The 144,179-nt window shown below is 38.4% G+C and overlaps 15 protein-coding genes across 17 annotated transcripts; 8 read left to right on the top strand and 7 right to left on the bottom strand.

The window, feature by feature from the left end:
- The first annotated feature begins 1,646 nt into the window (after positions 1–1,646).
- On the top strand, positions 1,647–6,570 carry LOC134756250 (larval cuticle protein A2B-like). Its single transcript, XM_063693081.1, has 2 exons — positions 1,647–1,724; positions 6,052–6,570. The coding sequence occupies exons 1-2, from the start codon at positions 1,713–1,715 to the stop codon at positions 6,475–6,477; spliced, it is 438 nt and encodes a 145-aa protein (XP_063549151.1). The 5' UTR covers positions 1,647–1,712; the 3' UTR covers positions 6,478–6,570.
- Positions 6,571–12,248: 5,678 nt separating this feature from the next.
- LOC134756223 (larval cuticle protein A2B-like) lies at positions 12,249–13,147 on the top strand. The gene is made up of 2 exons (XM_063693053.1): positions 12,249–12,260; positions 12,466–13,147. Exons 1-2 carry the CDS (start codon positions 12,249–12,251, stop codon positions 13,063–13,065), a joined length of 612 nt encoding a protein of 203 aa, XP_063549123.1. The 3' UTR covers positions 13,066–13,147.
- A 2,237-nt stretch (positions 13,148–15,384) lies between these two features.
- LOC134756202 (outer dynein arm-docking complex subunit 4) lies at positions 15,385–17,275 on the bottom strand. Its single transcript, XM_063693032.1, has one exon. It carries the CDS (start codon positions 17,170–17,172, stop codon positions 15,385–15,387), a length of 1,788 nt encoding a protein of 595 aa, XP_063549102.1. The 5' UTR covers positions 17,173–17,275.
- Positions 17,276–18,045: 770 nt separating this feature from the next.
- On the bottom strand, positions 18,046–20,336 carry LOC134756218 (larval cuticle protein A2B-like). The gene is made up of 2 exons (XM_063693047.1): positions 20,264–20,336; positions 18,046–18,715 (listed from the first exon to the last, which is right to left on the bottom strand). The coding sequence occupies exons 1-2, from the start codon at positions 20,273–20,275 to the stop codon at positions 18,110–18,112; spliced, it is 618 nt and encodes a 205-aa protein (XP_063549117.1). The 5' UTR covers positions 20,276–20,336; the 3' UTR covers positions 18,046–18,109.
- Positions 20,337–26,907: 6,571 nt separating this feature from the next.
- On the bottom strand, positions 26,908–44,236 carry LOC134748302 (uncharacterized). The gene is made up of 6 exons (XM_063683056.1): positions 44,152–44,236; positions 43,460–43,736; positions 43,055–43,247; positions 36,801–37,349; positions 33,499–33,661; positions 26,908–27,559 (listed from the first exon to the last, which is right to left on the bottom strand). Exons 1-6 carry the CDS (start codon positions 44,155–44,157, stop codon positions 26,981–26,983), a joined length of 1,767 nt encoding a protein of 588 aa, XP_063539126.1. The 5' UTR covers positions 44,158–44,236; the 3' UTR covers positions 26,908–26,980.
- Positions 32,519–33,673, top strand: LOC134756261 (cytochrome c oxidase subunit 5B, mitochondrial-like). The gene is made up of 2 exons (XM_063693090.1): positions 32,519–32,682; positions 33,473–33,673. Exons 1-2 carry the CDS (start codon positions 32,520–32,522, stop codon positions 33,652–33,654), a joined length of 345 nt encoding a protein of 114 aa, XP_063549160.1. The 5' UTR covers position 32,519; the 3' UTR covers positions 33,655–33,673.
- LOC134756242 (cuticle protein 7-like) lies at positions 36,730–37,915 on the bottom strand. The gene is made up of 2 exons (XM_063693072.1): positions 37,649–37,915; positions 36,730–37,312 (listed from the first exon to the last, which is right to left on the bottom strand). The coding sequence occupies exons 1-2, from the start codon at positions 37,661–37,663 to the stop codon at positions 36,761–36,763; spliced, it is 567 nt and encodes a 188-aa protein (XP_063549142.1). The 5' UTR covers positions 37,664–37,915; the 3' UTR covers positions 36,730–36,760.
- A 14,659-nt stretch (positions 44,237–58,895) lies between the features above and the next one.
- Positions 58,896–62,565, top strand: LOC134740567 (uncharacterized). The gene is made up of 2 exons (XM_063673091.1): positions 58,896–59,540; positions 60,073–62,565. Exon 2 carries the CDS (start codon positions 60,467–60,469, stop codon positions 62,411–62,413), a length of 1,947 nt encoding a protein of 648 aa, XP_063529161.1. The 5' UTR covers positions 58,896–59,540; positions 60,073–60,466; the 3' UTR covers positions 62,414–62,565.
- LOC134740747 (cysteine-rich hydrophobic domain-containing protein 2) lies at positions 62,558–70,657 on the top strand. The gene is made up of 3 exons (XM_063673348.1): positions 62,558–62,787; positions 63,682–63,892; positions 68,200–70,657. Exons 1-3 carry the CDS (start codon positions 62,669–62,671, stop codon positions 68,365–68,367), a joined length of 498 nt encoding a protein of 165 aa, XP_063529418.1. The 5' UTR covers positions 62,558–62,668; the 3' UTR covers positions 68,368–70,657.
- Positions 70,658–72,880: 2,223 nt separating this feature from the next.
- LOC134756189 (SH3 domain-containing protein 19) lies at positions 72,881–85,458 on the bottom strand. Of its 2 annotated transcripts, none has more exons than XM_063693017.1 (4): positions 85,276–85,458; positions 83,743–84,647; positions 81,035–81,268; positions 72,881–74,094 (listed from the first exon to the last, which is right to left on the bottom strand). In XM_063693017.1, exons 1-4 carry the CDS (start codon positions 85,292–85,294, stop codon positions 73,777–73,779), a joined length of 1,476 nt encoding a protein of 491 aa, XP_063549087.1. In that variant the 5' UTR covers positions 85,295–85,458; the 3' UTR covers positions 72,881–73,776. The 2 variants fall into 2 exon arrangements, with proteins under 2 accessions (XP_063549087.1, XP_063549095.1); XM_063693025.1 differs by lacking the exon at positions 85,276–85,458 and adding an exon at positions 84,757–84,905.
- A 2,482-nt stretch (positions 85,459–87,940) lies between these two features.
- Positions 87,941–91,730, top strand: LOC134756183 (uncharacterized). The gene is made up of 8 exons (XM_063693010.1): positions 87,941–88,265; positions 88,476–88,545; positions 88,640–88,872; positions 88,946–89,184; positions 89,269–89,398; positions 89,545–89,686; positions 89,849–89,986; positions 91,506–91,730. The coding sequence occupies exons 1-8, from the start codon at positions 88,081–88,083 to the stop codon at positions 91,668–91,670; spliced, it is 1,302 nt and encodes a 433-aa protein (XP_063549080.1). The 5' UTR covers positions 87,941–88,080; the 3' UTR covers positions 91,671–91,730.
- A 3,982-nt stretch (positions 91,731–95,712) lies between these two features.
- On the top strand, positions 95,713–97,081 carry LOC134740714 (uncharacterized). Its single transcript, XM_063673300.1, has 4 exons — positions 95,713–96,101; positions 96,259–96,407; positions 96,489–96,600; positions 96,934–97,081. The coding sequence occupies exons 1-4, from the start codon at positions 95,830–95,832 to the stop codon at positions 97,064–97,066; spliced, it is 666 nt and encodes a 221-aa protein (XP_063529370.1). The 5' UTR covers positions 95,713–95,829; the 3' UTR covers positions 97,067–97,081.
- Positions 96,638–121,441, bottom strand: LOC134740511 (E3 ubiquitin-protein ligase Arkadia-like). Of its 2 annotated transcripts, none has more exons than XM_063673028.1 (12): positions 121,090–121,441; positions 119,401–121,004; positions 119,162–119,281; positions 108,275–108,408; positions 107,467–107,585; positions 106,873–106,943; positions 105,348–105,431; positions 103,842–103,915; positions 102,257–102,338; positions 98,573–98,757; positions 97,733–97,861; positions 96,638–97,055 (listed from the first exon to the last, which is right to left on the bottom strand). In XM_063673028.1, the coding sequence occupies exons 1-11, from the start codon at positions 121,214–121,216 to the stop codon at positions 97,738–97,740; spliced, it is 2,724 nt and encodes a 907-aa protein (XP_063529098.1). In that variant the 5' UTR covers positions 121,217–121,441; the 3' UTR covers positions 96,638–97,055; positions 97,733–97,737. The 2 variants fall into 2 exon arrangements, with proteins under 2 accessions (XP_063529098.1, XP_063529091.1); XM_063673021.1 differs by having other exon boundaries at positions 96,638–97,021.
- A 591-nt stretch (positions 121,442–122,032) lies between these two features.
- Positions 122,033–135,537, top strand: LOC134756172 (putative riboflavin kinase). The gene is made up of 3 exons (XM_063693002.1): positions 122,033–122,357; positions 126,135–126,286; positions 131,123–135,537. Exons 1-3 carry the CDS (start codon positions 122,219–122,221, stop codon positions 131,333–131,335), a joined length of 504 nt encoding a protein of 167 aa, XP_063549072.1. The 5' UTR covers positions 122,033–122,218; the 3' UTR covers positions 131,336–135,537.
- Positions 135,538–136,725: 1,188 nt separating this feature from the next.
- LOC134756162 (small ribosomal subunit protein eS27) lies at positions 136,726–142,199 on the bottom strand. The gene is made up of 3 exons (XM_063692995.1): positions 142,074–142,199; positions 141,507–141,726; positions 136,726–136,882 (listed from the first exon to the last, which is right to left on the bottom strand). The coding sequence occupies exons 1-3, from the start codon at positions 142,077–142,079 to the stop codon at positions 136,854–136,856; spliced, it is 255 nt and encodes an 84-aa protein (XP_063549065.1). The 5' UTR covers positions 142,080–142,199; the 3' UTR covers positions 136,726–136,853.
- Positions 142,200–144,179: the final 1,980 nt, after the last annotated feature.

Here is a 144,179-nt window from a genome sequence, read left to right as displayed (position 1 = left end):
CTGGTGTTCCAACAGATCAGGTCCTACTCCCCGGAGTTCTAACCTTTTTTTTTTTTTTTTACATGGGGAATGCTTTTACGCATACCGCCGGGCCCGGACGGTTATGTGGGACTCACGGCTGTATAGAGGCCCCACTACCCACTAAACCCCATGGTGTCCTCTCGCCGCTGTGGTTGCGGGGTTACGGGGAAGCTCACGCTATGCGTCCGCGACCCCGCAGCGGCTATCCTGCCTAGGATCCATACTCTTTTTTATTCCCCTGACCTACCCAGTGGAAGCGCTTCCAGGACACTAGGTCGCGCTTACCATCTCGGGAGCCAGCGTCATGGGCGGGGACGCCCCCGTGTCCACCGCCCGCTGGCTCTCATTAGGGCGGCAGGTTCCGGTCATGAGCGGCACGTCTGCGGCCTATGCGGCGGCGGCGCATTGGGTCAGCCTCGGCCTGGACTTCCCGTTCGCGCTCGGCCGCCTCCTTATCTCTCATGACGTGCTCGCAGAACGTGAGCACAGTCTCCCACGCACTTTCGCTGCCTAGCATGGCCTGAACTACGGCTGGCAGCGAAAGGTCTAGCCCTACTTGGGCGACCAACTCCTCCCGTTCCTCGCCAAAAACTGGGCACTCAGCCAATGTGTGTTGGGCCGTCTACGCCGGCTCCGCATTGGTGACACTCCGGTGTCGGTTCCCGCTGGGCAACCTTGTACAGGTATCTGCCGAAACAGCCATGCCCCGACAGTACCTGCGTTAGTCTGAAGGTAAGGACACCGGAGCGTCTTTCAACCCAGTCACCCGGAGTTCTAACCTAACCTAACCCACTTTTCTAGTAGCAGTTTGTTTCTGTGAATGTCGCAGTTCTAACCTAACCTAACCCACTTTTCTAGTAGCAGTTGTTTTCTGTGAAGGTCGCAGTTCTAACCTAACCTAACCCACTTTTCTAATAACATCTTCCATTTTACACCTATAATACTCTCAAAGTACCAAAACGGATAAATATCACCAACAAATACGTTAGAACACCGCAATGTGACTGCTAATAATCATCGAATAAAAGCTTGCACGCGCACGATACCGCTCCGCCTGCAACCCTGCCGATTAGTAAAACCAATTTACACGTAGAGCCCGAAGCCGCGAACGCGAAACGCGAGTGTGGAGTCGATTTCGCTGATTAGCGAACTAGACTCCACACTCGCGTTCGCGGCTTTATGATTGTAGAACATATTCAGGAAGCGGAGCCGGGGGTCCGCTTATCAAGTAATCACTAGCTTTTACGAAGGCAATTGCCATCGCCATCAGACCTCCCAACCTCTGTGCTAGGCCGTGGATGGACAGACGGACTGACAGGCCGATGGATATTATGAAACTCGGCCCGATTCGAACAATGTTTATAAGAAGTCACAGAAGTACGATACCGATCTCTCAGTGACATTTCTTCAACCAAAAAACGTCGCTGTGACTTCTACGAAACCCAAAAATTAAGTATAAGTATTACGTACTTATTTACATTCCTAAATTTCGCCGCGATGAGTGAAGAAAGCATTTCGGAAGCGGAGCATGTAGCGAGTATCGCAAGAGTATCGTAACACGGGAGTCCACAATGAGCCCTATCGTATGGAGATCACGTCCCGAGTTACGTTGTGTCCGATATATAACGCGGCGGGGCCCGGGGGCTGGCACAGTTCGTTTGGAACCTGCACATCTACCCACGCCAACAAACATGGACGCCAAGGTGAGTCGACATTTGTTTGTAGGGATTTTTCGGGATAACCTTCATTGCAGCATTTTATCCAGGAAACAATATAAACCTAAGCCAGTTTTTGTAATTGTTGATTTTTGTCAGACTTTAATTGTCTTTCACAAACTTCTTTCTTTAATGGCTTACTTTAGGATGAAAGAAGGATGAAAGTTAGTAAAGCCCGACCAGAAATATATGATCATTGTCAAGAGGGCGCTGTTATTCTCATGTATGTGGTGACAGTTCAATTTAGTATGAAAAATTTAGTTCCAATGAAATTCCGCAACATGGCGCGTGATCATGTATTCCTGGTCAGGCTTTACTTAAAGCTACTTTACGTTAGTAAATACTTTTTACAGTACATATGGTGCTACTTTACCACACTAGTGCGATAATTAGCACATTACGTAACTATGTCGAAAATTCAAAGTGCCATATGATATGTACTGTAAAACGTTGTACTATGGCTACGGGTTTTTTAAAGAAATTTCATTCACGTTTCCATTAAAAATAGTTATTTGTGCAACAAGAGAGGAAAGTTGGTTTTTCTTGCGAGTGTTTATTTGGAGTCCCGAGAAAGCGAAAGATTCTAAGTCAGAATCTTGAGCGTAGCGAGGGACCCAAAAACACGAGATGTAAAATAACTTTTTCTCGTGTTGCACATATAATTTTTCACCTCAGTAGTGAGAACATATTAATAATAATATGTAAAAAAAACGAATTTGTAATAGAAGTATAAAGTGGCAGTTCACGGCCTTCACTAAATTAAAAAGCTACTTTCTTTAACTCCCAGGAGTGAGGAAAGTTGCACTTTCGTCACTCCAGGTAGTGACGTAAGTAGGCTTGTTCGAGCTGCTGAGGTGAAAAATTAATTGTTAAAAATTGTGTAATACACGGAACCCTTGGAACGCGAGTCCGAATCGCACTTGACCGGTTTTTAATAAAATGTAGGTTTAACATACATTTAGCGATTAGTTATTTAACTTTAATCATCTGCAGTTTAAATAATCAAGCTGTCAAGATTGATTCTGTGCAATCGCAGCTTTTGTGTACCGGTTGTCGCGACGCAACTGATGGATCCTTCAATTGCACGCACGACGCCTGTCCATGCTTCTTGACGTTGACCAACCGATTTGTATCTGGATTGTGACATCTGATACTATAGCTCTTTTCTCTTTTCAATCTATCAACGTTTTCGGATACGTTGATCTAAAGGGGCCCACTGATTATCAGTCCGCCGGACGATATCAGCCTGTCAGTTAAAACAAACATTTTACAGTTCCGAACAACTGCAGGCCAATATCGTCCGGCAGACTGGTAATCAGTGGGCTCCTTAAGAGTAAACTACATTTATAATTAATATCCTTTTCTCTTACACAAATTTACCTAAAAACCTGTTTTACTCGTTTCATTCTCTATAAAACTTCGGTGCTCTCTTAGTGTGCATCTGGATCTAGTATGTCTTAATTATTTTAATTTCATTAAGATATCAGGAATCTAAAATAATTTTGCAATCGGTCGTGGCCGCAATCGATCATTATATGCATATCGTATGGTAATGACGTGCCCACAAGCGTTGCAGTGGTGAGCATAACATAGAACTGTTAGTGCAATAATAATTTTTCAACGTTAAAGGACTTAGGAGACGAACTTATAACTAATTTACATCTGATGAAATTTGGACGAAATTACATACGACTTATGCCCATAAATTTATCAAATTACCAACTCTATGTAGTTCATGGGCATAAGTCGTATGTAATTGTAAACAATAGTAGATTGTTAACCAAGGGTTGAAAGGCACCCATTTCCGTCGAGGTAGTTTGGTGCACCATATGTAGTGTAAAATTAGAACAATTACCAATTTTTCCAGGCGGGGAAATAAAGACACCATTTTTCAATTTTGTTTCCACCTAGTTGCTCATGGGACGGGGAGTACGGGGACGCAGAGGAGTACACCACTTTTCTGCACTAGAGCAGAAACGTATCACTTTCTGCGCGCACTTTTTAGAACCACAACGACCCACTTTCAGAGCAAATTTAATTTGCACGTGAAATAAGTTATTTCAAATAACGGAGTTTTCTAGGGATTCACAGGAACGGCATACCTATTTATATTTAATTAAAATTCCACAATTTCTCACTTATTTAACTAATCGGGATTATTCCATTAAATTTCTGTCTCTTTGTATCTCGAATTTTAAAATATTGCGCTTTAATAGCTTATCAGTAAATTTGGCAGACATTATACTTAAGTATTATAAACAAACTTTCCATAACAGCATATTTGATATTCAATGGACGAACTAACATCATTAGGGGTGAACAGGAGCACATAGTTGTCGCAACGAGTGGATGTTAGAAGCGTTACGCATATTACGCATACCGCATACCGATGTTCATTAAAATGGATACAAACCTATATTCGCATAAGGGAGGTTTCGCAACGTGGTCGATATGCAATTGATTGAATATTATAATGAAAAGGGAAGTTCTATTTGACATTTACATTTATGTTATGTGTACTGTAAGTATATAATATTTGCCAGTTTGGTACAAAAATTTAAGCCGAAATTATAGGTCTATGTATACCTACACTACCGCTCAAAAGTATTTAGGCACCCGCAATTTTCACCATACAATTGTATACAAAAATTATTTTCCCCTCACTAGCTCGTATAGTTGTCTTTTATCCTTTAAAACAAGCGGGGAAAAACGCATTTTATCCACTAGTGGGGAAAGTAATTTGACCTTGGATGGAGCGTGTTTAAGTAACTTGACAGATAACAAAACGTAAAACGCTCATAAGAAAGGTTCGTTCGATATTAATTATCATTAAACAAATGGTTTGAGAATCTAACAAAAAACACCAAAAGCTTTATTTAATGATTTTATGTCATAAACCTTAAAGTTCCATAAGAAACATTTGTTTTTTATTTAATAATGACGTTAAATATAATTCTGAACGCACAAGTTGAGTCGATGCAATTTCAAAACGCATCATTGACATTTCATACGTCAGAAATGTCAACATTGTCAACAATTTTTTTACTTAAAACTTCTCACGTAAAAATACAGAATTTTATTATAATATCGTAAAAAAAATGAGTGATTCCAGTGATGAAGATGATTTAACGCGTGTGGATGTTGCACTTTCCTCGCTATAGTGAGGTGAAAAGTTTTGTGTTACACACGGGTGCAAATGTATTTTACTTATCGTGTGTTGAAACAAAGGTAGTGAAACAAAGTAGGTTTTTTATTTAGTGAAGGCCATGAACTGCCACTTCATACTTCTATTACAAATTGGTGTTTTTTTTTTTTGTATTATTCTGTGTAATTCGAAATACATTTTAACCTTTAATATATTATGTTCTCACTACTGAGGTGAAAAATTATATGTGCAACACGAGAGCAAAGTTATTTTACATCTCGTGTTTTTGAGTCCCTCGCTATGCTCAATAAACATTCGCAAGAAAAACAAACTTTCCTCTCTTGTTGCACAAATAACTATTGTTGTCAGTTTACCGATCACCAAAGTTTGATAATATCCATTACATTACTCATCATGAAAGTAGATATATGATCGTGAACCAGCCGCAATGCGCGAAGCTATTGTACACCGCTTGGTATATCAATTGGTGTTTGGAAACACAATAGATAGCCGTCTACATGTTGTGACACATTGATAAATCACACGACACTTTTGTGTACAATATCAATTAGTTTCAAATGGTTTTCTACGGGACACAAAATTACCGGTTTTATTACCGGAAGAAAACAAAGTAGGTATACAATAATTATGATTAAAACTGGATTTTGAAGTTTTATTGCTCCAGTTTTATTTTTGATTCCTTAGCGTCCGGTTGTCCGGTTGCCTGTTCGTTTAAGTCGGTCAAGGCAATCTATTTTAGTTTATATTAGATATGGTTCGGTATAAATTTACTTTATGCAATTCTTCAAAAGAGAAGTGTGGGAGGTCGTGCAGCTGTTTTATGCGATAAACGCAGCGTTGAACGCATGCTATCAACGGAATGTATTGTAGGAAAAATGACATTTTACATTAGCTAATCTAATGACACTATAGTATTGTTTTACGGGCATTTTTATTTTTCATACATTCCGTTAACAAATACGTTCAACGCTGCGTCTATCGCATAAAACAACCGCGCACTTTAATCACGTTCACATTAGGCTTCTAAACCATCTGGCCACCTAAAATTTGTCTGTATTTTAAAAGAGCTGGAAGACTGAAGTAAATCGTGATAAACGATCTGACCTAGATATTGGATAACAAATATTAATACGCCTAATTTATTTACAGATTGTAGTATTGATCTGCGTGCTGGGTGCCGCGGCTGCGAGCGTGGTAGTACCAGCACCGCTAGCCCCAATAGCCCGGTTCGACCCTCTGCCACAGTACTCGTACGGCTACGACGTTCAGGACGCGCTCACCGGCGACTACAAAGGCCACCAGGAGCAAAGGAACGGGGATCTCGTGACTGGATCATATACTGTAGTCGACCCCGACGGCACAAGGAGGATAGTCGACTACACCGCGGACCCTCTGAACGGCTTCAACGCGGTGGTGCGCCGTGAGCCGCTAGTGGCGCCCGCTCGGGTGGTAGCCCCGGCCCCCGTGTTTGCCCCCGCGCCCGCACCGTACCTAGCACGAGCGCCGGTGTTCGCGCCCGCACCTGCGTCTGCGCCGCTGTTCGCCCCCAGACTACCCAGCCCGTACTTCTTGTAGATAAAATATTACGATCTTGTTGTTTTTGTACTGAATAGTTAAGTATTTTTGTAATTGTTATTTATGTTATTAAATTAATTATAACTGACTGAATTGTGAAATTTAGAAGTGTTTGCTATTTGTATGAAACACTCACCTTTTTAGGATTCCGTATAGTAGTTGACTATCACAAGCCACAATTTAAAAGCGTCAACACCCCGTCAAATCGAGTGCGAATCAGTACCTATGTAACCAGTATTGTAACTATTTGGCTTGGCACCGACTTCAAATGTATCAGTTGCTAGCGCATATAAAACGGGATTATATATTATTTAATCCTTTTTGAAGTCGCTTCTACTTTTTTTTAAAGGTTAATTTTATTTTTCCATTTTTAGGGTTCCGTAGCCAAATGGCAAAAACGGAACCCTTATGGATTCGTCATGTTTGTCTGTCTGTCTGTCTGTCCGTCCGTATGTCACAGCCACTTTTTTTCGAAACTATACTGTTGAAACTTGGTAAGTAGATTGTACCTATTCTGTGAACCGCATTAGGATTTTCACACAAAAATAGAAAAAAAAAACAATAAATTTTGGGGGTTCCCCATACTTGAAACTGAAACTCAAAAATCTTTTTTTCATCAAACCCACACGTGTGGGATATCTATGGATAGGTCTTCAAAAATTATATTAAAGTTTCTAATATCATTTTTTAGGGTTCCGTACCTCAAAAGCAAAATACGGATTCTGAGTATAATATGTTTTGAAAAGATGTGTCCCGCCGAGTTTGTTGCCGGTCCCATATTGGGATACCCTCCTACAATTTAGGAGGGAATTAAATCTTCTCGGGTCCGAGGTGTAGGGTTGGAGCCGGCGTAGTTTTTATCGCGTATATCTTATCTTTACTTGAAAATAATTGTAGTGTATAACTAGCCTTATGAACCTATTTTGCATGTACAACCAGCCTTAAAGTTTATAGTCTATGATGGTTCATTATTTTTAGTATGTGGGTATTTTTGCACTTTGTAGTTTTTCCTCAGTCACCCGTTGACCACGAACGCTGTAAAGGGTTCGAAACGTCGGGATGTAGTAGTAGTAGTAGTAGTAGTAATCACTTTATTGTACACAACACAGGTTTACAAAAATAATGATGTATTATAATGATATGAGTAACTATCGCGGTAACCGAAGACAATATACATATAACAAATAATTGATGAAGGACAAATAATTTAAAACTATAACAGGTAAATTATTTAATAAATGGGTAGCATGCGGGTACAATTTCAAAATAAAAGCATGCTTCCCTATTGTAAATAAATACATTATTATGCCTCCAACATACGCATTTACGATTATCTGGGAACCTAATAAGAACTTCATCTTATAAAAAAATAGGTAAGTTTTCACATCAACACAGTTGAAAAACGAGAAACGTGGAATCAACGTAAGAAATACTTGGAATATAGCACACAAACCTTACTATTAATCCTTTACTAAGATTCAAAGATTCAAAGATTTATTTGTTCAACATAGGTAAGTTACAAGATGTTAAATACATTCAGTATCACTATATCGTGCCTATTGGCATACAAATTCAATAAAAATACACGCTAATCATAATATCACAGAAAAACAATAATAGTCAAAACAGGGTTATGTCATGCAGTAAATCTTAATTAGGTAATTCAGTCAAAAATTCTATAATAGAGTAATATGCTTTCTCGGTAAGAAAAGCTTTTAGGTTTTTTTTTAAAACATTATCCTTGTCTTTACATGCAATTATATTCGCCGGTAACTTGTTATATATTTTGTGAGCCATTCCAAGTATGCTTTTTTGTAAAAGTGCCGTTTTATTTGGTACTTTTTGCAGACTTTAGTTTGTTTTGAAGGCGAACGCTTTTAAACTTACTAAATAGGCTGTGGTTTGTATTTACAAAATTGGGCGTTTCGTATATATACAAACATGGCAATGTAAGAATTTTGAGACTCTTGAAAAATGGTTTACATGGCTCACTTTCTTGGACACCGCAAATTGTTCGTATGCATTTCTTCTGAGCCTTAAATACAAATTCTTTATTGGTGGAGTTTCCCCAAAAAAGGATACCATATCTTAAATTAGATGTGACATAAGCATGATAGGCGGTTAAAAGTGTCGATTCGTTTGCGATTTTTTTCAAATTGTACAACGCGTATGAATATTTACTTAATTTATTACATATATTGTCAGTTTGTGTTTTCCATGTCAACTTATTATCTATACTTAATCCTAGAAATTTCGTTATGTCCGTTTCATTCACTTTATGTCCCTTATAAACTATGTTTAAACTAGTAGATTTGGTTCTTTGCTTAAATGTCATAATATTTGTTTTGTCCAGGTTTATTCTAAGATTATTGTTATCAAGCCATTCTATAATAGTTTCTAAGGTATTATTTATGTCAGTTTCATATGATTCTATATTTTGTCCAGAAAAAATAATGGTGCTATCATCTGCAAAGAGAACCATCGGGTGTACCGTAGCTTTAGGCATATCGTTAATGTAAATTAAAAACAATAGTGGGCCCAACACACTTCCCTGGGGTACCCCATAACAAATACTCCTAAAGTTAGATGAGTAGGTTTCCTCTTTTTTCGTACTGGGAGATATTCTTTTGATTTGTGTAATTTGTTTCCTATCTCTCAGGTAAGAACGGATTAGACTGAAAACATTACCGCGAATTCCATAAGCATGTAGTTTGTCTAAGAGAATATTATGGTCAACAAAGTAAAACGCTTTTGACATGTCCATATATAAAGCGCATGTAGGGATGTTTTTGTCCATGTTATTAATAACTTTTTGTACTAAATCGAAAATTGCTAAATTTATTGATTTTTCCTTTCGAAACCCTTTTTGTTCGTTTGCAAATAAGTTTTTTTGTTTTCAAAGTAATTGTAAAGACTGTTGTATATAACTTTCTCTATGATTTTGGCAAAGACAGAGATTAACGCAATAGGCCTGTAGTTCTTCATGCTATCTTTATCCTCCTTTTTATAAAGAGGTCTCACAATGGATACCTTTAGTTTGCTAGGACCCCTTTAGTTTACTGCATGTGATAAAATAGTTATTTGTTATACAAGGGTGCAAAGTTGTATTTTGCCCGCGAGTGTTTCAACACACGAGAAGTAAAATACATTTGCACCCTTGTGTAACACAAAACTTTTCCCCTCACTATTGCGAGGAAAGTGCAACATCCACAGGCGTTAGATCATCTTCATCACTGGAATCACTCATTTTTTTACGATAATGTAACAGAAAACTCTGAAAATTGTGTATTTTCACGTGTCGGGGTTGGTGAGAAATTTTTTGTTGACTATGTTGATATTTCTGACGATGCGTTTTGAAATTGCATCGACTCAACTTGTGCGTTCCGAATTACATTCAATCCTCCTTTTTATAAAGAGGTCTCACAATGGATACCTTTAGTTTGCTAGGACCCCTTTAGTTTACTGCATGTGATAAAATAGTTATTTGTTATACAAGGGTGCAAAGTTGTATTTTGCCCGCGAGTGTTTCAACACACGAGAAGTAAAATACATTTGCACCCTTGTGTAACACAAAACTTTTCCCCTCACTATTGCGAGGAAAGTGCAACATCCACAGGCGTTAGATCATCTTCATCACTGGAATCACTCATTTTTTTACGATAATGTAACAGAAAACTCTGAAAATTGTGTATTTTCACGTGTCGGGGTTGGTGAGAAATTTTTTGTTGACTATGTTGATATTTCTGACGATGCGTTTTGAAATTGCATCGACTCAACTTGTGCGTTCCGAATTACATTCAACATCATTTAAAAAAAACAAATGGAATTTAAGGTTTATGACTTATAATCATTAAATAAAGCTAAATTTGGTATTTTTTATTAAATTCTCAAACCATTTATTTAATGATAATTAATATCGAACGAACCATTATTATAAGCGTTTTACGTTTTGTTATCTGTCAAAAGCTACTTAAACACGCTCCATCCAAGGTCAAATTACTTTCCGCACTAGTGGATAAAATGCGTTTTAAAGGATAAAAGACGGCTTTCCGAGCTAGTGAGGGGAAACAGTTATTTGTTATACAAGGGTGCAAAGTTGTATTTTACCCGCGAGTGTAGAATTGAAACACGAGTTACACGAGCAAGCGAAAGGATTCTATAGTTGAACCACGAGCAAAGCGAGTGGTTCTAAAATAAAATCCTGAGCGTAGCGAGTGTTTCATCACACGAGAAGTAAAATACATTTGCACCCGTGTGTAACACAAAACTTTTGACCTCACTATAGCGAGGAAAGTGCAACATCCACAGGCGTTAGATCATCTTCATCACTGGAATCACTAATTTTTTTACGATATTATAACAGAAAACTCTGAAGTTGTGTATTTTTACGCGAGTCGGTGAGAAAAGTTTTTAAGTAAAAAAATTGTTGACAATGTTGACATTTCTGACGTATGAAATGTCAACGATGCGTTTTAAAATTGCATCGACTCAACTTGTGCGTTCAGAATTATATTTAACATCATTATAAAAAAACACGTTTCTTATGGAATTTTAAGGTGTATGACTTAAAATCATTAAATAAAGCTAAATTTGGTATTTTTTATTAGATTCTCAAACCATTTATTTAATGATAATTAATATCGAACGAACCATTATCATGAGCGTTTTACGTTTTGTTATCTGTCAAGCTACTTAAACACGCTCCATCCAAGGTCAAATTACTTTCCCCACTAGTGGATAAAACGCGTTTTTCCCCGCTTGTTTTGAAGGATAAAAAACAACTTTCCGAGCTAGTGAGGGGAAAAAATATTTTCCCCCTCACTATAGCGAGGAAAGTGCAATATCCACAGGCGTTAGATCATCTTCATCACTGGCATCACTAATTTTTTTACGATTATACGATATTATAACAGAAAACTGGAAGTTGTGCATTTTTACGTGTTGGAGCCGATAAGAAAATTTTTGTTGACAATGTTGACATTTCTGACGATGCGTTTTGAAATTGCATCGACTCAACTTGTGCGTTCAGAATTACATTCAATATCATTTAAAAAAACAAATGTTTCTTATGGAATTTAAGGTTTATGACTTAAAATCATTAAATAAAGCCAAATTTGGTATTTTTTATTAAATTCTGAAACCATTTATTTAATGATAATTAATATCGAACGAACCATTAATATGAGCGTTTTACGTTTTGTTATCTGTCAAAAGCTATTTAAACACGCTCCATCCAAGGTCAAATTACTTTCCCCACTAGTGGATAAAATGCGTTTTCCCCCGCTTGTTTTAAAGGATAAAAGACGGCTTTCCGAGCTAGTGAGGGGAAAAAATATTTGTTTGAATTGAATTTTAATTCTAATAGCTACGAATAGAGTTGAATTTTATCACTGCCTGCCAAATATGGTTTCATATGAGCTAAAGTATAAAAGTCCAAAAGCATGATTATGTCCGGATGAATTGCACGTAATCATCTAGTTGTCTAAAACTGCAAGCCGTAAAACACTGTCCGAAACGATTAAGTTCCAAACGCATGTGTAGGACTGAGTGGGAGCGCCAAAGCCCCGGGCATTATCGGATGCCTGCGACCGCGACCTTGCATCTCGTCAATTAAAAGCGAAAGTTCCATAAGGCTTTTCGTAGGTGCGGGTTGATTACCGGGGCAGCCATGACGTCATAGATCCACACGCGGCCGGTATAAAACGAGAGCACTGCTTCAATTCGGCAGTTCAATCGTAACTCCGTAAGTCCGTACATTAACACTACTCAAGATGGCATTCAGGGTAGGTTGTTTGATTGATACGAAACCCATTTAAATCTATGTATTACAACATTTTGTTATAAAATTGTAACATCGGTGAACGATGACTGATTAATGAAAAAATTAGCATTTTTTTTGGAAATTAGTATTAGATAGGTTTTCAAAAATAATTATAGGTAATTAATCACGAGTATACATAAACTAAATTGGTTGCTTTGTTTCAACAGTTTGTTGTGTTCACCTGCTTGGTCGCGGCCGCCACTGCTGGCGTAGTTCCCACCGCTCCTGTGGCGTACGCTGCCGCCCCGGCCTATCACGCCGCCCCCGTGGCCTACGCCGCAGCGCCGGTCGCGCACGCCGCTCCAGTAACCTACCACGCCGCCCCCGTCGCCTACGCCGCCCCCATCGCCAAGGTTGTGGAGGACTACAACGCGCACCCGCAGTACAGCTTCGCGTACGACGTACAGGACGGACTCACTGGTGATTCCAAGACTCAGCACGAGTCTCGCGATGGCGACGTCGTCCACGGATCTTACTCCGTTGTGGACCCCGATGGCACCAAGCGCACCGTCGAATACACCGCTGACGACCACAACGGTTTCAACGCGGTTGTGCACAGAGAACCCCTGGCCGTCAAGGTTGCTGCTCCTGTAGTCGCCAAGGTCGCCGCTCCTGTCGCTTACCACGCTGCCCCTGTTGTGCATGCCGCCCCGGCGGCCTACCACGCCGCCCCGGTCGCGTACCACTCCGCCCCGGTCGCGTACCACTCCGCCCCAGTCGTGCACGCTGCCCCCGCCGCCTACTCTGCTCCCATCTACCATCACTAATTGTATAACTATATTTACCTCGTTAGTTAGGTAAGGTTACACTCACGAATGCCATGTAAATAAAGTATTTATTTTATTCTAAGGGATATTTTCATTAATCGATCGATAGTCGGCACGTTATATACTCTTTGGTCGGCACATAATACTAACAACATGACATGATGATTTAATTGTTGTATTAATCAGAAACGTATGCAAACGATACCACAAAGCTCAGAAATAAATGAAAGGTAGAAACATTTTAAGTGGAATAAAGCGAAAGTGGAATGGTGGAATTTTCTCGGTAGCTCAGTTGGCAGAGCGATGGGCTTAGTGATCCAGAGTTCGCCCGAGACAGTGAATTTTTCCACTTTTCATTTATTTCTAAGCTTTAACAGATGATTTCTAACCCTAAAGGGACAAGGCTAGCTATAAGTATCAATATTATAGGTATCAGTCCGTGTCTGCGTTCGGCTCCGGATCTAAGGGCCTACCGCGAGCACCGAAGTTCGCAAATTGCGGGCATCTTTCTCTCTGTCAATCTAATTACGCCTATTAGGATCTGGACTATCCGGAGCAGCCTCGGTCCTCGGCTCCGTTCGGGTATGAATACACAACGCCAGCGGACCGACCCACCCGGGCCGGTATGAATTTAAACAAATAAGTAGGTAAGTAAGTAGTTATTGAATGATAAACTAATGTTATATTCCGTACGGTACGAACAGGGTTTATTTGTATTTGAATCAATTGGAGTCCCCAAAACAAAGTCCCCTGACACGTGTTTGTTGTCTGTATGTTCGCGATAAACTCAAAAACAATTGATGGGATTTTCACGAGGTTTTCATCTATCAGTAGAGTGATTCTTGAGGAAGGTTTAGGTTTACCTAGGTGTAATTTTTTTTAAGGTTTTGTGTCCTTAAATCCGTGCGAGGTCGGTCCGGGGTAGCTAGTTAAATATAAGATAAGATAGGACAGAAGGACAGGACAGGACACGACAGGACATGGTGAGGATGGGTATGGGGATAGGGATGAGAATGAGGATGTGAAATACGCATGAAAATCCGTTCAGTAGTTTTGGAGTTTATCGCGAACATACAGACAGACGCGACGGGGGACTTTGTTTTATAAATAAAATATATACTTAAGAATGGCGCACGGAAACCGGAGGATTTCAGAGGAGTTTTCCCGCGAACTCTCTGGTAGAGTATTATGACTCATTATAACAATAAACATACGATTCCAAGTATTTTTGACCACTTTTCCTCTAGTTATTAATTTTGAACATGACACACAATATATATATATATATATATATATATATACAATGTGGAAAGATAAGTCGGGCTCTGGAAAGGAGACATTTTTTTTTAAAAGAAACAAAACTGCATTTAAAGACTTTCTAAAACTCGCTTGCCTCGCCCGGGACTCAAACCAACTAAAATTCAAAAAACAAACACTCCCTATTTTATTATACTAATCGATAGTATAGAAATTTTGTCCTGAATAATAAAATAATAATAATAATTTAATAATAATAATGGGGAGTGACGACCCCACGGACCCGAGTGCTCCAGAGAGTCGGTCAGGGTCTCCGTCTCCGGCGAGTCTTCGTCGGTCGGAGTGGACCCCAAGGGGACCCGCAGGACTCTCAGCTCTGGCTTGCCTTCATTGGCCGTCCAGAGGGGAGTCGTAAGAGCTATATGCTCCAGGGGTGGAAGTGAAAGATGCATAAGACACGAGTTGGCACAGTGGCTGGTAACAGCCACTGGGTAGAAAGCGGCGCACACCTCTCGACACCCCTGAGCCGCTCACACCGGTGTTGCTCCTGGTCGTCTTTACGACGGCAGTTTCAGGGGCCCATCTAGTCAGCGGCGAGTCACCGCCTGCCTCGATAACGTGTACAGACATTGTTATGGCAGGTGTCCGGACCTCTCAGCAATAGCCCAATCTTTTGACCAGCCAAACTTCAATCCATAAACCGGTATACTGTTCACTTTTTCTACAATAGTCCCAATGCCTGCTGCGACCAGTTCATGGGTGTCTATTGTTGCACCTGTGAACGGGTTCCAGCAGGCATTCTACATGACATTAAAGCTCTCCAAGGGGCTCTACGTGTTGGATCTATATCCCCACGCAAGCCTATCAAAATACCGGGATTTATAGGCCCGTGAAATCCAGAAGGAGATACAAATAATAATAATAATAATTTTCCATGTGGTAAAGGTGGTAAGTTTTTAGAAAAGCACATACACATCCGATTTCAGAACAAGAAGGAGGATATTTAATATTGATACAAATTAAACAAAAATTTGCCGTAAGTATACAAAAAAATACACGATACTAAATGTCGAATCGTTGCAAACCAGGGACTACTGTTCTGGGTGGTTTTGGCAATGCTTTTTCGGGACCTGAAACGACGGTAAGGCCGCGCTGTTTGCGGAGACGTCGCTCCGACTCGTTCTTGACGCGCTCCTGCTTGCACGGCAATACCGAGAACCGTCGCCCTGTCGGCACCGTTGACATGCGCTTGAACAGTACCTCCGTTTCCACTCGAGTCTCGGCGTCGTCGAGGTTGCGCACGATCTGCCGCTCGCGCTGCACGATCGCCTTGCGCTCGTCCGCTGTCACGGTTTCCGACACCATCTGAAGGCACTTGGCCAGGAACGCTTGGACTTGTTCTGAATCTTGTAATTTCTTTGTCCATTCATGTGCTTCTTCAATTTCAATTCTAACATCGTTTGAGTTGCCCTGTTGCATATCACCACTCATTAGTACGAAGCATCCGTTAAGCCACCAAACGGGGCTCGCAATTTCTTGGGCATTTTTTTGGCATCGTTTAGCATAATATTTAGCCAATGTATAATTCTTTTGTGTACTAAGTAAACGAGCTAATTCATACTGCAGCCAACATTTCTGAGTAGCATTTTCGCACATGTCTAATGTTGCCATAACTTTGGCTGTTGCTTGTTCAATATCGATGAATTTGTACGGATAATTTGCCATCACAGAATCGAAAGAAGTGGGTCGACCGGTCGGAAGGCCCATGAGGAAAGCGATACGGCGGCGATTACCGCGCTCACTCAGAGTGTACGATAGGCGATGCTGAGAAAGGTATCCTTCCCCAACCACTCTATATAAGCGATCAATGTACAGATCCTTGTCCGGCAATGTCCGTGATGTATTATTGTCAAGGAAACGCTGCATTTTCTCCGCTTGCGAGATCAAGTCCATGATTCGTTTGTCGCGCATGCTCTTTTCTAGTTGTTTCAAAAGGCGCTCAGCAGTTCTTGCTCCAATTTCTCGACGTTTTATTAACACTTCCTCCTTGTACTTGTTCTGGTACTTCGATTCGGCTCTTTCCGCTAATTTGATGGTATAATAAGGTCTCTGCGAACGCATCATATCTTGTCGCTGGGTTAAAGACCGGAGAGCTTCGTGGATAATTCCTTTAAGTTCACGACTACCTGCGGCATTTGCGGATTGAACACGAGGGTCCTCAGTAAGCTCTTGTAAAAAGAACTTATCGTACGCCATAGGACCTAAATATTTCATTGCAAGTACACGAGCTAATGTTAAGTGTTTTCTTGCTTGCATTTGTGTTAGTTTCTTTTTCTTTATGGGTCGGGGTATACGGCACTTATGCAGCGATTTTGGCTTTGCGGCGTCTTCGTCTACTTTCTTTGCTTCGTTTTGTTTGATTAAAGGCAAAAAATCTAACATAACATTACCGGCATTTCGTCCAACACAATCCTCTATTGTTTCTGTTCCTTGATTAATGCCTTCTAAAAAATACGGAGGTTGTCGCCGTTGCCTGTATCCCCGATAGTTCATGACGAGCGAGCGTTCGAAGTCGGACATGGTGTAGAGCGCCCGCGCCTGCATGTTTCGCGCGAGTATGAAGTGGGGCGCCAGCTTGAGCGCCAGCTCGGCGTCCGAGTACGCCTGTACAGGCTGCACGGCATCCGCGCAGGCTTTGCTGCGCCCCGTCAGGGTGCGCACATCTTCGGGCGTACTTTTAAAAGCCTCATCAAACGCAGCTTTAGATTTCTCAAACTGCTCAAGTCGATTTAGATAATATCCGCGTTCACGATACACCGTCAAGGCGCCGAAAAGTTGTTTCTCCTCCATTTGCGTTTGAATGAAGAATATAGTATTTTCTAAAAGTAATGTAAAGTACTACAATAAGTATGATAAGTAATAACTATACGAGGACTTCTAATATTATCGAGCAAAAAAGACGTTTATAACCTTAAATGACAATCAATGACGTCTACAATGCGTCTACATAGGTATTATGTAATGTAGAGGTAATAGGTATTCATTCATAGAATAGATATTCTTCTTACTACCTGGACTGACCTGTACACTACATACCTACTATAAACTAATTAATCGCTGCTTATCTCCAGGTTTAACCAGAGTTACCATGGTTACCAGTACAATTTGACATTGGGTTAACGGTTTGCCCGCTTAACCCCGGGTTAGTGGGATGGTGCAAGTGGGCCTTACAGGCATAGCTCACGCCGTCTCGCCTGAAACACAGGGAATCCAAGTTCAGGCACATGTAAACCATCACAATTTTTTAAGTTTTTGATTTTTTTGCATTACGTGTTTTTAAATAAATTGTTTATGTTTATATGGTTATAGATATACCTAATGTCATTGTATGTGCATAGTTTCATTACAATCCAACACGTAGTTTTAAAATGAGAACGAAACTCCGTTTTCCCATACAAACGTGAAAAAGGTGAAAATATTCGGCTCAAAAGCTGTGTAAAAAATACTAAGTATGAAAGCATTTTCAGCACCTTGAATTTCATAAAACCGTTTCACAACGCACCTCTACACGCTTTGAAGAATACCTATATGTTTCAAGTTTGAACTTCTACCTTCAATGGTTTAGGTTGTGCTTTGTCTGCCTAATTGCTTATACCCAAGTAGGAACTGTTTTGCATACATTCAGTTTATTTTATGCATATTAATAAATAAGTATAAAATGAATTGATCGTATAAAAATCTTTAATAGGCCATAGTTGTAAAATAAGTTGTCGATGAGAGCAGATTATTATATGGCTACGACCGGTGCTGGGGCGGCGTATCTGTACGCGAGCGGTGCAGAATATGCGGCCAACCTGGCGACCGGAGCTGTGTAAGCGGCAGCTACCGGCGCGGTGTAAACGGCAGGCCCAGGAGCGGTGTAAGCAGCTACTCTCGCGACGGGAGCAGTGTAAGCGGCAGAGGCGACAGCGTAGCGGGCGTAGGCAGGTTGGGCTACCACTGGAGCAGCGGCGATGCGCGCGGGCACGACGGCGGGTTCCGCGACAACAGCGGGCGCAGCGGCTACGAGCGGTTCCTTGCGCACGACAGCGTTGAACCCGTTTACTGGGTCGGCCGAGTAATCCACTATGCGACGCGTGCCATCCGAGTCGACCAGCGAGTACTGGCCCTGCACCAGGTCGCCGTCGCGCTGCTCCGTCTGGCTCTTGTAATCGCCGGTAAGTGAGTCTGCCACATCGTATCCGAAGCGGTACTGCGGCAGCGGGTCGAACTCCTCGAGTCGCGCCGCCACCGGGGCCGCCGCGACCACGGGCGCCGCTGCGAGAGGAGCAGCTACTGCTACTGGGGCAACACTAGCCTTAGCGAAGGCCACAAGGCAGGAGAAGACGACGAACTGTAATTCAAATTTAGTTTTAAATATATGCTTTGCCAGACATTAATTGTTTACTAACGTAGATGAGGTAGATACCTACGTGATAAAATGTAGGTATGCAAATCAAAATGCTTTAATTACAATACAATGGGTAAACTAGAATTCAATAATGTTGATTTCCCGAATACATATATATATGTATATATATATATATATATATATATATATATATATATATGTGAGATAGGTAAAGCCTGACCAGGAATATGTGATCACGCGCCATGTTGCGGAATTTCAATGGAACTATTTTTTTCATACTATACTGAACTGTCTTCCCTATACGAGAGAATGAACAGCGCCCTCTTGACAATGATCATATATTACTGGTCAGGCTTTAGGTACCTCCAAGGTTAAGGAAGGACCTAAGTGATAGGTAATTTACAAGGGCCTGACACTCTTTGATAGAGAAAGATAGTCTTATTGCGATTCCTATAAGAGGAAAGAGAAAATAGTGCCATGCTTTGTCCTTATCACCGACCGGGTGGCATCATAAGTTGGATGCGATGGCGAAATACCGAAATTAATAAGAGTGAAAGAGAAAAAATCCTATGCTGCCCAAATTTTATACGAATATTCTTTCTCTTACCCCCGGTCGCTCGGTGGCGCGTCTATAACTACTTGTATATACTATGTCTATGGTAATTTACGATATCATGACAGGAATGGCTCTTTCGGAATATTTATGTAAAAATCCTCCGCATGCCCTGACACCTGAGTTAATTTGAGTCATAATAGTTGTACTTGAAACTGTGACACGGTTTTTAGCGAGGGCGAGACTAGAGCGCTTGCGCAAGGCGGCGCGGAGAAATTACTAACAAGCCGAGGATACCGTACCGGCCGTCAAGGACGCTGGACGCTGCCAGCTGCATCACAATGAGATTAATGCCATAAGTAATATTTAACAGGATACGTCGTTGTTGATTTAAGATTTCATATTTTACTTTATCTCGTCGTTTCGTACTTAATTGTAAGTTTTGATTTTATAAAATCAGTTGTAATAGAGAAAACGACACGTTACATTATGTATGTCAATAAATAATTTCTTCCTTTCATCGTAAAGAACAAATATAATCTAAATTAAAAATACATTTTAATTATTAGCCATCTGAAGTTCTAATTCGCCAACGCCTTTCAATCTGTGTATATCGCGAACCCCATGGGGATTGCATAGCTCCTAGCTGTACGAAGGAATTCGGGACTTAATAGACAAGGTACAATACAAACAGCTGATAGCAAGTGTCGCCAAAAAATATTCTCATTACAGAAAAATCAATTAATTCCTCCATCTCCATGTCGAAATAAATTTATTGCCACATAAAAAAAAACACTATCACTTTTAGCTAAGTGTTTTTTGGTGGTTTTTGTAATAGGTGCTATGATGTTGTAGGTTAATGTTTTAAATTGTTTAAGTATTTGAACTTAACAAAAATGAAGATGAATAATAATAATTGAGATTAAGTTTAGATAATAGATGGGTTGGAAGAAGAGGCTGTAGAAGTTAAAAGTTACCTTAAAGGCCATTGTTGTTGAGGAGTGCAGTCAAGTGCGACTATGATCCCCAGGACTACAGCACGGTATATATAGTGGCCACGGGTTGTGACACAGCTCAAGTTCGTACTTAGTATTATGTGTGCGCATCACTATGGATGTGCACGCAATTGGAAATGAGCTGCAATTTGTCAATGGCGGAAAATTCGGCCGTTTACTTGAGCACGAGGCACGGACCAACACCGTTATGTTCACACACTGAGAGATAATTATTTAACGGCCTTCAAAAAAACGGAGGTTCTCAGGTTAACCCGTATGTATGTATGTTTGTCCGCGATTATCTCGCGTTTGGCCGAACCGATTTTGATGCGGTTTTCATAATAGCAGGGGAGGTGACGCGACACACGCGGTCGCTCGGTTTCATGCATGTTTCATGTCTATAACTACTATACTATGTCTATGGCAAAAACAGATTTTAGGCATGGAGACTGTATAAAGGAGCCAAATCTATGCATGAAAAGTGTCCATCAAAAAACAGTAATTAGGCGGCGCCACCATACACCGAAATACTACCAAAAACACCCTACGTAATTTGGTCGGGTTATTTGTTGCCTTATATGGTTCATGTTATACTCATGTCCCAGAGCCTAACTAGCGCCACCGGAGAGATTAGGAACTATTATTTAAAGCTTAACGCGGTCACTTTTACAACAATTCTGCCATAAGAGATTGCGATCCTTTCTATACCATCCATAATTTTAGGTCTAAAATGAGGTTTGACGATAGTGACAGCAAAGATAGATATAACTCCGTAATAGATGTATACAGTCTAAGGAAAAAACGTGCCTCGAAAATCAAGAAAATTTGATTCTCGTTCAGAGGGCGCTACTAGCTTTGGCTTACTGTCGTATAGATGGCGTTGACGGTTTCGTTTGTTATTTAACAATTTTAACGCATATCAGTGAAAGAACGTCAAAATCATAAAAATAATTAATGCAAATAAAAAAAAACATTTATCCATATTTAAATACATTTTATAGTATTTTTATAAATATTTATTTTTAGTTTTAAAGTGTGTCGACAGATGGCAGTGAATTTACTGGGGTTACAAAATTTACTATGACAGTACCGCTCTAGTATAAGTTACTCTATGGTGACAGTAATCAAATTTGACACCTACAATTTCTGGGATCCAAGTTGGATCCAAAACAAGGGCCTGACACTCTTTGATAGAGAAAGATAGTCGTATTGCGATTCCTATAAGAGGAAAGAGAAAATAGTGCTATGCTTTGTCCTTATCACCGACCGGGTGGCATCATAGGTAGGAGGCGATGGCGAAATACCGAAATTTATAAGAGTGAAAGGGAAACAATCCTATATATAAAATTTGGGCAAAATTTTATATGACTATTCTTTCTCTAATTTACCCCCGGTGGCCCGGTGGCGCGTCTATAACTACTTGTATATACTATCATACTATGTCTATGCTGGGATCCCTGTTTGCGTGTCTTAAAATTTGAGCTTCGGGGACCACGGGGATCAGACGGAATATGAAAAAATATACGTCTTCTTTGTTTTTTCTCTGTAGCCATCTGTAGCTATGGATTTTATATGATTATTGTGTATAGCAAAATGAAAGCTTATTAAATTCCACACAAAAAAGGTCTACAACACTCACTATAATATGATAATAGGTATGTCCCTAAAACAAAAGAGGATATATAGTATAGAGGAGTACTGTCATAGTAAATTTTGTCACTTGCTCAGAATAATGACTAAAGCATAGAAGTCGGGCAAAAATGCTTCGCAAATATGTATACCCGTACTTTACTTCCTTACGAATTAGATAATGTGCCGAAAAGAGATGCATATATGCTTGTTATTTCTCATTTACGTACGGTGTCATAAGTTTGATAATTTGCTAGGGATGTAACTGTGTCGACTTTTTATATCGATAAATTATGCATAAGTTTATGTGCCGTGTAAAAGAATAATCACGAAATTGGCAAATTGATAATAGTCTGGCTAATGAAAGTTGAACCTAAAAAACGCGGCAATTTCAAGAAATCTGTAGCAGGCGGCTCGTTGAAATGAAATGGAATACAAGGATTGCATAACTTTTACACTTTTTGTAATTTTCATATTCTAAAAATCATTAAAAAGTATAAAAATTATGCAATCCTTGGAATCAAAGAGCCGCCTGATATAAGGATTAATGCATGTACCTAATATAGCTTTTATCTCATTTGACCACCACTCAGAACCGTCTAACTATACCTCTCGTTTTTTTATCATTAGAAAGAAGGCGAGCGATCTCAACGTGTCGTTTTATCGAAGAACACTTTGAAAATAAGTCACAACAAATATAATATACGATCATTTACATACTTTTGCTTTCATAAGTAATATATTGTTATATTTAAAAAAAAACTTGTCAATAAAAAGACACGTGGAAATGGTTTACCGTTTTTTCTAATGCTAAAAGACTAACTATACTTATAGTTTCTAGTCATGTACAGTCAGCTGCAGAGAAAAGGCATAGAAAAGACATACAAAGTTCTGTAAATTAGTATGGACGTGGGGTACCTTTTCTCTGCAGCTGACTGTACCAAATAGGAAATAATAAAAAAAAACGTTCGTGTAATATTTTTTTTTATTTAATAATAGGGAATATTACGCGAAACTCGGCGTAGGTGGCGCCACTATCACAATCTGAGGGTCTATCGCGAAACAAGAAAATCGAACTTTCGTTATCTAACATCTCTGTCACTCTTGCGTATTCGAGCGATAAAGAGGCAGCTAGATAACGAAATTTCGGATTCGAGTTTTCCGGTAGGTCCCCTGAAAACTTGTCAAAAACCTGTTAAAGGTACAGTATGAATAAGTTACTCTACGGTGCACTAAAAAAGCTAGTGCTGCACTCTGGTGGCAGAACATTGCAGTAATATCCCCTATTCCTCGTCCTTTGGAAATCTGAAATAAAAAGTTGAGTTTTGTGACCAACAATATTAATAAAAGGAACATTCATCAATGATCATTAATGTCTTTTTTATTAGGGTTCCGTACCCAAAGGGTAAAAACGGGACCCTATTACTAATACTTCGCTGTCCGTCTGTCTGTCACCAGGCTGTATCTCATGAACAGACAGCTGAAATTTTCACAGATGATGTATTTCTGTTGCCGCTATAACAACAAATACTAAAAAGTACGGTCCCCTTGGTGCGCGCGTCTGACCCGCACTTGACCGGTTTTTAGTATTAAACTATAGTCTGGCAAACACAATCTGTCAGTAAGTAAGAACAAAGAAAACTATAGGTACAGTCGAAGGCAAAAATATCGATCCAGACAAATGGCTTAAAAATATGTGAACATGATTTTATTGTCTGAGCGTACACATATTTTTGAGACTTTGGAAATGTATATATATGTATGCCCTTGACTGTACTCATCAATTAAAATGAGACAGTCCTGGGCCAAACTATAAGAAAGCTGTAAATGTCGATAGGTTATTGATCTGAGGTCGATACATCACTATGCCAAAAATATAACCTTTCATACTTAGCAGAAAAGTTCAAAAATATATGCAAAAATCTATATAGACTTGAATGCAAGTAATAATTACATAAACAACATATCGATTTCTATGTTTAGGGTCAGGTCCTATAAATAAATTTCTTCAAAATTGAACAAAACTCACCGATAAAAGGTTATCGGTTCGTGCGTATTTTCTTTTCTTCCTGTATGCGATTTACAGCCCTCGATCACACAAGACATTATCACAAAGGGAACTTCAAACCGTTACAAATAAAAACTCAGCACGTTTTCCAACAATCTTTCAGAAATAGCAAAAATATAATTAAAATAAACCAAGATGACCGCTGAAACATCCCGAAATATTTCAACTAAAATAATACGACTATGTCAAGTTGTTACAGTTGACACCTACCTGTGAAATAACGAACATATGAATTATATTATAGAACCACATAGGACCATTTGACATTTCCCTCAGTTTATCTTATGACAATACTGAAAAAAACGAAAGAACTTGCGGATTGTTGTCTCACTCACTCATAGACAAAAAATAATAACGTGTTGTGAATACGATATCTTTTACCAAGCTTTTATTTTTGCCCGGCTTCTTTGCTTTAGTCATTATTCTGAGGTCACTTGTAGCCACAGGAAGTTCACTGCCATCTACCGACACATGATTAAAAGTTTTAATTTAAAACTAAAAATGAAGATAGTTAAAAATACCGTAAAATGTATTTAAACAAACTAAAATGTTAAAATGTTTGCTGCAACTGCATCACTCCGCAGACTCCGTAATTTCTTGCCTTACGCCACTAAGATTGCGCTAGCTCAATCCCTCTTATTGCCCATATTAGATTATGCCGACATTTGCTATCTGGACCTTACGGAGGACCAGCTGAATAAGCTCGAGCGCCTCCAGAATCTCGGTATAAGGTTTATATTTGGTCTGCGCAAATTTGACTATGTGTCACAGTTCCGTTCTCAGCTCAAGTGGCTTCCTATTCGTCTTCGCCGTGACTCTCATGTTCTCGCCCTTCTCTATGGCATTCTCTTTAACCCCGCTACACCACCTTATCTCAAAGAGCGTTTCAAGTATCTCTCTTCTATCAGATGTTCTCAGACTCATATTCTTGCTTCTCCCTCATCTACTTCTAAATTTTATAATAGCTCTTTTACCTTCCGGGCTGTTCGGCTGTGGAATGCTTTACCAGTAGAATTAAGATTAGCTAAATCTCTCCCCATATTCAAAAATCAGCTAAAACTATACTTTCTATCTCTGCCTTAAGTTGCCATTTTATATATTGTATATATGCTTGTATAAATATATATTATATATATATATATTGTATTGTATATTTATTTGTGTGTTAGGTTTCGTTTTAATACTTATATGTATAAGTAGTAATTGTAGTATGTGTGTTTGTGTTTAATAGTCTCCATATTTAGCTCTTTGCACTACCTGTTGACTTTTGTATGAGTTCTACATTTCCTGCTACCCAAAGGTTGTCTGGAAGAGATCGCTTTTTAGCGATAAGACCGCCTGTTGTTACCTGGTTCTATTTTTTCTTTAAATATTTCTTTGTAGTTTTACATGTATGTAAAATGTATAATTTTGGTGCAATAAAGAATATTTACTTAATTACTTACTTACTTACTTAGTTACAATAGTACGATATGACGAAACATAATACCTATAGGTATACCTAACTACATTTGCAAATCGTTTAGCACCGAAACGTCAGTTTCGTCGCGAATATCATAGAGATTGGCCATCGCCAACACTAGTAGATAGATACCTACTAGCCCAAAACTAAATGGAGAGCCTAACTATAAACAAAGTAATATTTTAGCCCAAAATGTAAAATTATATGAAGTAGCTATCACTAAAAAGTAAAAAAAAATGAAAAAATCAACTATCACTAAAAAGTAGAAAATTCAATAAATAAAATTAATATAAATTTTTTTAATAAAAAACAACAATCACTAAAAAGTAAAAAATAAAATTATATAATTAAAAATTTTTTTTGGTTTGGTATGGTATGGTATGGTTTGGTATGGTATGGTTTGGTATGGTATGGTATGGTATGGTATGGTTTGGTATGGTATGGTATGGCTTGGTATGGTATGGTTTGGGATGGTTTGGTATGGTATGGTATGTATGGTATGGTTTGGTATGGTATGGTATGGTATGGTATGGTATGGTATGGTATGGTATGGTATGGTTTGGTATGGTATGGTTTGGTATGGTATGGTATGGTATGGTTTGGTATGGTGTGGTATGGTTTGGTATGGTATGGTATGGTTTGGTATGGTATGGCAAAGTTATTTTACATCTCGTGTTTTTGAGTCCCTCGCTACGCTTAAGATTCTACCTTAGAATCTTTCGCTTTCTCGGGACTCAAAATAAACACTCGCAAGAAAAACCAACTTTCCTCTCTTGTTGCACAAATAACTATTTTATGTACCCCACCCCTATCCTTGTCCATTTCCCTATCCCATCGTAAAGCAAATTTCTCCCAAAAAGTAATTAATACCTAATAATAAGCAGATTAATAACCATCGGGGTAATTACTTAGTTTTTGAAGGCGGTGCCAAACCAAAATGTTAGGGACCAAAATTTTAGACAACGAAGAACGCTGCAAATTTTTTATGCAAGTAAAGCCTGACCAGGAATATATGATCACGCACCATGTTGCGGAATTTCACTGAAACTAATTTTTTCATACTATACTGAACTGTCACCCTATACATTGAGAATAACAGCGCCCTCTTGACAATGATCATATATTTCTGGTCAGGCTTTAAGTGTATAGGTACTTGCATAAAAAATACATATTTTACTCAATTTAGTTCATGCACTACTAGAATTTTTTAATCTATTTGGCAGCAAAAAATGTTTTTGTTGGTTTGGCACGTACCGCCTTCAAAAACTAAGTGTAACATCATGACTTCATGACCGATGGTATGATATGAATTATGAATCATTGGAGCTTTTTAGCATTGTTTTATTGTTAAGTAAAAAAATACAGGCGATAAAAGCTTGTAGGTATTCTTTTAAATGTTACGTTCAATATTTTAGGTTAGAAACCAGGTAAATACATTTATAAATGGAATAATACAAAACAGTGATTTAAAAATAGTACTTTATTTTCGTGTCATGGTTGCGTTTGACAATAGATAAAAATGACTAGGGTTTGTTCTAATTTAGTGATGGTAAACAGGGGCGGAATAAGCTACGGGAGCAGCGTGCACCACAGGGGCGGCGTGCACGACGGGGGCGGCGTGAGCGACGGGGGCGGCGTGGTAGGCTACCGGGGCGGCGACTTTAGCGACCACGGGGGCGGCTACTTTGACGGCGAGGGGCTCCTTGTGCACGACCGCGTTGAAGCCGTTGTGATCATCAGCGGTATATTCAACGGTGCGCTTGGTGCCATCGGGATCCACAACGGAGTAAGAGCCCTTGACGACGTCACCGTCGCGAGACTCATGCTGGGTCTTGGAGTCGCCGGTAAGTCCGTCCTGAACGTCGTACGCGAAGCTGTACTGCGGATGCGCGTTGAAGTCTTCGACGACCTTGGCGACGGGAGCGACGGCGACGGCCTTAGCGACGGGTGCGGCGTAGGCGATGGGGGCGGCGTGGTAGGCTACTGGGGCGGCGTGCGCGACCGGGGCGGCGTGCACCACGGGTGCAGCGGCGTAGGCCACGGGGGCGGCGTGCGAGTACACGGCGGGGGCAACCACTCCCGCATGTACAGACGCGATCGCGCACACCAGCACTACCAGCTGAAATGTACAATAAGTAATGTTAAAGCATTTCGTACACGTTTGAATCTATATGATGGTACTGATAGTGTAGGTAGGTAGGTATATTTTACGACTGGGAAACAATCATAGATATGATAAAATAAGGAATATACGTATAGGGTGAATGGGTTCCGTACCCAAAGGGTAAAAACGGGACCCTATTACTAAGACTCCGCTGTCCGTCTGTCTGTGACCAGGCCGTCTGCAGCAGCAGCAGGCAGGCAGCAGGCAGGCAGCAGGCAGGCTGTCTGTCTCATGAACCGTGATAGCTAGAAAGTTAAAATTTTCACAGATGATGTATTTCTGTTGCCGCTATAACAACAAATACTAAAAAGTACGCAACCCTCGGTACGCGAGTTCGACTCGCACTTGGCAGGTTTTTTAGTTTTGTAATGCATACAATGAAAACTTCATGAAAAACAATTAAGCTTATCATAGTACCTAAATTGACTGTGAGTACCAATACCAACTACTGTACATTTCCAAGTCAATTAAAGCCTCATCAATCAATTAAAGATGGAGGATGTTATTCAAGGTGGTAATGACGTTAATTGACGTCACGACACGTACCTTGAAAGCCATTCTAGATGAGATGCGTGACTTCACCGTGAGTAAACCTCAAGTTGAATGTACCGCACTTGAATCTTGCGTACTTTTTATATGCCGTCCAAACGCCTGAGGCGTTGCATTATATCATTGTGCCGTGTATGACTCGGTATAAACCGGTTGCATTAAAGAGTTGCTCAATTTGAACGTCTTGGTATGAGCTCCTTAGATATGGTAGTATTCTGAATCAGGCAGTACTATATTTAAATAAGATCAATCTTTGATGGATTTCGTACTTGAAAGATCACTTGCATGGCGGGCGGCTTTCTTTGGGCGGCTCGTCCTTGCTTTGTCATGCAATCGTTGACCAAAAATAATAATTTAATTATGTGGTTCTCAATGCGACAATGTTTACCCCGGCCCCCGGCCCCGGCCCCCGGCCCCCGGCCCCGGCCCCCGGCCCCGGCCCCGGCCATCCACGACAGAACGATACCGTATCGTTTTGTGAAATCAGTACATATTTAATTTGTGTCTGTTGATTTTTGTATGCATAAAATGTTTACATTTATTTTATTTTTGTTAAGTGCTAGGCTATCAACGTATGCATCATATCATAAACAAACAGAGGTAATACAATTTTACGGCTGTAAATCGATACCCTTGCCTTATACTTACAGTCATACATATCTTCAGAGTTGTAGGTAATTAGGTATGTTTGTTTCTCAATTCGGGATTAAGTTTTTATATTATTTTATATTTGTTACCTAAGAAGAACTCCGTCATTTCTAGGCCGATTAGCGATTTTTCCATTTTCATCAGATTTTCATTATCAAATAAAAAAGTGGCATATGAGGAAGTGTAACTGCTACTGATTACCAGAACAGAACGGAACTCCTCAATGAGACGTCTCATCAACATATTTGGGCTAATTGTAATTGTTAGAGGGTGCACTCTGGTCGTAAATGATTTAAATGGCATTTCTGTTTTTCAGTTTTTAGGGTTCCGTTCCTCAAAGGGAAGAAAACATAACCATGTCTGTCTGTCTGTCCGTACGTCCGTCTGTTTGTCAAGACTTAAGACCCTTTATCTCGGGAACGTTTGGAGGTATCGATTTGAAATTAAAACCATACAATCATATACAGTTCTAAGTTAACGTAAAAAAACCGGCCAAGATATTGTCGGGCCATGCTCAGTCTAGGCTTCCGTAGTTACCTGTTCGACATAATAGACTGCCACAAACAGGGGATATTTTTGGGTATTCTGTATTGTAACAAGCAAAAGGCCTTAGCCGCACTTTTACTAAGAAGGGAAGACTTTTTGCAAAAAATCAAAAATGATTTAACCGATCATGTTCGCTATAGTTTTCCTTGAAATTATTCACTTAGCTTTACTTGCACAATTTTTTTTCATATTTTTTGGACCCATGGTTCAAAAGTTAGAGGGGGGGGGGACATTCTTTTTTTCTTTCGGAGCGATTATTTTCGATAATATTATAATGATCAAAAAATCGTTTATGACGACCCCTATTCATTTTGAAAGACCTATCCAACGACACCCCACCCCATAGGGTGGGGGCGAAAAAAAATTTTTTATCCCCACTTTACGTGTAGTGGTAATATGGTGGGTTGGTACCCTAAAAAAAAATTTTTACATTTTTCTTTTACCACTGTTTATTGATTTACATATAAGTACAGTAATACGGAATTGATAATAATAACAATATAATTAATTTTGCTGTTACTAACCGTAGTATAAGATTACCCATAAGCATTACTAACACTGATTGATCATAGCTGGTCGTTGAATAAAGAATTTAATCAAAGATGGATATAACTCCGTAATAGATAGATACAGTCTAAGGAAAAAACGTGCCTCGAAAATCAAGAAAATTTGATTCTCGTTCAGAGGGCGCTACTAGTTTTGGCCTACAGTCGTATAGATGGCGTTGACGGTTTCGTTTGTTATTTAACAATTTTAACGCATATCAGTGAGAGAACATGGGTCAAAATCATAAAAATAATTAATGCAAATAAAAAAAATTATTTATCTATATTTAAATACATTCTATCGTATTTTTATAAATCTTCATTTTTAGTTTTAAAGTGTATCGACAGATGGCAGTGAATTTACTGGGGTTACAAAATTTTCTATGACAGTACCGCTCTAGTATAAGTTACTCTATGATTTAATTTAATAATATCCATGCAAAATTTCAGCGTTGTAGCCAAGTTGTAGCAATAACGACCACGGAGCAAAGCCTCGGACAGACAGACAAACGGACATGGCTTCCTAGTTGACTACGGAACCCTAAAAAGATACGACCGGTTATGCCGCAATAAAAACGTATATTTCGATTTTCGACACACTCAAGGGAATCAAAATTTTAAGGATACTTTTCCATTAACCTAGAGAAGTACCTATGCAGGGACCGGCCCGCTATCCCTTATCGGGGTTTTATAAGGGTATTGCATAAGGCTTATCTCACCATACCCTTTGCCACACGAAACCCTTTGTTTTGCTTTTAAAAACCCTTATATAAAGCTACCACATTTGAGTAATCGGTAGCCCAAATACCCTTACAAAACCCTTATCATCCGCTCACCAACACCTTGCATATTGCTTATAAGGGTTAGCCTTATAAAGGGCTTCCCTTTTAGCATATAAGCGTCCTAATTTAAGTCGTCTACCTTGTTCATAAAGCACACATTACTTCGAATCCGAGCGATCGTCGGCGGCGACGGCGGCGTTCTTTGACTAGGCACGTATTTTCTTTCCTTTTCATACACTACCGTAGATATATACTAATCCTGTCTCTTTCACGCAAAGGGAAACCTTTATAAAAAGCGCTTAAAGATAAGAGTAACCCTTATTAAGGGCTAGCCTTATTTTTGGTTAGCTTTTCGGTAAGGGTTAGTCAAAGGTAAGGGTATGAATGGGCTTGCAGTTCAAAAGGGAAAGTCTTTTAATGTGTTAGCCGTGTTTAAGTGTTGCCCATTGAAAGGGTTTTGTCGCGGAAAGGGTTGTCCGGTCCCTGTACCTATGCAATTTGGCAAGTAATACCGTCTTATACTATACAGGCAAAAATATTAATTTCAAAAAAATATAAGTAAAATTTGTATGGAACCCTCGGTCGGCGAGTCCGACTCGCACTTGTCCGGTTTTTTCTGTATAGTCTGTACGGATACAGAGAAAAATAAACTTCTCATCCGGCCTAGCCAAGGTGACAGTCGCTATCGCTTCGACAACGAAACGCTTTGTGTCTCTCTATCACTCTTCCATATTAGTGCGGTCACAGTTGCGTTTCGATCGCTACGGAGCGTTAGCGATTGGCGTGTTGGCTACGCGGCCAGGGCACGTAGCCAAAGTGTCAATCGTTAACGCTACGTAGCATATCGTAGTCATCTCTCTCTATCACTCTTTCCCACTAGTGCGACAGTGACACTTGCGTTTCATTCGCCACGGAGCGTTAACGATTGCACGTTGGCTACGCACCCAGTTTTCAATTGGCCGCGCGGACTGTAATGCCTGTAATTATGGATGGTATAGAACCATTCTATACGTTCTATACCATCCATGTCATCCATTCACGGTTTCTTAAGGGAAGACCAAAAAGTTATGATAACATTGATAACTGATACACTGATACCAGTACTCCTAGTGAGTATTATATTCTTTGACTGATACCCAATATTTTAAATATTATTATTATTAATATCCTCACGGAGTTTTTGGAGAAAATAGGTTTTAAACATAGATCAACTGTCGATGTCGTGTAAATTATACGACACTTAAAATATAATTGTGTCATTTCATTACGTCAGTATTGTCAGATATAATTTGATGTGATTACAACCGAAGATATTTGCTAAAATAACTGTTTTAAGCGTGATATTTGGCTTCAGATTAATAAACAAATTACTTATACATAAGTAAGCACGACTCGATTCATAAGAGCTGGCGCAAGAAAGGTGTCAGAAGGATCACTGACACCTTTCTGCACTGCGGCAAATTTCCGTTAAAAAATAATGTTATATATATTTAGGTATTCTTTAGCATTACCATTATACCTTAACATTATATATTACCATTATATCTTTTAGGGGTTGGACTACTCCTTGAACCTATCAATCTATCAATAAGCAAAAAGGGTACATATCGTAGTTAAACGCCTGACTTTTTAGGCTTGTGATAACCAGCTACAAGTGCGAACCCTTATGGGTATGAGGTATGAGGTATGAATATGAACTCATGGCTCAGATGTGTAAAGGAGAGCCTTTCATGGTAAAGCGGCCTTCACATTGGATGCGGATCCACACAGGTGCATAGCGCTGCGTCCGTCACACACCGGAACAACCGTTTTTTAACAGTAACATAATTTCAGAGACGAGACGTGATGTGGAAGCTAAGCCGTGTGCTGCCGCTACGGCGCGCGGGCACGCGCGTGTACGCTGCGTTCCACGACCCGCTCGACCTTGTCACTGGGCTGGAGAAGAGGGAACTGCTAGCCCACCTCGCGGGCGACTGTGACCCTTTCCGCATCTTGAGCTTTAAAAGAGGTATCATCGATTATCTATTCAATGTGCTGCTTGACTGACCTAGAAAGGTTACTCTTTATTGCGCACTCAATAAAATAAACCTAGCCAAGGTGCAATGACAATCGCTTGCTCTACGACAACGAACCGCTTTGTGTCTCTCTATCACTCTTCCATATTAGTGCGACAGTGACAGTTGCGTTTCGGTCGCTACGGAACGTAAACGATTAGCATGTTGGCTATGCACCCAGTAAAAAAAACCAATTGATTAAAGAAAGAGGCATGTCAACAGACTACATAGAGCCGACTACCATCTGCAATTATCTGGAGTGGGCCTGGATTTACCTGCACGTGTAAGAAGTTTGTTTTGGCACTATATCTATAAAGTAAAGACAACAATTTTCCTTATTAACTGTAAATACAGTCAGCAAAAGTGATAAAATAAACAACTCATAATGTTGATTACGGAAAACTTAGCAAAAATGCAAATCTTCTTCAGCACTTCACTTGCTAGCGCTTCTTTTACTGAATCATCTTCCATATTTATATCCTCATGTACGGGTAGTGACCATCATAAATCACTATTTAACTAAATTCATTATATTTTTGTGGAGCAGAGTGGGGATGGGAGTATGCAAGAAGTTTGATAAAGGTTGTTGTCGATTTCGTTTTTTTTTCGGGTATAAGTAGCTTGCGGTCTTGACAAGGTTTGTGCCGATTGAGGAGGAAGATTGTGGTCGAGTACCTTCTTTATGTGAATAAATTAAATATATGTTTGTCTTACTGAATAAATGTATATATATTATTTGCATAGGTCCGGGAACTCGCGAGCGTCCGAACCTCGTGCCCAGCGCGTTCCACCAGCGCCTGGTGGGCTGCAAGTGCCACCCGGACACGTACCACATCGAGTGGATGTGGCTGCACGCGACGGAGCCCAAGCGCTGCGGCTGCGGCTACTGGTTCGAGCTCTGCCCCATCGCGCCCATCGTCACGTGATGTATACCTAGCACAATAAACAAAAGCATTTAAATTGGATTAAATTTGCTTTTTGTTTCCTATAAATATGTATACCCAACATATAATATACCACCACCCTTTAAACCTCATCGTTTAGAAATTTGCCTAGCGACTGTTAGGCATATCGAATAAATAGGGCAGGGTGTCCAAAGTTTCATTTCAACAAATGAAAACGTTAAGAATCCTGGGGCCTTCCCACGCTGCGTCTTCCGGTACGTGGTCGCCACTCGAGAACCTTTCTGCCCCACCGGCCATCGGTTCTGCGAGCAATGTCACCGTATTTAATAATTATTTCTTCACAAGTGTGATGAAAAACATTGTGCAGTGTAACTCCGAGGGTAAGAATAAATCTCGCTTACCCCCTTCGTTGCCCAATGTACTATAATATACAATATACCTACCTAATTAAATTAATAGAATAAAAAATAATAAAATAAACTTTAAATATTAAATTAAACCTTGTAATATTATAAAATAACCTGAATAAACCGTCAAACGAAACTTAAAATTCTTAAGAAAAGCATTTTTCGTGAGTCCGACATGTTATACGCGCAGTAAACGCAGCTAACGTCCTTCATGCTACTACTTTAATTACGATGTGCCTGGTATAGGTAATATAGGTATAGCTAGGAATATCGAGGAATACGTTACTCTCATCTAACTGCCGTCATACTAAACATTATCAGAGTCCCCCGCCGCGTCTATCAATCTGTATGTTCGCGATAAACTCAAAAACTACTAAACGAACTTTCATGCGGTTTTCGCCAGGGACCGGCCCGCTATCCCTTATCGGGGTTTTATAAGGGTATTGCATAAGGCTTATCTCACCATACCCTTTGCCACACGAAACCCTTTGTTTTGCTTTTAAAAACCCTTATATAAAGCTACCACATTTGAGTAATCGGTAGCCCAAATACCCTTACAAAACCCTTATCATCCGCTCACCAACACCTTGCATATTGCTTATAAGGGTTAGCCTTATAAAGGGCTTCCCTTTTAGCATATAAGCGTCCTAATTTAAGTCGTCTACCTTGTTCATAAAGCACACATTACTTCGAATCCGAGCGATCGTCGGCGGCGACGGCGGCGTTCTTTGACTAGGCACGTATTTTCTTTCCTTTTCATACACTACCGTAGATATATACTAATCCTGTCTCTTTCACGCAAAGGGAAACCTTTATAAAAAGCGCTTAAAGATAAGAGTAACCCTTATTAAGGGCTAGCCTTATTTTTGGTTAGCTTTTCGGTAAGGGTTAGTCAAAGGTAAGGGTATGAATGGGCTTGCAGTTCAAAAGGGAAAGTCTTTTAATGTGTTAGCCGTGTTTAAGTGTTGCCCATTGAAAGGGTTTTGTCGCGGAAAGGGTTGTCCGGTCCCTGGTTTTCGCCTATCAATAGAGTGATTCTTGATTCTTAAGGAATGTTTAGGTGTAAAATTTTAGGTTTTAAGTAGCCCGTGCAAAGCCGGAGCGGGACGCTAGTGTTTTATAACCTTTCATCTGTGGGAGACCCGAATCGGGCATCAGTTTTTGCGAAAATTTTAAATTCAAAATTTGAACTTCAAGGTCACTATTTAAATAGCACATCTTCGACAAGCCACAGATGAAAGGATAATATAAGGCATACAATAAATATACTACTATAGAGACATAATGCTACTGCAATGCATAAAAACCAAGACATGTTAAATGTTGACTAATCCCTTGCTGAGCCCTATTATGTCGCTGTGGTAATGGTAAGTGACTTAGTGCCGCTGCCGATGCCGCTCGCTCCACTTCGCCGACCTTGAACCGCGGCGCTGCAACCACCTGCTCGTGCTCCGAAACCACACTGAACTGAACTCCCAACTCAATTATATTACAAATGTTATTTAATACCGGCTTTTAACCAAATTCATAACTTGGTCGATGTTGTGATCTTTGTCAATGGAAAGATGCTCATACATACCTAAACTACCTATAGGTTTAGTATGTTATCTTTATTTATTTTATGTGTATTAACTTAACTTCTATGTGTCATTTAGGAATAGCTTATTGTTTTTTTTCCAACTACCATACTGTTCTAGTTTGGATGTTTTTCTTTTTATGTTATTTTTTACTTCTACTAGATAAATCATCAAAAAAATTATATTTTATTTAGATTGACGCACACTTTTGTTATCCAAGAAATAAAAAAACCGGCCAAGTGCGAGTCGGACTCGCGTTCCAAGGGTTCCGTACATTTCACAATTTAAACAATGTATTTTTTATGTGAAACTAAGTAATTAAGTCCGACTCACGCTTGACTGCAATTTCTAATAGGTTTTCCTGTAATCTATAGGTAAAGATCTATTTTGTGTATTTTTTTCAAAATTTTAGACCCAGTAGTTTCGGTGATAAAGGGGGGGAATGGTAATTTTTTGCCTATTTTCTTGAATAACTTCTAAATTGTTTATCCTAAAATTATAAAAAATATATATTTGAGATTCTCACAATGAGCTCTTTCATTTGATATATAACACGATATAGTTTAAAAAACTTTATTTTTTAATTTTCTCATTTACCCCCCAAAAGTGGCCCCCATGTTTAAAATTCATTTGTTTACGTTACATGTCCGTCTTTTGGTCACAAACTTACATATGTGTACCAAATTTCAACTTAATTGGTTCAGTAGAGTCGGAGAAAATAGGCTGTGACAGACGGACAGACAGACAGACAGACAGGCAGACAGACAGACAAACGCACGAGTGATCCTATAAGGGTTCCGTTTTTCCTTTTGAGGTACCCTAAAAAGACATCAATAATACTGGTCATGTAAATACTGTACGAAATCTGTTTTATTTTTATTATTCAGTCTATTTAGTTATATACATTTATTTATGTAGAAACAAAGCACTACAAACAAAATAGAAGAGAAAGTGATCGAGATTATTTCGCTTAAATACTTTATATTAAATTTTATTCAACACACTTATTGCTAAAGTTATCACAATCATAGGAAAAAATGTTCACTATAAAACAAAGTAACAGGTATATATAACCTGTCCGATTTCTAAGATCAAGTTCGCCATTCTTAGAAAAGCGGACGACCATACATCGGTATACTAAATCTAATTATAGTCATCAAAACCGGCAGCTGGCTGAAAGTACTGCCCTTGTGCGTAACTCTCACGATCCGATTTGATTTCATTCGCAGGAGTGAAATAGAAGGCCGGTTTGTCTTCGTAATTCGTTTTAGGATACGACAATTTGGTGTACAGTTTGTTATAGAGAACCGGTCCAATAGGCGGCGAGGATTTCACAACGAGATCATCGTTGTCGTACGGCCGTGGGACGCGATGCTGAGGCTCGATGTCCTGATAAGCGTACGAGTAAGGTTGCGGTGGAGGTGGCGGCGGCGGTGCGACTGCTGCCTCCCTGTGAATGACAGCTGTGAAGCCGTGTTTCGGGTCCGCAGTGTACTTGACAGTTCGCCGGGTCCCATCCGGATCGACGACGGAGTAGGAGCCGCTGACCACGTCTCCGCGCCGCACCTCGTGCTGGCTCTTGGTGTCTCCGGTAGTCGGATCTTCAATTTGATATGAATATTTGTATTCGTTCGGTTGTGGTGTGTCCTTTACCACGATACTGACGACGGCCATGGGGAAAAGGCACAGCAACGGCTGCAATGAAATAAAACGCTTAAGCCGCGTAACGTAACTAGAATGCGATTTTAAAACTTGGTATATTATCGAAGTTAAATGGGATAAACAAAGTCAGCTTAGCAATAAATTATTCTTAGTCATATGAAAACAGGTACATGAAAATAATGTAACCGGTGTACCTATATATTAAAGGCTAACCTATTTTTTCCAATCCGGCTGAGTGGTTTTGACGTTACGGTAAAAAGTTAAAAACACGCGGCAACAACATACCCTTATACATATATATAAAGACCTAAAATCATAAACCCTTCTCTTGTCATGAAATAAATAAGAAATTTGTAACTTTTCATTTACCCCGTACGCGTACATCGCAGGTGTCTTCAGTGTGTTATCCGCGGTTCCGTCAACAATGGCTTGGAGGCAGTTGGAAGTAAATCGCAGTCAACTCGCAGCTCGTATTTATAGCATTGCAGTGCATTCACTCGAACGTTCCGGATCGTCAGCCGTGTCTGTCGCGATCGTGAATATAACACATAGAGCTTTTATGCTTATACCCGTGGAGTTCCAGCTTTTGTTACCAATTAGATGGTTGCGACAACATTTTCACCGTCGCTCGTGTCGGTTTATACAGCACGGTATACCTGCAGGAAATACAGGCTCGATAAAGTTGGTAAAGCCAGCAACAGGATTTGCTAAGCGGGCGAGGTGTTCAAAGTTAATTGATCACTAGCATGGACTTGAACTCTGCTTATGAGATAAGGTCGCGTCGGACGCAGCAGGTGTCCTGGAGTCGCGAATTTGACTGCCCTAAGCCAGGAAATGTTTCCATTTTTTTCTTTATTTCAAACATTGTGATTTCGTTATCAGACGTCTGTATTTAGTATATTAATTAATTTAAATTTGATTCATCATAAGTCCAATCGTTCAGAACGTAGACAAACATTCCCTTTTTTCGTCGTTAGGGTATTAAATATACTTTTTTACTCGCCATTTTAAATATTTTTATTCGTCGTTGAAATTGCACCGCGTAAAAATATTGTTATTTTTAAATATGTACGTCATTACAAATAAATTACAATACAATACAAAGCGATATGATCTGTGCCTAGCTGCACTACATTTACATATTCATTACATAAATACCATATTATTATTCATTGGCTAGTTAGTTGTCGGTATCTTGACTAGTGGCATTGGGCGACAGATCCGTTTCCCGGCACCTTTCCGAAATAAGACACTCGCGACGCAAGCTTATAACATAATGTCTAAGACGAGCACAATAAGATCGATAATTTAAAACAAATATATATTTATTATAGTTGATCGTAAAAACGAGTTCTCGATTGTGTCCTTAATCCTGGCGAGTTTCTCATACTAATTTAGCTAACCTTAGTAATTACCTCCGCTATGCCTGCGTGGAATACCACTTTTTAACTTTATGACCAATTGTAATGAAAAGGAATGTATCGTATATGTGTAGGAGTACTGTGTAGGTATCCTAATAATTATTGTATATCGATATCTACTCGTCTCGCATAGAACACAATTATTATTCTTATAATCACTATGAGGCAATCCTATATAAATTTCCATTTTTTATGTTACGGTAAAACCTAGGTTTTACCGATGCCGATCGATAAAGGCCCGAAATGTTAAATTATATTTGTTTACGGGGCTTTTACCGACACTGATTCGGTAAATCCTAGGTTTTACCACGGCGACCGGTAAATGTTGAATCATGCACTGGTTAGATCTCCCGCTTCTGCTGAAAGTGAGAGTGAACTCTACTCACCTGCGTTTTAAATGCAAATTCGAACGCCATGAGCCCTGTAGAAGTTGGGAGCAGTGCAATGTACAGTGTGTCACATACCCTCTGTCTGCAGGCATTATGCCCAGTTGGTCCGAATTTTCGGGGAAATTCATGGGAAATTCTATCCCTATAGCTGGCCACTGAAAGTGTAAGGCCTGAGTGGACGCTCGAGTTAGGCGTGCAGCGGGGCGGGGCGTGCGGCGTGCATGTTAAACAAATGCAAACGTATAGGAGAGGCCTTAGTGCACGCTGCTCACATCACGTCTCGTGAGCCCGACGCCACGTTACACGCCCCGCCGAACGCTTCGCTTCGATCGTCCACTCAGGCCTTACACTAATGGGTAATAGAAACGCGTTCCGTATGTGTTTCGCTTTCCAGATGACCAGGGTGCCTAGCCAAGATTTACCGTGTCGTTCGCTACGGAGCGAACAACTGGCACCTTGGCTAGGCACCCAGGTTTAGGTATAGTTTACATTAAAACCAAATTAAGTATTAATAGTTCACTACAGAGTCTACAGACATCAGTCACGCCGCCGTCTTCTAGAGGAAGTTGTCCAATCCATGAGATCGATTCAAGGTGACGTGGGAAAAACATGAATATTCATTATTATTCGCAACGACGGGACTTAATCGCGTAAAATAAGTTTTAAATTTACCTCCGACGTTTCGAGGACAGCGTTGTCCCCGTGGTCTCGAACATGAATATTCGTTTTATGTAATCACTTATAGTATGTCAAATAGGACTGTCTCATTTCATACATAGACAGAGAGAATCATACTGTCTTTGTCTTACACTAGTACTAGCACCCAAAAGAAAGCAGTACTTATAGTTTTCTTTGTTCTTATTTACTGACAATTTGGTTTTACCAACTATAAATACCAATAGTTTTTAACTTTGTAAGTAAAACGCTTGTATAGATCTGTATAGACATATTTCTGCCTTGCAGGATTCTTCTACTTTTGTGTTCATACAAAAGACATCAACGCGGGTCGCACTCAAGATTCTCTAAGTAGTATTTTTTTAAACTCGATGGGTACGTTGACTGATGTAATTTCAATACAGTTTTGCGAGATTTGGCGTTTATAAATTATACGGATATGACACCTATCACCCTACCCATCCAGTTTGAAAAATACTATAATATGTTATTTTTGACACCTAGTTTATTTGGCTTATATTCAGATAATTTCATTACAATTGTAATTCAAAGTCAACTACCTCATCGTCGTGGTTAGTAATGCAGAAAACCTAAATGGTAAATAGGATAACTAATTTCTTGTTATCAAGCTCAACGGTCACTTTTGCAGGAATTTTACTCTGGTACGGCAGTACAATCAGTTTCAAATGCAATTAAACGCCTACAAGTATACCTGTAATTCTAATTGATTATAATATGTTCTAATTTGAACATGAAGGTAATTTTCGCATGACAAACATCGGCGACGATTAGCGAGCGACATGCGAGCGACCGACGCGACGGTCGCGACGCCGACGGGTCACCACTCATTTTTACGATTACTAATTAAGCAACGTTGCGGGGGTGTCAAACAACGAGTTATTACTAATAAGAACTTCTTTTATAAAACTAGGTCGTATAGTTATTTGAGACCCCTTTCCTCATGGCAATGAGGATATAATAAGATAGAGCAGTACTGTCATAGTAAATTTTGTAACCACTGTAAATTCACTGACATCTATCGACATACTTTAAAACTAAAAGTGAAGATTTATAAAAATACGTTAAAATGTATTTAAATATGGATAAATCATTTTTTTACTTGCATTAATAATTTTTATATGATTTTGACCCATGTTCTTTCACTGGTATGCGTTAAAATTATAAATAACAAACGAAACAGTCAACGCCCTCTAATCGAGAGTTGGCCAAAACTAGTGGCGCCATCTGATCGAGAATCAAATTTTCGTGATTTTCGAGGCACGTTTTTTCCTTAGACTGTATCCATCTATTACGGAGTTATATTTATCTTTGCTCATGGGGATTAGCTATGCGCTGTCGTAGGGATTAATTATTAGGTGTGACCTTAACAAGGGGATCACTCTCGAGAGTCTCGAGTGTCTCGACTTGGTATGTGTTACTATTTCAAATTTAATTAAATAATTACGTCTTTAAAATCAAGGTTTTAACTGGGGCAGCCCTAGTTTTCATTTAATAAATGTTATACACCTACGCAAATATCTAGTACATACAACGGGGCCTCGACTGGGTGCGGTTACGATCTCATTGTGCACTATTGTCATCTTATTGTCGCACGTATGTAAGCGAACTAATTATCACTCAAGAAATAATGTACCTTATCTCAACGACCTAGGATTTATGAGATTACATTTAACAAAGTGGGAGTGTTATGCGCAGATTCGTGCATCAGATAGTTCTTAAAAGCCACTTACTTCAGACTAAGTGATAGTAAATTGGAGCTAAGTCACGACATGGAACTGAAGGACCTAAACATGAATCTTTATTTATCGATTAATATATTTGATATACTTAGACCTCCTTTCAAGTGTTTTTAATAAAGTTCCTAGCTATCTCGGTAACATTTTTTTTTGGCGTAATAACGTCTCATAAATCGATGAACACCGGTAGCATGCACGAAAAAGTGTCACGTTGTGGACAGATCTCCTTGGCAACGTTACGGCCACGTTGTGGACAGATTTGTATGTTTCAATGAACTCGTTCTTTGTATTTGTTTGTATTATACAAAATAATGATAATTCAGTGATAATAATTCAATTCATAAATAAAAGTATGCAATTTTTCATCAATGTTTTTTATGACGTTATCACTTATCACGCAAAATTATCGTCCGTAAATCGACTTTACACACAACCATTTTTTTTAATGTAATAGGTATATTTTGTAATAGGTAGATTAAAACTATGTGATTGGATTCCTCTTATTTATTACCTTAGCTTTAACATTCAACAATTAAGGAATACATAACATAACATAACATTTGACGTTAGTAAACACAAACAATTTACAATATGTTGTATTCGTCATAACCTCGTCTATTAATAAATACGGTTCAGGGCTAGTTCAGGGTGTGTAGCCCACGTGCAATGAGTGTAGCTCCGTAGCGAACGAAACGCAACTGTCACTGTCACACTAGTATGGATGAGTGATAGACTTGATAGAGAGAGATGACTACGATACGCTACGGAGCGTTAACGATTGGCAAGTTTGGCTACGCGGCCGGTCACATGGCCACAACCACATGGTACCTGTGATGGTACCGCGCTCAATGAATCTGGATAGTGAAAGAAGGCTATTATAATTATAAGTTTATAACCTATATACCTACATGATATCAAACTCAGCATTTTAAGTTCGTCATGTGAGATTCATTTAATTTTGTTCCAAATCAAAGAAGCGTTTAGGAACACTGTATCTAGAACGCACAACTTGCTTTTCCCCTTGCATCTTACCGTAACCAGATTCATGTAACACTACCAGTTCATTAACGCTTTTGGCGGGCCAGTTCTTAAAGTCACTGATTCTTTATAACAATATTATCTAAGGCGCATGGCACACTGCATCCGATCCCGGAGAGCGGGATGTCGCTATAATACGCGCATAGCGTTGTCTCGCTCAAACATCGTAGCGACGTGCGAATCGGATGCAGTGTGCCAGACGCCTAAATACATTTTACCAATTCTGGTATCTTAACGACATCCATAACTTCCATAAGTTTATATTTAATCCTTGCTACAGCTAGTTGGCCTGAATTTAGAAGGAACCGTTATTCCCACTTGAAGTTTTTGAGCAAAACTCTTGCCCTAAATGCATCGTCTTCCGCGACTTTTAGAACTGATGCCCTACCGCGAACCACTTCGTTCGTCTGCCTCTCTATCACTCGAATGTGCAAAAGCGATAGAGAGGCAAATAACGAAAGTTCGACTTTCGGATGATCGGGATGATTGATCGACTAGTGGATATAGGCGGGCGCGGCGACGGCCTTGACGGCGGCGCCGAGGGGCTCCTTGTGGACGACGGCGTTGAAGCCGTTGTGCGGGTCGGCGGTGTACTCCACGACGCGCCGCGTGCCGTCCGGCTCCACCAGCGAGTACGAGCCCTGCACCACGTCGCCGGACCGCGACTCCTGATGGCTCTTTGAGTCACCTGATCAATACAGATAACATTATAAACACATACTGCACAGTCAGCACATTTAAAACTACTTACTTATTAATAGGTAAGTAATACCTATTTGAATATAAATAAAAAGTTATACTTATTTAATAGGTGTCTTATACTTAATATCGATTATTGAATCGTACCTACAGGTGAAATTTATATCGCACATATTGAGATTAAAATTTTAAATTGCTTACCAGTAAGAGCGTCCTGAATATCGTAGGCGTAAGAATACTGCGGGTTGGGGTCGTATTCGTCGACAGCCGGGGCGACTGCAGCGACTCTAGGTGCTACTCCGATGGGTGCCAGTCTCGGTGCTATGCCCAGCGGTGCCAATCCTGGTGCCACGCCTATCGGGACCAATCCGGGTGCTACGCCTAGTGGGGCGAACGCAGGCCGCGCGTACCCCAGAGGAGACACAGGGACGATGCCGGCAGCTTGGCGCCATAACGCGAGAAGGACTACAGCCAAAAACTGAAAACAAAATGATCAATGAATCCAATTATTTCTATGACATTCAGATTTGAGTTTAGTAGAAAGGTAACACGAGATAGGAAAAGTCTGGGAGAGTGCTACCTTAACGAAAAGTGGCTATTTAATAGCTCTTTGGCTTTGAATCCGGCCTGAGGAACTGGCGAGACTATATATTCCCGTAACCTTGTGGATAAAGGAGATTTAATTCTACTACTTGGATTTTGAGATTTTTGGACGTTTGTTGCGAATTAATTTCCTTAAGGTGTTCGGTTATCTGGTAGAAATACACAGTATAAAGTAGAGGTATTCTACGGTTCCTACGCAAATGCCATCAAAATCTATAGCTCAAAATAGCGACTCGTTCTTTGGAACATCCAAGGCTGTGTATTTTAAAATAACTAGATAATAATAATACCTTCATTTTGCGTGCGGTGCAATGCGTCCCAACGTTATGTGAACGCCTAGGGTGGTCGTGCGGCGGTTTTATACGCACATGTCGCATTATAGCCGCCCGCCTATAAACTAAACCTGCCCAACTATTCACAAAACGTATACCAACATCCGCGTTTGCCCAGTGTAATTAGATCTCGATATTTGTAACGAGTTTGGTCCTCGATCTGACTCAGTCTATACGGTTTCTTTATTGCAATTAGCTAAATGATATACCTTAGCATTTTTAATAACAAAAACCCTGTCATTTGTACAGTTTTTCATATGTAGCAGGCGCAAGTTGGTAAAATATAAGTTAGTTAATAGAGACAGTCAATCTTCGTATAAAACCTCGTTCCTATTAGTCATTTTTAACCGACTTCAAGATTTCAAAGGAGGAGGTTCTCAATAATGTTTGTTACTCCATAACTCCGTCATTTCTGGACCGATTTTGAAAATTCTTTTTTTGATTGTAAGTATATACATACAGATTGGTCCCGTTTTTGTCAAAAAGCAGTTCTGATGATGGGATCCATGAGGAATCGAGGGAACTCCTCAAATGTTAAAGGCATACATATAGTGATTTTAGTATTTTCATCAATGAATCAAGCACTTACATTTAAAAAAGTGACATTTGATGAAGTGGAACTGCTGATGATGATCAGAACGGAACTCGTCAATGACGCATAGTTCACGTTTGGCAATTTGTCCTCTTCGGTATGTTTGTTAAGCAAGTTAGGTTTTCAAGAAACATTTTTGTCAAGCTCGAGTTCTGATGATGGGATCCATGAGGAATCGAGGGAACTCCTCAAATGTGAAACGCATACATATAGCGATTTTTGTATTTTCAACAACAAATCCAGCATTTACATTTAAAAAAGTGACATTTGATGAAGTGGAACTGCTGATGATGATCAGAATGGAACTCTTCAATGACACACAGTTCACGTTTGGCGATTTGTTCTCTTCCTTATGGACCCAGACCCAAACTTGGACCCGGACTCGGACCCGGACCCGGGTCTGGACATGGACCCCAACTCGGACCCGGACCCGGACCGAACTCTGACCCAAACTTGGACCCGGACAGCCGGACACGGACCCGGACTCGGATCCGGACCCAGACCCGGACCCGGAAATGCTACTAGAAAAGTGGGTTAGGTGGGTGGGTGGCTTTTGAACTGCGATTTTCACAGAACAGAACTGCTATCAGAAAAGTAGGTTAGGTTAGGTTAGAGCTGTGACCCTTACAGAAACGAAATGCTATCAGAAAAGTAGGTTAGGTTAGGTTAGAACTGCGACCCTTACAAAAACGAAATGCTACTAGAAAAGTGGGTAGTTTTACCTCCTTTTCTACATAATTAGGCAAAAGATGCTGTCTTCTTCATTTCATTGTCTGGAATCTTAGAGTGCACCATCAACAATAAGTGAACTTTCAGCGGCATCCCCCATTGAAGTCGGTTTTTTTTTCTTAAAAATTATTATTGGCAATATCGGTCATAATCGCCGGTCGAATTCGGCGAGCCAACTTGGCGTTTGAGTCCGCACGGCCTGATTTGATCGGACAATTTAATCAGATTGGCGAAACATTGTTCTCGTCTGGACAGGCCTTAGGTTAGAGAATAAAAACCGGCCAAGAGCATGTCGGGCCATGCTCGATGCAAGGTTTCGTAGTTACCCGTCCGTCAAGATACACTTGGCAAAAACTCAAGATCGCCTTAACCGATCAGGCCTGGCCAGGTTGGTAAGTACACAATTTACGGATTCAAATAAGTTATCTATACATATACCTGTCTCGTAAACTTTGTACTTAGATAATAGCCGTTTGACAACCATCAAGTTTGTGGGTCACAGCTGTGCCTTATCAAAGTGTAGGTACGTAATAGCAAGTAATAGTGGTCCCGCGAGTATGTAGGTGCCTATCATTTAACATAGTGGCTACATGTGCCATTTTCAACCAAAAGGGTACTTATTGTCGCTTGTCAGTAAGGCGCTATTTCCATATAGCTTCAATTAGAAATCAACCTTATCGACAAGCGACAATGTGCATGGAACCTTTTGGTTAAAAACGTCGCACATGTTGAAGGATAATGCTCGTTAGGTATACGGTACTTATCTAATACATACGCACACCAACCAACTAGAACTAGATAATTATTACAAATCCTAAATACATTTAAGTTACCTATGGCGCCATTCATTTAATACGTAAGACGGTTTTTGCCAGTTTTTGATCCCCTCCCTCCCCTATATAAGAAAAAATAAAAATAGGCTGACCCCGTCCCCCTGTTTGGTATTTATTACGTAAGAATGTAAAGGAAGAAAATATTACATGTTATGTATTATATGTGAATTACATGTTGTGTATTATATGTTAAATATTATATGTGAATATGAGACTTTGATGAGTCCTCAGTCTGCAGTTTTTCAAAGTATACCTACTACTACTAAGTAAGTACTTAAAGTTTGTGCATTTCCGCGAAATCGCCTTTTCATACAAACGTAGTCCTCATTAACCTCATTTGCCTCTGGATATTAAGCATTATTGAACATATTTTGTCACAATTGGTTGTATATCAACCACAGCTGTGCCCCTACGTTTGAATTTTCCCATTTTTAACCCTTTACCTACGGGTGTCAACCTGTCAACCAAAGTTGATCGAAGATATGTTCATGTTCAATATATTATTTTATCAAAACGAGACCTTGTGTCTTGGTAATAGCGGTCACATTATGCATTGGGATTAATATAGGTGCAAAGAAAAAAATATGTTTCGGTAGATTGATCTGACATAAACATATTTTAAAAATTACCGCTTTTTTGCTGTCAACTGGGGTTGACACCCGTACTGCAGAAGCGCAAATGCTTGAACTCAATATGGCGGTCCTAGTGTTGTTTTATATTTCATCGACTTGTTGTAGGAGTGAGACGTGTGAGTGTTTTGAATGTTATTTTTAGTTTTTGGACTTTTCTTTGTCCAAATAGTTACAAAATTGGAATATAATATTTTTTTTTACTAAAAACAACTTGCTGAGCTTCTATCCCGTACTTATAGATCGATATGCGCACATAACTATTTTTCGTCAGTAGCAGAGATTTGTTTCTATGCAACATTTTAAGTAATTGTTTTTTTTGCAATATTTCAATAATTATCATCATTTAGTTGTGTTACATATATAATAAACTAATACTTTAAAACTTAATCTTGAGAAATTCGCTAATAGTAACTTAAAATTCTTCAATTTCTTAGTAATTAATATTAAGCGTGAAATAAGAATAGTTATTTGTGCAGCAAGAGAGGAAAGTTGGTTTTTCTTGCGAGTGTTTGTTTAGAGTCCCGAGAAAGCGAAAGATTCTATAATTGAATCACGAGCGAATCGAGTGATTCTAAGGTAGAATCTTGAGCGTAGCGAGGGACTCAAAAACACGAGATGTAAAATAACTTTGCTCTCGTGTTGCACACATAATTTTTTCTCCTCAGTAGTGAGAACATATTAAAGGTTAAAATGTATTTGGAATTACACAGAATAAACAGAAAAAAAAAGTATTATAATATGTACGATACGATAAGATACGATACGAGACGAGACCGGACCGGACCGGACCGGACCGTACCGTACCGTACCGTACCGCACCGTACCGTACCGTACCGTAGTATGTAGTTCATGGCCTTCACTAAATTAAAAAGCTACATTGCTTCACTCCCTGGAGTGAGGAAAGTCGCACTTTCCTCACTCCAGGGAGTGACGAAAGTAGGCTTGTTCGAGCTGCTGAGGTGAAAATACATGTCTCATTTTACAATTTTTAATTTAAGCTTGAAATTGACATTATATAGGTATCGATATTTTTGACATAAACTTACAATCGTTTTAAGCATGTATATTATTATTGTATATTTAATTTTATAAATTTTGGTAAAATAAAATCAGTTATGGACTTTAGAAATAACTATATATTATATAATACAACTATGAAATTATTAAAAGTTAAATAAGACACTGTCAAATATATTGTACATATATAAATTAATCTTTAGATTTAAGATAATTGCCTTGCCCTACCAGGGCCCATGTGAAACTATTATATATGTAACACCTGTGTACCATGGATGCAATAAATAAATATGAATATGAATATGAAATATTAGTGAATATAAATACACCAAGTGATTAGTTATTAACAAAACATATTATACTTAAGTGCGTGTGAGATTTCAAGCACGTAGCTGTAGTTCTTCAAAAGTTACAAGTAAGTGAAATTATGTCAAACCGCTGGCTCTCGCCAATACATGCCCGTATTGAGCGGTGACTGGGTGTTCAAAGTCCCCGTAGGTAAAGGGTTAATTATTATAAGAGATAGGAGCATTTTAAAATGTGTATCAAATTAAAAAAAGGACGTCCCACAGATTTAATATATACGCTAGATGACGCAAATACCATACCGATTTGTATTGAAACCAAGCGTGCCGACTTTTTCATACAAAAACCTTTTTTTTTTTTTATGTTCTTTTGAGATTTTTCCCTGTATTTGTAGTGTAAGACGATATTACTTGTAGTACAATCGGATTAAGTCTCACCTCGAAATCCTTCCAAAGATATGAAATTTTGTATGTATGTTAATTAAAGGTCTCTTTTTCATGTCCACACTATTTGACATTTGGGGACCTCGAGGAATCGCAGCCATCTTGGAAAATGTGTACCATCCTGGAGAATTTTGCGTTTTACTCTAAATATACGTTCTCTATGAAAATATGGTGTAAGGCAACATTAAAGCTTATTAAATTCTACACAAATAAGTACTAGATAACTTTACGGAAAAAATACATCTTGTTATAGAAAATAATAGCTGAATCCAGATTTAGCGCTTATACCCTTTCAGGGGATATTCTCTTAATATGAAACTTGGAGGAATATGAATTCCACTTTTGTCTATACATTTGTACACGTTCTACTGCAATATCAACATTTTACTCGACTGCGACTTAAACAGAAAGTAGGGTTATGGGTTTAAATACTGAAAATCAGTACATCCTGTAGCTCAGGATACTGGACGGATTTTTTAAAACGACATATTGGTAGATTCCTCTTGCCCTTCACATACAGCTGCCTTGAGAGGACGCCGAATAGTAAATCATATTTTTACTTGTAGGTGTCAAATTTCATTACTGTCACTATTGTTTAAACCCCATTTAAGACCTAAAATCTGTTTTTATAGTCACATTTTTAAGTTTTACACATTTTTTCTCCATTTATTTTAGTAAATTTGTATTGCATAGCACTCGTGTACCAATTATGGATCTACTGATGTCTATTTTATTGAAATCCACTCAATAGTTTAGGCGCTAGAAGTAAAAATATGATTTACTATTCGGCGTCCTCTCAAGGCAGCTGTATTGATTTTTCTTTAATAGAACAGGTGTAAACAGGTTGTGAAGGGCAAGAGGAATCTACCAATATGTCGTTTTAAAAAATCCGTCCAGTATCCTGAGTTACAGGGTGTACTGATTTTCAGTATTTAAACCCATAACCCTACTTTCTGTTTAAGTCGCAGTCGGGTAAAATGTTGATATTGGAGTAGAACGTGTACAAATGTATAGACAAAAGTGGAATTCATATTCCTCCAAGTTTCATATTAAGAGAATATCCCCTGAAAGGGTATAAGCGCTAAATCTGGATTCAGCTATTATTTTCTATAACAAGATGTATTTTTTTCCGCAAAGTTATCTAGGACTTATTTGTGTAGAATTTAATAAGCTTTAATGTTGCCTTACACCATATTTTCATAGAGAACGTATATTTAGAGTAAAACGCAAATTTCTCCAGGATGGTACACATTTTCCAAGATGGCTGCGATTCCTCGAGGTCCCCAAATGTCAAATAGTGTGGACATGAAAAAGAGACCTTTAATTAACATACATACCAAATTTCATATCTTTGGAAGGATTTCAAGGTGAGACTTAATCCGGTTGTACTATTGCCAAATTTCATAGTTCTAAGTCAACGGAAAGTACCTACCCTATACCAAAGATAAATATAACTCCGTAATAGATGGATACAGTCTAAGGAAAAAACGTGCCTCGAAAATCAAGAAAATTTTATTCTCGTTCAGAGGGCGCTACTAGTTTTGGCCTACTGTCGTATAGATGGCGTTGACGGTTTGGTTTGTTATTTATCAATTTTAACGCATATCAGTGAAGGAACATAGGTCAAAATCATAAAAATAATTAATGCAAATAAAAAAATAATTTATCTATATTAAAATACATTTTATCGTATTTTTATAACTCTTCATTTTTAGTTTTAAAGTGTGTCGACAGATGGCAGTGAATTTACTAGGGTAGGGTTACAAAATTTACTATGACAGTACCGCCCTAGTATAAGTTACTCTATGCCTATACATTTTGATTCCCCTGATAGTATCCAATTATACGATTTTTGCGGCATAAACGGCCGTATCTTTTTTACGTTAACTTAGAAGTGATTTTTTTCACAGCTTCAATAGACCTGTACCAATAACTTCTGAGGTTATAAGAATATTAATGTTGCTTATTTTTTATATATAGTTTCCAGACCATATACTAAACCTAAAAATAATATTTTGTGTCATCCTAGGTATTTGCTTAGGTAGAAATTTAGGTATTTCTTTTTTCAATCAGCATTCTGTAAAAAAAATATTAGAGACGAAATTCTTTGTTTCCCTGTAGAGGCAAAGTGGCTTCCGACGTACACACGCATTTTGTGTCATTTTCATCCACGGGTATAATGGCATTTAATAAATACCTAATATTGATCCTAAAACGCCTAAAAAAATATTAGAGTCGGTAAGTGAAGTGTTGTACTTTACAGAACATTGTTATATGTTATTCAAACAAATCTGTGTCAAATTCATCCACCGCTTTTATTTAAAAAAAATTTTTTTCTAATTAACACCCTGTATCTGCCACAAAAAAAATTCATATTATTAAGTTTACGTCTACAATATTATAATACCACATTGAGACATCATTCATAATTTGGGTCATTTTGATCCACGGTTTTTTTACTATCTGGCAAAATAAAACTCAATTGAGCAAGAAGGGCGTGCGCGGGGAAGGGTACCTACGCGGGTGGGGTGCTTATTATACTTGCCGCAATATCAGCTTGCGATTGAGATCTTAATACTATCTCCTTTACCCTTGTTAAGACCAACCAAGAGTGAAAGAGATGGCATTATGAGCTGTCTCGCCACTTAGTTTTGCGATACAGTGTATTTATTTCATTCGGAGGCATAATTACATTGTCTTATCAATCTTACCGTAGTAGGTATATAAATATAATTAAAAATAAACTGTAGGCTGCACTCCTCATACTGAACAACATTTGTGACGTTCCTAATCAAAAGGTACCACTTTCTCTGACAGGTTATTTGTATAAAGATATAATCAAATTTCGTCTTTATGGTAAACGACAAAGTGGTACCTACCTTTTGATTGAGAATGTCACATCAGCGACTTAAAAATTACTTTTGTTTCGATTTTAAGTAGACTTTTTAAGTTTATTTTAAGACGCAATTTATTGTGATTTTTGTTATGTTTAAGCGTGGCAAGCAACATTATTTACAATGATGATGATGTTCATTAAATACAATACATCATACTATACTGAACTGTCACCCTATACATGAGAATGAACAGCGCCCTCTTGACAATGATCATATATTACTGGTCAGGCTTTAATATGTGTCATTAGTAAAGTCCCCTTTGTGGATTCTAAGTTTCCGAGTTACAGCAGTTTAGTGAAAGCGTTTTTTTTTAAATATAAATTAAGGGTTGAATGGAAATGAAAAAATCAAGGAATGAAAGGAAAGAAAATTTGATTATTTTTGCGCTACGACGCACGGTTTAGGAGATACAGCCCTATAAAGTTTTTTTTATTGTTTTTTTTTCTTTTTTTCTTTTTTACATTGTGTTTTTTGTATATTACTTTGGGGTTTCATAAAGGGGAACGAAAATTTAATTATTTTTGCGCTACGACGCATGGTTTAGGAGATATAGCTCTATAAAGATTTTTTCCTGTTTTTTTTGTTTTTTTTTTCAAGTATTAATTAAGGGCTTCTTAAGGGGAACGAAAATTTGATTATTTTTCGCTACCATGCACGTTTTAGGAGATACATCCCTAAAGTTTTTTTTGTTGTTTTTTTTTTTCTTTTTTTTGTCATTGCGTTTTTTATTATTACTTTGGGGTTTCATAAAAGAGAACGAAAATTTTATTATTTTTGCGCTACGACACACGGTTTACGAGATACAGCCCTAAAATGATTTTTTTCTCTTTTTCTTTTTTGCGTTTTTAAATCTTAATTAGGGGCTTCTTAAAGGGGAACGGATATTGATTATTTTTGCGCTACGATGCACGGTTTAGGAGATACAGGCCCTATAAAGTTTTTTTGTTATTATTTTTTTCTTGTGTTTTTGTATATTATTTTGGGGCTTCATAAAGGGGAACGAAAATTTTATTATTTTTGCACTACGACGCATGGTTTAGGAGATACAGCCCTATATAGTTTTTTTTTTTTTTTAATTTTGCGTTTTTTTAAATATAAATTATGGGTTGCATAAAGGGGAACGAAAATTTTATTGTTTTTGCGGTACCACGCACGGTTTAGGAGATACAGCTCTATAAAGTTTTTTTTTCCTGGTTTTTTTTTGTTTTTTTTTTTTAAGTATTAATTACGGGTTTCTTAAAGGGGTTTTCTTAATTATTTTTGCGCTACGACGCATGGTTTAAGAGATACAGCCCTATAATGTTTTTTTTTAAATTTTGCGTTTTTTTTTAAATATAAATTATGGGTTGCATAAAGGGGAAACGAAAATTTTATTATTTTTGCGCTACGACGCATGGTTTAGGAGATACAGCCCTATAAAGTTTTTTTTTTTAAATTTTGCGTTTTTTTTTTAAATATAAATTATGGGTTGCATAAAGGGGAACGAAAATTTTATTGTTTTTGCGGTACCACGCACGGTTTAGGAGATACAGCTCTATAAAGTTTTTCCTGTTTTTTTTTGTTTTTTTTTAAAGTATTAATTACGGGTTTCTTAAAGGGTTTTTTTTTAATTATTTTTGCGCTACGATGAATGGTTTAAGAGATACAGCCCTATAATGATTTTTTTTTTTAATTTTGCGTTTTTTTTAAATATAAATTATGGGTTGCATAATGGGGAACGAAAATTTTATTATTTTTGCGCCACCACTAACGGTTTAGGAGATATTATATCTATATATATATAGCTATAATAGCTCTATGAAGTTTTTTTCCTGGTTTTTTTTTTAAGTTTTAATTAAGGGTTTCTTAAGGGGAACGAAAATTTGATTATTTTTGTGCTACGATGCACGGTTTAGGAGATGCAGCCCTATAAAGATTTTTTTGTTGTTTTTTTTTCATTGTGTTTTTTGTATATTACTTTGGGGTTCCGTATAGGGGAACGAAAATTTTGTTATTTTTGCGCTACCACGCACGGTTTAGGAGATATAGCTCTATAAAGATTTTTTCCTGTTTTTTTTGTTTTTTTTTTTAAGTATTAATTAAGGGTTTCTTAAAGGGGAACGAAAAATTGATTATTTTTGCGCTACGATGCACGATTTAGGAGATAGCAGCAGCCCTATAAAGATTTTTTTTTGTTATTTTTTTCATTGTGTTTTTTGTATACTAGTTAGGGGTTCCATAAAGGGGAACGAAAATTTGATTATTTTTGCGCTACGACGGTTTAGGAGATACAGCCCTAAAAAGTTTTTTTTTGTTTTTTTTTATTGCGTTTTTTTTAAATATAAATTAATGGTTACATAAACGGGACCGAAACGTTTATTTTTGCGCTACGACGCACGGTTTAGGAGATACAGCCCTATAAAGATTTTTTCCTCTTTTTTTTCTTTTTTGCGTTTTTAAATCTTAATTAGGGGCTTCTTAAAGGGGAGCGAAAATTTGATTATTTTTGCGCTACGATGCACGATTTAGGAGATACAGCTAATACAGCCCTATAAAGATTTTGTTTCTTTTTTTCATTGTATTTTTCATGTAATACTTTTGGGTTACATAAAGGGGAACGAAAATTTTATTATTTTTGCGCTACGACGCATGGTTTAGGAGATACAGTCCTATATATTTTTTTTACAATGCATGTGCTCGTAAAGTGCGTTTCCTACGGAGCCATATCGTGCGGAAAGTACTGCTTTTCCGCACTAGTGCTTTTTGTTTTCAATTTTTTTTGTACAGTACATATGGTGCTACTTTCTCGCACTAGTGCGGAAAAGAGCACTTACCGTGCATATGTCGAAAGTTTAAAGGGCCATATGTACTGTAAAACGTACGATACACGTGCGAATAGGTAATTCGCAACTCGTGTCGATTTAAAACACTCCTTTTAATAACTAAACTTATTTGCCATGATATGGTTTTTTATTTACTCGCACAATGCATAGTAAAACATTGTATGATACACGTGCGTAAAGATAATTTCCGCACTTTTTGCATAAATAGCATTTTTTTTTATCAAAGAATGAAAGAAAGTCACGGTATTAATAACCAAATTTTACTTTAGTGGTACCTTTTCCCTATCAGTGTCACAAATGTATGTGGCGTTCACGTAAACGCGATATTTTTAAGATTTCCCTGCACAATGTTGCCAGCTCGCTCGCAAATCAAACATGTACTTACAGTTCTGTTGCACAATGGTGACATTGTACAATATCTATAAGTTTTAAATAGGTAAAAGATTCTTCACGCATTCTTTGCTTGCTTGTTGCTTGTTGTTGTGTTGTTTGCGTAACTTCTTTGAATAAGTTGCGTTAATTTGGCGCACAGGCGAAGTAAACATGCGTTGCGTACGGCAAGGTCACGCCACGGCCCCACCCTGCACGGCCTCCGTTGCCCATTCAGACCGCCCGCTAGCTTCGTTTGAACGCAAATAATATTTTTGTAATATTTGTTTATGCAGTGGATGCAAGTGACACAAATTCATACATCTTATTTATCCCGCATTTCAAATTAATAAGATGTAAACTCTAGTATCTTTAATATTCTTTTGTAACGGTGACAGCCTGTTACAACAAAATCATCAAATATCTTATGAAGCTATGCCTTAATAAGACACAAAATCATTTAATGGACCTATTTAAACGATTAAATTCGACCTAAGTATTTTTTTTTAACTCTAATTTTTTTTTGTGTCATTTAGAATATTATGACATAGTATCAGATTGCAGTGGACGTAATTGACACAAACTATGTTTTCACACTTAAAACACTATCCTAAATGCAACACAGTTACATGTTTTCTCTCGAATATTTTTTTCTCCAAAATAATTCAAAATAAAAAATAATTGCCACAAAATAACAAATTACTAGAAAAGCAAATTATATATATGACACAAAACAAAATGTAAGATTTACATCTCAACAAAGTATTCATAAGCGAAAACAGAATTGACTTTAATATTTTTATAACCTAGGGGTCAAAATATAGCCAGCGGTACAGGTCTACAAGGGACTGTAGACTTAAGTATAATGGTTTTAATTTCAACTCGATACCTCCATGCGCTCCCGAGATAAAGGGTCTTGACAAACAGACGAACGGACAACAAAGTGATCCTATACCTAAGCCCTAATGGTTCCGTTTTTTCGTTGTGAGTTGTGAGGTACGGAACCCTAAAAGTAGCTAAGCGGAAAAAACGGTGTATTCCCATTTGTCCCCGCTTCGTCACGTGACCGTTGCCATACTTACATGAGGCGGGGACAAATGCACTTATTCCCATCTATGCCCGGCGGGGACAAATGAGAATACCTACACTGAAGTTACGTGGGCGAATAATTCTTGCCTACTGCCAAAGAGAAGACATAAGAGTGCTCACTCAACTTTGTTACCAAAAAAACTATTATTTTCGTAGTCTACATCTAGCGTCAAATAGCGGAACTATCAGTACTGCTACTCGACACTAGATATCACATGTGTCGCGACTGACGAAAAGTGTACTGCTCAACAATTTATAACTAATCCTGAGAACTAAGGAGTTATATCTATCTTTGCTAATATCAATAGATGGATACAGTCTAAGGAAAAAAACGTGCCTCGAAAATCACGAAAATTTTATTCTCGATCAGATGGCGCCACTAGTTTTGGCCTACTCTCGTATAGAGGGCGTTGACGGTTTCGTTTGTTATTTATAATTTTAATGCATATCAGTAAAAGAACATGGGTCAAAATCATATAAAAATAATTAATGCAAATAAAAAAATCATTTATCCATATTTAAATACATTTTAACGTATTTTTATAAATCTTTATTTTTAGTTTTAAATTATGTCGATAGATGGCAGTGAATTTACTGGGGTTACAAAATTTACTATGACATGCTATGACAGTAGTACCGCTCTATTACCTACATCAAAGATAAATATAACTCCTACACTACGAACTAGTTAATAATCTGTGTCCTACACCTACATTATAAAACAGAATTATTGTATTATCATGCCATCTACCAACAACACTAATTACTACGTCGGTAAGATCTCATTCGGCCATCTCTTGGAGAGTAGCGGAACGTTTCATCAACGTTATATCGTGATTATCTGAGAAAAGTAAAAAAGAAACACAATGTTTCTATGTATTGGTATGTTAGTTTAATTATTTTTGCGTGTTAAACTGCAAAATTTTGGCAAAATTCACAAGTTTTTTTTATAAGTATGTACTTCTTATACAGTTTGCCAGGATTGTCATTTTGTTACATGTAAATAGAATATAGAATGGAAGGCAGCAACACTGGATTTCTGGATTTGTATTTGAAAACGTCACTCAGAAAAAAAAAAAAAAAAAAAAAAGCGCGGGAAACGTGAAACGTGGCGGTCAAGTTTTAGGTTTCTTGTAAATTTAATTTCAATTTTAATAGTGTAGATCAGGGAATCGGTAATTTGTATATAATTTTTCTCATAGTTTGTATATATTATTGTATTTGTATATATAATTAGTGTGATTTCGTCGTAGTTGGTAAGTTTTCTTGTATATATGTAATGGGGGACGACGACCCCCCCGACCCTGGAGGTGAAAACCTCCAGGTCGGAAGTAATGTCACAATAGATTCGGCCATGGACACGGACACTTCTGTAGGTAGCAGGAGTGAACGTAAAAGAAATAAGAGTCAGAGTCACAAACGATGCAAAACATGTAATAAAAAAAGAAGGAAAAATGATGGCGGGGATTATTCGTGCGATTGTCAGGAGAACATACAAGACACCCAAGCTCCTTCAAAGTCTAACATTCAGTCTACCATAAACTCTTCGGATAAAGTAAATACAAATAAGGACACTACTAGCACCAAGGTTGGCAGGAATTTATTTTCATCTTTAGATGTTGCTCCCTTTACGGTACACGTTCAACTTAAACAAACTGATGCAAAATCATCTCTGCACCCGGTGTCCTTTGGGAAATTTTTAGTCAAAAAAGGCTTCAAAAACATTATTAATGGAAGTGTTAAGCGCATTGGTAGGACACGTATAGCAATGTCGTTTTCAAATTACGTCGATGCGAACTTATTTGTTACTGATACGTGTCTTGATTTAGAAAATTTTACTGCATACATTCCGTCGTTTTCCGTGACCCGTATGGGCTTGGTTCGCGGTATTCCTGCACAGTGGTCGGAGGAGGAAATTGTTTCCAATATTTCCGTACCTATGGGGTGTGGAAAAGTTTTAAAAGTACGACGTTTGAACCACAGAGTTGTGGTTAATGGTTCTGTTACCTGGCAACCTTCAGAGACAGTCGTTTTGACATTTGACGGTCAAGTATTACCCAAACGAGTCTTTTCATGCTACAACTCTCTTGCCGTCGAATTGTACATTTTTCCGACCATTCAATGTTTTTTATGCTGTAAATTTGGACATACTAAAAATAACTGTCGTTCGAAGCCCAAATGTTTTAAGTGCGGGGAAATGCATCCTGGAAATACCTGTGTAGTGGAGGAGGAGGATGCCATTTGCTGTTTATGCAATGGCTTTCACTTCGCCACAAACAGGTCATGCCCAGAACATGTAAGGCAAAAAGAAATCAAAGTTAGTATGGCAAATAACTGCATCTCTTATGGAGAAGCCGTTAAACTGCACCCAGCCATATCAAAATCGTTTGCAGACATGGTTAAGTCACAAGTGTCACAACCACATACTCAATCAGATTTACCTCGTATCAGTGTGCAAAGTTCAGTTCCAGGTACTAGTTCGAATGTGCGCCCTCTTAGCCATGGCAGCAGAAAAACTGTTTTTTTGAAACCTCGTCCTACTGTTAAAAAGACTACCCATGGCTATGATGTGGCTGCACATCGGGCCATTATAAATGAATACTCTATCCCTTCTTCTCCAAACGGTTGTGCTTTACGCCAGGAAACAGAAAAGGAAGATCGACTAGTAATCGCCGAGTCTATCGAGGCCCTAAGAACTCTTTTGTCCACACCAAACCTTACTTTACCGTCCCACGTTGCCCCTATGATTGACTCTCTTACATTTGCAATTAAAAATAATGGACAATATAATCCAATGGAATTGCAGAAGCATAATCAATAAAAAACATGATTTCATTCATTTATTAAATAAATTTAATCCATGTGTTTTTGCCCTGTCTGAGACATGGCTCAAGCCTGGAGCTCTTCTAAGAGCTACTGGCTATTCATGCCTCAGAGAGGACCGTCCTGATGGGTGGGGTGGAGTAGCTTTACTCATCAGGAATTCTGAATCATTCTCATCTCTTCATCTCCCATCTCATAGTGATGATTTTTCAATTGTTGCTGCCATTGTAAATAACATCTGCATTCTCTCTGTATATATTCCTCATCAATCATCTTCTATTTTTAACGAATTAGAACAAATCATCACTTCTTTACCTAGGCCCTTGTTGATTCTAGGAGATTTCAATTCACACCATCAGTTTTGGGGCAGTTCAGCATCCAACTATAATGGACATCGTGTTTTAAAAATTCTAGATGATTACAATCTATGTGTCCTAAATACTGGCTCTCCGACTCGCCATACAGCGCCTACAGAATCTCCCAGTGCTGTTGATCTATCCATTTGCTCCGCTGAACTGGCTTCCTCTTTCATCTGGCAAACTCTAGATTCTACATTTGGTAGTGATCATTTTCCAATTATAGTCTCATTTCCTTCAACAAAACGACCACCTTCGAAACCTAGCCCTAGGCTTAAGTACAATTTATGTAATGCTGACTGGAAAAATTTCAAAAGCTGTGTAGAGAAGAAATTGTTGTTTTTGCCAAGTTTAGATGATACTGACGTAGTTGGCTGCTCGGTTGCTTTGGCCCGGGTGATCACAGAAACAGCTGATGATGTTTTTCCTGTAAAAAATAGTGTTATTAATAAAATTCCATCTCCTCCTTGGTGGGATCAGGATTGTTCCCAAGCCATTAAAAAACGAAAAGAGGCTGAAAGACTTTACCGTCATTCTATGACAACTGAAAACTTTGAATCGTACATGCAGGTTGCGCGTGATACTAAGAAATTGTTGCGTAGGAAGAAATATGAAGGTTGGAGACGATTTTGTGCGTCTCTCAATCCTAATGTAAAACCTTCCATAGTATGGAACAACATCAAAAGGTTCAGACATGCATTCAACGAACCCTCAAGCCGCACATTGCCCCCTAATCTTGCACAACAATTTATAGACAGATTAGCTCCTTCATCTGTTCCTGAAAAGTATGTGTTCCAACCTGCAACCTTTTTATATGATCCTTGCTTAGATTCCACCTTTAATGGCCCTTTTAAAATGGAAGAATTAAAGGGTGTATTAAGCAATTTAAAAGATAGTGCTCCTGGTGAAGATGGAGTGCCTTACTCATTTTTAGTAAATGCCAGCGATGGCATACTTTCTTATTATTTAAGCATAGTAAATTTGGTTATTCAGTCCGGTATAGTACCAGATTCATGGAGATCCCAAGTAGTTATTCCTATTTTAAAACCCAATAAACCAGCATCAGATGTTTCTTCCTATCGCCCTATTGCCCTCTCCTCAGTATTTGCAAAAGTAGCCGAACACTTAATTAAAAACAGGTTAGAATTTTTTGTTGAAAAGAATCAATTACTATCTCATAGTCAGTTTGGGTTCCGAAAAGGTAGATCTACCTATGATAGTTTGTCAATATTAATTGCAGACATACGATTGGCATTTTCTAAAAATGAGTCAATAGTAGCTGCTTTTCTTGATATAAGTGCTGCTTATGATAATGTTTTGGTTTCAGTGTTACAAGATAAGCTTCTCAAGTTAGGCATTCCAGAAATGTTGAGTAACTTTGTAATAAACCTTTTATCTGAACGGTCCATTAGTCTTCTTATCGATGACAACAATAAAATTTCTCGTTTAGTGTGGAGAGGATTACCACAAGGATCTGTATTAAGTCCATTGTTATACAATATCTATACATCTGATTTAGAGGCATCGCTAAATGGTACAGTTAGTGTCTTACAGTATGCTGATGATTTATTACTTTATTCATCAAATCTTTCTCCTGAACAGGCCAGTAGATCAGTCACTAGTTCCTTAGGTTTCCTGAAGTCATGGTTAGATTCTAATGGTTTAGAACTTTCTGTTCCTAAAAGTGTTGTGGTTTTATTTACTAGAAAACTGTTTCCTCCTCCAATCAAAGTGCAATTTGATAACTACTCCATTTCAGTAAAAGTTAAAACTAAATTCCTTGGTGTCATTTTAGACAGTAAATTAACAGGTCTCCCGCATTGTGAGTACATAGTTTCTAAATGTGAAAAAAATATTAATATTCTTAGGTGTGTTTCTGGTGTTTGGTGGGGTTCACATCCCTTTTGCATGAAACTAATGTACAATGCTTTAATAAGAAGTATTTTAGATTATGGGACATTTTTGCTAGAGCCAGGTTATGTCGCTGGCTTCCAAAAACTAGATCGTATTCAGTCTAAAGCCCTTAGAATCATTTGTGGTGCCATGAATTCTAGTCCTATCAATGCTATGCAAGTTGAGTGTGCAGAGCCTCCGTTACATTTACGACGCCAATATCTTTGTGATAGATTTCTTTTCCGTTGCTCCCAATTCTCTAATCATCAACTCTGGAGAATCTTGTCTAACCTCCTTCTTCAAATAACTACTTCCAACTATTGGACACACAAGAGTCCTCCTTGTTTAATCAAAAGTTTTCAAAAATTTAAATCTATTTCAGCTCCCACTGTTAGCTCTTCTACACTTCCCATTTTTCAGCATGAATATGAGTCTCTTACACTAGTTCCTCCAGTTCTCCTGAATATAGGTATTTCAAAGAATGATATAGAACAAAACCAACAATTTCTGGGTTTTATTGGCACTGATTGTCAGGATGCTAACCATATGTATACCGATGCTTCTAAGATGTCCGTCAGTGGTTGTGTTGGTATTGGAGTACTTCATATTCAATCCAATATTTACCAAAAGATAAAGTTGCCTCCCGAATCCTCTGTGTACAGTGGTGAGTGCTTTGGAATCCTGAAAGCATTAGAGTTTATCATCATTATGCATCTTAAAAAAACAATTATATTTTCGGATTCTTTAAGTTCTCTTCAAGCAATATCTAAAATTCCTTTTAAATCTAAATCCAACAACCCAATTATATATCAAATTCGTAGCCTATTGTTAAAATGTCATCTTAAAGGGTATTCCGTCTCCATTGCTTGGATTCCTGGTCATAGAGGGATTAAAGGCAATGAAAGAGTTGATGAATTAGCTCGAGATGCCATTATCTGTGGAGACATGTTTCCATTTAAAAATGTTGCTGAAGACCTATTAGCTCTACCCAAATTATTCCTACGAAAGGAGTGGACTAAACAGTGGACATCTGGTACAGGTACTGCTTCTGCGTTACACTATCGGAGCATTCAATCATCAATTCCTGTCAAACCATGGTTTGCTAAAATCTCTTTGTCAAAACCGGCTACCAGTATGTTAATCCGAATGAGGTTGGGTCACGTATGTACTCCACAACACCTGAAACTGCAAAATCGTGTGGCCAGCTCCGCATGTATTTGTGGAGCTGATCCCGCTGATCTTAACCATATATTTTTTGCATGTAGCCTAAATGATTGTTCTTTATTATTAAGACAGCTGTCAGATCTAAAAGTTCCGTTTCCCACATCCATTACATCACTCCTGCATATTAATGATTCCTCTCCAGATATATTTAAAGTATTATATTCATTCCTATCACGTCATAATATAAAACTTTAATTTATACTTTACCTTTCCCTGATCCATCCAAAATTCCGTCTCATCCGTTATAATGTAATCCTTTAATTCCGTTTCCCCGTTTTACTCGTTTGGCTGAATGCGCCAGGAGCGCGATGCCATTAATAATAAAAAAAAAAAAAAAAAACACTCAAATTTTCTTCCATGGATGTTGTAATTCAACAAACAAAAACTGTGCTTTGTTATGTGTTAAAAATATACAAATTCGTATTTTATTTAAGTTAGTGATTAAGTAAAATGGCAGATTTTGATGCAATTTACCCGGATGAGACTGAAAGTGAGGAGAATATAGAGGCGACTCATGTGACATTAGTGCCTGATCCTATAATAGTACGGGGAGCTGGTAACATGACAGTGTAAGGATTTATTTACGATATTCATTACTTTTTCAAAACAGCACCTCTTACCACCCTAAAACTACATTGTCATATCGGTCAAAACATCGTATATATACACCTCTACAAATGTATTATGTTCCTTTGTTATCTGCGACCTGTCTCTTGAAGGTCTTTTCCTTGGGGTAGGACATTGATCATCGTTCAAGTCTTATGCTATTGAACCTACTCTAACCCCTTACACTTAACCCTTAAGAAGTCTTAAGTCTTTCAGACTCTGTTATAACACTAAATTTGGTTGAGTACACAAAAAAAAATCAAATAAGGTTTCATATTAATTTCATGATGAATGTCTTGCATTGCCTCCAGTCATATTTTTTCCTGAAATTATATTAATCTTAATGAAAAAGTCATAATATCTTAGTCACTTATTTGTCCAAGGTTATTAGTGACTAGTACAGTAATGTTATTCCAGTACAGAGGTCATATCGTCAGGTGACAACCAAAACTCACTATTTGCAAAAAAAAAACAAAAAACAACCTTATTTAGGTATTAATATGGTTCACTATGGCTGCTATTAACTTGAAGTAGTAATTAGTGAGTTTTGGTTGTCACCTGACAATATGGTACCTATTTGAAAGTAAATAAAGTAATACAAACGTACCCAACCGTACAGCTCTAATTTGATTTATTTTGATATATAGAGTATAGAGTAGTCTAAAATAACAGACACTTTTTTTAGCTGCCCAATTTCAACCTATTGGTAGAAATTGCCCTCCAAAGTACTGAAGAGTGACTAAACTCTCTAACTTCTGTAGTTTTGTTCATCTTTTTTTAAACTTACAAAAGTTTTAAATCACATTTTGATGCATTGATTCACAACCCGAAATAACAAAGTTGAAATTTATTTACAGGTTTGGTTTAAGTAATCGATTTAATGGGGAGTTCCCATCGGGCCTGCAATCCCGTGTGGCCCCCGAGGAGTACCAGGCAACAGTGGCACGCATCAACAGCGTACTGAAGAAAACACTGCCAGTTAATGTTAAGTGGCTGTTCTGCGGTTGTGTCTGTTGTTGCTGTACTCTTGGATGCTCTCTTTGGCCAGTCATATGTCTTAGTAAAAGGGTAAGTCATACTCAGAAACTACGGCATAGAAATGGAAAAAGATAGTTTTCTCAATATGTTTTACTTCATGGAATAGCCCTAATGGCTTGATTTTTGACAGACTACTTGGTTTGTCACCGGCGGCACTATCATTTAGAGCCTGAAGCAAACAAACAAAACCAAGTATTTGGACAAAAATCAACAACAAGGTCCGAATGATGGACTACTAGTACACTGCTGCTATAGAAAAGTTTATTTTTTTCTGAATTCAATTCATTACGAGCTACATGGGATCAACACGCCAAGAATGACGACAAAAGTGTTGTGCAGAATATGATGGGGTCCATTACGTAAAAAGCTCGTAATTATTTACATAACAGAGATTTATTTATTTATTTATACATATTTAAAAGCTTTTTGTTATTTTGGAGAAAAGAAAGGCCACTTAGGAGTTGGCTTCCTAATAAAAAAGATTTTTTATTATTATTTAGCTTTATCCCACATTAGTGGTCCCCAAGGGTATAAGCCTCCTCCATCTGTCTCCACCTCTCTTTGTCGGTGGCAACATAAAAGATATGGAAACAAAATATTCATAGTTTCATAGGTATCTCCGAGAGAGTCGCCATATTAAACTTAAAATTCGAAAATTCAGACCTGTCTCTTATACAAGTGCATGCGCCTACTAGTGATGCTAGCGACGAAGAGATAGAGAGTTTTTACCACACGCTCAACCACGCCCAGGAATTAGCAAGCAAAAGAAAAATATTCATAGGAGACTTTAACGCAAAAATAGGTATACCAAAGCCAGAAGAGTCCTTAATAGCAGGCAAATTCGGGATGGGCACCAGAAATGCCAGAGGCCAACGACTGATACAATTTGCGCTAGAGAACAAATTATACATAATAAATTCATTTTTCAAAAAGAAAACTAAACGTCGATGGACTTGGATGTCCCCAAACAAGAAATCTGTAAATGAAATAGACTTTATACTTTCGGACGAAATTTGGCGCTTCAATAACATTGAAATGTTGAATTTAGAATATCCGTCGGACCATCGTATTGTCAGAGGAACTTGGGAAATGAAGGAACCAAAGAAAAAAAGAGCAACTTTCAAAAAATACATGCCCAGAACACTGGAAACAAAGGAAGAACAAATAACATATCTTAACAAACTGTCTGAGCTACAAGAACAAATATCGTGTACAAATGAATTTGAACCAGTCCAAGCTTATTATAATAGAATAGAGGCGGTTATTACAGAAAGCATTCACGCTACAACACACAAAAACCAGAATCAAGACAAAACAAAAACAAACACAAAAATATCAGAAGAAACTAAGAAACTCATCAAACGTAGATCTGAATTGCAGAAAAAGAGACCACTCACGAAAGAAGATAAGACAGAGTTAAGTACGCTCTATAAACAAATTAACAAGAGAATTAAAAGGGAATATGAGCAGTATAGATCTCGCATAGTAGAGAAACACCTAAAAAGTTCAGGCAGTATTAAAAGAGCAAAAGCAGAACTAAACTGTAGCAAGAAATGGATTGCACAACTTAACAATGATGTACAGAGACCAAATATTTTAGATATAGCTATATAGCTATATCTAAAATATTATATTTTAGAGGTAGCTACCTCTTTCTATGAAAATCTTTACAAAAGCCACAATAACACACCATTATATGAAACGGACGTAGCATTGCAAAGAGAAGGATATCCAGAACCTTTTGACGGAAACGAGGTGCTCAAACTATTAAAGAAAATGAAAATCCGAAAAAGCCCAGGATGCGACGGCATAACTAATGATATGCTGATTGAGTCCAAAGATATACTACTGACGCCCATTGTCCAACTCTTTAATAAAGTTCTGCAACAGGAAAAAGTACCTATACAATGGGTAGAGTCGGACATCGTGATCCTGTATAAAAAAGGCGATCCAAGAGACATCGCAAACTACCGTCCAATTAGCCTTATGTCCAGCTTATATAAGTTGTTTGCAATAGGACTTCAGAACCGAGTGGCCCCAAAAATAGAAAGTTTTCTGGCTGTAGAACAAGTGGGCTTTCGAAAGGGGTTTAGTACTATCGACCATTTACAAACGGTAGAGCAGCTCATAGAGAAACATAGAGAATTCAGGAAACCATTATACATAGCTTTCATAGACTACCAGAAGGCGTTTGACTCTGTAGAACACGAATTTATATGGAAAGCGTTGAGTGAAGCAACGATAAACGAAACTTACATAAACATACTAAAACACATATACACAAATTGCAGAAGTAGAATCAAGCTAGAAAACACCGGCAGATATATAAGCATCGAAAGAGGAGTCAGACAAGGAGACCCGCTTTCTCCAACTCTTTTCATAATCGTCCTGCATTATGTAATGAAGAACTTAGAATGGGAACATAGAGGAATATATATCCAAGGAAAATATCTTACATATCTTGCTTTTGCAGATGATATAGTACTGCTATCTAAAAATTGGAAGGAGATGCAATTTTTAATTAGCACTCTAAACACAGCTAGTAAAAAAGTTGGTCTAGAAATGAATTTACAAAAAACCAAAATAATGACTAACAATATAGAAAGAGACGTATTTATAGATGACATCAAATTAGATTATGTACAAGAATATATCTACCTAGGGAAACAAATATCCTTCAAGCCAGAAAACAACGAAGAAGAGGTAGAGAGACGTATAAACAAGACATGGAAGAAGTTTTGGAGTATGGCAGATGTCCTCTTGAGCACTCTTCCACTATATCTGAAACGAAAAGTGCTCGATTCTTGTCTTCTCCCCACATTGAATTACGGATGTCAGACATGGAAATACACAAGCAACATAAAACAGAAAATTAAAGTTTGTCAAAGGGCAATAGAGAAAAATATTAAAAATCAAACTGATGGATAAAATACGCCACACAACCATAAGAGCAAAAACTAAAGTGATAGACGCTCTCGAACACTCACTCAAACAAAAATGGCAGTGGGCCGGACACGTCGCAAGGATGACCGATATAAAATGGACAAAGCGAACCACTACTTGGCTCGGCCCAGGAGGCAAGCGCGGAGCAGGGCGCCCGCGCGCGCGCTGGGCAGACGATTTTGAAAAGATATCCCACAACTGGCTTTCGGAGGCACAAGACCGAGAACGGTGGAAGAGGTTGGAGGAGGCCTATACCCGACAGAGGTCCTAACACTATAGTATGTAAGGTTAAATATATTTTTTTAAGATTGTAAATGTTTTATTAGTAGTTATGGAATAAAAAGGCTTTTTATTTTTATTTTATTTTATTTTTTATTTTTATTTATTATTATTTAAAAGCTAAATACATTACTATTTAAAATTGACCATTCATAACTTTCTTATATTATCGTTTGCTTAAAAAAATATCAATTTTCTAGTGCATACCAATTCTATATGAACTATGCTTTATTATATTGCACAGAACTGTACCTACATACATTGCTTTTATGCAGTTAATTTTGACAACTTAAATTAAATTTGAAGTAAGTAAAGGGGTTTGGGAAACAACACTTATTTATAGTTACGGTTTCATAACCCCCTTTATCCACTTAAACAAAACTCTGTTTATACAGTGTGAAAAAAAATTATGGGCCCTGGAGGGAAAGTGCCTTAAAACCTTAAGTTAGCTCATTTTACTTAAAGGAAACTTTCTTTTATTTTTTTAAAGAACCAAAATTGCATTCAAAGATTTTTTTTAAATTATAGTTTGTCAAAGGACTCTCATTTCAAACATAGACAGAGAGAATCATACTATCTTTGTCTTACACTAGTACTAGCACCCAAGAAAAAAGGATGAGTATAGTTTTTTTGTCCTTATTTACTGACAATTTGGTATGACCAACTATAGCTTGTCTCGTCCGGGAATCGAACCGACTTAATAATAACACTAACTTTACTGTATCGACTAAATAGTAGAACAAAATAACAGGCAGGCAGTCTGACCTTCCAACTACGGCCGGACCCTGCCAACATCTCTACAGCGGAGCGTCATGCTTTAAGATTAAGAACCCTCCTGGACGAGGATTTATTTGTTTTAAAAGCCGAATAGGGTAACGCCACTGTAGTTATGGATAGGTTCGACTAGGACTCTTACACTGAAAAGTTCAGCTATTTCCATTGCGCCATATTAGCCGAGCTTACTTTTTTTGGGCTAAATATCCTACACGAACGCGTTCGATATGAATAAACCCATGGATAACCTTTAGAAGATTCTAAATGCTTTTGGTTTAATTTAGATAATTTGGAATGTGTATATAAAACACCCTGTTCAGTAATACTTACTGCAATTCCAGACACAACATTCGCTGAACAAGCTGTTGGAGTGGGAGAACAGCCGGCTCTACAGCAAGCTGGGGCTGCGCTGGCGGCTCACCAAGCAGCACTGCGACTCCTCCTCCATGATGGAGTATGTGCTGCTCATCGAATTCATCCCTAGAATACCTATCTATAGGCCCGACTAGAATCTTATCTTGTTCCTTGTAAATACCATAACCTATAAGTCATTTCATCAATCGATAACTCACATCTTAGCAAATCGAACATTGAATTTTAAATTCACATGGCCAAGCCGACGAATGTGTTAGCTGCTGTTCTATTATCATATTAGGCACCTGCTTAGAGGGGAGTTGCATATATGTTTAAAATATTAACTTTTTAACGGATTGTGCTATATCAATAGAATGTTTGACGGTAGAGTGCTTGTGGCGTTCAGTTTCGGAAGCTGACCTAATTTGGTGTAATGGTGTCCTTCCCTAATGCTAAATCTTTCCGCGTTAAATGAGCTATTAAATGTTACGCTTACATACGTGCGGATGTAGTCTTACCGTGAAACGGCCATAAATATATCTATAAACAAGATCTGTTCTAACATTTGATGCTGTTGCTGTAAGACGTAAGACTTATAGACCGCGGGCCAGGAGCATATATCAGAAGCATATAGGAGCAGTCATCGCCTCCCGGCTGATACTTTGTCAGATGATAGTTTAGATGCCATCATGAATTAAAAAAATGTTGAGGCCACCAGCTGACGTTCTTTCCACCGCGATACAACTGGCTGGCGATATTTTTTATTCACAATAGCATCTAAACTATCATCTGACAAAGTATCAAACGGGAGGCGATGACTAATTTTTTTTATGAGTTTCGGTGGCTGCCATTCCTCAACCCACCAACAGAGCGGCAGCTCACGTCCACGAGGGTTCAACATACATAGCCGTTAACCACGATACGAGTTATCGCCCGGGATTCGGGAGGCGATTGGTCATGGAAATCTGTTCCTGGCTCGCGGTCTATTACGATGTTAATTAATATTTGATTAAACCTTGACAACGTTTAAATAAAGTCAAGTTATGGTTTTTTTAATGTAGTTGTCACATCATGAAAATTGCAAGCTTCCATTTGTTAAATATAAACGCTGTTAACTTAATGTGTATTTATCTTTAAGATGACTGTTCTGATAGTTGTTGAGGCGTTGAAAAATAGGTTAACGAAACGGTAATGAACAGAAAACAATAAATAGAATGTTTATTTTGGCTTTATACTTAACAAAATATGAGGTTTCGGTTCGATTTCATTTTCGTCTTATAACAAGATGAAAAATTGTAGTTCTGAGTGTGGCAGTAATTTTTGAAATATACGTATATAAACTCTAAAGGAGAATTTGGTTATTCCCACTAGTTACAACCAAGTTGTTGCCAGTTGTTACCAACAACTGAGAATATTTTTCTCACCTTGTCTCCAAATGTCTCAGTTGTCCTCAGTGGTAACAACTAATTCCCACTTATTCCCACCAAACTGAATTTGTGGTAACTACTAGCTGGCTTTTTTTCACACTTGCTAGGTACCACAGCTAATAACTTGGTGTGTTCAACCGAGAAGTTGTACAGTGTCTAAAAAATCTAGCTGCATTGAATCTGAATGTACCTAATGTTTACAATTACGTAATTTAGCTTTCGCAAAAGCATTTGCTTGCAGTGTTCTTTTTGCTTCAATTCTTCACTGACATTTTACGATATCTTCCACTTTTATATCTGTAAACTTTTATTTGTCTTTATTTTATATTTACTCTGCCTACATAAATATTTTTAAGGCTTTTATTGTAAAAAGACCAAGAGTTTTATATTTTTATTTTGTACCTGAAAATGTTATCTATATATGTGAGAGAAGCTTGAGAGTGCTTATAGCGAGAAGAGATGTATGTAATTTTGCGAAATCGGAAAATTTATACTAGGCAATGTTCGGGACTGTGTTATTAGATACTTAGAAAATATGTAGTACGTATTCTACATTAGAAAAAATCCCGCCCTCTTTTCCCTTTTCAACATGTTGTGAATGAGGATTCGTTTTGTGTGTATCGGTACATCTCATCGTTGTAATATATAGTTGGTCAAGCAAATCTTGTCAGTAAATAAGAACAAAAAAAACTATACTCATCCTTTTCTTTTGGGTGTTAGTACTAGTATAAGACAAGTATAGTATGATTCTCTCTGTCTATGTTTGAAATGAGACAGTCCTTTGGCAAACTATACATTAACCCGTAGGTTTAAACGGCGTATTTTGTTTCTCGAAACGCAAGTTAGACGGAAGTCGGGTGTCGTCTTGCCACCAAATCGTTTTGCGATGTTTATTATAAAGCAACGGTTGAAAAGCGAACAGGGTATGTTGACACTAAGTTGTAATTAAGGAATTGTAAATATTTTTAAGCATAGATTATTTTTGTTCATATAATAAACCTCACTGTACGTGATGAAATTGGTGTTTCATTATCATTAGGTTTTTTAGACAAAGTAAGGAACATGCTGTCTACAGATCTCTTGAAGGTAAATATACAGTGAGCTGCGAAATTGCATGGAGAATTTATGAATGAATTCATTGATAAAGTCGCCATGCACGTATGCGACTGATGGTGCACTATATAATATATCAGTAGCAGAGCATGAGTGACGGTAAACTGAAAATCCCATCAAAAACATTACACGTTGCCGATGTAAAATTATGGTCCCTGGATAAATATTTAGTAAAACATTGCATGTAAAAATATGCAATTCTTTCTATTACAAAAAAGTTTTGAGATGTAATGTGATACCAAGTCGGTTATTTTAGTCAGTGCCAGGGGGTGTTGAAACCGTAACAATTAATTAATTTTTTTAAATACAATCTTCTTCTTCTTCTTTTAAAATTATGGCTTCAGCCCAGTGGGACTATTTCGCCAGTATCAAGGTATTGAGAGGTTTACAAACGACAAAAATTGTACGGTTGTACAAGACAGTGTACGGTGATTTGTTAGCTCTTGTAAATCGATAGCTAGACTTTACAAGAAGCACGTGGACTACCGGCCGTTGACTCCAAGATGGTGGTTAAACGCGCTTCAAAATTAATTCTCCATTCACTGCACACTACCACATTAGTTTACTGTATAATAAGCTATCGATATTACACTTTAAACAATATTAATAAGCAAAAAACAAAGTAATTAATCACGATGCTAACTATCAAGATGGCGCTCGAACCGGAAGTCTTTAAATACTTATAATGACTTGGCAATCCTAATAGAGCGCTAGCCCTGACATGCAGTTTGAGCAATACACATACGAGTACAAGTAAAGCATTGTGTGCGATTGCCAAGTCATTATATGTATTAAAAAAATAAAGGTATCTAAAGGTAAAGGTATATTGTTACGGTTTTAACACCCCCTGGCACTGACTAAAATAACCGACTTGGTATCATTACATTTCAAAACTTTTTTGTAGTAAATAGAACTGCGTTGCGAGACTTGCATCTTTTTACATGTAATGTTTTTGATGGGATCTCGTCTCTTTTTGTAGGCAGTCCTTTTTTTCGTGTACTCATACCCATACCATACTCATACGATGTATACACATATCATAATTATACACATCTTCATTCATACTCAAATCGTACAACGTAAGTGTACCTATACTTGGGAAGTTTTCCTCGATTTGTGGCTTTTCTAGCCGTTTATTTTTTTTTGGTCCCATAGGCTTTTTAGGTCCAAACTTTTGATTTGAAAAAAGTTTGTCAAAAATTACCTTTTTCTCGCACCCTGTATGTTTTTTTCCAAAATCTGTAAACGCCAATCTTCATTAATTTGAAATGGAGGGAAGGTCTTCTAAGACCGTTTTCGCGTAGCAACACGGGATCTGGTAGCTGCCCTCACTGACCCATTTAGAAATTCCACCCTGAATATCATCGCTCGGTCTGACGAGCTTAACCCTCATATAACGCCGCGAGAATCGTTAAAGGGGTCATCCATAAAGTACGTCACGCGAATTTCTAGGTTTTTGACCCCTCGGGTGTGACGTCACATATTTGGCAATTTAGTTTTCAACGAAGAAGTGGAATTTAATTGTTTACTACTCTAATGGTAGGTAGGCGAGTTCTAGTTATTAACACGTAACACCATGCCAATATAAAAAAATATATGTATATGGCTTCACCAGAAAGGACCCAATTGTCCTTACCAATAGCATAGAGTAACTTATACTAGAGCGGTACTGTCATAGTAAATTTTGTAACCCCAGTAAATTCACTGCCATCTGTCGACACACTTTAAAACTAAAAATAAATATTTATAAAAATACGATAAAATGTATTTAAATATGGATAAATGATTTTTTTTATTTGCATTAATTATTTTTATGACTTTGACCCATGTTCTTTCACTGATATGCGTTAAAATTGTTAAATAACAAACGAAACCGTCAACGCTATCTATACGACAGTAAGCCAAAGCTAGTAGCGCCCTCTGAACGAGAATCAAATTTTCTTGATTTTCGAGGCACGTTTTTTCCTTAGACTGTATACATCTATTACGGAGTTATATCTATCTTTGCCAATAGATATAGCGGACGCTCACGGATATTTGAATCCTTTCACTGTTTTATAATGTCTTCAGGATGCGCTAACATACACCAATAATTACCGGGGATTTCTGGCAAAGTAATAAAAAAAAGTTGGTATTAGATTTTATTATAACTACATAAATAAGATCATTTATATACAAATTATTGGGTTGGAGACAATATACTTAAGGCACTTAATATTATGGTCCCTTTGAAATTATATAACAGGAAACAAACATATCATAACTACGACTACTACAAGATGCATCACTGTTGTTATGATTTATTTTTTGAATAGTGAGACCGAATAATAACATTAATAACAAACTAGTTACCATTCCTATGATTTAGTGACGACCTGCGGTGCATTCTAACTACAAAAACAATGCTTATTAATCATACGACACAAAACAATTGTTGCAGTTATTATCGGCCCAAGTAAACCACACTTTGCATGTAGCAAAATATATGGTTACTTACTCACCTCACAAAAAATAAATTTGTCCAAAGCCTGATCGAGACATGACACCATACTGCTACAATATACAACACATATATTAATACTGAATTTACAATGCGAATTATTTACATTCAACAGTTCTATCGATAACTAATATTTCATACAGTGCCCTTATAAGTGCTTAATCTAAACAACTACGTTATAATGGCAACATTAGTGCGAAAACGCAAATTAATTGTACACTTATGGCTTCACAGGAGCCTACCTGATTTTTCATCATAAATCAAGCAGCCTTTTTTGTTTTTCTGGAAAATTTTATTTTAGCCCTACCGAAGATATCAATAAAATATTTATGGCAATATTGCACTAATATCAATTAACAAGATTATTCATTACGTTCCTGTCGCCTACCTCCCCCACCCCGAAGGAGCAGCACTCGGATCATTCGAGCGATACAGTAGACTTCAGTCTTAAAACGGTATATTTTATCACATTACTAGTTTAAAAAATACCAGCACCAAAACGATACGTCTAGAGCTAGGGCGAGTTAGCTCATTTGCACATAATTAAGGGGGAACTGTCCTCTGAGTCCATTACACTCGCCGAAGTACCACTCGTCGTTGAGCTTGGAGAGCACGGCGACGGTGTCGCCGGCGCGGAGGCGCAGGTCGCCGGGCTGCTCGGGCTCCAAGTCGTAGAGCGCGCGCGCCTCCGCCTCCGCCTCCGCCTCCGCCGGGCCCGGCAGCGGCAGCGGCACGCGCACCTGCACGTAGTTGGCGGGGAACAGGCCCGAGGCCCCGCTTCGCACCCTCCCGTACAGCCATTCGTCGTCCACTCGTCTTATTAGACTGATTTTTGAATTGGCCTGTAACAACAAACAAGGAAAGATATAAATGGATGTAGGCAGCGTTATGGAACATATAAGAATCACAATATTTGAAGAGAAAAAATGGTAATATATTTAACCGGTATAAATTACATTATTGAATCTACCAACATGTAAGTAAATTCGACTAACCTACTGCGAGTGACTAAAACGACTTCCTGCATGTAAGGCATTATTTTATGTTAATAAATACCTCCATAGTATACTTATACTACAATGATGATAGACATATGTCAAAGGGACAAGAAATACTGGGTATATACCTAAAGCACTGGGCAATAATAAATAGTCGCCTAATAAACAACAAAGTGAGTCTTTAAGTGGGAGTAAGTCATAAGGTAGCTTCAGACAGTTAATGATATCAATAAAGCGCAATAAAAACAGCACTCCACGAGACTATCCTCGAGGCCTTCACCTCGCATCTAAACGAAGCACGCTCATGATTACGAATTACATTTAGATATTCGTCAGGCAACAAACGAACATGATTAGATACCTACAAAGCCCGTCAAAGTTCGCCCCTAGTAGTTGACTCTAATATTCATAAAAAACCGTGTAATCGGAGGTCACTTTATACCGGCCAGTTGTGACCGAGTGGATGATAAGCGTTGTGAACAACAAACATGTAGATTTTGCGTATCATCGCTGCATGTACCTAATGTAATGGTCATTATCACGAACGATAAGAATCATTATCAACAACAATGTTTAATTAACTGGAATAAGGTGACTTGATCTGGGGTTTATTAGCATGTATAGTTTCGTTCATTAGTCTCAAAACAAGTTTTATCTAATCTGCGATTATAGCCCGTACAGAACAATGGAACATAATTACTATGGTTTTTAGTGTGTTACAATAATTGTAATTTTTAGTGTGCTACATTTCATGACGCAGCAATCGTTTCATGAAATGATCGGTAGGCCACATCATGAAAACGTCAAACCTAACCTAACCATAACATGAAGTGATCAATTATGAAATAAAATTTTATGAAATGATCAAGTCTAAATATGATCTGGCCACGACATATAGTCATATATTGTCTACTATATAGGTTCGGTTGCACCAAACCACCAAACTGTATGTCATCATTAAAGAGTTCGCAAAATTTTATTATTTAGAAGGTTTCGCCGGGTGACGTTGATCCTCGTTGATCAGTCTGTCAAGTGCGGATGGTGCAACTGACACTTAGGGTCGGTTGCACCAACTGTTTGTGATCTTGACGTTGATCAGTCTGTCAAGTGCGGATGGTGCAACTGGCACTTAGTCTAGGTAACGAACGGTGAAAATAAAGGCAATAGAAGGGCAATTCTATTTAAAGTTGTACCCCCTTGCATTTTAGATTTTGGAATTTATGTATTATTTCCGCTCAGAATCACGAGCTCCATCGATCCTAATACGAGAAAAAAGGTGTCCCCAAAATTTCATACAATTTTTCTTGCCCGTTTTGTTACGGTCATAGAAAGTTGTATTGAAAACCGTAACCAAATGAACCAAACATTTTGGGGACAATTATATGATAGAAATATAAAGATGAAAGAAGCTCGTGATTCTGAGTAGAAATAATATAAAAATTCGCAATTATAACACAGTTTTTTTGGTATAATAGAAATGCCCAGAAATTAAAATTACACACCGAAATTGCGACTGTCAACCTTTTCTGAACTCTCAATGATTGTATGTAAATCAACAAAAACCCACATAGAGGAGAGGTGGTGCATAAGCTCATAACAATATACATATGTATTGATTGTGACGTCACTCTTTACATCTCTCTCTGTGGAGAAAAAATTGATTTTGAAATTTCATAGAGTAGCTGCTTCGTCTGTTGAATCAGGTGGACTCAATATAACTTTCGAGAACCACCAACTGACTAGAATCGTATGATTCAGTTCTAATTACTGACATCAATTAATAGACTCGGTAAGTCGATAATTAGGAATATACATAAACTGCCGTTCTGGTATAAAAATAACACAGTAACCTACACATATATATTCGGTTAAATCGTACTAAATCATTTAACGCTCGTATATAAAACTTTAACCTCAAGCAATAATCAAATTATGTCTATTAACTATTGTAATTTCCACTACATTGTGCATAATAGTTACTATCACATAATGTAATTACATTATTTTTATAACTGATGCATAATAAATGGTAATAAAATGTGCATAATGCACTCATTATGTCGGACCAGCAGCCAGTAAGATATTAAAAGTTCATTCGAACAATATCCTCTGTCCGTATAAAAACCTCGCGATAACAAGTTCCTGTCATTGTTATCGGAGACTGAATGGAAACAGATTTATCAGTTCGCCAACGCGACGTCGCCAATTCACTGACGTTCATACGAAAATAAACAATTGGAAATCCACACCTATGTCAATAAAAACTACAGAGTACGTCATAGGAACATATGGCCGATACGTAATGTAACACTTTTGTGAAAACATAATAATACTTAATATAATATAATATAGTAAATACTTAATCCAGTGAACAATGAATGAATGAAATTATTTAATCCAGAAAATATTTCCATATAAGGTTAAAACATTTAAAACGAATTACATAATAATATATGATTAAATTAAATTAAGACGTACACAAACACAAAAAATTAATGATCGGTGATCGGTGACAATGATCGGTGTAGGGCGGCTATGCAATTTTATCGCACGGTCACTGACACGTGCCAGATTACTACAAAATAAGCGGAGCGAAGTACGGAAAAAATAAGCTACCCAAATTAATAATTCCACGCAGACGAAGTCGAGGGCAAAAGCTAGTAACTTATAAGTAGGTCAGACATTACGAATTACGACGCACATCAATAAAAACGTGTCAGCGTTGCGTTTTGTCGTTAATGCCGCTAAATAAAACCTAACAATATACCTATTAGAGAAATCCATTTTAGTTGTACTAACAACTAACATAAATTGCTACGTGTAAAGGGACCAATCTTCTTAAAACTAAATTGCTCCTAGTATAACAAGGAGGTACATAGCTTCATGCCGCCAGGCTAATATGTATACAAATTTATATGCAGGGGTGGTACCTCTTCTCTGCAGCTGACCGTACGTACTTTGTAAATTATATGAGTAGCAAGTCATATACAAAACCCATGCAGGCCATGCAGATTCTCAAATAACCTAAACTAGTGGCTCTATGATCTGTTTCGCGAGCTCCCATTACTCCAACGAATTGAAAAATATCCATAAACAGATTAGACAAAAAAACAAACTTAACCTCCTATGGCCCAAGGTCCTACCTATAGTACCTCTTCAGTTCGATGAAATTTAAATCCTATTCAATTGGGACTGAATCGCTTTTGCTTTGTTTCGTTCAATTTTTCAACAACGCAAAATCAACTCTATTTCCTACACCATAGGTTCAAATTTCAGTGGCAAATTTTGGATTTTTCATTTGTATGGCTGGGCCTTTAGGTTAAAAATTGGCTAAATTTCGTATGCCAATGGCACTTCTACGTTGACATTGGTTTAATAACAAATGGAAACAGACAGGACAGGATTCTAGAACATGTTTATATCTTATTTGATCATGAATTCATGACTAATATCTTAGACAAGATAAAAAAGAATAAAAGTCTTATGTAAGGTCAATTATGTCACAGTCGAGACGAAAGGAGCGTAATAATAACTTTGTATATGTACCTGCAATGTTCACACTTACAAAGGGGGCAAAGGGCAGGCATTGATCATGTCTTATACGTAGGTATATTTTAGTAGATGCTTAAGTTTACTGTCCACGGCATCACTAACTAATTTCAATTCGTACTGAAACTCCAAGGAGTAGAACGCGTATCTCGTGGATGGAGCAATCCAGAGGTCGTTTAATATTGTCTCGAAGATACATGCAGCCCTGTACCTCAGGTTACGCTGTATGGATCAAAATATCCATTACCCGGCTTCCTTATTAGACACATAGTGAAATTGTAGATAAAAGAGTAGGAAAAGTTATAAAAATGAAAATTTGTATATGTTACGATATATAAAAGTTTGATCCACTATCACGCAAGAACAGCTGAACGGATTTATTGAAACAAGGACATACGATTTTTTTTATCCCGGAAGCAGTGCATTTCAGGGGTAGAAATTTAGTACATTCGGAAGATTGCGGGTCACTTCTGGATGAGATTGGCACAGGACCGAGATAAGTGGCGTACTCGAAGAGAGGCCCATGCTAAGCAGTGGACAACAAAAGGCTGATATGATGAAGCGGGAGGGGGTGGGCCTATGCTCAGCAGTGGGCAATACAAGGCTGATATGATAAAGGGAGAGGGGGTGGGCCTATGCTCAGCAGTGGGCAATAAAAGGCTGATATGATGAAGCGGGAGTGGGTGGGCCTGTGCTCAGCAGTGGGCAATAAAAGGCTGATATGATGAAGCGGGAGGGGGTGGGCCTATGCTCAGCAGTGGGCAATAAAGGGCTGATATGATGAAGCGGGAGGGGTTGGGCCTAAGCTCAGCAGTGGGCGATAAAAGGCTGATATGATGAAGCGGGAGGGGGTGGGCCTATGCTCAGCAGAGGGCAATAAAAGGCTGATATGATGATGCGGGAGGGGGAGGGCCTATGCTCAGCAGTGGGCAATAAAAGGCTGATATGATGAAGCGGGAGGGGGTGGGCCTATGCTCAGCAGTGGGCAATAAAAGGCTGATATGATGAAGTGAAAGGGGGTGGGCCTATGCTCAGCAGTGGGCAGTGGGCAATAAAAGGCTGATATGATGAAGCGGGAGGGGGTGGGCCTATGCTCAGCAGTGGGCAATAAATGGCTGATATGATGAAGCGGGAGGGGGTGGGTCAGTGTAACGACTTCTACGCGAAGAAGTTGCGGGCAGAGGCTATTTCCAATATTTACCGTTTAGATAAATAATATTAAGAACGATATTCCAAATAATTTGATCAGGGGCTGAATCGCCATATCCCGTAGTTTATATAATTTTGAAATTATAAGATTAGTACTAAGTTAATAAATATGTAAATTCGTACTATAACAATACACAGTTTTTTTTAATGACAACTTCCTGTACTTATAACCAAAACAAAATGTTATCAGCGGGAATTTCAAGAACTTTGGGCATTTTATTTGGGAGTCGAAATAGTCTTATCTTAGTAGAAATTATAAAAAAAAAAATAAAAAAAAAAAATAGTAGAAATTATCTAGGCACGATCTAGTCAAGGGGTTAATCCAGGGGGATTTCGGAGGTCCCGTGATGCCAACGTCAACGCAAAGTCAACGGCCAGAAACGATTTTGGAAGAAATGCTCCATACAAACTCCTGAAGTGATGAGCAACACCTACATATTTCAGGCTAATAATAATCTACCACTTGGCCGCCGGCCATACCGTCATAAACAAAACAAACTGAAAATTTGTTTTTGTTTTGACGATTGATTCTAGAAGCGATCGATACAGCAGGTATTCACTTAAAACGTTTCCTTACCGCGTCCATAGGCCAGGAAATAAATACCCAAAAAAAGGTATAGAGGGAAATGCAAGGAACACAATTTTTAACTTCGTAGCTTTGTTTGGACTAGTTAGGAGATGAACATATCAAAAGTCCCCGGCCTTCCCTGGTGCTGGGGGGAGAGGGGGGTTTGAAGGTTCCATTTTTCGGTTTTTCGATTATATCTCGGAAACTATGCGTCTGAGTGACTTGGCCACTTATACAAAATGAAAAAAGATTTAATCTGTTACAAGTTTTATTCAGTCAAGTTTTTCGATATCTTGTATAGTTTTTGAGATATCCGCTCTTGAAGGTTTATTTAGGGCTCTCATTTTTATCTTGATTATCTACATCAGTAAAGCTGCTAGGCCGGGTTTGGTAACGTTTTCGTATAAATCGGGGGTGCTGAAAGGTGTATTGTTATACCATAAATGAATTTTCCGAGATATAATCGAAAAACCGAAAAATGGAACCTTCAAACCCCCCTCTCCCCCCCAGCACCAGGGTTACGGCCGGGGACTTTTGATATGTTCATCTCCTAACTAGTCCAAACAAAGCTACGAAGTTAAAAATTGTGTCCCTTGCATTTCCCTCTATACCTTCTTATTGCTTGGCCTACCAATTGCAATTACAGAATACAGATATTGGTAAAAGCACAAAGCAGAAAGCACTCAAAGATTCTACGCAATAAAATTCAAATTAATCAGATGTGATACAGCAGCCTTTGCATTGCCAAATCAAGTAGGTAAATATAGCCGGTCAAATAAGTTCGTCAGTAGCAAAAATTTTCTATGGAACGATTACCCTTTGCGCCTACAATTTTAGGGTTCCGTAGCCAAAGGGTAAAAACGGGACCCCATTACTAAGACTCCGCTGTCCGTCCGTTTGTCTGTCCGTCTGTCACCAGGATGTATCTCATGAACCCTGATAGCTAGACAATTGAAATTTTCACAGATGATGTATTTCTGTTGCCGCTGTACCAACAAATACTAAAACAGAATAAAATAACTATTCAAGTGGGGCTCCCATACAACAAACGAAACGTGACTTTTTTTGCCGTTTATTGCGTAATGGTACGGAACCCTTCATGCGTGAGTTCGACATGCACTTGCCGGTTTTTTTTAGTTTCCCGCCTTTTTCTAGTGACGGAAATGGCTTGACAGACTATAGATACGTATAATAAGTCGTCCCTCGTCCTATATATTAATGTTTAAAAATTAGGAGCTAAAAACAGATTTCATACAAATGTTTAAATGCTCCTAACTCTTATAATAATTAAACATTCGGAAAAAATCGATTCGAAAAGGGGCATAGCTGTGATATACAACAAATTGTGTCAAAATATTTTCAATAATGTTAATATCCAGAGAGGAAAATGAGGACTACGTTTGTATGAAACGACGATTTCGCGCGGGTCCTCCACTTTCGTCTTAAGTGTAAACTTACCGAAAAGCATAAATCCTCAGGGTGATCAGTGAAGTAATCAAACAGAGCGATGGCGTAAGGTTCTTCATCCGAAGGTAAGTCTTCGGAGGCGAAGTCGGTTTCGTCGGGCCACGCCGCGAGCTCGTCCTCGGCGCCCGGGGGCGGCGGCGGCGGCGGGATCGTCGGCATCGGCGGGGAGCTCTCGCGGTCCTCTCGCTCCGGAGACTCCCTCTCCCAACTGAACGGTTTCGAATCCTAAAACGATATTGTTATGTTTAATAAAACTAGCAACACTGAAGTAGTGTTTACGCAAAGCAAATTGTAGTAGTAGTAGTAGTAAATCACTTTATTGTAAATATAAAATATAAAAGCAAATTGTCATACTAAATAGATACGATCGCAACTACTACAGCTACTAATGGTACTGTAAGGATCATAGCAGCAGCGCTGCAGCAACAACATACCACCTTATTCATGGTTGCCATTACCACTCAAAGAGTGCGCAAATAAAGATGACGAGACATATTTATATAAGTATCAAGCGGCAATTTCGAATAGTTATAAATTATAACTAATTTGTTAATTGACTATAGTAGGTAACAGGAACAGGTAAACATATCTACGTAGGTTCAATAAATATAACACGGTGTAGCGCGTGCGTGACGCCTCGTTGCAACTACCTGTCTACTTGACATTGAATTCGTTTTTTGGTTGCGTCTTTTGCAACACTATGTATCATTAACATTGTTTCGTGAGTTCGTGACTAAAAGACAATAGTTACGCGACATGAATATATGGAAAACGGCACGTAAATGTCGTATTAAGTAAGCATTCATTGAGCTAACCGGTAGTGCTAGTTATCGGGTTGTATTGTAATCGGTGTCAGCTTAGCTTTAGACGGCAATTTTCCAACAGCCTTTCAGAAAAATTGCTCTAAAAGTATGCAATTGCACCAGCCAATACAGGTATTTCAATCATGGCGCAAGTTGATTTCTAAATCGATCTTTATTTTAAATTCGAATTGATTCGCCTGTAAAACAATCGTGTTGGTTTCAATACCTTCAATACCTAGGTTGGTACTAGGTATGCATAAATACATTACTATCCTATATTTAGGGTAAGCAGGTATTTTGGCAAAAGTTAAAAATAGTTGATAACGTATTTTATCTTTATTATTATACCTAAGTAATGGGTCTGCGTAGCCGTAGTGTATCCGGATATCCGAATTATCCGGATATCCGTCGAATATAGAATCCGGATCCAACGTGTCATAGGATCCGGATAATTCGGATATTTCGGATCTCACGGATCAGCAAAATATTATAGGTCATGGAACTCATGGACCTATAGCACAAACAATTTTCGAATAAAATTAATGAAAGATTTCGTACATTTTGTCATACATTTTTTTATTGTACATTTATTTTATTTAAATTCAAATACTTCAAGCTAGGTACATCACGCGATAACGTCATAAAATAAATACAAATATTGCTTAAACGAAACAGTAGTACCAGTAACACTTAAAACTAGCTACCTGAATACTATCTGACTGGAATAAGGGACTAAGGGTAAGTATTAGTATGTTTTAAAGTAATAGGGTATTACACTGTATTTAAAATAAATTATTTCACACCATGCATGAAATAAAGCACCACATAATTATTAGAGAATTTCAACTGTCTAGCTATCATGATTCATGAGATACAGCCTGGTGACAGACGGACAGCGCAGTCTTAGTAATAGGGTCCCGTTTTTACCCTTTGGGTAAGGAACCCTAAAAACAACTGCTATCTATGTTTCACTATTAATCTTCTGGTGCTTTATTTCATGCATGATTTAAAATAATCTATATTAAAAACAGTCAAAAACCCTATTATAGTTTGTCAGTTAAAAAACTTCAACCAATTAGTTTCACAACAAGATAATAGAACATTTCGATGCTAGTGCGGAAAGTATGCCATTACCACACGAGCAGCGAGATATCGATAAGACTCGGGACGAGAGAAGAATGGCATTTCCGCACGTGTATCGAACGACGTTTTTTAATACAGTTGCGAAAAAATAAGAAAAACAACAAGTAAGGAATGAAAACAATATCAAATGATGCCTTTGGAAACTTAGCTTGTAATAAGAAAAAACGCCTCTTCTTTGACAGGCGTTTCGGCAGCTATTCCTACCTCTACCTTCCATAGCTATTCCGTTCCATTCAGACAATAAGAACGGTTTTTCAATCTTCAATATAAAAAAAAAATGTGTTATAATGATGAAGAGGTAAGTAATAAAATATGAAATATGTATATTTTTCGTATTCTTACATTAACAGCAGGTTATTATGTTGGTTACGACGTTTGAAGGAAAGTAATATTAACACTCATCAATAAGTAGTCATGAATTGGAACAAGTATAAATTAAAAAAAATTGGAAAGTAAAAAGCACTAGTTCGCGAATACCAACTTTCCGCACGCTAAACAGCTACGTAAAGTAGCATTTTTTGAGCAACTGTATTAAAAAGGAATTTTCCTAAACCCAAAAAGTAGGTAGGTACTAGGTACTACTTTTGGTTCATATAGTTTGGTGAAGTTTCCAGTTAATAACATGCAATTAGGTGAACAAAGAGCTCAGGGTTGTTCTGAATGGCACAATTACAACATAACTACTTAATGATTGGGTTTAATTGATATCATTGCAGCTATGACATCAGAAATTATGAATATTTTAATACTCACAAAGCTATCTCCAAAACCATTGTTTATCTTCTGAATTGGAGTGGTGGTGTTCAGATTCATTGAGGTGACAGACAGACTTCCGATGGAACTCTTCAACAAGGCAGAGTTGTCAGGGGGCTTGGGTCGGGCTGGCTTTGCCCTTATTATAGTAGGCCCCACAGAGAGAGCTGGTGCAGGTACACTCGGAGCACTGGACACTTCAAACAGATCTCTACTTAAAGTGGGCTTCTTTAATAAAGGAGGCTTATTGGAAGCTGGCGGTGGTGAGAAAGGATCTACTGCTGAAAAATCATCTAGAGTATCCTCTTTATTCATTTGTTTTCTAGAATGAAGAAAGAGATCAAAATCATCTTCGAACCCACTCTCAGCCTGCGAAGCATTTCCATTATTAAATGCATTGTGGTGATTGGTGGAGGTGGTGGCATCGGAACTGAAGCTATCAACACTGAGGCCATCACTGCTAGATCTTGTTGTGAAGGTGGGAGAGCTAGGAGGTGAAGACAGGTCTATCAGTGCACCAGTCTGAACATTCTTTGGTTCACATCTTGGAAACATTTTGCTAGTATCCAGTTCACAGTTTCCATCCATTAGTAAATTATTGTGGTTAGTATTAATGATATGACTACTTTGGTTGGTGACTGGTGTTTTGCTTTTCCTGGATAGTAGTGACGTAAGAACTGTTGGCTTTCTCATAAAGTGGGAAGGTTTCACCGGGATGTCTGGCTGCCTGCTGTTCACCTTGGGTGGTGGTGGCCGTGAAGGTGGCATCTTTTTGTGAGCAAATTGTGGTGTTGGCTCAAATAAATCGGAACCAAAAGGATCATCATTCCAATTGGTCACTGGTGAGTAGCGATTGACACCAGTGCCTGGCACAGCTGGAGCTTGTCTAGTCGGACCCTTAATTCCTAGGACAAAAACAAGTCTATATAAATACTTATACTTATGTATCTTAAGCTTGTTAATCAACAATACAATCTATCAAGAAAGTAAGTAATATTCCATTGTATTACCCACCTGACATCTAATAACACTTGCAGTCACGTAAATTGATATTTATGATATCATCATTGTCATTTCACTCAAAATTTCTTTAATTTGCAATAACAAATCATACACTGGATGTTAGCAATAAGTGCGGCCGTCGCGTTTCCTATGTTACACAGCTTCGACGAACCGAAGTGAACCGAAGACAATGATTGCGTATCCAATTAACTCGCCACTTGCGAACAGCCGTGCGCTGCGCAGTCGAGCGACACGCAAATAAGAGTGTTACGGCCATCCGCACACGCGATAACTGACTCCCGATAAATTATCCAGATCCACCCACTGATGGCGAGACGGGCGACACAGCTCGATGGCCCATCGCCGTACGAGCGCGTACCAGTTACTGGATCGTACGGCCTTGATTAAGTTCGCACAACTAATGCGTCACACTAACAGGGTTAACGCGACTTCTTTCAGGCTTCTGCATATATGAGACTATGTACTGGTAAACGGAAAATTTAAACAAAAGGAAAATAATGTTATACGTACCCTGTTTAAATAAATCCATTATTTGAACGGCACAGTGCTATTTCATCGCAAAACGGTGGTTAGTCAACTACAACATTAAAACATCAATGCCTTTTAGAGTCACAAACCAATTTTGGTACTATTACACATTACATAAAATTACATTAACCACGACTTTCCAAGAAAATTGTATTGTTTCTAGGAGAAAAAGAAAAACCGTTTAGTTTATTTATACAAGAACAGAAGGTAATGGACTAATGGAGTACCGTTGTGACGTTCTGACGTTTGGTTGTCCTGCTCGCTCTTTTTGACTTGTACAGTCGCCATCAGATATATCGGAGCGGCCGAGGTGCTCAAAAATATCTGTACACGCATTCTAACGCTTTTTTTTTATTTTATATATATATAATAATATATTTATTGCTTTCACATTGGTCAAATTACAGATGTTCTTAATCGATAATGTATCACAACATGACACCCTGTAAGGGTATTGCAATTTTATCTATCTACTCTAAACTAATACATATGTAAATTAAACACAGAGATAACATTACACAAAAGTAATACCTATCTAAGCTATGTATTACTTATATGTCTATTTATGGTATTTATTACAATCAAAATATTCTTGTATAGAATAAAAACAATTACTCGTTAAATAATTTTTCAAGCAGTTAACAAATTTATCATATTTTTGCTCTCCCGCTATTTCCTTTGGGAGACTATTGAAAATTCTTATTGACATATTATAGGGGCTCTTATTACTTATTTGTAAGTTACTGGCGGGAAGGGCTATTTTATTTTGGTGTCTTAAATTTAAGGTACAAGTATTATGACGATCTTTAGCTTTTAAATATAGGTCAGGATGTTTTCTTACAAATTTACATGTTTCTAATATATAGAGGGATGGTAGAGTTAAAATATTAAATTTTTTAAAGTACGGTCGGCAGCTTTCTTGGTTTTTTATATTACTTAATATTCTTGTTCAGATATTTGTGAGCACCTCAGTCGCTCCGATATATCTGATGGCGACCGTCTGTACAGTGTACAGCCTGTTTTTTGCATGAAGCTATATTTAAAGTGGAAGGCGCTATCACTTTTTTTGCCATACTAAATTGAACCTTATCACCAAGCCAGAAAGGTGTTCTTACCAGACTAGAGAAAACGGTCCACTTGAAATAGCAAAACCAGAGCCCCGTGTCTCACTCGCACATGTTGCCAATGTTAAAAAGATGTTAAATAGTTTTCTAGAATTTTCATATTCTAGAAATCATAAAAAGTATAAAAGTTATGCAATCATTGTAATCAAAGAGCCGCCTGATACAGATTTTTTGAAATTGCCGCGTTTTTTCAGGTTCAACTTTCATTAGCCAGACTCTAAATTCAGATTACAGTTGTGATATATTTTAAGTAATTTGTAAATAATTATGATGTCAATATTATTAACTGATTAAACCAAGCATGTGCACAGCAAAAAAATATTGATTTTAGTATGATAGACATTGTAGTAACTAAATATTAATTGGTATTACCAACTTGATGACATGTTTTCAAAACACGTGGATGCAGATTTTTTTTTAAATTGTGAAGAAATGTTGAGTTAATTAATGGGGCCTGTAGACGGGCCACATTTTCACTGCAATATGTGGCCGGCAACTATTGGTGTCCCTCTCTTACTCACATGTTAGAGAAAGACAAAGACACTAATAGATGCCGGCCACATATTGCAGTGTAAATATGGCCCGTCTACAGGCCCCATTTGTTGTGGGAGTGAAAGCTTTGCTAATAAAATTGTGGAATATTGTTTCACAAGTAAGCCACAATTATTGAATTTTTCGATAAAAATACAAGACAATATTGTCATACTCATTAGGGTGACTATGATGTCGTAACGATGTGAACGAATGTTTAATTTGAGATTTGTTATAGTCGTTATAGAATAATTCCGAAAACTTAAATCCAAAGTCCTTAAACATTACAGACTCACATTTATACATAATATTTTGTTACGGAAACGGTGTGTATCTATTTATACATATGTAATCTATATAGGTAGGACACATATCTCCGTCAATAGAAAAAGGCGGCTAATTTGAAAGATTTGGTTACACTAAAAATAGCTTAAGTGTGCGAAAGGTAAAGCCCACCTTTATGAACATACCATGAGTGAGTGCGAAAGAGGCAGACTACAAATGAAAAAACGTGACCACTTAAAATTTCAATTTTTTTAGAGAATGACACACTACTAAGTTAGTTCAAAGGACTGTCTCATTTCAAACATAGACAGAGAGAATCATAAGAAAAGGCTGAGTATAGGTTTTTTGTTCTTATTTACTGACAATTTGGTTTGACCATACATTCCATGTTATCCTAATATCACACATACATAGGACTTATGGTCACCCTAAGTAGAACGAGATGCAAGGCTCTAGTTTGACATGTGGACACACTTTTTGACCAGTGTTCTATCCGGCTTACATCTGTGGTTTTTTCGTGTAAGATCACTTTACCATAATTTCAACATTTTTAATAATAGCTCAAACAGATCTAGCGAACTAGCCGCCTTAGCTTCATCTGTCACTGGCTTAAAGGACTCGCATCCAGGCCATAAATGATAAAAAAAAAAAAACATCTGTCATGCTGTCACTGTCACTAGTGTCTTGTTTATGACCTTACTCCTTTAGTCCTGTTCTTACCCTTACATTATGTTTTAATTTGATTTGTTTAATAATTATACCACTCACCACTGTCCTATATAATATGAATAAATTAAATAGTCTACTATACTATTCTGGTCACTGAAATGGAATCTACACAGTCATTATGTCAGATTTAACTCTTCTTGATCTACCTTTTGATATTTTATCTAAAATCTTTAAATTTTTAGCATTATCAGACCTTGGCAATGTAATGCTCACTTGTAAAACTTTGAAGACCTTTATTACACAAGACAATACAATCTGGAGATCTTTCACTAACCTATTCGTTCGCAACAGTGTCGATAACAGGTATAGTTATGAAAAAATAAGAAATAATGGTAATACATTTTTATTACAGTGATGTATACTGGTTGTGTTACATTAAAATAAAGTAATCATTATAATTATTTTCTTCTGTCTTAATTAAATATTTTTGCTTAGCCAAAACAACTGTATCATTAAAATAAGATGGTGATTTGATAATTACATGCTTTAATCTTATTAACGTTTTATTTGCAGGTCCCAACCACTCTCATCTTATACATTATGTAGAGTTTCACGAAGTTGGTGTAATGGATTTTACAAACAGGTAAACAACATAATACTACTAGCAGTATATTGTACAGTATTGAAGTTATTTCTTTGAATTATATTACAAGGCATATGTCATGATATGTTTCCAGAAAACTCTCCGTTATAATACAAAATACATGCCATGGGTGAAGTTTCACAATTCAGAAGCTGTGCTGATAGCACTTGGATCAAAACTATGTTGCTATCCTGCCGACCCACAGGGTTTAAAGGATGGTGGATATATATGGAGTGTGGAAGTACCAAAAGTTGAACGAAATGACATAAGAACAAATGATATATCAAGATTTGTAATTAAAAATGGACTCCTTGTATGTGGAAATAGGTACTCGGTAAAGTTACTGATTACTTTTTGCGACTTATTTAAATTACATTTTTATCCTTTTAATTCTTTACAGAGATGGATGTGCTATTGTTTATAAATTTAAGGGCACAAGGCAAAGGCCGTGCTTGCTCCACCATATCCAAGACTGTCATGACGGAGGCCAGTCAGAAGTTTCTGCAGTGGAACTGATTCATACTGGAGATGTGTCCATTGCAGTCACTGCTTCATGCACCAGTCCTAACCTTTGCTACTGGTACAATAATGGAATAGAGCATGATATGAATGCACCTGCAAAGGTAAAAATTTATAAAAGTAAGTTTTTGTATATTTTTATTGTCCATATTTTTAGTTTCAGATAATTGGGTAGTTCATTGATCAAAATGCAATTGTTTTCAGATACAGATATAATCAGAGTACCACACCATGGTATTGAAGGTTTGAGATGCCTATCAGTAAATAAATCACAAACTAAATTAGCTATTGGCCCAGATGGAGACAGTAAGCCTCTTTTAGTAGATGTCACAATGTAGGTAATTTTACATTTTATACTACTTCTGAAAGAATAATTAGTTTCTCAATTGTGCCAAGACATTAATTATGAACAGCATTCAATTCCATGCGACACACAGTATTGAACCATGTTAACAATTAAATTATTATTTTCTTTACCAGGTCAAAATTTGTCTCTTGCACCAATGTGTCCCCTGATGTAAGGCAAGCAGTGCGAGATGTGCAGTGGCATGATGAGAACACAATTGCTTATGTCACACATGCTGGGAAACTGCAACTCATTGATACTAGAACTTTTGAAGTTGTAAGTAAAAAGTATTTTTTTTACAATAATTCCATTCTTCCGTTCCATTCTTTAAACTTATTAATGTTAATCCCTAAATATGTAAAAAAAAATTTTTTTTTAGCATTCAAAACCTTGCGATTTTATTGTTTTAAATGAAAGTAATGAAACATGATTTCCCAGGTATATGATTCAAAGGACCCATTCTTAGTTACCCTGTACTGTGTGAAGACTGATGGTGACAGTGCCATCCTAGCAGGCGCCGCAGAACACTCTAGATGCGTGCTGTATGATCGAAGAAATGCCAATTGTCATGTTCAGGTAACTGTTTTTAGGGTTCCGTACCAAAACAGTGAATACAGGACCCTATCACTAAGACTCTGCTGTCCGTCCGTCCGTCTGTCTGTCTGTGTGTCTCATGAACCGTGATAGCTAGTTTAGTTTAGTATTTGTTGTTATAGCTGCAACAGAAATACAACATCTGTGAAAATTTCAACTCTAGCTATCACGGTTCATGAGATACGGCCTGGTTGGGTACGGAACCCTAAAAAATGGCTGAAATGTAATGATGTGGTATATTTTTAGAATGGCCTCAAAAAGCCCTTTCATATAATACCACACACACACACGATAGGTTTCTAAATTTTTTTTCCCATACAAAAAAAAAATTAGCACTCCTAAGGGATTTTTTTTAAGAACTGCTGGTCAAAATTTCCGTTTTGACCTCTAGTATGCGTGCGCCAAATGGCTAAACTGTAGCACAGAATAAGTAATAGCATTATGACTGTAGAACGATTTGCGGTTTTTTTTTAATTGGGCTCGTACGGCTTCCACTATCAGTTGTAAGGTATAGTTATATGTCAGCCACCGGTGTGTTGTGTGTGCCAAGACCATACATTCAAACCGTTTGTTCCGTCTAATCTAGAGGCCATTTCGTTGAGGCGCAAAATATGACCTTTAATGACGTCACGTTGAACACACTCTTAATTCTTCCTGTAGGCTCATTCTTTTCAATGTAGTTGTAATTGTAATTCATGGCGATCACAATAGATCAGAGATGGTCGCAGTGATACATAGGCTCTGGAGCCTTACATAGCCCCTAGAAAAAGAAGAAGAAGAATTGTAATCCATTGAAAGCTACGTACTTTCAATATAATCACCCTACAGGGAACGATGTAATATTCCGCGATTTCCGTGAATGATGTCCAGTATGAGGTCCTGATATACCCTACGCAAGCAATTTCACATTCTGCCTTCCTAACCTAAGAATAAGGATGAATGCGCGTGTCTACCTGTTTAGTGTGTATTAATAAAATTGGCCTTTAATATGTGTAATGTGTATGATTCATGGTGTATCAAACCCTTTACCTCCAAAGTCGGCCATAAGGGCTTATTACAGTTATTACATCCATCCTTGCGGACGTCGGCACAGAATGAATAATGGTACTACCGTACAGAAAGGACACTTCCTACAAAACCGAATCTTCACTGCGATTCAGGGACGAATCATGCTGTCCCTATCTAATGTATGGCACTATCCCTTTCGGCTATTTAGGGTTGTCAAAATTCAAGTAGTTATCTTATCTGTGGTCGTGCACGCAAAGGGACATCAATGTATGCCAAACCTAATAAGTGTCCCCCCACTGGCCCGACGTCGGATTCGTCCGTAAGGATGGATGTAATAAGCCCTATAGCCGACAAAGGTTACAGGATAAATTGAACTTTAATACATCGTAATAAAGTTTACTATAGCGTGTCATATAAAATAGTGGTAGCGTAGCGGTCAAAAGGTTTCTCAGTACTCTTACATAAAATGGATTCTACTTTTTTTTTTTTTCAGATGTACTTCACTTCAAAGAGGCCTTCGCCTGTATACAGTTTAGATTTCGACTCAACTAGGCTTATAGCAGCAACAGACCTCAATCTTGTTAGCCTGAACTTCAACATAAGAGCTGACAAAATGAGACAGCGAGATTATTCTTCCTTCGATTTTAAGATTGCTTAATTTGCGGTTTGAAAATTAAAACAAATCGAATTAGGAATAAAATTATAAAACAAAATGAATAAAATCGTTTTAGCTATGTTTTAAAATCCTGAGCATAGCGAAGGTCACTAAGGCATGAGTTGTAAAAATCTTTGGTCTCGCGTCGTTGTGGCATACACAACTTTTCTCCTCAGGGACTATATACATATATGTATATTCGAAGGACAAAAAAGTTAAATAACAGAAAATATCACCACGAGGTACCGACACCGGACCACGAGGACAATGTTGTCTTCGAAACGTCGGAGGTAAATTTTAAGCAAATTCAATCGAGAATTAGTTAATTAATGTAATGCAAAAAAAACCACACGCAGTGCCTCTGTAACTCCCATTCCGCGCTGGCCTTCGCAATCGCATTACCCAGATGCTGTGCCAGACCCAGTTGCGAGTCCAGTCAGTCTATATACTGAAACCATATACAGTCCAAGTCTTCCGGCGACTAGTTTCATGACTTGAGTACCTTTGGCATATGTTAGCCCAATAGTTATATCTATCCGGTCGCTGGACACTTTGCTAAGAGCAAAAGGGAATTGTCTCCTAACGATTTGCAATACATTGGGCCATTTGATCGATCGATTGAATGAGGGCTACCGCGTTTAATTTCGGCGCTAGTGTAGATTGAGGTCTTTCAAAACGTCAAATGCATAGAAGTTTGGGGGGTTTCAAGCTTTTTTATTTATTGGGAATTTTCACTCCTTATTCATTATTGTGGTAAATTTTTGTCCATCTTTGATTAATCATGGTAGACAATCATGGACAATAGATATAGGTTAATAAGTGTTAGTGGTTTAAAAAAAGTTCCAACTAAAATATATGCAAAATTAAACAGTGAAAAAAAATGACACATTTATACGTTAAAATGCCTTTATATATTATTTGTTATATTAGAAACTAATGGTTTTATAAAAATAAGCATAGAAGAATTTTGAGAAGATCTGTTTTTCTAGACCTACATCTGCAGTGGCGCTAACTGGTGAGCACAAAAACGGTAGCCCTCATTCGTTACTCCTACTTAAGCGCTTCACACACCTTAATTCAGGAACTGACGACAGGGATGCAGCTATAGGTAGTACCTCAGAATAATGACTAAAGCATAGAAGTAGGGCAAAAATGCTTCGCAAATATGTATACCCGTACTTTACTTCCTTACGAATTAGATAATGTGCCGAAAAGAGATGCATATATGCTTGTTATTTCTCATTTACGTACGGTGTCATAAGTTTGATAATTTGTTAGGGATGTAACTGTGTCGACTTTTTATATCGATAAATTATGCATAAGTTTATGTGCCGTGTAAAAGAATAATCACGAAATTGGCAAATTGATAATAGTCTGGCTAATGAAAGTTGAACCTGAAAAAACGCGGCAATTTTAAGAAATCTGTAGCAGGCGGCTCGTTGAAATGAAATGAAATGCGTGGAATACAAGGATTGCATAACTTTTATACTTTTTATAATTTTCATATTCTAAAAATCATTAAAAAGTATAAAAATTATGCAATCCTTGGAATCAAAGAGCCGCCTGATATGAGGATATAGCTTTTATCTCATTTGCAGTCTACCACTCAGAACCGTCTAACTATACCTCTCGTTTTTTTATCATTAGAAAGAAGGCGAGCGATCTTAACGTGTCGTTTTATCGAAAAACACTGAAAATAAGTCACAACAAATATAATATACGATAATTTACATACTTTTGCTTTCATAAGTAAAATATTGCTATATTTATAAAAAAACTTGTCAATAAAAAGACACGTGGAAATGGTTTACCGTTTTTTCTAATGCTAAAAGACTAAGTATAGTTTCTAGTCATGTACAGTCAGCTGCAGAGAAAAGGCACCCCCCCTGCATACAAAGTTCTGTAAATTAGTATGGACGTGGGGTACCTTTTCTCTGCAGCTGACTGTACCAAATAGGAAATGAAAAAAAAAACGTTCGTGTAATATTTTTTTTATTTAATAATAGGGAATATTACGCGAAACTCGGCGTAGGTGGCGCCACTATCACAATCGGAGGGTCTATCGTGAAACAAGAAAATCGAACTTTCGTTATCTAACATCTCTGTCACTCTTGCGTATTCGAGCGATAAAGAGGCAGCTAGATAACGAAATTTCGGATTCGAGTTTTCCGGTAGGTCCCCTAAAAACTTGTCAAAAACCTGTGCACTAAAAAAGCTAGTGCTGCACTCTGGTGGCAGAACATTGCAGTAATATCCCCTATTCCTCGTCCTTTGGAAATCTGAAATAAAAAGTTGAGTTTTGTGACCAACAATATTAATAAAAGGAACATTCATCAATGATCATTAATGTCTTTTTTATTAGGGTTCCGTACCCAAAGGGTAAAAACGGGACCCTATTACTAATACTTCGCTGTCCGTCTGTCTGTCACCAGGCTGTATTTCGTGAACCGTGATGATGAGATGATGTATTTCTGTTGCGGTTTAAAAACAAATACTAAAAAGTACGGTCCCCTTGTGCGCGCGTCCGACCCGCACTTGACCGGTTTTTAGTATTAAACTATAGTCTGGCAAACACAATCTGTCAGTAAGTAAGAACAAAGAAAACTATAGGTACAGTCGAAGGCAAAAATATCGATCCAGACAAATGGCTTAAAAATATGTGAACACGATTTTATTGTCTGAGCGTACACATATTTTTGAGACTTTGGGAATGTATATATATTTATGCCCTTGACTGTACTCATCAATTAAAATGAGACAGTCCTGGGCCAAACTATAAGAAAGCTGTAAATGTCGATAGGTTATTGATGAGGTCGATACATCACTATGCCAAAAATATAACCTATCATACTTAGCAGAAAAGTTCGAAAATATATGCAAAAATCTATATAGACTTGAATGCAAGTAATAATTACATAAACAACATATCGATTTCTATGTTTAGGGTCAGGTCCTATAAATTAATTTGTTCAAAATTGAACAAAACTCACCGATTAAAGGTTATCGGTTCGTGCGTATTTTCTTTTCTTCCTGTATGCGATTTACAGCCCTCGATCACACAAGACATTATCACAAAGGGAACTTCAAACCATTACAAATAAAAACTCAGCACGTTTTCCAACAATCTGTCAGAAATAGCAACAATATAATTAAAATAAACCAAGATGACCGCTGAAACATCCCGAAATATTTCAACTAAAATAATACGACTATGTCAAGTTGTTACAGTTGACACCTACCTGTGAAATAACGAACATATATTTTATTTGGCTGGATTATATTATAGAACCACATAAGACCATTTGACATTTCCCTCAGTTCATCTTATGACAATACTGAAAAAAACGAAAGAACTTGCGGATTGTTGTCTCACTCACTCATAGACAAAAAGTAATAACGTGTTGTGAATACGATATCTTTTACCAAGCTTTTATTTTTGCCCGGCTTCTTTGCTTTAGTCATTATTCTGAGGGTAGTACATATATTGTATAGCTGCCTCCTTGTCGTCAGTTACTGAATTATAAGTCCAACATGAAATTGTAGAAAATTATTGAGGGTTCACTTCCGACGTAACTGTCACATTTTTGACGTAAAATGCTTAAACATGGCAACAATTTAGTATGGATTTTTTTAGTTCCATTTTATTTAATTTCTACTATTTGATGTCGCACTATAAGTAAGGTGTGTCTGTAGAAACATGGTAGAAACCTTAACGTAGTCTGTGAGAAGAGTGTCGGTGACCCAATAAATGTAATATATAACTAATAAGACCTCCAACACCGTGTACTTGGAGGGCAACTTCGTCTGTTTGCATCTCTATCGCTCGAATATGTAAAAGGAATAGAGGCAGATAACGAATTTGGCTTTTCGCGGGAGGCCCTTTGCAATCTGCATAGATTCGGCTGAGGATGTACATGACTATCTATGCTCTATCTATGGTGTCTAATTAGAGCAAAGAGCGTTTAAAACCGTGACTGAAATATACTTTTGACAGCTGTCATCTGTCAAATCAATTGATACCATTACATTACAATACAAACTAACCAAACAATCCTCTGCAGCACAGACTAATAAGAGATACTACGTACTGCAGATTCTTTCCAAAAACAACAATGGAATATAATAATTTCATTAAAACCAGTTAAACACAAACCCTAAGAAAATGTTTACACGTAGACTACTAAATACTATAAAAACAATTTGTAGGGCGCATAGGATGATTCAACATAAACTACGTATAGTTTCACCGGTAACATTACCCTTTCTTACGCAAGTCTCCTGCGAAGCAAACCAAAAAGATGAGCAACCAGGCATTTGGGATGAAGAGAAATTGGGACATGAATTTCTCATTCGCCAGGCAACTACTGTCAATGTAAATGCCGCCACCCAACTACTCACTGTGACTATGATTGCTATACAGGACACGAGCGAGAGGTTAGATTGTGTAATTGTTAAGTGAGACCTTCGCTAGCGCTCGGTCAGTAACATAGCACCATTCATAAAATACCTAAGTATATTTTAAGAATTCTGTATACATTTGCATTATATCTAATATGTGATCTCAATTTCAATCATCAAAATTGTATTCCAGATTAAGAGAAGCACTGTCCAAGGAAATCTGCTTAGTAAAACAAGCACTAGAATGGGGAGAAGATAGCACTCCTCCTCAGCACTGGGATCAGCTGGTTGCAGTGCGAGGGTCTCTCTGTGATCTTAAACATAATCTTAGGGTTCTTTTGAGTAAGCTCATATCAGTTTGATGCCTTTTCTTGCGTTTCCTTTAAATAGTAGTCAATGCCTATAATATAAATAATTTTATAGGTTATATGGATTATGCAGAAAAACTAGCAACAGTTGCTGCAGAAATATCTTACTTGTCTGGTAACATTGCTGCATCAGATGCCATTTGTGAGAGAATAGACCATGCATGCAGGTAAGTGTTACTTTAAAGGAACCAACAAAATCAAATCTTGTATAAAAAACCTTTATTAAAGCATAATATACTTTTATACTAACATTATCAATAAAGTTCAACTATATTTTCTTATTTAATATCAAGTTGATCAAAATAACAAATCATTTCTTTACAAAACTAAGTGAAATTGCCTTTTATATCTTAATGAAAATTAACATGAGCCAGGCCACTTCCCTGGCTCTCAACATTGTAATAAGGTTTTAAAATATAACAATTATAAACTTATATTTAGTGAATAAAATGTGTTTGTATGTGTATATACATGGTGGCAGTAGTATTGTTTATGTGCAGGAGCTGTAATGCTCAGAAGCAGCAGACGCATGAACTGCAGCAGACGTCGCTGGAGCTGCAGCAGCAGGCCATCGCCGCCGCCCCGCTGCTGCAAGACAGACTGGTTGAACAACCTTCACAAGCTGTCAAATAGTGAATGTGTTACTTACAGATTTTTTTTTTTATTGTTACATTACCAAATGACAAGTTATTTTTACTTTCTAGCCATACGGCAATCACTGCTGGTCAACTAACTTAAATAAATCATAATTAGAAAAGTTTGAAGTAAAAAAATATGGAATTACTTCAATTAAATTAATTGAAAAAGCATCATTAAAGCATTTTTATTTAGTTTCGTCTGTCCTGTCTATACGTAATCAAATTTTGCAAGTTAGATTTACCTCAATAACAAATCAAATCAAGCATAACTTTATGCAATGTTATGTACCATAAAACAACTCGACCTGATTGAGTTTGGGCTCATAGAACATACTAAATAATATCACTGTTTAGTAGTAGTAGTAGCCAAGATTATAAGAGACAGGACTTGCACCATACATTGACTAAACAAATGTATAGTGGTTGGCGTCGGCATAGCATGCTCTTCGTGGCCGAGGCGTTAGAGTAAGCCACAAATCTCATTAGATTTGTGGCTCATCACATCAGCAGGAGATGAGGACAAATTTCCTAGTCAATTGATTTGTGGCCTAGGCAATCAATAGTCAATCAGTCTTAATTGGTCCCATGGTATTTAAGAAGCTCATCCAGAGAGAAGAGATCCAAAATTAGGAATACAGTTATGTGCAAAGACAGTGGGTACCTTTTTTAGAAGGCGGCATCCTTGTTGAGGTGCGTTTCGATGTCGACGCGGCAGATAGGGCAGTGCTTGTTGGTGCTGAGCCACTGGTCCACGCACTCCATGTGGAACAGGTGCATGCAGGGGAGTCGCCTGCGAGATACCATCTTATTATTTTATGGGAAATATATAAATAATGTTACATTACTTACATTATTGCAAATGCAAACGGATCGATTAGTTATTCCATTAATAAAGTAGTGTAAAGTATAGTAGCTGCAAATTTGACAATTCCAATAGTTTTCACTACTTCTAGTCAGTATTTTTCCGTGGTAAAACGGCCGAGGTAAGTATAAATACGAGGAAATTCAACATTTAAAAATAAGTACAGCAAAGTTTAATTTACTTACGCCTTAAGCGAGGTTTAGACTAGCAAGAACTTGCATACAATTTTCATTACATTGCGGTATCTGATCAAACTTTTGAATGCAGTTTACCTTAGTCGTCGGCAATGTAACGTAAATTGCATGCAAGTTCTTGCTAGTCTAAACCTCGCTTTACGGTGAGGCGCAATGCCGGTTTAGTCTGGCAATCTCCGATGAAAGTTATGGAATTTTCATCAGAAGTTACTTGCCTAATGATGAGCCATGAGGTACAGACTATTGTAGGAGTACTAGGATTCACATCAATCGGCTGAAGTAGGCGCGAGCGTCACTCAAATTACAAGTACATTGTGAAGTAGATTCAAATTCCTGTACTCTAGTCTAACAATACGTGCATCGATTCCGGCCGTTCGATGCGAAACCGACATAAAGCGCTCGGATCGTGGGGATATTTCGCGTCGTAGTAAAAATAAAGAGTCACCTGCAGTGAGAGTCCACCTCGAAGATGGAGAGACAGATGGTGCACTTCTCGTCGGGCATGCCGGGGTGGCGCGGGTAGGCGTGGCGGTACGTGTTGCGCTCGATCACGGCCAGCGACGCGCCCCGCGCCGCGCGCCGCGCCACCGCCGCCTCGCGCGACATCGCCTCCGACAGCGAGCCGTAGCCCTGCCACCACACCACACGTCAACCATCGGTTACACGTTACACTTACACTGAGGCCGCGGACTGGACCACGCACATATTTTATTTATTTATTTATTTAAGAAACAAACAGTCTTCTATAGTTATACATAACACAGGAAATTTTCTTAAAGCTAGACTTACAGTTTCCTTAATGAAAATATTTTAACATCATGTTTAATAAAGTTTCTACAGAGTAAAACAGAGCTATTTGTGCAAACAAGAACAAAAACAATAACAACAATAATGAGAAAGAAAAAAAAAATGCAAGAGTATCAGGGTGTTAACAATTAAATTGTAAATAAACTGAATACTAAAAAGGTTTTCTTATTCTTATTACTTATTAACGTTCAATACTGAGATTTTTTCCCAATAGCGCCAAACTAATGATCTGGGTTATTACACTGCATAGATAGTGTTTTAAATCTATTAAGTTTCTCGCAGAAAATATCGAGATTCAGAAATTTTTCGTTGTACAACCTGCATGCCCTTCTAACAAAACTATTTTTCGCGTAAGCAGTCCGACTACGGGGGATGTAAAAGAGGGGTTTTTTCCTGCAAGCGCGTTCACAACGTCGAGGAACTCTGAAGGATGGTGAATGTAATAAAAACGGAGAATCAATAATATTGTTAATAATTTTATAAAGGGTTAAGATATCGGTACGTTCTCGGCGATAACTAAGGGATGTTATATTGTGTGCTCTCATTGCGGTGACGTAATCTGAATTTTTTTTTCTAATCCTGTATTCTATTGTCTTAGCAAACTTTTTTTGAACTCTCTCTATCCTATCACTATGTATTTTATACTGTGGGCTCCACACAGCGCTTGCAAATTCCAAACGACTACGAACATAACTGTTGAACAGTACCTTATAAGTTAAAAGTCTCTTAAATGGTTTACCTACGCGTAATATAAAACCTAACTGCTTAAATGCTTTACTTAACATGTCATCAATATACTTTGTCAAAGGACTGTCTCATTTCAAACATAGACAGAGAGAATCATACTATCATTGTCTTACAGTAGTACTAGCACCCAAAAGAAAAGGATGAGTATATATTCTTTTGTTCTTATTTACTGACAATTTGGTTTGACCAACTATAAAATAAATGTCTACACTTGAATAAATCCATTTACGACAGTGGTGACGGCGGCGGGCGGCGACGATCGCACCGCCAATCGCGAGCTCCAGTCCGCGGCCAAACGATTTCACAGATTGAACGACTTCCAAACTGACGCGCCTATGATATCGCACTGATATAGTCTAACCCATTCGTATAAAAATACCGCAAATCGATGTACAGGTTAGCCGTTTGGCACACACATACTAGAGGTCAAAACAAAATTTTTGACCCGCAGTTCCTAAAAATGCGTGGTCCTATCGTGTGTGGTATTATACGAAAGGGCTTTTTGAGGCGATTCTAAAAATATATCACATCATTACATTTCGGGCATTTTTTTTAATTAAAACAAAAATAATTTTTGAAACATACCAAGTTTGGGCTCCTCCAGACACGATATGGCTGATTTTTTTTTTGTACAGTATACCACAAATGATACGTGATATCCTCATGTCTAACTCCAAGAAAGCAATTTTGAAAATAATATCATTAACAATTTTTTTTTTAATTTTTCAATTTTACAAAGTGACACAGTCCTACTTCAATACCTATTTCACGAGACTTATGGAACTATACTGCAGATACGGTACATATTACTCATAAAATGACACGTAATATCCATATATCCAACGGGAACTACCTCTTTAACCCTTTAACTGCGCCTTTTCATCAGTTGGTATAATTTGTTTAGTTATTGACACAAAATATCAAGGTTGTATCCTCCAGCTACGATATACCTTACTGATTTTTTTTGTCCAATATACCACATATGATACGTAATATCTTGATATCGAACCCCAAGAAAGCAATATTGAAAATTTTGTTTTGACCTCTAGTATGCGTGTGCCAAACGGCTAACCTGTACATCGATTTGCGGTATTCCTTTGAAATTGGGGTCGAGCGGCTTCCGCTAATACAAATCCGTACGCCGCTGTGCACGTATATGCAGGGACCGGCCCGCTATCCCTTATCGGGGTTTTATAAGGGTATTGCATAAGGCTTAACTCACCATACCCTTTGCCAGACGAAACCCTTTGTTTTGGTTTTAAAAACCCTTATATAAAGCTACCACATTTGAGTAATCGGTAGCCCAAATACCCTTACAAAACCCTTATCATACGCTCACCAACACCTTGCATATTGCTTATAAGGGTTAGCCTTATAAAGGGCTTCCCTTTTAGCATATAAGCGTGCTAATTTAAGTCGTCTACCTTGTTCATAAAGCACACATTACTTCGAATCCGAGCGATTGTCGGCGGCGACGGCGGCGTTCTTTGACTAGGCACGTATTTTCTTTCCTTTTCATACACTACCGTAGATATATACTAATCCTGTCTCTTTCACGCAAAGGGAAACCTTTATAAAAAGCGCTTAAAGATAAGGGTAACCCTTATTAAGAGCTAGCCTTATTTTTGGTTAGCTTTTCGGTAAGGGTTAGTCAAAGGTAAGGATATGAATGGGCTTGCAGTTCAAAAGGGAAAGTCTTTCAATGTGTTAGCCGTGTTTAAGTGTCGCCCATTGAAAGGGTTTTATCGCGGAAAGGGTTGTCCGGTCCCTGCGTATATGTAGCTTTTAACAGAGAAGGGTCCTTATGCCCATGAATACCCTTCAGCAGCACCCTGTATAATAAGCATATATACATACCTAATATAATATATTATAAGCACATATAGCGATGTCCCCGCACACTGAAGCGACGTACGGATGCAATGTGAAAATCGCGGCTTTGTATGAACAATCGACATCAAAGATATGTTTACAGTTTTGCACCTTATTCCGTTGTAATAAGGCGAAAAATGTAAACGTATCTTTGAAGTTGACTGTACTATTGATGGTACCTACCAAGTAGTGAGCGTACGTTCCCACGGCACGGATCACGGAAGAAAAAATTATGAAGGCGCTCTAAGTGTTAAAAAACCTGAATTGTTGTGGACCCCAACTTTCATACATTTGATATAGGCCAACTATCAAATAATAGTTAATGGCCTAAAACAAATATACGACTACGTGCCCTGTACACAATTATACCTATAGAATTGCCAGAATTTGAACCCGGGGACTCTCAGCATAGTAGACAGAATCACTTCCGACTAGGCCTAACAGTCGGTGGACATACCTAATGTTTGATCTAAAATTACTCTACTCCATTATCCAGAAGTCTCCTTGTCCTCAAACGGCCGATAACTGTTTTTTTTTATACGACTTTCCAGTTATTTTTCCATTCATAACATCAGCTATTAAATGTATGTTTGTTATTTTACATTTTTGTAATAAAAAGAAAGCATTTATTTTTTGCAAGCTAACCTATTGGGAGTACAGAAAGAAACGAAAGTAGGTTAAATAAGTACTAAATAACATTTACCGAAGGATGTATGGAGATATGTAAGTGTGGCGGGTACATCTGAAGGTAGTGGTGCATGTGGTGGTGCACGTGGGGACCTTGCCTGCAATCATATATACATTTCATTAACGCTATATTTAGACGAACCCATTTCATGTTATTCTACACAAATGAATAAGCGGGTCTACACAGAACGAGCCTCGCGAGGAAATATTCTCGCGCGGCAAACGGGCAGCGTAGACGTGCCTCGGCCGAGGCAGCGCGCGCAATTTCCTCTCCGAGCGCGGCCTTGGCCGAGCCGCTCGATGTCGGCATTTCGGCATGTTCAAAGGCGCCTCAGTCGTTTACGCGTGGTTATGTTATTTTGTTCCGTACATCAAATCAATGGAAACAATGAATAAAGAGCAATGTTTCAAAGATGTAAATAAATAGATGTAGACTGGTGCACAAGCCTTCCGTCGCTAAATATCGCTACGTGAGAAGCACCGTCTCCCTGAAAGTAATACCCCTCTTCAATTTGTGTCTTGCCTTTTAAGTTATATGTGTAATTCTAAACACAACAGGTCGACTTCGGTTACCGCGATAGTTACTCATGAAATAAAACTATGAAAACGGATTATATCGCGTATATTGAATTTATAATACATCCCGACGTTTCGAACCCTTTACAGCGTTCGTGGTCAACGGGTGACTGAGGAAAAATTACAAAGTGCAAAAATACCCACATACTAAAATAATGAACAATCATAGACTATAAACTTTAAGGCTGGTTGTACATGCAAAATCGGTTCATAAGGCTAGTTATACACTACAATTATTTTCAAGTAAAGATATATATATACGCGATAAAAAAAAGCTCCAGCATGCCAGGCGCGCGCTCCAGGCGAACGAGCTCAGGATACCGCGGGTCAACCAGAGGTCCCACATTAAGATCCCCACAGTCGAGCGCAGGCCTGCCATTCTGCCTTTTGTCAGGGGGGTCACGGACAGGATCAGCCACATCTTGAAGCGTGCTTCTATAAAAACATATTTCAAGCCAATGAAGAAGATGTCACAATTCCTGAGGCCTGTAAAATGCAATACCCCTCTACAGATTGCAGGAGTGTACAGGCTGGACTGTGAGTGTGGCCTATCATGCAAGCATGTACAACCAGCCTTAAAGTTTATAGTCTATGATTGTTCATTATTTTAGTATGTGGGTATTTTTGCACTTTGTAATTTTTCCTCAGTCACCCGTTGACCAAGGGTTCGAAACGTCGGTATGTATTATAAATTCAATATACGCGATATAATCCGTTTTCATAGTTTTATTTCACAACAGGTCGAATTACTCCTTTTTTTATGCGTCTAAAATTCGTCTCAACTCTATTTGCTGACAGCTCTGAGTAGAGCCGATTACCGTATTGTGATCGATATTTATAAAAATGTACACGAGCACGTTGCCGCGCGAGGACGGGCGTTTGCCATTGCCACCTCGCGAGGCGGCTCGCTCTGTGTGGACCCGCCTAATGTAAAGTTGTAGTTAATAGTTAATTTAATTTATATTAAACATCATTATCACAATGAACATAATTAGTTATCCAAGAAGGGTAATGAGTAAACTTACATCAAGATGGGTCTTGTTGATTCTAAATCAACATTAGGTCCGTTTGTGTCTAGCCGTTCGAAGTAATCAGGAAACTGAAATAATAGAGTTCATTTTAAATTCTAACACACAAAAGACGTCGTGTCTTTCATTCAAATCGGATACACTCGATATGATAAGATTGGTTGCTTGGTTACTCAATTAAAGAATAAAGGAGGATAATAAATGTTACGATGTAAATCCCACCGAAGTTGAGAATCCCACCCGTTTTGACAATTGACGAGACTAACAAGCCTAATAGCTTTGCACTTCTTACTTTACATGTTCTAATCTATAAGGTCAACATCATGGTTTATTCATTCACTAATATTTAGTTTACTTTCACCTCTTTCGACGTCTTTCTTTTGTCAGAATAGATCTTCTGCGGGAGCGGGGCCCGAGCACAGTGGTGGGCGGCGGCGGGAAGTGCGCCAGCCCGCCGCCCGTTGCATCTCCTGCGGGGAGAGGAGGGGGACTCACCCCGAGCACAGTGGTGGGCGGCGGCGGGAAGTGCGCCAGCCCGCCGCCCGTTGCATCTCCTGCGGGGAGAGGAGGGGGACTCACCCCGAGCACAGTGGTGGGCGGCGGCGGGAAGTGCGCCAGCCCGCCGCCCGATGCATCTCCTGCGGGGAGAGGAGGGGGACTCACCCCGAGCACAGTGGTGGGCGGCGGCGGGAAGTGCGCCAGCCCGCCGCCCGTTGCATCTCCTGCGGGGAGAGGAGGGGGACTCACCCCGAGCACAGTGGTGGGCGGCGGCGGGAAGTGCGCCAGCCCGCCGCCCGTTGCATCTCCTGCGGGGAGAGGAGGGGGACTCACCCCGAGCACAGTGGTGGACGGCGGCGGGAAGTGCGCCAGCCCGCCGCCCGTTGCATCTCCTGCGGGGAGAGGAGGGGGGCTCACCCCGAGCACAGTGGTGGACGGCGGCGGGAAGTGCGCCAGCCCGCCGCCCGTTGCATCTCCTGCGGGGAGAGGAGGGGGACTAACCCCGAGCACAGTGGTGGACGGCGGCGGGAAGTGCGCCAGCCCGCCGCCCGTTGCATCTCCTGCGGGGAGAGGAGGGGGACTCACCCCGAGCACAGTGGTGGGCGGCGGCGGGAAGTGCGCCAGCCCGCCGCCCGTTGCATCTCCTGCGGGGAGAGGAGGGGGACTCACCCCGAGCACAGTGGTGGGCGGCGGCGGGAAGTGCGCCAGCCCGCCGCCCGTTGCATCTCCTGCGGGGAGAGGAGGGGGACTCACCCCGAGCACAGTGGTGGACGGCGGCGGGAAGTGCGCCAGCCCGCCGCCCGTTGCATCTCCTGCGGGGAGAGGAGGGGGGCTCACCCCGAGCACAGTGGTGGACGGCGGCGGGAAGTGCGCCAGCCCGCCGCCCGTTGCATCTCCTGCGGGGAGAGGAGGGGGACTAACCCCGAGCACAGTGGTGGACGGCGGCGGGAAGTGCGCCAGCCCGCCGCCCGTTGCATCTCCTGCGGGGAGAGGAGGGGGACTCACCCCGAGCACAGTGGTGGGCGGCGGCGGGAAGTGCGCCAGCCCGCCGCCCGCGGACTCGCGCGCCATGCTGCGTCGCTGCATCTCCTAATGGGACCGATCGGTAATAAGTATTAAATCGGAGGTTGTCCAAAAAAGTTGACCTTAGTTACAGTTTTACATTTGACTATTACTGCAATTTTTGTTCCTTCTGTATGTTAGAAATTAAAACTGCGGTTGTTCGTGGTTGTTGATAACGATATGGTCGACTGGATAAGTGTTAAGCAGGGATGTTGCGAATATTCGCATCCGCATCAGCAACCGCATGTGCCTACTCTCGACATCCGCGGATGTGAGCCTTTAATAATCGGCATCCGCAACATCCCTGGTGTTAAGGTCATAAGGAGTTGAATTAAAATGTAAAGTTTGAGTAGAAAATCGATAGCCGTGACGATTCTAGCGAAGATATGCTATGCATACCTCATATTATGTCAACAAGTTAGGGAAAGAGGTATAGCGGAAGCCGCTCGACCCCAATTTCAAAGGAATACCGCAAATCGATGTACAAGTTAGCCGTTTGGCACACACATACTAGAGGTCAAAATAAAATTTTTGACCCGCAGTTCCTAAAAAAATTTCGCTGGGGAGTTCGGAAAGGTATATCGTAGCTGGAGGATACAACCTTGATATTTTGTGTCAATAGCTAAACAAATTATACCAACTGATGAAAAGGCGCAGTTAAAGGGTTAAAGAGGTAGTTCCCGTTGGATATATGGATATTACGTATCATTTTATGATTAATATGTACCGTATCTGCAGTATAGTTCCATAAGTCTCGTGAAATAGGTATTGAAGTAGAACTGTGTCACTTTGTAAAATTAAAAAAAAAAAAAAAAATGTTAATGATATTATTTTCAAAATTGCTTTCTTGGAGTTAGACATGAGGATATCACGTATCATTTGTGGTATATTGTACAAAAAAAAGCCCAAACTTGGTATGTTTCGAAAATTCTTTTTGTTTTAATGAAAAAAAAAATGCCCGAAATGTAATGATGTGATATATTTTTATTATCGCCCCCCCCCCCCAGCGAAATTTTTTTAGGAACTGCGGGTCAAAAATTTTGTTTTGACCTCTAGTATGTGTGTGCCAAACGGCTAACCTGTACATCGATTTGCGGTATTTTTATACGAACGGGTTAGACTAGTACTGTTTAATACATACATAACTAAATGATAAAAACATTTCTAGAATATTATATCTTGTATTTTTCTTTTCGCAATGGGGTTGGCAACTGTCAAAGGTTTGCAGAGATGGCGCCATCATAGCTTGCCCCTTTTTCTATGAGATTTGGCTTAAAGGGCTGGCATCCAGGGCATTAAAAAAACAGAAATTTGACACAATTCTATTAGGGACTGACAGGGCAAGCTATGCTGGCGCCATCTGCTAATTATTTCGACCGGCCAACCCCATTGATCCCCGCTTATACCTATACCTACCTATTTATTAATTTTAGAGGCCCTCTGTAAATAAACAAAAAGGATAATTTACCAGCATATGCCGTTGGCTGTGCCACAACTGCTCGTGCACGCGGTACGGTGGTGCCGGTACGTCGCGAAGAGCTGGAAATCAATTAGATTCTCATTAGAGTCTGTCTAAGCAATAAACAATAAGCTAACTCTGCACTGTGTTTGATAGCTGTGAATTATTTCAACCAACCAACCAAATAAAAGAAAAGGTTCAGGTCATGTCATACCAGTAGGTTAAGGAGTTGTCAGAGGACCGGACGAGTTGGAGATTGCTTCACCGACAAGAGCACAGCTCTTAAATAAGAAAAAGAAGAGAGAGTTAGCATAGATGGACCCTAATATGCTGTTTATGAAGGAAGCAGTAGAAGCCCAGTTGAATCTAAAAAAAAGGACTAAACAGACAAAGCGTTGTGGAAAGCTGCATTTTTCTTATGTTATTTAGACCCTTTAGAGAAATGTGAAAATACTTCCTTTTCCTTATGTGATTATGTATTTCTCCCAGCCATGTAAGGTGTATGTACTAAAACAAAACTTGTAACTGACCATTAGTAGACCTTATGTCGTGTGAATAAAGTTAACAATGTGTGCGAATGTGCGATGGTAGTGAGTGACTCACGGTGCAGGTGCGGCGCGTGGTGCGCGCGCGGCGCGCGCACTAGAGGCGCGTGCGCGTGCGGCGCGTGCGGCGCGCAGCAGCAGCCGCGGCACGCCACCACGCATCCACCGACGCGTACCCTGTAACACACCACGTTTAACCCTTAAATGCATGATTTTTTCTTTTTGCCTGAAATTAATATATGTCTTACATAATTGTTTACTGATTCTAGGAAAAATAAAAATATAAATTAAAACATCGATTTTCACTGCTTAACCAGTATTAGAATTTACATAGGGTAAATAATAATTTATGTAAATTTATACAATTATTGGTAAAAGATATAAAAAATCTTACTACCATTAGAAATTTATACTATTTGTAATATACCTATAATAAAGATTTTAAATATAAATAATTACAAACCCCGAAAAAACCGCCTAAATTACATATTAATAATAATTACATAAAATCATTAAATTTTCCCAATTTTCCGCCATTTCGTGTTAAAAGAAATGTAATTTTTTTAAACTTAAATACTGCGCAAATTTCAATAAAACGACGGAAAGTGTATTAATTTACGATCAAAATAATATACAGGACCAAATAGATTTTACCTAATTATGCATAAAATTATATGTTTTTTGTTGTGTACATACATACATCACTATGCATTTAAGGGTTAAGACGCTGTTTAATATCGCTTGTGTGGGTACACCCTTCGAGATTGGGCTAATATGGTTCGTAGTGCCGTAAAATTGAACGTGACGCTGTATGCGGCTTCTGTCGCCAACCAGAGAGATCCAAGCCTTAAAATAAGTGAACCGACCTAGTGCGCATGAAGTGCTGCGCCGGCGGCGCGTGCAGCAGCAGGTCGGGGCGCGGCTGCGAGAAGCAGGCGGCCGGCGCCGGCGCCGGCGCCGGGCTCGGCGCGCGCGGCGACGTCAGGTCGATCACCTCGCGCTGCAAACAAGACGCTCGCACTCAACACCGTGGAGTACATCAAACAACAAGCTTATACAAACAAACTCTGGCGTCAAGAGAATACGTACAACAATATTTTGAGGCAAGGAAACATGACCTTGCTTTGTTCAGGGTTTTGTACCTCAAAAGCTACAAACGGTACCCTTATTTATTTATTATTAAATCTGGCAATGTAATCTGGACAGGCCTTGATGCTAAACATTCCCTCAATAGTCTGACCAAATAGTAAGTTATCAGTCAGTTAAGACACTTGGGGTAATGAATTTTTTTGAAAAAAATCTTCTTGCTACAATTTGCCTGACACAATATTCGTACTTGTCAATAGAATAACATATTAATTGAAAGTGTAGTACTTGTAGAACACCCATGCCGTGTTATCAGTTCACGCTCAGAGCGGCCCATTACCGACACTAATGTCGACCACACTCCGCCCATCACGTCGCTACTGATAATGATAACAAACTTTCAATAATTTACACTAAGCACCTACGTAATTAACTTTATTTTATATCCATATATATACCGGTAGAGAATGCCATTAGGCATTAAGTCTGCCATTTGTAGATTTGTACATTATTTTGTTTTGTGCAATAAAGTTTAAATAAATATATAAAGAACACAAATATATACTTGATAGGTACTAAAAAAGACTGGTGTACGTTGACGAGTGTCTTGACGTAGTGAACTTGGCTTGAGGGGATTAAGTAGGTAATTTTTTTTTGTATGGCTGTATGGAAAATAAAAATTGTTTAGAAACCTATCGTGTGTGGTAATGAATGATAGAGCTTGTTGAGCCGATTCCAAAAATATATCACATCATTACATTTCAGTCATTTCTTTTTAATTAGAATAAAAATTAATCATCAAAACATACCAAGTTTGGGCTTCTCCAGATACGATACCGTTCAAATTAAATATACCTAATATCCTCAAATCTAACCCTAAGAAAGCAATTTTGAAAATATTTACATTTAGTTTGTTTTTTTTTCATTAGGTATTACAAAGTGTGATTGTGATCTACTGATCTATCAATTAAATATTTAAAAAGAAAGCATAAAATATTACCAAAGGAACATGTAAACTAAGTTTCAATACTCTTATTTTACCCAAATGACATTATACTCGTAGTCTCGTATTGAGTAATTCGACAGGGTTATTATCACACGTTGTAATAATGAGAAATTCAAAAAAAAGTACTAAATGTAAATATTTTTAAAATTGCTTCCTTGGGGTTGGATATAAGGATATCAGGTATTATTTGAGGTATATTTTACAAAAAAAAATTTGAAAGGTATTGTATCTGGAGGAGCCTCGGTATGTTTTAAAAATTATATGTGGTATTTTCTATAAAAAGGGACCTTATTGTCGATGGCGCTTACGCTATTATAAACGATGCTCCGAAATAAATACAATGCCGCGCGACGCTAAGCACCATCGACAATAAGGTCCCTTTTCATAGAAAATGCCTCATAATTAGTCTAATTTTACAAAAATGACTGAAATGTAATGATGTTGTAGTAAAGACAAAGCCAGCTAGGTAATGACTGATTTATTATTTTTAATAACCTACCCACACCATACATATTTATGAATATACTACATCTCTCTCTTAATGAATTGATTAAGCTACCTACATATAACAAGCTTTAACCTACTTAGAGTACAGTAATTATTATGCTAGTCGTTACACAATAATATATAATTATAGCTAATACATTTCTCGAAGAGCTTGATTTTCACTTTTATTATTATGTTTTCAAAGTCTTATTTCGCTAACCAGCAAACCTTCGTGAGATGCAGTATCTATAATCTTAATCTTACATAATGGCCGTACAGTTATGAATCACACCTACTACTACTACTTATTTACTATACTTTATAATGTTTATCCTTCCTTTCCTTAAAAATTATTGGTTTTGATCATAAGTATGCCTAAACTTAATTACATACTTGTGTTGAAAATAAAACAGATATTCCTTAATACAATATAAAGGTTAACTGGAAGAAATCCCTTAAAGGGATAAGTTCGCCTTTGTACTGCCTATTTCTGTGCCATATTTGTGTTCTATGTCTTTGTACAATAAAGAGTTTATACATACATACAATATATGTAGTTATTTTTATCTAAAAAAAAAAACAATAGCTACAGTACAACTCAGGGACCGGCCCGCTATCCCTTATCGGGGTTTTATAAGGGTATTGCATAAGGCTTAACTCACCATACCCTTTGCCAGACGAAACCCTTTGTTTTGCTTTTAAAAACCCTTATATAAAGCTACCACATTTGAGTAATCGGTAGCCCAAATACCCTTACAAAACCCTTATCATCCGCTCACCAACACCTTGCATATTGCTTATAAGGGTTAGCCTTATAAAGGGCTTCACTTTTAGCATATAAGCGTGCTAATTTAAGTAGTCTACCTTGTTTATAAAGCACACATTACTTCGAATCCGAGCGATCGTCGGCGGCGACGGCGGCGTTCTTTGACTAGGCACGTATTTTCTTTCCTTTTCATACACTACCGTAGATATATACTAATCCTGTCTCTTTCACGCAAAGGGAAACCTTTATAAAAAGCGCTTAAAGATAAGGGTAACCCTTACTAAGGGCTAGCCTTATTTTTGGTTAGCTTTTCGGTAAGGGTTAGTCAAAGGTAGGGGTATGAATGGGCTTGCAGTTCAAAAGGGAAAGTCTTTCAATGTGTTAGCCGTGTTTAAGTGTCGCCCATTAAAAGGGTTTTATCGCGGAAAGGGTTGTCCGGTCCCTGGTACAACTACAACATAACATCAAAACTATTTGTTTAGGTAAGTGCGTTAAGTTTTATATGTATTAATCCTTCGTATATATTATGAAGTTTTTGTTCTCATATACATAGGGTTTTTTTATATAATAACATGTGTAGTACGGTTTATTTCTGCTAACATGAGTAACTGCAATTACTATATACATGATTGACATAGCTGAAAATACGTAATATATATACCTATCTATATTTAATATCGGTTATTATTGTTTTATTTTTTTCTTAGCCTCAATTGCAGCAGCCCGCGGTAAGCGCTGATTACTATCTTCATTAGGCCCTGAGACAACAGGCTCACCGGTCTGTGCACGTGTGTCCTGCACCGCGGTGGCGGGGGCCGTATCGAGTGACTCTCCTACGTCGTCGTAAACACTGTCATCGCTAGAACACCCTGCATCATCGCCGTCCAATATCTCGTGATGAGATGAAGTGGGAGACGCATCCTCGGTTTCTAGCTTAATCAGATGCCGCCTATTTCTTCGGTAACGCTTGCCTGAGGCATCCGTTACGAAGTAAGATCGCGGCTGTGACGCCCGGCCCGTGACCCGCGCCGCGCGCCTCCGACCGCCGCGGCCGTCCAGTGCGATGACGTCATCACCTGGCTGCAACTCCGGCAGCGCTCGCGCATGCTCGTCGTGCCATTGTTTACGCCGCGCCTGATTACGCACTATATTGCGTATTGCTTATATTGGCGTGAACGCGGCGACTTGATCGAAACGTTCAAAATAATTAACGGATATTACGACTGTCCAGAACTAAGCGATCTGTTCGCTCGAAACTCAAACACGCGCACAAGAGGACACAACCTTAAACTAATAACAACAAAGCACAAAACAAATATCGGCAAACACTTTATTGCAAACCGAGTAGTAAAGGCTTGGAACAAATTACCCTCAGAAGTTGTGAACTCTGCAAGTGTTAATCAATTTAAAAATAGACTAGACAAACTATGCTAACTGTGCTAAGTGAACTATGATTTAGACGTACCAGCATCAGCTGCCTGTCTAAAATGAAATAATAATAATAATAATAATAACCCCCCAAAGGGATCACCTTGCCGTGGTGGGCGGGCTTAAGGGTTGGTGATACTATTATACCAGATCAAAACACCAAGATCACACCCCAATAAGGGAGATACAATGACATTTGCCAATTTCACCTGGGCTTACCCTTCCCAAACCAAGATCCCAACTTTCTTGTCCTTTCTTCTTTTTCCTTTCTGTTCTCTGTCCTTCTCGTTCTCTATAATAGGTAATGCAGTTAAGATCAAGAAAACTACGTCCAGGGCCGCTGCCCGAGGGTAATCGTCGGGGCGCATCTGGAGCCGTTGCTGGATGCCACAGCATGCGATCCAACGGCGATGTGGAGTTGAGCAGGCGGGCTCCCATCGAACAATCTGTTACAACCGGGCATCGGGAGCTGAGCAGGCGGGCTACCGATGTAGATGCTACAGCCGATTCAGGTGATGGTATGGAATCTTTGCAAGGTCCTATTTCAGTATCTCGCCGTAATAACAGGACAAGATCTACTCGAGCGAATCCTGATGCAGACAACAAGGACATGCCCGAAGCCATCACCGCCATCTCACATCTCTCATCACCAACTTCATCCATCCATAGCTTATTTCAATCACCCAGCTCATCTCATTACTCTGATAACTATCACCCCTCACAATCGTTGCCATCATCACCAGCAACTTCTCTAGCGTCTGTAGATGTTGTGCAGGAGGCATACGCCGTTGATTCTGCACCCACTACAAATACGACGCGTACGCGAAAAAGGTGGACCGAAGAAATGAATAGGTTTATCTGGCGTACATATTTAATCACAAGCAAACTAGAGACACTTCAACGTGGATATTTAGAGCCTTTACATAAACAGTTCCAAGAAAAATTCCCCGATATGAATGCATCTAGGCAGAGAGTAGGAGACCAACGCCGAGCAATATTAAATAATAAATTACTACAACAAACAACTTTGAATGAAATCCGAGTAGAAGTCGAAAGACATTTAGAGACCATAAACGATTTTGATCGAACAAACTCCCGTAACCAGCCACATAGCTCACAATCATTATACCTTTCACTATGTGTTAGCAACACTCAAACAGGGGGGCGGATGGCATGGTCACCCGACGTTAATGAAATGATCATCAAGTTTTATTTCGAAGTTACTGAAGTAGAAACGAACATGACAGCCTACAGAAAAAAGTTACATGAAAAATTTACATCCCATTTCCCTCAATTATCACACTTATCAGAACAGCGCATAGCTGACCAAAGGAGAGCCATAGTCAATAACAAACTACTAAGCCTAGCGAGAATTGAAACGATTAAGAACCAGGTCAGAACTGAAATAGGAGCGACAGATATATTCGAATGCAATGACACACAAGACGAAGTCCAAACAGCAATGGATAGGTCCATAATTAATGTTGACACACAAAATTCTTTTGAGGGCTTAGATGCCGTACAGCAGGACGAAGGAAGCACACAAACTAATACCGAAACAGAATTGTTAGACCGAACACACACTATAATTAGGACAGACAGACAACACAGACGACAAAATTTACTTAATATAGACGAAAAAGAAATTAGGGCAATATTTAGTGAGAACTTAAATAAGTTTAAAAACATAAATCCTACACATAGACCGCATATTCCGAAACTAAGAGTATCTCGTAAGCTTACATCAACTGTTAAATACCTAGACAGCACTGTTATGCCACAATATATTTCCCATGAGTCAGACTTTAGTTTAGTACAAAGTGTCATATACACTGCAGCATATACAGCAGCTACGTACATAGGAGTAAAACTTGATAGACCACCTGGCATCAATAACACAAGAAAAACTAAAAAACCTAGCTGGCAACTTAGATTAGAATCTAAGATAAGTAAGTACAGGGCAGACATAGGTCGCTTAACGCAGTATATTAGAGGCAATAGAAGTAGAAGAATACTTTTGGCAGTAGAGACAATTAGACACACTTTTCACACACACGCTACATTTGAAAATCCCAACACTGAACCAGAACACTTTTTGGATACACTCAAGCAAAAATTAAATACAGCAGCTAGCAGACTAAAAAGGTACGTAACTTGCACAGATAGAAAAGCGCAAAATGCGCTATTTGAAAACAACGAGAGCAATTTCTACAGGAAAATTTCATCAAACGATTCTACCTACCATAGTCTTCAACAGAGTACAGACACTCCACCTATAGAGACAATACGACAATACTGGGCGGACATATGGGAGAAGCCGATCCTGCACAACGACAATGCCACTTGGATAAACGACGGCAGTGTTGCAGAGAATACATCTGCCATCCCGAGCATGGAATTCGATCACATACCCATCGATACGTTTATACAGGTAATTAAAAGAACACACAACTGGAAATCTCCTGGAACAGATAATATACATAACTTCTGGTACAAAAAACTCACCTATACACACCCGTTTGTTCATAAATTCTTAAACCAGTTTATTCAATCTCCTCACACAATGCCTACATTTATTACACAGGGCCGCACCTACTTGCTACCCAAAGATAATGATACTTCTAACCCTGCAAAATACCGGCCAATTACCTGCTTACAAACCATTTACAAAATCCTAACAGCATGCATCAGTGAAACAATTTATACCCACCTATCACGAAATAGTATACTCAAAGAGCAGCAAAAAGGCTGTAGGAAAAATAGCCAGGGGTGTAAAGAGCAATTGATCATAGATGCAGTAGTCATGAAGTACGCTTCGAAACGTAAACAAAACTTTCACGCTATGTATATAGATTACCGAAAAGCATTCGACTCAGTACCCCATAGCTGGCTCATATACATTTTAAAACGCTATAAAATTCACCCTTCATTAATTCAATTCCTACAAACAGCTATGAACAATTGGCAGACTACATTAACTTTAAAGCAACAAGAACAATCAATTATTGAACCGATTCGTATTCGTAGAGGCATCTTCCAAGGGGATGCTTTGAGCCCATTGTGGTTCTGTATGGCCTTGAATCCACTGTCTGAACTGTTGGACCAGGCGAAGATAGGTTTCAGACTTAAATACGATGATTCGTATCACACATTATCTCATCTCATGTACGTAGATGACATTAAACTTTTTGCTGATAATATTACAGAACTGTTCCAACTGGCTGACATTACTCAAGAATTTTCTAAGGATATAGGCATGCAATTTGGTGTAGACAAATGCAAAGTTTATTCGATACATAGAGGCCAAATTCAAAGTAACCCTTATACCTTAGACACAGGAGATCAAATAGACCCCATGACCGAGCAAGATGTATATAAATACTTAGGTTTTCATCAATCCGACCAGATTCATCAAAAGCAGACAAAACAGGAACTCACTCGGAAATTTAAACACAGACTTTCTGGTATCCTAAAATCTCACCTTAATTCAAAAAATACCATAAAAGCCATAAACACTTTCGTCATTCCGGTTCTTACATATTCATTTGGTATAATAAGTTGGGCACAATCGAACCTTAAAAACCTGCAACGCATCATCAATACAAACCTAACAAAGCACCGAAAGCATCATCCAAAATCCTGTACTCAAAGGCTAACTTTGCCACGGCAAGTAGGAGGAAGAGGCCTGATAGATTTACAGAACTTGCATAATAAACAAATAACGACACTCCGACGCTACTTTCATTCAAAAGCCGAACAATCACAGTTACACACATACACAGTTGAAATAGATAACCGTTATACACCCCTTAACCTACAAGACAGAACCACGCAGAGCAACGAACAAACAGTCAGTGTACAACAGAAAACAACAGACTGGGCACAGAAAGCGCTTCATGGTAGACATATAGCCGATCTCAACCAAGAATTTGTCGACAGAGAATTGTCAAATTCTTGGCTGAAGCGAGGCGAACTCTTCCCGGAGACAGAAGCCTTTATGCTAGCCATACAAGACCAAGTCATTGCCACCCGAAATTACAGGAAACACATAACCAAAGAATTAGCCCATCAAAGTGATTCATGTAGACATTGCAATAGTGCCCCGGAAACGATCCAACATATAACAGGTGCATGCAAAACCATAGTTCAGACAGATTATAAACACCGCCACGATCAAGTCGCATCCATAATTCACCAGTACCTAGCTTATAAATACAAATTCGTAGAAAAACAACTACCATATTATAAGTATAAACCATCCATAATCCACGAAAATAGGCAACACAAACTATACTGGGACCGCACAATTATTACCGACCGAACAGTTCACTTTAATAGACCAGACATAACATTCTTTGATAAGACCACAAAAACCATTTTCTTAATTGACATAGCAATCCCGAACACACACAACATCCAGTCCACAATCAACGAAAAATTAGCAAAATATAGAGATTTAGCGATAGAACTCAGGCGCCAGTGGCAAGCCACCACTGTACATATAGTCCCCATAGTAATGTCGACCACAGGAGTTGTCCCTAAAACATTAAGTAACAGCCTGGAAACCCTGCACATGCCAACCCAAATCATACATACCCTACAAAAAGCTACAATCCTAAACACATGCCGAATAACTAGGAAATTTTTGACTTCATCTACAATAACAGAAAACACCACTTAATAATTATTTCTTATGCTTGGCCATGGCCCGCATAATAAATATAATACCCCCTAAAAAGGAGAAAAATCAAAACAAAAAATAATAATAATAAGCCCCCAGGGCAGCTTGTGGCGAGCTGAATGGGAAGTGACGTCCCTTGGGTCCCATACCCCCGAGAGTCGGTCAGGCCCCTCCCTCCGGCTTGCCTTCATTGGCCGGCTGGAGTGAACACTGAGCAGGGGCCACAGGACTCTCACCTCTGGCTTGCCTTTACCGGCCGTCCAGAGTGGGGTGTCAGAGCTACATGCTCGCAGGGTGGAAGTGAAATATGCATATGACGCGAGTGGGCACAGTGGCTGTTCAAAGCCACTGGGTAGAAAGCGGTGCACACCTCTCCACACCCTGAGCCACTCACTCAATGTTGTCCCCTTGTCGCTCCGTGCGAGCGACCGTTTTCGGGGACCCATATTGTGAGTTGGCGAGTCACCACCTGTCCATTTTTTTTTTCGTGTTTTTAAACATAGATTGGGACAGGTGCCATAGTATTTCCATAGACCTGGTAACCAGTACATTAACATCTCAACACAATAGCCTAGTTTCTTTTGTTTCTTATCACTGCAATAGTCCTGCACTAACCGGGGCTTGTCCTTGGGTGCACTACTATAGTGCATACAGGGATAATCGTCGGTTGGTGTCACATCTCCTTTTAGAGTAAATTGTGTTTTTACAAGGGGCCTCTGCGTGTTGGCTTCGGCCCCACGTACGCCTTCCAAATGTCCGGGACCCCATGGTCCCGAGATTATGTAAAGGACGAACAATAATAATAATAATATTATCATAATCGACCGTGTTGTCCCTATCCGGTAATAATTTATGCTTATGAATTGGTAATCGCGTATTTAATCTCCTGCACATTAGCAGTTGTGCAGGACTAGCGATTCCATCCCGCGACGTGGCTCTAAAATTCAATAAACCTAAATAAAAGTCTGAACCCGAGTCCAATGATTTTTTTAAGATCGTTTTAATTGTCCTTACCGCTCGTTCGCTGCGACCGTTTGATTGAGCGTAGTTAGGAGACGACGTGGAATGCCTTAAGTCCCAGACTTGTGCAAATTTTCTGAATTCCCTTGACGAATAGGCTGGGCCGTTGTCTGAAATGAGCTCCACTGGAATTCCGTGTCCGGCAAATTGATCCTTTAGTGCTAGCACTACAGATGTTGAATTTATAGATCTCAAGGGACATACCTCGACAAAGTTTGAAAAGTAGTCGACTAAGAGCAAGTAGTTTTTACTCTTGTACTCAAAAATGTCCGAACCAACTTTGGCCCATGGTAAGCCCGGTATGAGGTGCGGCACCATCGGCTCCCGCTGCGGTACGGGCGCGTGCTGCGAGCAGGTGCGGCAGCGGCGCACGGCGCGCTCGACGTCACGCGACATGCCCGGCCACCACATCACCTCCCTGGCGCGCCGCTTGCACCGGTCTATGCCGAGGTGGCCCTCGTGCACTTGTTTTAATTATAAAAGCTTATCACACGACACTTAATACTGTAATTTATTCGATATTTCCGAGCACCGCTGTCACCATATAGTAAAGACAAAGACAGCTAGGTATAGACTGATTTATTATTTTTAATAACCTACCCACACCATACATATTTATGAATATACTACAGATGTGATATATTTTTAAAATCGGCTTAAAAATTCCTTTCATTTGATACCACACACAATAGGCTTCTGAACAAAAAAAAATCTTATACAAAAAAGATGACGTCATAACTCCTCTCCTTTTTAGGGTTCCGTACCCAAAGGGTAAAAACGGGACCCTATTACTAAGACTCCGCTGTCCGTCTGTCACCAGGCTGTATCTCATGAACCGTGATAGCTAGACAGTTGAATTTTTTACAGATGGTGTATTCTGTTGCCACTATAACAACAAATACTAAAAACAGAATAAAATGAATATTAAAGGGGGGCTCCCATACAACAAACGTGATTTTTTTGCCGTTTTTTGCGTAATGGTACGGAACCCTTCGTGCGCGAGTCCGACTCGCACTTGGCCGGTTTTTTTGTTTTGTTGTTGGTTCTACGGGTCAAATTGATTCAAATGGCCTAAAGATCAATCGTACCCATTTTCATACTTTTAACACCATTTGCAGCATTTTACTGAATTTCGGGGTATACCGCTAGGACTACTATGCTTAGTAAACTTTTCACGTCTGCTGAACTACTGGAGCGTTTTTATTATCAAGATATGCCATCTTAGAGGCCGATGACCGATTAATGGTGTTAATGAATAATGAAATAGATGGAGTACTTACAAAGCTGGGGTCTTCTTCCAACACTTGCACATCGTCATCTGAACTTGAGTCTGACACCCAATCCAACTGCAAGTCTGGGGCCAATAATGTCTCATTCCCACTTGATGTGGAACTTTCTTCCTACAAACCATAAAATAGTGATAACATTGCATACAATGTACATAAATCCACTATAAGCTGAAGACAGTCATAAAAACATATGCTGAAAATAAAGCTGAGAGAGATACTCGGGTAGTTACCTTATTATCAACATTAACAGGTTTACTATCTAAATCTGGTGCACTTCTTCCGGAGCTGGGGCCCGGCTGTGGTGAGGGCTCCTGGCGGTCGCCTGCGGCGTCTACATCGCGTCGCCGCTGCGTGTCACCTTCCGCCTTTACGCTCACTTGCTCCCCAACCCTGCTGCTTTGAGAACTTGACTGTCCCGGCTCCGTTTTGACCTGAGCTTGTTGAGATTCTACTTTAGTAACTGGAACCTGCACTGGTATTGATTCACTATTGGGTACAGCTGAAGCACTTGCTTCTTGTTTAACTGCTATCTGAGCGACAGGCTCCTCCTTGACCCGAGATGTGGATGGATTCATGTTGACAGCATTATTATGAATACAAGGCCTGATTCTGTGATGGTGATGGTGGTGGTGTTGTAGGTTTTGTGCTTCTATGTGGGAAGGGTTATTGTGACAAAAGTCCCGATGGTGCCCAGAGTGTGTGTGCATGCAATTTCCATGAACATGGTTCATAGAACAGGAGCAATGTGGCCCGTGAGCATTGGCACAAGTTCGATTTTCTTGTTTGACATGGTTGTTGTGCACATAGTGAGTGGGCTGTGTTGGAGTAATGTAATGCCCGTTCCCCAGTCTTCCCGCACACACATGCCCGGGCTGGCTGTGTCTGGTCAACTCTGCGTCTCCAGCTGCTTGCGTAGCAACTTCAGTTGGTTCTCTCTTTATCTGAGGAGAGGCCAGATCTAATGCACCATTTCCACTACCAGAAGCAGCATGGACACTGTGGACAGGGTATTCTGAGTCTGCAGCTTGTTGCTGCTCCACACTGTTGTCACTCTGTCGTTTCCTTGGGGTTGAAGTATTGTCTTCTTCTTCTGAGCTTACTTCAATCAAGTTTGGATTGACCTCATTCTCTTTAGATTGTCTCCTCCGGGGAGATATATTCAGCATGCGGCTTGGTCTCTCCAAACTACTTGAAGTGGCATCTAGAAGATTAGAGGCAGCAGACCCACGACTGTCATAAATATTTTCAACAGCAGGTTGTAAAGTTTGATATGTCATATGAGGGATAGGATCCCGTGAAGGAGGTTCAGCAACGGGAACTGTATAGTTTATTGGATGATTTAAGAAATTCCTGTCATCACTAACCACAATAACATTATTAGTGTTGTGTGGTCCAACTACATAGTCCTGTGTGGGCCGCCCACTATGCCCGTAATGAGAGTAGCTGGGAAAGTAAAACCCTCTTTGTTGGTTCATAGGCACAGGCTTAGGTTGGTACCTCATGTTGAGATCTGGTATCCTTCCATGACCAATAGATGTCATGGGGTGAGCACCATCAGTACCAGTAACCCCAAGCATATAATCTAGTGAGCTGGAGCTATCTGGCAGTGGCTGGTACTCATCAGGAATGGGTGTACGCGCCGAGGCGGGGTGAGGCAATGGCGTGACGTTTACTTGAAACGCTTGAGCAGGTGATGTGGAGTTAACGTAATTCGATGAAATGACACGTTTGGGAACATGTTCGCTTCTGCCAGACGATATGGCCTCTGAAGGCGCCGGCAGCACTTCCACGTCGTCGTCGCTCTCGGCGAACAACGCTTCGCATTCCATTTCTTCTACAAATACACAAACACATGAAGTGAATAACAACGAAACGAGCAATAAATAACAATATGCTATGTATGTTTACTATTTATTTACCATGCCTCGATGGGTTGTCAGACGCTGAAGAAGTAAACGCCGTGTCCAAAATAGCGGCCAGCGATGACGGGCCGGGCATGTCCCACACGGGACTCGATTGCTCACCTTCGTAACCCTTTTCAGTCATTTTTGATCAGTGGTAATTATATCGTCATAATAAGTTGTTCACTGATGACTTATCAAAGCAGACGAGTAACAACAGACATTTTAGAAAAACTATTTTTACACTGTTTGTGATATTTTACTCATTGATTATATGTGATTTACACATGACTTTCTTAATTTTACTGTATTTATTTTCATTATTCTGGTCAAATACGATACTAATTTCAGACACAGAACAGACTAAAATTTTGCAGTTGCCATAATAAAAAATAAAAATTATAAAAAAATTGAAGATAGGCCAGGATTACACTCGTAAGTTTTACTTACGTAAGTAGGGACACAGCTATACTACAGAATAAGATATGAATATCGTTATCTTATTCTAGCAAATAGCTTTGTCCCTACTTACGTAAGTAAAACTTACGAGTGTAATCCTGGCCATATAATAATACTATTATTTTTTGGTCCAACCTTCAGTCCAACCCCAGTCACGCTAAACGCACTGTTCAAAAACGATTACAAAATATATACGTAACCGAATTTTGAAACATTATGGATCGATTCATTGAACCTACTTAGCAATTTGTTTCAAGGTGAATACTTTCTTCATCCGCCTCTCCATCGCTCTAATATGATAGCATCTCTATCGTTCGAATACGCAACCGCAGCAGGCCCTCAGGCCTTTATGTCCTGGAAACTGTCAGATTCAATAACACGTTTTGGAACCGACCTTATAGTACTTAACTGTCAATGTCACTGTCACGCAGGTACGTGAGCGTAGTTACGTACGTAGCAGTTTAGAGTTTAATGTACATCGTTCTTGTGTTATGTTAGCGAGTGAGGTAAATTTTGAACCAGAACGAATTGACAAAAAACTTTTCAGAATATTTAGTACACGTGTATCGCTTCAGAGGTCAAAGAACTGGTACAGCTAATGTATTCACTCATGTTTAATATAATTTAAAGACTATTATTTTAGTGTGTATTAATTAAATATAATACCACTTCAAGATATTTTCAACTAATGTATTTACCTCGATTTCTAAATTCAGTCATTAAAATAAGTACGGGAAGAAGAATGACTTCACAATTACCACTGTTCATTGAAGGCGAAGTTATCAAAGGTTTTGGGAGAGGATCTAAAGACTTGGGATGCTCAACAGGTCAGTGTCGAATACATTTTTGGTTTTCTCTATAAAGTTATAATTCTAAAATCTAACATCATCACCATCATCAGTGCCATCATCATCTTCATCTTTCTCGCGTTGTCCCGGCATTTTGCCACGGCTCAAGGGAGCCTGGGGCACAGAATAAATAATAGCACTACTGTACAGAAAGGAAACTTCCTACAAATCCGATCTTTGACAGCGGTTCAGGGTCGAATCATGTTGTACCTTTCTAATATATGGCACTATCCCTTTCGGCTAATTATGGTTGTCAAAATTCAAGTCATTATCTGTGGTTGTGCACGCAAAGAGACGTCAAGCTCTGTGTCAACCCTAATAATTGCTCGAAGCAATGCTGGTCCGAAAGGATCCGAGTTTGCTTTAAGCAAGGAGTTTCGCACTGGGGTCCGCTTGGCAACTAATCCCAGGAATTGGCGTGAGCACTAGTTTTTACGAAACCGACTGCCATCTGATCTTCCAACCCAGAGGGTAAACTAGGACTTATTGGAATTAGTCCAGTTTCCTCACGATGTTTTCCTTCACCGAAAAGCCACTGGTAAATATCAAATGATATTTCGTACATAAGTTCCGAAGTGGTTTCGAAAAACTCATTGGTACGAACGAGCCTCTGGATTACAAGTTGCACGCTCTTACCGCTAGGCACCAGCGCTTCTGATATAATTCTAAAATCTAACGATTCTAACGTTATATTATAATTCTAACTTTGATGTCAATTGTTCTAGTAATTAACCATTTATCGTCAGGCGACAAGCAAAACTCACTAATTACTGAAAAAGAATTAAACAAAAATCAACCTTATTCTTTATGAACTTGTGGTGGTACTTAGTGACTTTTGCTTGTCACCTGACGTTATAATAAATAGAAATTTTGTAATAAATAAACCTAATTTTCATAATAGTGCGGCGGTTTTTGGTCTAGAAGTCTTCTGGAAATCGATTTTCGCTCATGTCGTCGCAGACATGGACATATTTGGTATCAGTGCATTCAGTGTGATGTCCTGAACTCAAATATATGAGATGACAAGCGCGAAAGTGGTGGGGGTAGTTGCTGTGACGTCAAAAAGTCGGCAGTACAGTTTTTTACTTTTTTAGGATTCCGTACCCAAAGGGTAAAAACGGGACCCTATTACTAAGACTCCGCTGTCCGTCTGTCTGTCACCAGGCTGTATCTCATGAACCGTGATAGCTAGACAGTTGAAAAAAGTACGGAACCCTTGGTGCGCGAGTCCGACTCGCACTTGGCCGATTTTTTTTAAATCATACCATGTGGGGTATCAAATGAAAGGGCTTTGTGAGTAGATCACAAATATATAACATACTGTAACATTTTCACTACTTCGTCTTCTTCGTAAGGCCTAGTTTCCCCTCTGGGTTGGAAGGTCAGATGGCAGTCGCTTTCGTAAAAACAAGTTCCCACGTCAATTCCTGGGATTGGTTGCCAAGCGGACCCAGGCTCCCATGACCGGGACAACGCGAGGAAGATGATGGCATTCAATTTTTTCTAATTCAAATTGGAGGATCAATTATACAAACAAATACTACACGCGATTACATAAAGAATATTGACCAGGTTTTGATTCCCGGTTATGTATGAGAGTTAAAAAAAAAAGTTTTAATGTCATTATTATTAAATCTAAAATCGACGCCATGGTTTCTAAGAACAGACTTCGCTATCTCTCATAGTTTCTGACATTTCCATACTGACCCATTTGGATTGATCACCCTGTATATTTTTAATATTGTTCCAGTAAGTGGCCCATTCCGTATAAATAAGTAGCAGTCCTCGCAGTTTTCTATTTTTCGACCTTTTTAGTAAAAGAAATGGTACACCAGACTGACTATATGTATAACTTTATTGTATATGTCAATTAAGTTGTATGAATACATGTATTTTTTTTTCACATTTAAATTGGAAACTTCTATAGGTTCCTTAGCGACATCCCCGGCACGAATGCACTACTGCACTGTTTATTATTTACGATTATTTCTCATACTAACTAATTACCTATTGGTTATTTTCTCTAATGATCTGTACCTCATAGGGTTGCAGTATGTGCCGCCCTAAGTGGATACTTCTTTTTGACATTAGTGGTCCGCAGGAACAGAGAATGTGCATTGCAGTCTCCTCTGACTCCTGGCAGAACCTGCATGTCGCATCCTGTTTCTTCCCAATTCGGAACATGTGTTTGTTCAACTTACAGTGTCCACAGTCAATATTCTAGTCACTGCGCAGGTTTTATATATTTTGAGCCTTAGAAGCTCCTTAGCAGTTTTGCCGTTGAACCCTTTGATTAGAGCTTTCGAGTGTTCTTGTCCTTTGACGAACTTCCACCAATCGATTGCTCTCGTTTTTTCTATGTTGCTGAGCAGAGAGTATGCATCCCGTTTTGTGATTCCACAGAACGGTTCTGGGCCGACCAGGGATGTGTCTGCGCCCTTTCTAGCAAGTTCGTCCGCTTCTTCGTTTCCGTTAATGTCGGAGTGCCCTGGTACCCATCTAAGTATGACTTTGTTGGAGTTAGCCAGTGCATTAAGGTTTGTTTTACAGTTCTGGACTAGTTTTGAGTTTGACTCGAGGGAATCTAGTGCCAGCAGAGCAGCCTGGCTGTCTGAGTTGATGTAGATATGTTGGTGTCTTAGGTTTCTATCCAGGTTAATCTCCGCACATTTGTTGATGGCGAAGACTTCTGCCTGGAAGATTGATGCCCGTGTGCCCATGCTGACGCTAGCTCTGAGCTTAGGTCTCTCACCATAGATCCCACATCCTACATCATTGCCTTTCTTGGAACCATCCGTGTACCAAATATGGCTTCCCTCTTCGACGTACATTTGGTCGTTGGTCCATTTGTCTCTAGGAGGGATTTCTACTGTGTACAGTTTGGTAAAATGACATTCGGTGTGCGTGTCATCAGTGGGCATGCTAAGGGTTCTATTTGCAAAAACCCAGGCCTTTAGTTTGGTTAATGCTAGAGAGCGCCATTTTGGCCTGTTTAGTGTGCATATTCTGTAGACGCACTGCTTGGCCTCCTTTTGCACGTGCAGGTGGAGTGGTATAACGTCCAGCAGTGCGTCTGGGGCCGCTCCCGGTGTCGAGGAGAAGGCGCCTGTTGCGGTTAAACAAGCCGTGCGTTGCAGGCTGTTTAGAGTATCTATCGCCGTCTTTTGGCTGGTTTTGTTACACTAGACTGCGGAGGCAAAGGTGATAATGGGCCTCACTACCGCTGTGTACAACCACATAGCAATTTGGGGTCTTATGCCCCATCTTGCTCCTGCCATTCGACAGCATGACCACGTGGCAATTTTTGCTTTTTGTATAATATTTCTCAAGTGAGGGTTCCAAGTTAACTTTTGGTCGAAAGTGACCCCTAGATACTTGACCTCTTCTGAGAACGGTATTATTTGTCCATTAAGTCTTGGTTGTGTAAGCTTTTCCAGCTTTCGTTTCCTTGTGAATGGTACTATTACAGTCTTGCTCGGATTAATGGACAAGTCATTTTCTCTACACCATTTGAAAATAGTGTTTAGAGCTCCTTGCATTAGGTTGGAAATCGTGTGGAGGCAAGGGCCTTTGACAATGACTACCAGGTCGTCGGCATATCCCTGTGTGTCATAGTCATGGCCTGACATAATTGCAAGAAGTTGGTCCACTGCTAGGGTCCATAATAGTGGGGATAGAACGCCTCCTTGTGGGCACCCTTTTGTGGTATAAAATTCATGCTCTATTAATAACACTAATATATTTTATATATTTCAGCAAACTTTTCCTTGGAAGTAGTAAAATCTCTACCAAAAGGAACAGAGCCTGGCGTTTACTATGGGTGGGCGCAGATTGACTCTAGCCCTGTCCATAAAATGGTTACCAATATCGGCTGGTGTCCCTTTTATAACAACAAAGAGATGTCAATTGTAAGTATTCAGATTATCCAATGTTATAAATCCACATGAGAAAGATTTTGTGGCAACTTAAAGATGTCCCGTCAATTTAATAAATTCAGGACTAATTTGCCTTAAATTGTATGATAGTTATGTTTACTTAAATACACATAACGTAAATAAATTTTAAGTGGTTGACAAGATAACAGAGAGCCTACTGCCAACATTGAATAATCTAAAAACGTTATCTACTTACCTCTCTGTTGCTCGAGTAGGCAAGAGTGATAGAGAGGCGGGTAATGATTTCCGGTTTTGGTGGTAGGCCCCCTAATAACGGGTTCAATTTCTCATTCATTCCATTTACATAATATGCAGCTTTATTCTCTAAATGTGACTGACGTTCCACTGGTAAAGGTACATTATGGCGGTCGGCGCTTACGCTGTTATTAACGACACTCCAATACTAAAATGCGGAGCTACGCGACCAACCGCCATATGGTACCTTTACCCATAGAATGTCACAATAGTACATTTCGATGCTAGAGCGGAAAGTATGTCATTACTTCACGAGTACCGAGATATCTTGCCACGAGCCGTAGGCGAGTGGCAAGACTCGGGACGAGTGAAGAATGACATTTCCGCACGTGTATCGAACGGCGTTTTTAATACAGTTGCGATAAAATAAGAAAAGCAACAAGTAAGTCCCACAGGGCGGCGTGTTGTCTCCTCTTCTTTTTTCTATCTTCATAAACTCTATCACTTCCAATATTTTGTCCTCCTACCACCTTTACGCTGACGACCTTCAAATCTACTCTCAGGTCTCTGTTACCGATCTATCACAGACTATCTGCGCCATGAACACTGACTTGGAGAGTATTTTAAATTGGAGTAAACGTTACGGTCTCAAGGTTAACCCTACTAAAACTCAGGTTATAGTCATAGGTAGCTCAAAGCTCACTGCCCGGATTGATTTAGGTTCTCTACCTGCCATTGTGTTTGACGGTATTCAGATTCCCTACTCTCTCCAGGTAAAGAATCTCGGTGTCATGATGGACCAGAGTCTCTCTTGGGTACCTCAGGTGAATGAGGTTAGCAGGAAAATGTTTGCTGCAACTGCATCACTCGGCAGACTCCGTAATTTCTTGCCTTACGCCACTAAGATTGCGCTAGCTCAATCCCTCTTATTGCCCATATTAGATTATGCCGACATTTGCTATCTGGACCTTACGGAGGACCAGCTGAATAAGCTCGAGCGCCTCCAGAATCTCGGTATAAGGTTTATATTTGGTCTGCGCAAATTTGACCATGTGTCACAGTTCCGTTCTCAGCTCAAGTGGCTTCCTATTCGTCTTCGCCGTGACTCTCATGTTCTCGCCCTTCTCTATGGCATTCTCTTTAACCCCGCTACACCACCTTATCTCAAAGAGGGTTTCAAGTATCTCTCTTCTATCAGATGTTCTCAGACTCATATTCTTGCTCCTCCCTCATCTACTTCTAAATTCTATAATAGCTCTTTTACCTTCCGGGCTGTTCGGCTGTGGAATGCTTTACCAGTAGAATTAAGATTAGCTAAATCTCTCCCCAGATTCAAAAATCAGCTAAAACTATACTTTCTATCTCTGCCTTAAGTTGCCATTTTATATATTGTATATATACTTGTATAAATATATATTATATACGTATATTGTATTGTATATTTATTTGTGTGTTAGGTTTTGTTTTAATACTTATATGTATAAGTAGTAATTGTAGTATGTGTGTTTGTGTTTAATAGTCTCCATATTTAGCTCTTTGCACTACCTGTTGACTTTTGTATGAGTTCTACATTTCCTGCTACCCAAAGGTTGTCTGGAAGAGATCGCTTTTTAGCGATAAGACCGCCTGTTGTTACCTGGTTCTATTTTTTTTTTAAATATTCCTTTGTAGTTTTACTTGTATGTAAAATGTATAATTTTGGTGCAATAAAGAATATTTACTTACTTACTTACTTACTAATATTAACACTCATCAATAAGTAGTCATGAATTGGAACAAGTAATAAAAACTTTTATAAAAAAAAAGATAAACCGACTTCAAAAAGGATGAAATAAAATATTATCCTTTTTAGGGTTCCGTGTTTAAGTATATGCGTTACCAACTGATATGTTTGAAGTCGGTGCCAAGCCAAATTTTAAACCAGGGATTTTGGTGCAATTCGATAAAGATGCGGCTATATAAGTATGTACGTTGGATTACCTAATGCAGCGTACTACGTAGGCGAACAACACGCGAATGCGAAGCGGCGCGGCACGGTGCCTTAATTAATCCTTTGATACCTATATAGAAGTGTCCTACGTGGGCGATCTCGTTGCGAACGCGAACGAATTGGGCCAGCCGCGCCGTGCCGCGTCGCTTCGCTTCGCGTTCGCGAGTGTTCGCCTATGTAAGACGCAGCGTTACACGACGACAATAAACGAACTTCCTGTACACCTCAGAACAGAACACACGGTTGAACCTTCTTGGCGCAGTTCGTACCATGCTTGTCGGCACGTTAGTGTAAATCTAATACGTTTTGTCGTCGTATTTTTTTAAAGAGCATTTCTTACTAATTCTTAAACAGTCATAGCACGCAAGTGTGGGATTGGGACTGAGTTATTTTCTGTCGCTTATCCAGAGGACTACATTTCAAAATATAAAACAATTCAAGGAACCTTCATGCAAAATTTCAGCTAAAGCGGTTCAGTTGTTTAGCCATGAAAAGGTAGCAAAGAGGCAGACATAATTGCTTTCACGGTTATAACATTTGTACAGTTGTAATGGGATTTATAGACATAAAGCTGATTATTTTTGACTGGTATTGTTACTACTTGGAGTACTTGGCTTGGCACCGACTTCAAACATATCAGTTGGTAACGCATATACCACTGACCCAATCCCTCAAACCCCCCGATCACTCAACCTCACAGCACATCAACCCCTAATCACTGAACCCCTCAACCCTAAACCACCAACCCTTCAACCGCCATTCCCCGACCCCTAACCCCAGACCCCTTAACTCCTAACCCTAACCCCCAATCCCACTCCCAACCCCTCAGTCTCCGACCCATCAACTCACCTCCCCTCAACCCCCAACCTCAAACCCCCCAAACACTAATACCCTCTACCTTCACCTCTCAGTCTCTTTGGTTGTTTCCAACACTACCTACATCAAAAATCATAATACACATACGAGGGAAGTTATCAGTAGCCTTACCACGAGTTTGACATTGATATATTCGCTATCGTGTGCGTAACTTACTGTTTATGCATCTCGCTCGTACTGGCGTATTAGTGTACAATGTAAGTTACGAAGAATATTTAGTGCCAAACTCGTGGTTAGGCTACAGTTGCACTACATCAAATTGGTGGTTTTGGTGAGGAAATGCTTGAGTTACTTTAGAAAACACCGAAATTACCATACACGTGCCTTTAAAAATTAAGGAGTTCCCTCAATTCCTCACGGATTCCATCATCAGATCAAAACCAAAAATATTACGAAAACACCTTGGATAGGTAACTTCTTTCAAACAGAAAAAGAATAACTCAAATCGGATCATGGGTGCCGGAGTAATCGCTGAAATCATTATCATCAAAACAATCATCATCATCAGCTCCACTTCATCAAATTGGTGGTTTTCGAGAAAAAAATATCAAGTTGCTTAAGAAAACGACCAAATCACCATACATGTGCCTTTAAAAATTGAGGAGTTCCCTCAATTCCTCATGGATCCCATCATCAGAACAGCACCAGATTAATGTGGAACCACCTTGGAGGTAGTTCCTTTCAAACAAAAAAAGAATTGTTCAAGTCGGACAATGGGTCTCGGAGTAATCGCTGAACATCCTACATTATAAAAATCATCATCACTACCTTCAAAACAATCATCATCATCAGGTCCACTTCATCAAATTGGTCGTTTTCGAGAGAAAATGCTCAAGTTGCTTATGAAAACACCCAAATCACCATACATGTGCCTTTAAAAATTGAGGAGGTCCCTCAATTCCTCAGGGATCCCATCATCAGATCAGAACCAGATTAATATGGGACCAACTTGGAAGTAGCTCCTTTCGAACAAAAAAATAATGACTCAAATCGGACCACGGGTCTCGGAATAATCGGTGAACATACATAAAAAAAAAAAAAAAAAATAGCCACAACCGAATACAGAACCTCCTCCTTCTATGAAATTGAAGTCGGTTAAAAATTTAAAAAAATTGGAAAAGTAAAAAGCACTAGTTCGCGAAAACCAACTTTTCGCACGCTAAACAGCCACGAAAAGTAGCACTTTTTGAGCAACTGTATTAAAAATTATGTTGGTGTTAGATGCTATTTGTCTATTGCTTAAATGTCAAATGACACACTTGATGATGACTTGATGTCACACAACTTAACTTATCCTTTGATAAATGTTTGCTTTCTAATTTCTGCTGATTGCACAATAATTCCCTTCAAAGACCTACCTATAGCAATTTGGAACACAAGATTTAAGTCTTTATTGTTACTTATCTTAATTACAATAGATGGCAATCGCATGTTCCGAGATAATAAATGTGTCATGGACATAGGTACCTGTTGTTATGTTACTAGATAATCATTAATTAATTAACAAATTATAATTATTATTGTTGGTCTTCTGAATTAGATAGGGATGCACGCACATGGGGTTGCATATTACCTACTAGATAATGTAACACGTAGAAAAGTACTGATAAAACTGATAACTGACTGATAAATAAAAGAACATCTTAATTTTGCCCTTGTTCCCACTGCCCGAATACGTCGGCATAGATAGGCCACTGCAAATATAAGTTTGTGGAGCTAAAGTAAATTGTATTTCCTTTTATTTTCAGGAAACCCATGTAATGCACAAATTTGACACCGACTTTTATGGTTCAAATCTCAAAATATGTATAGTTGGTTACTTGAGAGGTGAAAAGAACTTCAAATCTTTGGAAGACTTGATAGAAGCTATTCAACAAGATATAAAAAATGCTGACGAAAAGCTAGAGCATACAGATGCAAAAAGTTTAAAAACAGATACTTTTTGGAACAAAGTACAATGAGAACTCCAAATTGAACACCTTTACGTAGTTGAGTACTTTTACGGATTACGATTTTATCATTTTGACTGCGTTACAGTGTAAATAAACTACGGTAACTCATAAGTAAGTTAAGGTAAGGTCAATCAGGGACATCAGGGTAGGTAATTTCGTCAGCCGAGATAATTGAGGTAAATGTGTTTTCTTTAGATTATGTACTTACAAGAAAATGGTAAGTGCAGAGAGAGTTATGTCTAAGGCGAACTTCCGTGAGGTGTTAAATATTTCCGTGGTGAAATTGCAATTTGCATTCGTACCATGCATTCTCTTGTAATTCTAGACTTCTAAAGAAATACATAATATATAATATAATATATATAATATGTTTATTGCTTTCACATTGGTAAAATTACAGATGTTCTTAATCGATAATGTATCACAACATGACACCCTGTAAGGGTATTGCAATTTTATCTATCTACTCTAAACTAATACATATGTAAATTAAACACAGAGATAACATTACACAAAAGTTATACCTATCTAAGCTATGTATTACTTATATGTCTATTTATGGTATTTATTACAATCAAAATATTCTTGTATAGAATAAAAACAATTACTCGTTAAATAATTTTTCAAGCAGTTAACAAATTTATCATATTTTTGCTCTCCCGCTATTTCCTTTGGGAGACTATTGAAAATTCTTATTGACATATTATAGGGGCTCTTATTACTTATTTGTAAGTTACTGGCGGGAAGGGCTATTTTATTTTGGTGTCTTAAATTTAAGGTACAAGTATTATGACGATCTTTAGCTTTTAAATATAGGTCAGGATGTTTTCTTACAAATTTACATGTTTCTAATATATAGAGGGATTGTCGCGAAGAACCGCGAGTATCAAGCAGTTGGTAAGTTGCACAACAAATAATTTATAGATTCTATATATCTTCAACCCTGCTTGCAACACTAACCTCTATATTGTCGATGGACATTAAAAAAAGAAGGTTAGTTCAAGAAGGAGGGAAAAACAATGTCAGACAAACAAATAGATAAAGTTGTGTTGAGTGAGTAATAAAATAAAAGAATAGATTACCAGCTGTGGTAAGTTTCCTATACAATTTCTATTCTCTAATGAACCGTAGAATAAAGCATATAACAAGTATTCAAGTCCGCACTGGACGGTTGTGGAACAGCAATATGTAGTACAAGCAAAGTCGAGTGTGATACTCATTGCAAGTCAAGTCAATATATCAAGTGAGGCAATATCAGGGCAGGTTGTAAGGGGTTGGAGGAGACCTGTGGGGACCTAAATGGTTCCAACCAAATATGACTCGAGTAAGGGTATGTTACACAAGCGATCAATGTAGTGATTGCACACCTTGCCATGACCCCGTGTTGTGGCAAGATTAGTTCCCCGTGATGTCAATAGCTCGTCTAGGCGAGGCTAGACCGTAGCCGTGCAGAAGCCACGGGTCGCTCGAGTCAGATTACAATGTTAATAAATGTTCACAAAGTATTATGTAAATATTGCAGTTCCAAAACCTAAATGCAGATACTTTATTCAATATCAATTGTTAGTCTTGTCGTCTATTACATCCTCATCAATAAACGCGGCGACAGGGATGGTAGAGTTAAAATATTAAATTTTTTAAAGTACGGTCGGCAGCTTTCTTGGTTTTTTATATTACTTAATATTCTAATACACCTTTTTTGTAATATGAATAAATCTGCACTATTTGTGCTATTACCCCACAAATTGATCCCGTATTGGAGCCATGTCTGGGTAAATGCATGATAAGCACTAAGAGCCGTTTTTAACCCTGTGGTTTTTTTAATATTTCTGAGGGCATAAGCAAAGCATGATATTTTCAAGCTAATTTTATCTATATGCATTTTCCAATTGATATTCTCGTCAATGACTATGCCGAGGAGATTGCAGTGCTTTATTGGTTGAATTTGGGTATCTAGGTAAGTGAAATCAAAATTTAATGGGGTTCGTTGATGGGGTCGAAATTGAATTAAATTTGTCTTTTTTAGGTTTAGTTGTAGATTATGATCGCTGAGCCATTGAATTACGGTATCAAAAATATTATTTAACTTATGAGTTAGATTGTTACTGTTTGAACAAGAGAATACTATAGATATATCATCGGCATATAGGAAACATTTTGTATATTCGGTATTTATTATTTTTGCCAGATCGTTAATGTAGATTAAGAATAGGATGCAGCCTAAAACACTGCCCTGAGGAATAGAACCTGTGATTTGTCTTTTTTGTGAAAATGTTTTTAAAAGAGAGTTAGTTGTTTTGTTAAAATATTCTATTTCTACATACTGTATTCTGTTTGTCAAGTATGATTTGAACCAGTCATGAGTTGTTCCACGGATTTCTATGCCATACAATTTATTTAGGAGAATATTATGTTGTACTCGGTCATAGGCTTTGCTCATATCAAGTAAAAGCCCAAATGCATATCTATTACATTTAAGTAGGTACCCGATTTCAAAAAAACTGGACAAGTGCGAGTCGGACTCGCCCACCGAGGGTTCCGTACTTTTTAGTATTTGTTGTTATAGCGACAACAGAAATACATCATCTGCGAAAATTTCAACTGTCTAGCTTTCACGGTTCATGAGATACAGCCTGGTGACAGACAGACAGACAGACGGACATGTAGTGGTCTTAGTAATAGGGTCCCGTTTTTACCCTTTGGGTACGGAACCCTAAAAATAATACGACCCTTCAGACTGAACACGTAAACTGACTAGGTACCGTCTGGCCGGGGATTTGTAAAGCGACCGGCGGTTCATCGACTCTCCGCCATACCCCACATACAAACGTTTTCTTATCCACGCTTTCAATAAAAAACATTATATTATTCGGTTATTTATATATATCCATACACATTGACCTGTATGCAATTACAAATCAACAATAATTTACTAATTACTAATATCATGAGCTTAATTATTTATTACTTAATGCAAACTTTGAGTTGTTTCCTTATGCTGGCTAGTAGAATTCACTTTTAATGATGATTTTGAATGATAAATAATAAATATTTATTAAAATATTTGGTTTGATATAAAGTTAGTATTTACCTCAGGTTGGTGTGGTGAAAAACTGTGTTTCACTCGGTGGCAAAAGCCTTTTATAGGTAAATGTTATTAATGTAACATTAGTACCTATTATGGATGTAGTAATTTGTTTACACCGTATTGTTAAATTACGAGGAGGTATTTAATATATGAATTGTTGTTTTATTAATACAGTTTATTTTAATAGTTAAGTTTACACCTAACCGTACCGTTACCGTTCGCTTCAAGTTGGCAGTTACCTCCCGGTGCGCTTCCCCGCGCCTATCCCTCTGACGCCTTATCCACTCGGCCACCACAACTTTACAACTACTTTCATTACCTACATTTAGTACAATCACAAAAATTATAACATAAAATAAGCATTAAAAAATAAAGTACACGATTATCTTCTGTCGACAGTAATAGTAATAATAATTGTACCTGTGACATTATCATATTTTAATGGTCGCCGACTGCCAACTTAAAGCGAAAGGTATTAAGTACACAACAATTTCGTAAGAACTAAATTCATTGTAAGAATTTATAATTCCTTAAATGTGATAGTTTTATACAACATTGTTACAAAAATACACTACTTAAGTGAAAATAAATCGATCGTTTCATTTATTATTACTGAATAAAACATTATGACTCCCTATAAAGATTACAATATGCACCATGGTCTAGATAGACCATGGTGCATGTACAGTAGGCGCTCGTCAATCCGGCAGTTAGCGTCTTAAATGGCCCGCTCTATACTCGGTAGCGTTTGTATTCGTGCTTTTATTTCCCATACAAATCCACTAATCCGGCAAAGGGGAAAAAATCGGATGCCGGATTACCGAGCGCCTACTGTATTGTATCAATAAAATTTCAATCTTAGTAATCTGATTTAAAATTCAAATTAGATTGGGAAATGTGATGTCTTCAAATGAATTACTAGAACTATTTTTGCATTTAATGGAAAAACCGATTTTTAAAGTTACTTTGGCACTGTTCATTTTTGTAAGACTGTTTACACTAACACAATTTAGTGTGACTCGCGCGGGTTGCATTGTAGTGTGTGTATTGTGTAAGTGTATTTGCTTAAATATAAAGACCTATGTAACCTATTATTATTCAGTAATAAACATCTATTCGAGAATGGTTGTTTCATAATGGTAACAGTACCTAGCAACAACAAAAAAATGTCTATTGTAGTTGTTTTTCTATAAGATTAGAAAAATCGTGTCTCTTGTGTAGGTAATTTATTATTTACCGTTTTTATTATTGATAAGGGAAACGGGTAAACTTATTTATGGTGGTGAGGTAAATAAGGTGATCGAAATAAATGAAGTAATGTATCTACATTACTTCATTTGAGTGATAAAGTTAGGAATTTTTAAATCATGAAACATATACATATCCATGTTTCATGATTAACTCAAAAATTCCTAACTTATGACAAAAAACTCAATTACGACATTACTGTTAATTTGCCCAATCCCAATAGAGTCATTGCGCTAGTTTCCGTCCATGCTCTAGTTTTCGTCCGCTTGACGGATTAGCAAATAATATATTTCATTTTTAATTTGCTATATACTTGCAAAATATAATTTTTATGTAGATAGATATATTGTTTAGACATTGAGGATTGCAATAAGTCCATATTTGTGCAGCAATGTAGGTTTATATTCAAATTTCGTCAAGTGGACGAAAACCCTACACTTTTAATACGCGAGCTTGATTAGTTCCCGATTGGACGGACTCCTGAGGGCCTACCGCGAACCACGTTCGACGTGTTGCCCCTCTGTCGCACTTGTAAATTCGTACAGTAAGTGTGACAGAGAGGCAACACGCCGCGCCGAACGTGGTTCGCTGTAGGCCCTGTTTCGTCGGATTGTCGTATACTTACTCAGATCCGATTGTGACCTAGGTACTTAAATCCAGCGAAACAGGAATCCGGCGAATAGGGAACTAACTAATCACGAGCTTCCTTGCAAATATGTGAGGCACGAATCTGCATCAGTGTGATAACTGACAAATATTTTTCCAATAGATTGGGTACGGTGACCTGACAGCTGTCATCACAATAAAATTTAAGGTAATAAATTATAAGGTATTTGAAAAATACAAAGCTAGACAAAGTTGTCTCAATTATTTAACCTTTTGTGTGCCCCATTTTTTTTTTAAATAGTTTCCTCATACGCGAAACGCATTCCGGTAAGGACTACGAGTAAATTTCGAAAACACTGTTTATGCCAATTACCTTAACCACCTAATTACCTGTTCATCCTTCCTAATTCTAGGTATTGACATGCAGGCAGTGTTTACTTTTGATTGAAACACCAAGTCCCTTTGAAAAAGCCTTTATTTGTAATGCTTCAACGGATCCATTTTAATGAATTTGTAAAATATAACTCCTTCATACAACTGGAAATAAAATGCAAATCTTAAATTAGGGCTCTCTCTCCAGGCTTCTCAGTGTTGTTTTCTCCTAAACGAACATCCTGCAACAAAACAAAAAGATTTAATTAGAAAAATCTAGTATGGTCTATATTTATTAACCTTAGTGTCTCTTATATTTTCATTGCTTAGTTGCACAATCAAATGCAACTGAAAAAGAATCAAGTATTTTTATTATGTCATGCAATACTGGCATCACTCAAATTCCAATCCAATGTATGTTTTTGTAATTGCATGAAAAGCACAGGACATCAAAGTATTTAAAAGAACCAGGTTAATTATAGCATTTTATAACCTTTGATTCTACATAGTTCCAATTTAAATTTGTACATTAACATGTTTGCTGTGGCACACACAATACAAGATAACCCAAGAGGGTTATGCACCATATTTTAGACTAGGGCTCGCGGTCGAATCCGTGTTTCGTTTACACGTTTCGAATACCCGTCTCCGAATAATACGTAAACGGTTTTCTGGCCCGTTCCGCACGTTTAATTAAGAAACGTGTATTTAAGACCCGTGTACACGGATAAACGGGTATTCGAAGATACGTATCTTATTTATCCGTGGCTCCGGACACGTCCTTGACGATAGTAGCGAAGGAACGAACGCCAGCTACAAATGAATAGACAAAAGATTCATGACGAGTTTCTGTCATATTTAACCTTATTCCGTGGAGTCGTAGAGTCGAAATTTAATAAACGGTTTAGAAAACCCTTTCTTGAGCAGGTAGTTTTTGCTTGCAATAGGTATTACGAGTATTCACGCTTCTTATCAAAGTAGTATTTTATATAGCACTTTAAATAGCTACTTTTTTTTACGTTGCGGGTTAGCAATAAAATAAAATAAAAACCTGCTAGTACCTATTTAAAAAAAAATTAGAACCATCGAGTTCAGTATGTAGGCAGGAAGTCAAACTAATGTTCGAAATTGGCATTAGGTAAGTATTTATAAAAAAATAAATTTTGAACTTGCTTCTTTATTTTTAGTTTAATTTGAGAACATGATATGAAATTATATTTTCATTTCTCATGCTCTGAAAGAGGGTCATTGTTGTTCTAAAAGGTGCGCAGAAAATGATACGTGTCTGCACTAGAGCATTTTACGTTCGAAGTACGATATTTTTAATTTTTTTACGATAAGCAATTGAAATTTGAGTTTAAATGGATTTGTTATACAATTTCCATTGTGATACTTGACTCTCCATTCCATAAATAACGATACTTTTGCCTGAATTTTTAATTGAAAGTTCCCTCAATAAATACTATAAAAATGTATTATTCGTCATGTTTTTGAAAAAACACATGCATTTTACTTTCCTCGTATTCGAAATGAAAAGTAGAGTGTTTAACTCGGGTGAAAGGCATCATTTCTGCCTCGGACTATTGGCGCTCTCACTGCGTTCGAGCGCCAAGACACCTCGGCAGAAATGACTGCCTTTCATCCCTTGGTTAACAATCTACTATTCTTGTCATATAATGTAGTGTAGGTACACCTTATAAAACAAAGTCCCCCGCCGCGTCCGTATGTCTGTCTGTATGTTCGCGATAACCAGACCTCACCTATGAATGAAGTTTTTCTTTGGGAATGTTTATGTGTATATTTTGTTAAGGTTTTGTTTAAATTGGTAGAAATATGACAATGTTTGCTAATGAAGTTAGAAAAAATCACGCTGGCCAGGAGCTTAATCGGAAACGCTGCCCAATCTATTTGAGATATAACGACACAATGTATGGTGGAAAAAAGTCTACAAAAAAGTGCGCGATGGCTGTCTGTTTATATTTTAAGAATAATTAACCCATTATTAACTTCTAAAAAAACCGGACAAATGCGAGTCGGACTCGCCCACCGAAGGTTCCGTACAAAATTTAATTTTAAATTTTAGTTGTTATAGCGGCAACAGAAATACATGTGTAAAAATTTTAACTGTCTAGCTAACACGGTTCATGAGATACAGCCTAGTCAGTGGTGACAGACAGGTGGATGGAAGTCTTAGTATTATTGGGCTTCCGATGTGAATACTTGTTACAGAATGTATTTTATTATGCTTGACTCTCCAAGCGAAGGTCGCTAGTTATTAATAAACATTTTAAATCAACTTGATAAAATTGCACCTTCTCAATAAATTCTAATTGTTTTTGCTCTAGGTACCTCTTACCATAATAAAGCGCTTTTTAGTGCGGCGCGGCTACAAAACAATGGAAAACATTTTCTTGTGCAGATGTTTTGACCTTATTACAACGACATAAAGCTTATAATTCGCGGTGACACTTGTGATAATAGTTTGGGAACCTACATGTTTTCGACGATGACAAACAAAAGGATATTGGAAAACAATGGATGGATGGACCATTTAAGTTTATTACCTGTACGCTAGTGAGAAAGTGACCAAAGTGAATTATGAATGATTACCAATTTAAAGACCTATCTTAATGTAATTAGCAATATTATCGCAAGTTATCCAAGGTAGTATGGGTTTTTATGGTTCTTGGGTAAAATTCTGCTTTTCATTTGAGCATGATTACTCGATAATCCCGCTTTTGTGTACCTAACTTGTTTTGCGCCGTTGGCAGGTTTGTTGTTTTCGCAAAGCAGTAATACACCTGAGATAAAAATAACCACGAAATAATTAAACTGTTATTTTTAATGAATATTGTATTCTGTCTGCACACCTATTAATGAAAAAATACAATACCATAATGTAATTATAAAAAAAAAACTATGATCGATATCAAATTTATGTAATTAGCTTAGAAGCAATCGGTTTTATTAAATGATATAAATAGTTTAAAATAAAAATGATATATACCTACTATTAAACATAGGAAGATGGCTCAGTACCTATGTTTTATCAATACGGTTAAAAACAATTTAAAAAAAAGTAATTGTGCGGTTTTATGAAACCACGATGCAAGTGAAACTTTTTTCGGATTGTAGGCATTTAACTAAAAAATTTCGGAAATTAATTCGAATTACGGTATTAAAATCGCGGTTTTAATGTTAACTTAATAAATTGGGGCGATAGAAAAAAACTTTTACTTTAAAAATCGTACGACAAACGAATTCATCTGAAGTCAACATAATAATAGTGGAAAGTGGACCTTGTTACCATTGTACATTGGCTCAAACTGGTTCGGAGTATTCAGACCCGTTCGGAACGGTCTTAAGTACCCGTGTAAACGGAGATACGTGTCTGAGATACGTTTCTTGGGAACGTTCCTTCGAAACGTTTTCGAATCCCGGCGGTTCCGTGTAAACCGGGTTCTTAGTACCGCCGGGCTTAAGAACACGGGTATTCGTTTCGGCGTGTAACACGGATACCGGGAGCCCTATTTTAGACTAAAATTTTTACACAGGAGGCTTATAACAGAGCCAATCTAGAGCACCAATCTAGAGCCAATGTACAATTGGGTGCCTTAACCAAGATCAGTTCTCACTTAACCTTAAAAATCCTAGGGCAGCCACTGATTAAAGAAATTAATTATGATGGTGCTTAGAACATTCATGCGGAAGACACCTTTGATACCTGAGTTACTTCAGGCCAGTGCATGGAGAATGCAATAATGGGGCCCATAGACATCACATTTTCACTGCAATATGTGGCCGGCAACTATTGGTGTCTTTCTCTAACATGTGAGTAAGAGAGGGACACCAATAGTTGCCGGCCACATATTACAGTGAAAATGTGGCAAGTCTTATAAGACCCAGGGCAATTTATGCGCTTTTGAATTTGGCACTTCCTTTTATAAGAGTGTGACATGCTGCATGGCTCCATCTGCAGATTTTGTAGGAGCTGAAGCATCTAATTATTTGTCTAGTACACACATTGAGAAACCGTAAAACGAATGAGTGGCTGAGACAACAGAGCAAGGTCAACTATGTAGTAAAACGCTTGGCCAGTTTGAAGTGGGAATGGGCTGGTCATATAGCACGAAAGACCAGTTCGTGGAGAAAACAACTACTCGAGTGGCGACCATGGGGAGAAGAGCGTCCTCAAAGTAGACCCCAGATGCGCTGTACAAATCGTCAACAATCCCAAACTCACAAGCGGTATTGAACCTTTAAGTCTATGGAGAGACGGTGCAAAATGAAGGAGGCAAATACATCCAAAGAGTAGAAAATTGCTAAAGAGAGACCCACAACACAGGCCTTATTGAGTTTTCTGTGGGACTAGGTAGATTTGTGTCAGATTGTCATAGTAGTTATTTATTTATTCTAAAATATACTTAAATTGGCGATGGAGTAGCAAGGAATCACAATTTCCTAAGTGTGAGTTTAAATGAACATACTTAACAATTTGGAATGAAAACATTAAATATGATACTCTGCACCACTATTAAACTTGCTATAGTTCGTTTTTTTAGCATTAGAAAAAGGGTAAACAAAATAAATAAATTCTTCTTCTTTCTAATGCTAAAAAAAAACAAACTAAGATAGAAATTATTGGACATTCCAAATAAACCTGTCAAGTTTATTTGCAAAGGCATGTAAATCTAATAGAAGAGAAAGTTGACAACATAACATAACCAATATTACATTTCCATAATGTTGTGAAATCAACATGTCTCAACATTCATATCTATTGTTTTGATCCTAATCAATACAATGATATCACTTTTATTTTAACCTTAGATGAATCTGAATAATGAAAAAATGCGACACTCTTACCTTCAGTTAGTCTGGCACGACCTCCAGTGGGCTGGCAGAGTATCGTCGAGCAACCGGCGCAGACGACCACCCTTTGAGCGTGACTGAATACCGTCGTGATTTTGTAGCAGCCGGGGCATTTCACATCCATAAAATATGAGTTAGGATGGGGCACCAGCCTCTTCAATTTATGCTTCCTTCTCTCCGAGGCGGGAGTTGGGTGCAATAGGTCCACTGCGAGCTGAAACCGTTTATGTTGAGGTTAGTTATCACACATCACTCCCGTCCGATACAATAAATCACACCTATCCGGTCCATCACAACTGAAATAAACTACGGTAGTTACTAATATCTTCCATATTTCTTTCACGCGGTGAACATTAGCAGTAGGTTTACATTAGATATCTAAGTGACATGTCAGAAAGGCCATGTGTAGCACGCATTTTCGACGTAATTTTAGTTTATTTAGAAAGATAGGTCACTATGACAGAACTTGTTAACGTTTGTAGAAACTAAATGAGCGCAAAACTAAATCACAAAACTGTATCATTGTTTAATTTAGACGAATAAATTTTATTAAATACACACCGGCATGGTTACAGCTTTGATGCAGAACCGGAAAAGGAACAGCGTCGAATGGACCAAAGATAATAGAGGGATTCATAGACAAATTAAGAACGCGTTCATTAATAAGAATAATTCATAAACGTATAAAATTAAATATAGTTGTGTAAAATAAGTGTTAATTTATCAAAAATAGCTGAATAATCCTTATTTTATCTTTAATAAATCAATGATAATATAATAATTTAGTTCATAACTAATCCTTTGTGATTTTAGCAATGACTGCAACCAGAGATGGGCAAAATGTAATCGACTAACGATTAACGATTAAGATTACAAGAATTAATTGCGACTGACGATTGAAAACGACGATTGATCAATCTTAGTTGTATAGAGTGCAACTAATTTAGTTGCAACTAAATTAGTTGCCGATTGATTTCGGACAACTAAATTTTGTAATCGACTAATTAGTTAGACTATTTTCTCGCGACTAATGTTAGAAGCAAATTGAATAGAATACCTCGGTATGGCTATGTTGACAGACTGATTAGGACATCTTAACGGATGTTTAAAAATAAAATAGTCATGTATTACTTACGATATTTTGACCGTTTCTAAGGAGTGAGATCTGTTCTCACTATTATTTTATTATTATTATTATTATTTGTAATGCAGGCAGGCAGTTTAAACAACTGATAATGCCTGTATCCAGAGTCATAAACCAAGTTCTCAGTGTTGAGTAGAATTTGCTTTGTGCTTATCTAATTTATTCTTAAACTCATTGACACTTTGGGCCGCTACTACATCCCCTGGGAGTTTGTTCCAAGCGTTGACCACTCTGTTGCTAAAGAAGTGTCTATGAGGATTATTGTAGGACCTGTGAGACACCAGCTTATACTGATGACCTCTCAGACGGTTGTTACTATTGCGTTCTAGCATCTTATGGAAATCTTTAAGGTCGTAGTGTTGGGTTAGTATTTTGTATGTCTCAATCAGATCTAGATTTTGCTACTAAAGTAAGTAAGTTTAATGACCACACGTTGAAAACAAAATAGACCGCGTAGATAATAAACAACATGCAGATGTGTCATTCAATAGAACGTGTTATTTTTAGAAGATGCGTCGGCACTTGCACCAAAATGCAACAAACAACTTCCAGTTCCAGGTAAGTAGGATTATCCCATTGTTTTGTCACCGCGTGACACTAAAAAGAGTTTTACTATTGTCAGAGACAGCAAAATATTGATAGTTTCTATGTGTAAGATTTACTCTGTATCGTATAATTCAAAGTATTAATAATGCACCAACCTACTTTATTGTTTGCGATTTGTAAACAATGCAGTTTTTCGCTATTTGTCGTTATTACCAATATATCGTTATAATAATATTATGGCATTATTTGCATTGTCATTCAAGCATTTCTAATTAAACATGTATACATAATTTTAGCTCAATCGGATGAAGATATCTGCTTCAAAATAAGTCGCAAAATTCTACCCAAACTAACATAGTTACAACATACGAGTACCTCCGTATGTTACATACATACGTACTTGTAGTTACATATTGCAAGATAAAAAATGCAAAAACGGGCGACTACGTAGTTTTAATATAGATTTAATCGTGAAATTTAGTCGATTGAAACTAAAACTAATTTAGTTGTTAGTCGAACATTCTCACAACTAATTTAATCGCAACTAAATTAATCGCGATTAAAAAATGACGATTGATATTTTTAATCGATTGATTAGTTAACTAAAAGATTAATCGATTAATGCCCATCTCTGACTGCAACACCATCAATCTACTATAGTTGTCAGTAAAGGTGCGAAATTAAAATTTATTTTCTATATGTCACTTAGATGTGTCCGCGTAGTCTGGAGCGAGCTTATGGGACGATAACCCTTCGCGCCTACATTTTTTAAATTTGCCGCCTTTTTCTACTGACAAGATTTGCTTGACCGACTATAGTTCAGGACTGTCTCATTTCAAACATAGACAGAGAGAATCATACTATCTTTGTCTAACACTAGTACTAGCACCCAAAAGAAAAGGATGAGTATAGTTTTTTTTGTTCTTATTTACTGACGATTTGGTTTGACCAACTATACTTTACCCTGGCCGCACACG

The sequence above is a fragment of the Cydia strobilella genome, chromosome 1 (assembly GCF_947568885.1).
Source record: "Cydia strobilella chromosome 1, ilCydStro3.1, whole genome shotgun sequence".
Classification (NCBI taxonomy): Eukaryota; Metazoa; Arthropoda; class Insecta; order Lepidoptera; family Tortricidae; genus Cydia; species Cydia strobilella.
This window is presented reverse-complemented; position numbering and strand designations above follow the sequence as displayed.

What these genes read in the sequence shown, in the direction of transcription:
- LOC134756202 (XM_063693032.1), bottom strand. Translation starts at nt 17,172, where the DNA reads ATGGAGGAGAAACAACTTTTCGGCGCCTTGACGGTGTATCGTGAACGC.
- LOC134756261 (XM_063693090.1), top strand. Translation starts at nt 32,520, where the DNA reads ATGTGGAAGCTAAGCCGTGTGCTGCCGCTACGGCGCGCGGGCACGCGC. An exon ending in CATCTTGAGCTTTAAAAGAG is followed by an intron (nt 32,683 to 33,472) that starts GTATCATCGATT and finishes TTATTTGCATAG; the next exon opens with GTCCGGGAACTCGCGAGCGT.
- LOC134748302 (XM_063683056.1), bottom strand. An exon ending in GCGCCCGCCTATATCCACTA is followed by an intron (nt 37,350 to 43,054) that starts GTCGATCAATCA and finishes ATCGCATTCTAG; the next exon opens with TTACGTTACGCGGCTTAAGC. An exon ending in GAGAGTTACGCACAAGGGCA is followed by an intron (nt 33,662 to 36,800) that starts GTACTTTCAGCC and finishes TTATTGTGCTAG; the next exon opens with GTATACATCACGTGACGATG.
- LOC134740567 (XM_063673091.1), top strand. Translation starts at nt 60,467, where the DNA reads ATGTTGAGTAACTTTGTAATAAACCTTTTATCTGAACGGTCCATTAGT.
- LOC134740747 (XM_063673348.1), top strand. Translation starts at nt 62,669, where the DNA reads ATGGCAGATTTTGATGCAATTTACCCGGATGAGACTGAAAGTGAGGAG. An exon ending in GGAGCTGGTAACATGACAGT is followed by an intron (nt 62,788 to 63,681) that starts GTAAGGATTTAT and finishes ATTTATTTACAG; the next exon opens with GTTTGGTTTAAGTAATCGAT. An exon ending in TCATATGTCTTAGTAAAAGG is followed by an intron (nt 63,893 to 68,199) that starts GTAAGTCATACT and finishes CTGCAATTCCAG; the next exon opens with ACACAACATTCGCTGAACAA.
- LOC134756189 (XM_063693017.1), bottom strand. An exon ending in ATGGTTTTGGAGATAGCTTT is followed by an intron (nt 81,269 to 83,742) that starts GTGAGTATTAAA and finishes ATATCGTTTTAG; the next exon opens with GATTCGAAACCGTTCAGTTG. An exon ending in CTGAGGATTTATGCTTTTCG is followed by an intron (nt 74,095 to 81,034) that starts GTAAGTTTACAC and finishes TTGTTGTTACAG; the next exon opens with GCCAATTCAAAAATCAGTCT.
- LOC134756183 (XM_063693010.1), top strand. Translation starts at nt 88,081, where the DNA reads ATGTCAGATTTAACTCTTCTTGATCTACCTTTTGATATTTTATCTAAA. An exon ending in CGCAACAGTGTCGATAACAG is followed by an intron (nt 88,266 to 88,475) that starts GTATAGTTATGA and finishes TTTTATTTGCAG; the next exon opens with GTCCCAACCACTCTCATCTT. An exon ending in ATGCCAATTGTCATGTTCAG is followed by an intron (nt 89,987 to 91,505) that starts GTAACTGTTTTT and finishes TTTTTTTTTCAG; the next exon opens with ATGTACTTCACTTCAAAGAG.
- LOC134740714 (XM_063673300.1), top strand. Translation starts at nt 95,830, where the DNA reads ATGTTTACACGTAGACTACTAAATACTATAAAAACAATTTGTAGGGCG. An exon ending in ATACAGGACACGAGCGAGAG is followed by an intron (nt 96,102 to 96,258) that starts GTTAGATTGTGT and finishes ATTGTATTCCAG; the next exon opens with ATTAAGAGAAGCACTGTCCA. An exon ending in AGAATAGACCATGCATGCAG is followed by an intron (nt 96,601 to 96,933) that starts GTAAGTGTTACT and finishes GTTTATGTGCAG; the next exon opens with GAGCTGTAATGCTCAGAAGC.
- LOC134740511 (XM_063673028.1), bottom strand. Translation starts at nt 121,216, where the DNA reads ATGACTGAAAAGGGTTACGAAGGTGAGCAATCGAGTCCCGTGTGGGAC. An exon ending in TGACAACCCATCGAGGCATG is followed by an intron (nt 121,005 to 121,089) that starts GTAAATAAATAG and finishes GTGTATTTGTAG; the next exon opens with AAGAAATGGAATGCGAAGCG. An exon ending in CCACGCGCCGCACCTGCACC is followed by an intron (nt 106,944 to 107,466) that starts GTGAGTCACTCA and finishes ATTGATTTCCAG; the next exon opens with CTCTTCGCGACGTACCGGCA.
- LOC134756172 (XM_063693002.1), top strand. Translation starts at nt 122,219, where the DNA reads ATGTATTTACCTCGATTTCTAAATTCAGTCATTAAAATAAGTACGGGA. An exon ending in AGACTTGGGATGCTCAACAG is followed by an intron (nt 122,358 to 126,134) that starts GTCAGTGTCGAA and finishes TATATATTTCAG; the next exon opens with CAAACTTTTCCTTGGAAGTA. An exon ending in ACAACAAAGAGATGTCAATT is followed by an intron (nt 126,287 to 131,122) that starts GTAAGTATTCAG and finishes TTTTATTTTCAG; the next exon opens with GAAACCCATGTAATGCACAA.
- LOC134756162 (XM_063692995.1), bottom strand. An exon ending in TCGTGCCAGACTAACTGAAG is followed by an intron (nt 136,883 to 141,506) that starts GTAAGAGTGTCG and finishes GTTTTGTTGCAG; the next exon opens with GATGTTCGTTTAGGAGAAAA.